The 122,158-nt window shown below is 42.8% G+C and overlaps 4 protein-coding genes across 10 annotated transcripts; all 4 read right to left on the bottom strand.

The window, feature by feature from the left end:
* Window positions 1–31,011: 31,011 nt before the first annotated feature.
* On the bottom strand, window positions 31,012–51,950 carry LOC309345259 (vitamin D3 hydroxylase-associated protein-like). Of its 6 annotated transcripts, XM_081868246.1 has the most exons (17): window positions 51,356–51,950; window positions 48,179–48,445; window positions 46,525–46,638; window positions 45,319–45,462; window positions 44,771–44,904; window positions 43,123–43,329; window positions 41,144–41,184; window positions 40,491–40,615; window positions 39,450–39,575; window positions 38,153–38,250; window positions 37,201–37,300; window positions 36,055–36,098; window positions 35,524–35,563; window positions 33,943–34,051; window positions 33,428–33,573; window positions 31,515–31,683; window positions 31,012–31,270 (listed from the first exon to the last, which is right to left on the bottom strand). In XM_081868246.1, the coding sequence occupies exons 2-16, from the start codon at window positions 48,386–48,388 to the stop codon at window positions 31,549–31,551; spliced, it is 1,773 nt and encodes a 590-aa protein (XP_081724372.1). In that variant the 5' UTR covers window positions 48,389–48,445; window positions 51,356–51,950; the 3' UTR covers window positions 31,012–31,270; window positions 31,515–31,548. The 6 variants fall into 6 exon arrangements, 4 of the variants coding, with proteins under 4 accessions (XP_081724372.1, XP_081724370.1, XP_081724371.1 ...); XM_081868244.1 differs by having other exon boundaries at window positions 31,012–31,683; XM_081868245.1 differs by lacking the exon at window positions 51,356–51,950 and having other exon boundaries at window positions 31,012–31,683; window positions 48,179–48,672.
* A 134-nt stretch (window positions 51,951–52,084) lies between these two features.
* On the bottom strand, window positions 52,085–77,610 carry LOC309345261 (vitamin D3 hydroxylase-associated protein-like). The gene is made up of 15 exons (XM_081868248.1): window positions 77,239–77,610; window positions 75,130–75,243; window positions 72,877–73,017; window positions 72,202–72,335; window positions 70,655–70,861; window positions 68,884–68,924; window positions 67,468–67,592; window positions 66,012–66,137; window positions 64,611–64,708; window positions 63,806–63,905; window positions 57,156–57,199; window positions 56,836–56,875; window positions 55,724–55,832; window positions 53,838–53,983; window positions 52,085–53,005 (listed from the first exon to the last, which is right to left on the bottom strand). The coding sequence occupies exons 1-15, from the start codon at window positions 77,446–77,448 to the stop codon at window positions 52,871–52,873; spliced, it is 1,770 nt and encodes a 589-aa protein (XP_081724374.1). The 5' UTR covers window positions 77,449–77,610; the 3' UTR covers window positions 52,085–52,870.
* Window positions 77,611–78,037: 427 nt separating this feature from the next.
* LOC309345262 (vitamin D3 hydroxylase-associated protein-like) lies at window positions 78,038–99,872 on the bottom strand. 2 transcript variants are annotated; one of them, XM_081868250.1, is made up of 16 exons: window positions 98,960–99,872; window positions 96,943–97,056; window positions 95,625–95,768; window positions 94,378–94,511; window positions 91,623–91,829; window positions 90,497–90,537; window positions 89,699–89,823; window positions 88,470–88,595; window positions 87,424–87,521; window positions 86,559–86,658; window positions 86,097–86,140; window positions 85,063–85,102; window positions 84,144–84,252; window positions 83,497–83,642; window positions 83,200–83,374; window positions 78,038–78,329 (listed from the first exon to the last, which is right to left on the bottom strand). In XM_081868250.1, exons 1-15 carry the CDS (start codon window positions 99,167–99,169, stop codon window positions 83,246–83,248), a joined length of 1,767 nt encoding a protein of 588 aa, XP_081724376.1. In that variant the 5' UTR covers window positions 99,170–99,872; the 3' UTR covers window positions 78,038–78,329; window positions 83,200–83,245. The 2 variants fall into 2 exon arrangements, with proteins under 2 accessions (XP_081724376.1, XP_081724375.1); XM_081868249.1 differs by lacking the exon at window positions 78,038–78,329 and having other exon boundaries at window positions 82,781–83,374.
* A 648-nt stretch (window positions 99,873–100,520) lies between these two features.
* FAAH (fatty acid amide hydrolase) lies at window positions 100,521–120,292 on the bottom strand. The gene is made up of 15 exons (XM_081868257.1): window positions 119,983–120,292; window positions 116,526–116,639; window positions 115,216–115,359; window positions 114,088–114,221; window positions 111,801–112,007; window positions 111,148–111,188; window positions 110,354–110,478; window positions 108,839–108,964; window positions 107,986–108,083; window positions 106,531–106,630; window positions 106,089–106,129; window positions 104,562–104,601; window positions 103,206–103,314; window positions 100,790–100,935; window positions 100,521–100,687 (listed from the first exon to the last, which is right to left on the bottom strand). Exons 1-15 carry the CDS (start codon window positions 120,148–120,150, stop codon window positions 100,559–100,561), a joined length of 1,722 nt encoding a protein of 573 aa, XP_081724383.1. The 5' UTR covers window positions 120,151–120,292; the 3' UTR covers window positions 100,521–100,558.
* Between the last annotated feature and the right edge of the window lie 1,866 nt (window positions 120,293–122,158).

Here is a 122,158-nt window from a genome sequence, read left to right as displayed (position 1 = left end):
ATGCAGTAGGAGGAAAAGGCAGATAGTTCACCAGGCAAGCAGAAATGCTTATGCTAAGGGGGCACTCTTAGTGCTATGTTGAATTTTTAATTCACACTCTTAATGTGGAAAAAGGTAGCGGTCATTCATATAAGGCTCTGCTGGGTGCTATGAAGGTTTGGGAAGAAGAAAAAACAGTAGTTGACCCAGCATTTTTGAAAAATATAAAATCCAACCGCTTAGTTATGCAGAATAAGGTCAGGATCTAGCTGTAGACAGAGTCAAAGTAACTTGTTAGGGAAGGGCTGTAGCTCAATGGTAGAGCTTTGCATGCAGATGGTCCCAGGCTTCATCCATGGCATCTCCAGCTAAGACTGGGAAAGACCTCTGTCTGAAATCCTGGAGAACCAATGCCAGTCAGTGTTGACAATCAGTAGCAGAGAGTGGTGTGGGGCACTGCCACTCACCTGCAAATGTACCGGCAGAACCAGTCAGGCAGTGCATTTGTGCCATGCTGACTTTGCCACCACCTCTGTTGTGGTGTGGAGCAGCAAGGTGAGCAACCACAGGTCAAGTAGGTACCACCCCACCCTACCCCACCATCCATTAAGGCTGATAATACGGAACTAAAAAGACCAATGGTCTGACATGCACTGAGGCAGCTTCCTATGTCCTTCAACTGATCAACTTACAGCCTGTTAATTTTAGAATTCAGCTATCTGTTCTACAAAACCAAGAACCACAGACAGGTCCTTTTAGTAACCATGTGTATTTGTCTCCTGGCCCTTTTTCTTTTTCAGTCAGTATCTCTCTACACCTAAAAAATAGTACTTAAGAGAACTAGTTAAACAGCAGATAGCTTTTATAATACACCCACCCACCCAACAGATATAAAGATCAATAAAGAATCATAGAATCATAGAATCATAGAGTTGGAAGAGACCACAAGGGCCATCGAGTCCAACCCCCTGCCAAGCAGGAAACACCATCAGAGCACTCCTGACATATGGTTGTCAAGCCTCTGCTTAAAGACCTCCAAAGAAGGAGACTCCACCACACTCCTTGGCAGCAAATTCCACTGTCGAACAGCTCTTAAAGACCTCAAGTTCACTTTTTAAAAAGCTGGTGATACATACAAAGAATATTGTATCACTGAATAAAACTTTCAAATCTGACTTTTTGCACTAACTTTTCTCCCTAACAATTCACAACACAATTCCAGTGGAAAGGTCTTTGCTAAACTTAATTATAATATTTTTATCTTTAAAAAAGTCATTCTAGTGCCAATGGCTGAATAGTGGGGATACGTTATACAGAGTAACTGAAACCCATCTAGAATCATATCTGACCACCTTAACATTTCTATACAAAGTTGATTGGAGAGGTGCTTATGTGCACAGACAGACCATCATTTTTGGTTTGGGAAAATCAAAACCTTATCCCTGCCATTCATTACTATTACTGGATTCTGAAGACAGATAGGAATGCCTTCCAAGATGGGTGAAGCATCGATTGTGGCTGTAATGTTATGAGTCTGGTCTCCCAAAACTGGAAGCTTTGCTCTTACTGGGTGCTCCTGATTTTAAAAAGCACGTCTCTTATTTCAAGATATTGTAGTTTAGACCTCATACCTTATTTAAACTTTGAGATAGCAGCTTTATTTAAACAAATGAGGACAGAAAAGTTTTAAAAAACAACAACTGTGAAAGTATGTTTTCTTAAAAAGCTTAGTAGAATTAATTAATGGTGCAGTCTTATGCATGTTCTCTAGGAAGTAAGTCACATTGCTTTAAATGAGGCTTACTCCTTTGTAAGTATGCTTAGGCTTGCAACCTAAATTAACAATCTACGGATGGAGGGTGGTATACAACTATAATAAATAAATAATAAATAAATAAATAAAAGCAATTATCAGGGAGCTTGAAAATCTACTCTCACTCAATTTCAGAGATGTCAGTGTTGACTAGGAGCAGTGCATCCTGTTTTGCTGCTTAAAGCTACTGGACTACAGTTTCCATCATCCATGACCATTGGCCATGATGGCAGAGACTGATGGGATTTGGAGTCCAACAGCATCTAGAGAGCCACGGGTTCTGTGTTCCAGATCTAGATTGTGTTTCAGCTTGCTTCTAGAGTTTAGAGTAAAATGGAAAAAGTAGTCCCATTTCCCTCTCATCTGGCTCTCTTTCTCCCAACAGTAGTCTGATCCAATTTCCACCACAGTATTCAAATTCTTTGGGGGTGAGTTTCATATGTGCATATAGGAAGTTCACAATTCAGTCAAATAACTTAAAAAGAAAGTTATGAACATTCCAAGATGACAACGACTTGTCTCAGAAATGAAACAAGCATTGCTTTTTTCCTGTTTCATTCCTTTCGAGGGTAAATAAGTGGACGTGATCACACATTTCCATGAGGACAGTTCATTATCTGCACCTCCCCCCTTATAAATACTGCAATGAACGTACTAATTTCTTGTAAAAAGGCCCAAACTCTACAGCTGGTTTAGCTATAAAGCAAGAAAGGAATGTACATGTGAATTTATTTATATGCTCATTCTTCTCCCTCACATTGTCTCAAATTCCTTCACCTTGACCTTGAAATATTTATTCTGTAAAATCTGCATGAACTCACAAGATTGTTCTAAAATGAGTTTACCGTTCCACCCGCTATGAGTGCCATATTGTCTGGTATTTCCTACTCGAAAGTGTCATAAAACATATCACAAGAAAACACAAGCTAGGTTTATGATTTACCTATTGTATTTTGCACAAAATTGTAGGATATTGATCTTTAAAAACAAAGATTGTACTTCAAGAGAATACTGCAAAATTATTTACAATGCAATCTATACATCTGGGGTCCCCAGTGTGGCAGCTGTGGGCACCATAATGCTCTCAGACATCCTCCTTGCCTGCCTGCCAACGCTTTCTGCTCCTCCCATTTTAAAAAAAGAAAAAACATTTTTGCATTTTTGCTGAGGGTGAGTTTCTTGTTGGGATGGCCCTGCATTTTTAAAATGTTCGTTTTGTTTTGCAAGTCTGTGGTCTTTTATCTGTCTTTTTGGAGGGGGAGTTCTGAGCTTCACCAGGTGTGTTATGCCCAACAGCAGATTCTTAGATTGCCAAAAGTGTCCCTGGCCACCAAAAGGTTGGGGACCCCTTCTATACTTGTCTACTCAGAAGGATTCCCATTAATTTCAATTGGGCCTAATCCCAGGTAAAGTTTCAGTCCTTTGAAACTTTAGGGTGGCTGAGACTCCACAGGATTCTACAGAACTGCCTCTCTAAAGGATCTATGGTCAGAGGCCTTTCTGATGGGGAGGTGAAAGGCTATGCTGCCACAATTCTCTGGGACTTATTTCTGAGAAGACATGCATAGGATCATCACACTGTAAATTTCATTAAATTTAATGACACGGAGGCCTGCATTTGGCCATACCAACAGCAGATGAGATTAGAGTTTTTGTACTATATGATTTCACATTGCAGGTGGAGGGATCACATGACTGAATGGTCTTATGTGCACACCCACAAAACAGCCCATGTCAATAGAAAGCTAGAAGTTGGGGAGAAAGGAAGGCTGGAAGCTTCCTCCCTGGCAAAATATTGATCATCTTTTTCTAACAGCAGTTGAAGAAGAGTCATTCTCTGTGGAGAGCGAATCAGCTGTCGGCTATCGGCTATCTTTCCTGGGAGTAAAGATTTCATTATAACTCAAGCTGATTGATAGAATCACTAAACACTAATTTGGGCACCAAACAAAAGAAAAGGGAACGGCTCTAGAGATCCCTTGGGACTTTCTAAATCAGCCAGTGGAATAGTAGGAAGTTGTGTATAATGCCTAAACCAGATTTCACCAACATGGTTCCCTCTAGATATTTAGGACTGTAACTCACATCAGTCCCAGCTAATACTTGGGGAGGGCACCAAGTTGGTGAAGGCTGACTGTGGCTGCAATCCTAAACACATGTTGAACACAGTGGGACTTGCTTTGAAGTAAACAAGCATAGAAGTATGCTTAGGGCTGCCATACGTCTGGACTTTCCCAGACATTACTGGGATTTCAAAGGTGGAATTGACATCCAGTCAAATAATCACATTTTTGGTGTTTTTCTTAAAAAAAAAAAAAAAGCTGAACAACTTTGGGGTCTTCCTAAAAAATAGTTCAACAACCCTAGTTGTGCTCTCATTTGCCTACGATTACAGTGGTACCTCGGGTTACATACGCTTCAGGTTACACACTCTGCTAACCCAGAAATAGTGCTTCAGGTTAAGAACTTTGCTTCAGGATAAGAACAGAAATTGGGCTCTGGCGGCGTGGCAGCAGCAGGAGGCCCCATTAACTAAAGTGATGCTTCAGGTTAAGAACAGTTTCAGGTTAAGAACGGACCTTTGGAACAAATTAAGTACTTAACCCGAGGTACCACTGTACACATAATGATTTTTAAAAATACAGTAGTACTATTTCTGGGTTAGCGGAGTCTGTAACCTGAAGCGTATGTAACCTGAAGCGTATGTAACCCGAGGTACCACTGTATCTGCTTTCAGTGCAGATAATAGGACAAAAGGACGGGCATTGTTAACAAGCGACCTGAGCTACAAAGGTTGAGGGTGAAATTCCTTCTAAAGACCTGCCCTGACTTAATAAGGAGATATATTTCCTAAACTATGCACCTAGTATTGAATTTAAATGGTCCTCTCTGGCTTTTGAAACTCTGGATAGCTAATGAGGAGAAGGAACGGCCAATTTCGATGTGTCTTGGTGGGTGGGGATGTGGAAAGATTTTAGCATCTGCTTTGTGAGGTTGTTTCATGTTACTGACCAATGAGTTCCCAGCCACAAAATATGCATGTTGGCCATATCTGAATAAGGAACAAAGCATTTTAAAGGGGGGGGGGGACATCAAAGCTATGTACCATATAATTTTCTGTAAAGATAAATAAAGAAATTAAGCTGTAATGTAACAGTTTTGTGCTGTAGGGTTCACTATCTGGCAATGCAAACATGTATAGTATTTATTTATTCTGATAGTTTAAAAAGAAATACAATTGTATTCATTTGAAACAGGCCACAGCATGATGCCATGTACCCAAGTTGTGTCTGTCTTAACTTTATGTAAAATTGCCTGTTTTCATATTCTGATAATAATAATAAAATGTGAGGGGAAATGGTTTGCAAGTTGTTCATCAGGATAATTTTTTGCTTTCTTTGACTAAAGATTAGGAGAATCTCCAAGGGCTCAAAAGAAAAGAAGCTGGATGGTATTTTCTGCCCCAAGGAATTCCTCAAGTCAGGAGCAAACTAGGTGTTAGGCGATTTACATTGTTAAGGCTTGCCTGAATGATGTTGGGGTTTTTAGGGAGGAAATGGCAGGTACAGGGGAAGGGTGCTGAACTGGAAATGTGGCATGGCAAAAGGGCTTTAACTCTTTGTCTCTCTCATGACCTCAGCTGGAAAACTTCTACCACCACCCAGCAAAGGGGTAGCAGCATGAGTAATGGCATATCTAGGTCTGACCCTCAGTTTCCTGAAAACGCAAATTTAGTCTGTTAGGGAATTGAACTATTTTAAATGTTCATATTTTATAGTTCCTCAAATAATATCCCATTAATAACTTCAGTTTTTGCAAGTGTAAATACTGCTCCTTTTTCTGAAAGAAAGAATAAACAAACAAACAAACCCTCATTGATCTCTCTCCAAAAAGCTGATCCCATGCAGAACAAATCCAGTTCCAACGATCAAGCTCACAGAAGCAGTACCTAGAGTACTTTTCCTTGGAAGAGGTATAATGATGATGATGATGATGATCTAAGAATTTGTGCCCTAAAGTGCCTTGTCTAATAGTGAAGATCAACTGATCATTGGTGCAACAGTTGGCTCTAGAGCAACGTGCTGACACTGACCTTTGCTGGTATGGAAAATCACGGCATTTTGCCAAAATCACAGCTAGCCCAACAAGCTGCAGTGCAGAGCGGGGAGATGTTACGAAGACTTGCTCTGAGCAATTCACAACTTAGAATTAACCAGCAGATATGGATAATTTCCATCAAGGTAAGGATAAGATCATCTGAAGAAATATGTACATAATGGGAAAGGTATGGGGGAAGAATCAGCATTAATACTCTTCAAAGTACACTCCACTTGAGATTACTCGGCAAACGGTGTAATTGGGTGTCCCTGGCAACATGATGAAATGTGCCATAAACATCAGAAAACCGATGCTGTATTAAACCTGCTTTTCATAATCTTCTCTCATTTCCCAGACCTGAGATGCTTTTATTCAATTTCTCCTGACTAACTTGATATGTAAAGCCCCATAAACACAGCAATACGTAAAGCTCAGGAAAATGCACTTATTACTGATGTTTCTCTCCAGCGGCTAAGTTGCTGGCGCAATTGAGAGTAATTCCATTATTTCTAAAAGGTTGCCTCATTTCTGTGAAATGCTAAGTGGGGTAGCATGTTACAAATTTATTTTTGATTGCCAATCTTTATGCATCGTTTTTCACCTTGATCTGCATTGGATCCATTAAAGCCTGGCCAGCTGCATTAGCATCAGAAATAATAACCAAACAAAATTCACATTGCATAGTAGTAAAACTGTTATACAGGCTTTCCCCTGCATGCGCGGGATCAACTTGTGCACAACGGCATATACATTCGGTGCTGGGAAATAAATAAATAATTCAATTCATAGCAGAAGAAAGCTGGCAAATATGCTTGGCTTGTGAGGACACCCTCCCCAGAGCCTGGAGAGGGTGTTGGTGAGGGTGGAGGAAGCCCTGAAGATACCCAAGGTGCAGCAGGATTTTGTTTAGGCTGCTCAGCCTTCCTGCCTAACACTGATGTGTGGGGTAGTGCAACAGCAGCTGCTACTTTCCTGCGCATCCACCAGCTTCCTGCTGCCCCCAGAGCTTCAGGTCTAGTTGTGGATATTTTAGGATGCAGTATTTTTTGGTATGGATTGATGAGAGAGCAGCAGAGTTGAAAGGGTTTTAGAGGGTGCTCCCCTCTTTATGTGATTTTGCTTAAAAGTGCAGGGGACCAGGACATAATCCCCACATAAATTGGGGGGGTGCATGTATAAAGTGAGGGATTCAGCACAGTGCTATGGCAATGGTTTCATCAGCACAAGCTTCTCAGCTTGCCAGAATGACCCCTCTGTCCTCCCCCCCAAACACCCGTTCTGGGGCTTACCTCCCCCTTGAGCCTTGAGGTGGGGGAAAGGAAAGAGGGAAACTCATTGTGCTGGTAGGACCCCTTGTTCTGGCTGCTAGTAGTGGGACTTGTAAGTAGACTGGGATATCCTTAAGCAGACAGTGCAGAAAGTAGAGTCTCTTAGCAAGCAGATGCTCACAGAAGATGTATTTGTGTAAGTTCTTTTCACATTAACAGCAGTGGAGCCAGTAAACACAATCCTTCTCACCTTTCCACATGCTATTTCTGAGTGAGTATGTGAAGCCTCCTATAGCTTGATACCAAAGGAGAGTATCTGAATAAAAACAAGTGGCACCTGCAACAAGATAATGCCATTTGGAGTGTCCCTAACCAGGATCCCAGCCACCCCATCCCATCTCCCTCCCACCCCGCATTTTTCCATTTCATCATTCCACTGCCACTTAGCTCAGACCACATTGGGCTGTTTGAGGTTGCGTCCTCCATCTGCAAATCTCATACTTTTGTGAATTTGTGGGGGGTGGGGGTGCCAGTCTGAGCACAGAAGTATCAAGACAGGGAAATGAGATCAGTGATAACAACACTCCAGGCCCTGAAAGAGTGCCAAATAAATACTATAAGGGTTCTCTGGACCAGAAAGAAGCCTCGATGGCATTGTATCATTTGATGCCTTTGGTCAACCAGGATGTGAAGAAACATGGGAAGCTTGCACCAGAAATGCATGTGTGCATTGCGTTACATCAAAAGATTCCAATTTGTTTTGTGAACATTTGACAATGAAGTAAAGCTTTTGAAATGTGTTCAAGGAGGATCTTTGCTTCACACAGATGTAGATCTTTCTTTTGGTGTAACAGAGACATGAGTTTGAGGAATATTGCAACGTTGTAGAATGTTCAGAGCTGGAAGGTCTCCAATTCCAGCTCCAGACTCTAGGCAGGACCTGGAATGGAGGCTGCAACTGCTACATACCTGACCATTGGCTGTCCAGTTAAAATTGAAGGAGCACCTACCACTTCCAAGACCATCAAACAGCATTCAAGTGGAGGGAGGGGTGGAGGGACAAAACTCCCTGCCAACAGAAATGGCATCATAGTGAGGGGCAACCATCTGTGCTTTCGTGGCAAGTATAATGCAAGCCCTTATCTCCCTACCCGAGACCCTTATCTGCAACTAAATGAACAATAATATTGGAAGTGCTGCTTTAGGGATTTTAAACTTTATAAAGCACTACATAAATGCTCAATACAGCTCGTTTTAAGGATCATCACATTTTCTGATTTTCGTTCAAGATGGCAATGGTTTCTCAAAAGCTTGTCTTCATATTATTCACCTGCAAATATCATCTTGCTCCATGGTTGTTTTCAGAGAGAATTTGCTGGCCAGTTCTGCACCATGATAATGAGGCTTCCCTGTCTTCAGCTGAAATTCATTATAAATGCATCCTGTTGCCAATACTAGACAAGATTGTCCCCGCATTAGATTGCACTGTATCCACAAGAAAACACATGGATGATACAATAAGCAGGAAATCATGTTTAATGCCCAGCCATCTCTGTAAAAGCTGTGCTTGTTTTAGTTTCTTTGCTGATTTGTAATTCCATCTTTAACAAATTGAAAAGGCAAGCTCATTCTTGGTTGGGAGATAGCTAAGGCGTTGTGCAGCACAATTTCTTTTGAGAAAGAAAGGGGGGAAGTCCTCAGAGCCTTCATAAATTTTGGAATGTTTTGGTCAATATCAGTTTCACATTGGGCTGCTGACCATAGCTTCTTAAAATATAAAGTTCTGAGAATTTACATTTTCAGCAACAATAACAAAAGTTTCTAGTCTGCCCAGTTTCTAGTTTGCCCAGACAACAACAAAACAAACAAACAAACAAACAAACAAACAAACAAAAAACCAAGATTGCTTTGGTTAGTTTAATCCTGCAACCTGAAGCATAATAGTTAAGGAGACTGAGCTATGAACCAGTAAGTCTCTGGCTTGAACCTGTCTTCTGCCAGGAACTCACAAGATGGCCGATGACCATGTTCAGTCCCCCTCCCACTGTGATATGGGAAATAATGATACTGACTTACCTTACAGGGTTGTTGTAAAGATGACTAGACAATGTGTGTGAAGCAATCTGGGCACCTGAAAGCGCTATACAGTGTAAGTATTTATTTAGTCCTAAAAGCTATTTGGCACAAGGAAGACAGTGGCATTGCCTCCATTGCCAAATCCCCTCCTATGCCAAATAGCAACCAGGTGCTTTGGGTCCAGATGATGCCACAAGAGAAAAGGATTATAGTTAGTAGTGGCCCATGGGGTGCGTTTCTGACCCTGGCTTCCCAATGCCTTGAATCACTGCTAGTGACTGAGAGGAGAAGGGGCAAGGCAGCAGGAAGATTGGCCAGCAGATCTTGATCTACCTTCTGCCCCCCACCCTTCTAACAGACCCTGTTGCCCCCAAGCTTTCCCAGTCCTGTTCATGGAAAGGGCCCAGAGCTAATCCATCTCTCAAGCACTCCTGCCACAGCTCTCCTGCTCCAGTCCTCTTCCAGTTCCAGACATGATGTTTAAGGAAATAAAAAATAAATGCACAAAGAGTTACACATTGCAAAAGTTATCCAGAGCTGAAATTGATCCCTTACAAATTTTATTTTTATTATTACTATTTATAGTGTGCATAGTATTTTGTATTCTAGCTTGGTAATGCCACCTGAAGCTGTGTTCTGTTCACTTTTCTGCTTTGTTTTGTTTTAAAACACCAGACGGGAAATTTAAAAAGAAACAAAGATATATATATAAGTTTATTTTGTAGCTAGCACCCAAGCAGCCAGTATTTTAAAAAACAAAACCAGCAGATGTGGCAATGGTTTCACCCTTCACAGAGCTCTGGCAGCAGCAATATGGAGTTTGTCTTGCACTATATATGTGCTCAGGATGTGACCCTGGCAAGCAGCAGTGACCCTGCTGTAGGCAAGAAACCACCTTTCTATGCTGGCTGCTCCTGAACCAGCATAAACTAAAAATACTGTAAACAACTCACAATGCTGTATTACTGCAGCCCGATGTATATGATCCAGCAAAAGCTGCAGAAAATAGGAGAATCTTCTCTTTAAGGCCCATATGAAAAATGTAAATTTTCTCTTGAAAGTTGAAATCATAGTTGAGCTTTAACAACCTTTTTACTTTCACATTATTCTCATTATTATCAAACCATATATCCGTTGGGGACATATTTTCAAGTGCAGTTCAAAGCGCTTTCTATTTTCCACCCAAGTCTTGCAATATGGAAAGAAGGATGTCACATTTCTCAAAAGGATATGTTTCAAATCAGTGGGGAACTGATCAGAAACACTTTTGCTTTTGCACACTGCAATTTGCTGTTTGACAGGAGAACGTGAACGTACAATTCTCGACACAAAAATCAAAACTTATGAAAATTCGTCTCAGCTCCAGTTGATACACAAGAACCAATAGGACTGATATGCAGAAAATTCCTTCAGGGTCACACTTAACTAATACATCTTTAAACTATGCACTCTATTCAGAATTATTTTGTTTTAAATATTCTCCTTTCCCCCCAGTATTCATGCCAAATTATGGTTGGCTCAGCAAAGATTCTAAACAGTTCTAAACCATAAAAGACGCCCAGATTGGTGGAATCTGCTTTCTGACATGTTATCGCTGATGCCAAATGAGACAGAAATACAAGTAATCTTGTAAAATGAAAGCCAAGGACAGACCTGTCCCTGTCTTAGATGAATAAGTATCCCATTACATTGAGGAATGACAGCCTGGAGCTATGATTATGCCACTATTATATTCTAAGCATCATGGTTTGTCAGACTGAATACATTCTAGTAAAATAAAATAAAAAGCATCCAATTTATAGTCAAGCATATAATCTATTATTTTGCTTAATATCTCTTTGCTTGGCTTTACAGATTATTGGACAAAATAACACTATGTTTAAGCATGTGTTTAGAATCTGATATAATACATGCTCTCGCCAACCCTTGTACTTAAAAAGACATAAATAACCCCGTTGAACTCTGTGAGTTACACTGGTAGGAAAGCCAGCATGAGGAAGATTACAAACAAGATCAAGGGTATTTGAGAATGATGCATGTACATTCCCCCATTTTGTTTATAGGCAATTCCATGGAGAATGTCTCTTTAAATATCCCCCTGGTCTCATAGGCAGATGTGTTTTTTATGGTACACTAACAACAGCAAAACACAAGCAGAAACATTTCCATGTCAAGCAACTATTCAAAATACACTTCAATTTAAAGAGGCACAATTAAGCGCACTCAGATTTCAAACTCCTTAATATGCCATTGTGACTTTACAAACGAACAGCATGGCATTAAGTGAATTTATTCAGAAGCAAGCATGTAATAGATGCGAGCAAATAATGGGAGGCATAGAGGAGCATTGGGTTAAAGGGTTAAGCCTTTAAAAATGTAAACATAAAGGGCATAAGGATATCTAGGAAATGATGTGCCCCCAAAAAACATGGTTTTAAAAAACCAAAGAAGATGTAGGCCACTAGGCATTCAAGCAATGGTACTGAAAATCTGTGAGATAGTATGTCGCTGAATGTCAGATTCTGAAATACCAAGTGAAAGTTCTATAATGAGATGCTCACAGTTCTGATGGGGTGGATGGAGGGACCAAACATGGCAAACTTTGCTGATTTACATACGTTCACTCTGAAGAAGTGAAAGTAGAGATTCTGCCAAAGCCTGTACTATGCATCTAGCCTGCTCATAAGTCAAGAATCCCTGTGCAAAAATCCCTGACTCTGATGTACCAAAACTGCAATATGTCTGAGATCAGAACCCAGATTTATTAGTGGCGCCATTACTGTGTCTGCCCCCTTTGCTTCAACCTGAGGATCCCTGCCAATCTGTTTGTAAAAAAACATATGTGGGCCAGTGAGGGAATGATGGCTTGTGGCACATGATGTCAAGCTGCCCAGGGATGGGAAGGTGCCATTGGACTACACATGCCATGTTCCCAAGGTGCACTTCAGAAATGTGCATGTGCTAAAATTCAATGGTGGTTCAAAAGCTGAAAATATAGAAGAGAATGTAGAGAGATCCTGTACTAGTCACTGTAGACAATGCAGAGCCAGATGAACCAGGCGTTTGATTTAGTATAAAGCACTATCCCATACTTCTAAATGTTCCCAGGATAACTTGCATACAAATTTATGCAACAGACTCAGGAAATTGTTACTGAGCACCAAATTGCAACAGCAGTCAGGGCAGTATTCTATGACCATGTCCTGTTAGTGCAAGTATTTCCACTTGCACAGTGGGACTTCCCCGCTCTCTTCTCCTCACCCTCTAGCACAGATTTAGTCAGGGGTGCATGAGGAGGAAAGTCAGAGAATGTTCCATTCCATAAGCAGAAATACTTGTGCTGAGAGATTGTTTGCCTTGACTCTAGGTTGACTTCCACTCTCAGTCTGCACTTCACCAGGTAAAAACAGTGTGGGAATGTTCAGGGAGGCAGGAGATGATATATTGTTTAATTATATCCTTCCCAACTTGTGTTAACAAGTTCTACAATTTAGCAGAATAACATTCCCCTTTTAAACTTACACAGCGGATAACGTTTTTTTTGCCAGGCTTGTTTAAGCCTCTAAAATAAGTTTCCTGGTTATTCCCCTTTTATTCCCTCTTAAAAAGAATACACAACACACAAAGTATATAAAATAGTTTACTCACATTCTGTTCACAGAAGGATCCCAGCAGGCAGACTTAGGTTACAAAATATATACATATGGAATCTATCCCATAAGGAGATAGTTCCTTTGTCCTCTCTTGGCTTCCAGCCAAGAGAGCATCTCAGGCTAAGGAGATGTTGCTTCTTCAAGAAATGGAGTCAAAGAGAGAGATGGTTGCCTTCCCTGTGCTATTTTGTTACCTGCACAGGTGAGGTCACACTCACCTCTGGTCACATGTAGAGGAAGTTTGTCCCAGCCCAGGAGGAAACAGGAAGTTCTGGCTGGCTGGTCCAGACACCCCCTTTTTATGTTCACTCTAGGCATGTTATATTTGACTGCTCTGTGTTTCACACCCCACAAACAGAATCTACAGAAGCACAATGAACACACTTCCAAGACCTGCCCTAACCTTTTCCCAACCCAAGCAAATCTCCCACCCTGCTACATCAGCCTCTCTCTCTGCCTTCCTCTATCCTTGATCCTTTCTTGTGACTTTAAGATGGCAACAGGAAAGAACTTCCAAGTTTGTGCTGGGAATGCACACTGCAAATAGGCTTCCTGGTATGGGTGTTCTAGGATCACACAATATTGTGCAAGATGGCCCTAGAGAAAGAATTTCAACATATGGAGGGCCACAGGTCCTCACTCCCTCTGCTAGGCTTAATGGTAACCGCACCTGAGCATTATGTATTCCTTCCCCGTTTACCTTTGCCTACACTTCTCTCCCCTTCCTTTGTTGTATCTCCCCTTCCATGTCAAATTCTAGCTTGTAAGGCCCTGGGGGCAGAGACCATTCCCTGTGTGGTCTGTTAAAGCTCCATGAGCACTGATACTGGTGGAGATGACAGACAGACAGACAGACTAGAGATAGATAGATAGATAGATAGATAGATAGATAGATAGATAGATAGATAGAGATAGATGGAGATAGATGGTAGATGATAGATGATAGATGATAGATGATAGATGATAGATGATAGATGATAGATGATAGATGATAGATGATAGATGATAGATGATAGATGATAGATGATAGATAGATAGATGATAGATAGATAGATAGATAGATAGATAGATAGATAGATGATAGATAGATAGATAGATAGATAGATAGATAGATGATAGATAGATGATAGATAGATAGATAGATGATAGATAGATAGATAGATAGATAGATAGATAGATAGATAGATAGATGATAGATAGACAGATAGATGATAGATAGATAGACAGAGATGATAGATAGATGATAGATAGATGATAGATAGATAGATAGATAGATAGATAGATAGATAGATAGATGATAGAGATAGATAGATAGATGATAGATGATAGATAGATAGATAGATAGATAGATAGATAGATAGATGATAGATGATTGATAGATAGATGATAGATAGATGATAGATAGATAGATAGATAGATAGATAGATAGATAGATAGATAGATAGATAGATGTGGCCCCCAACAACACCACAATGACATAAACTCCATTGAACCCAGTGGGATTTTCAATAAACATGCATAAGATTGGGCTATACACTGGCTAGCATCCTGGGTGGGGAAATTAATTGCAGCAACACTCACCATAAAATTTTACCTATTAACACAGCTGATAGAATTCCCTTTGGCTCCTTTGTAATTGCTGTCACCTCCCAGCCTTTCCACCTTATTTTAAGGAGAGGTTCTTTCCATGCAAAGCTGCAGCTATGACAACTAGAGTACATTACTAACAGAGCCCGAAGCTTCACTTTGTCTCGGTCCTGAGCCACAGGGGTAGGATTTGGAACAGCACATCTCTCTACTCCTGTGTTCCCTCATCATGTGAAAGGGAGGGCAAAAGGCAAAATCCCCACCAGGACAAAAGGAACTTGAACCCCATTCAGAGTCTTGACAAGCGCTAGCAGAATATGATCCTAATCCCATTTCCAGCATTCTTCTTGCTGCTTGGCCTCTCTGTACTCTGCTGTATTCTTCTAACTGTCACCGTGGCAAATCCCCCAAATGGAAATAACCGGGCAGATAACCATCAAAGGGAAGCAGAGAAATCTACAGTAATTTCACAGAGTTATGGGAAAGAAAAGTAAGTGGGTGGTGGAGTTGATAAAAAGATGGTCTACAATACTTGCCTGCCATCCTTCTCCTATTGTATTCCCAAGCATTTTCTCTCTCTAAGCAATAGCATTTGAGGCCTGTCTAGGATTATAGTAATATTTCATTAACAGTTGTGCATAGCTGCATAGGCTATCCTTGTCGGGCTAGAAGCACAGACACCAATTTCATTTTTCTCCTAGCTGGGCCCTTGTGTCTTTGACATAGGAAGAGCAGAAATCCAACAGATGATGGTTTTCCTACTGCTACATCTGTGTGGAGGGTGGCTGTGTGTCCTAATTTATGGCATCCTGTATTTCAAGGGCTGTCTGGTCCAATAAAATAAAAAATACTATGGGGGAACAGGAGGGGCTCTGAAGTTGCCCACCAACAGCAAATGCCAAGACAACATTTTGAGCACACACAGAGGTCATTTGGGCAGAGTATTCACTACAGTGAGATGTACTGAATTTCCATAGCTGTATGTAAATGAGTACATGCACATTTTATGCTGTCACCGTCCTATTTAGTATTTTTTTTTGGGGGGGGTGATGCATTTCCTTTGGGGGTGAAGTATAGCACCAGCCAGCTGATCTGCCTGCTAAGGAAAGCTTCGACCGCTGGATTTCACTTTGCCACATAAAAATGTACCACAGGAGCCTTCCTAAAAGGTATGTTGGCAACCCTAGTGCACACACATTTGTGTGGTCATCATTTCCCCCTGACAAATGCCTTTAGAAGCGTGCAACACATTTATTCAGTTCATCCCCCAAACTCAGGGAGAACAGCTGCCAAAGCAGAATTAAACAAATGGTCCCAGTGCTATGGTAGGAAACTGTATGAACAGCTACCATGATTCAAAATCCAACACTCAGTGGCAGCTTCAACTTTAAGTAGAGAAAAGCAAACAAACCACCAACTCATGGCGCTTGAATTTTGTCACTTTCCATTTAAATTTGTCTTCAGCAGAGCTCCTTTAATCATTGTGTTGTTGAGGTTTACAGTCTCTTTCATGCAGATTTTAATTTAGTTGGTTGTTTAATAGTTTTCTTAAATTTCAGCAATATAGTATTTTCATTGATAAAAGGGCATTGTCTCTGCTTCAGCAAGGGAAAATTGAAACATCAGATTTCCATTCTAGTAGCCTTATAGCCTTGGTGTTCAATCTACTTCTAAATCCTTCAAAAAAAAGTGCAAATCTTATCTATGCCCCATTGAGTTCAATGTGGCTACCTTCCAGGTAAGAGGCTCTAGGACTGCAGCCTCCAGTCACCTATCAGCTACCTGAGCAGAGAGCACATTCCGTTCTTTAGTGTCTCATGTTTCCCCATCAAACAGGCACAGCTAATCCTTCAGGACCCTTCCCAAAAGTCAAAAGTTCTCAAGGGGCTTGCGGCCTGTTTTGAATGCTTTCCTGAAGAACAGGGGAGGGAAAAGGAGGGAACCAAGAGATTTCATACATTCACATCTAAAAGGGAAACAAAAGGTCACCTTTTAGGGATGTAATTGACTGGAACAGTAAAAGTTCATCTCAAATCTTGACTCTTTGGGTGCCTATAGCCAGCAGAGCTGCAGGACCAGTCCTGCCCAGTTCTGAAAACACATGAGGGGCCTTTCCACACTTACCATTTATAGTGCTATGGTAACTGTTCGATCCAATGGTTTTAAGAGTGAATTTGCAGCTGATTGCCTGCACCCTTGGTATCCTATTGCTGCTATTAGGTGCAGAGTTTCCCTTTTTACACCAGTTGTGTGTGATGCCCAAACTATAAGAAAGTTCCATCCCTTGAATACCCTCCAGCCAGTAAATGTTAGAGTTATGAGCATGCACATGGGATAGCCTTTTTGCAACTTAAGAAAAATGCACTGTCCAGTACTGCAGAATTCTAATCTTGTTGGAGTACAAGAGATTGGAAGGAGAAACGCATGTCTGTCTGAGCTATTGGGATAAGATTTTGTCTGCAGCTAATGACTGCTGTCATGAGCAGTACTTGACTCAGTACCATCCTCTTTAGTGCCCATACCTCTCTTCTGAACTGAGCTCACAGACTGGCAGGTCCTACCAGTCAGAGGGAAGTGGCACAAAGTATGAGAAGGATCCTAAGAGTAACAGAAACATTAGGCACATTATCCAGTTTTTGTTGCAGGATGTAGAGAGGTACTCCTTGTGGTGGCACAGATTTTGGAGATCTTTGAGCTATGGCTATACATTCACAGCACAGATCTTCAGCATCAATATCTTTGTTTCCATTGTGCATCAATGATTTTCCCTAATGCTTGCAGGCTTTAAGTACATCTTCAATAGATATATTTGCTGATACAGTACTGTATCAACAGGAAGCCAAACAGGGAATCATATTGTTGCAGCTGTGGGGTTGTATCTTCCACAGATTGAATGACTATGCCTAAATCAGCATAGCAGAAACTTACTTTGAATTTCTGCTTTGGACCTTGCAGTGCCTCTTCTTGGGTCTCATATTCAACTGTCATTTCTTTCTCCCTTTTCTAGCTTGTTCTGTCTCAATTTGGTAGTATTTCTAGCTCCCTTGCAATCCCAGAAGCATCTACGAAAGCTCTCATCACACATGCAGCCCACGAATTAATTCTTGGCTACTTGCAATTGGCTTGCAGCTGAATTTAAATCAGCTTCCCTACTTTTGTAGCAGCTTGCTTGTAAAGTTGACTTCAAAATGGATGTTCTACTATGTAACAAGGTATACCACAAACTTGAACTTACAGATTGTGTCATCAAGGGCCTTTGCTTCAATTTGGGAAGTATTTCCAGATACATCTTTTAGATTTGTCTCATCAAAGATCTCCATTAAAGCATCATATAATCTACCAAGATGCTATCTCGGTGGTTTCAAAGCATCAATCTGTCAAAGCATTGACCTGTCCAAGAAGAGTTTCTGACATAAAGGCACCTGTTGTCTCTTTTAGTGGAACAAATCCCAAGAAATGGCACAAATCCCAATAGCCTCAGATGTTCCATGCTGTATCATGCTACCTAGTTGCTTATTAAGAGATCCTGACAGCAGATTGGTACAGGCATGCTGCTGCTGTAAGTATCAACACACTGCTTCTTCTATTTTTAGGCTTGCCACAATGGAAGAGGAAAAGGCAGCCTCAGATAACCTCCGAAGACAGGTGACCAAAAGCCCTTGCTTCTGATTGGTCCCTTCTTCCTATGGCTGCAAGTAGGCCTATTAAGCCTATGACTGCCAGGTTCTAATTCATCTCTTTAGTGGGAGGAATGTACAGTGGGAGGAATGTAGACCCTCTGCTGCGGTGTAATTTCACACTGAGGAGTCTGATGGGGTCCCCTGCAGTCTTATCCTTTATGGATCAGAAAGCCCACTTTCTCTTTGTGTTGGAGAGCCCACAGATTATCTCCTTAACCCTTTTTGTGCCAGAACGAGAATGAACCAGAGGTGCTGCTCCTTCCTTTTGACAAGCCTCCCACCTTGTGGGTGCTTTTAGGTGCACTTCATGGAGGGAGGGTGGGCTCTGCGCATAACAACTTTATTTCTCCCAAGTTCTGAAAATCACAACAGTATGCAGTTGCATATTTTCCCCCACTGCATTATAATTCAGTTCCCCCTCCCCAATCTACATATAGCCAAACAGGCCTTCACGGAGAATCATGCCTCCCCCCACAGTAAAAATCTCTCTCTCCACAAACTACTACTGATATCCCTCCTTAAGCACCTTAAGACCTTCTTTTTAAGCCTTGTTGGCTTCCTAGATGTGGTTCTCTTCCTCATTCCTTGCACAGGTGCTCTTCTCTTGAAGATGAAGCTGTAGCTCAGCAGCACAGCACAAACTGAGAAAGGCTCCTGTCTGAAACCCTAGACAGCCAGTCAGTGATGATATTGAGCTTGATGGACCAATGGGCCTGACTCAGTAACAACAACAACAACAACAACAACAAAAACAATTTATTTATTTATATGCCGCCCATATGACGGGGTTTCCCCAGCCACTTTGGGTGGCATCCAACAAATTAAACACATTAGGCACAGTAAAACACCAAACATTAAAAGCTTCCCTATACAGGGCTGCCTTCAGATGTCTTCCAAAAGTCAGATACAGTGGTACCTCGGGTTAAGTACTTAATTCATTCCGGAGGTCGGTTCTTAACCTGAAACTGTTCTTAACCTGAAGCACCACTTTAGCTAATGGGGCCTCCCGCTGCTGCCGCGCTGCCGGAGCACGATTTCTGTTCTCATCCTGAAGCAAAGTTCTTAACATGAGGTAATATTTCTGGGTTAGCAGAGTCTGTAACCTGAAGCGTATGTAACCTGAAGCGTATGTAACCCGAGGTACCACTGTAGTTGTTTATTTCATCTTCCTACATTTCTTTCTATATTTGTCCTGGAGACAAAGACAACCATACACTAAGAGTGCCCTGTAGGATGGACACTTTATGGCAAGTCAAGCACAGTAAGGTCTCTCTCTCTCTCTCTCTCTCTCTCTCTCTCACACACACACACACACACACACACACACACACTATGTTTACCTGCTGTGGCACAAACTGCTATTTACACTATGGAAGCTAAGCCTGGTCCTAGGACGCACTCACAGTTATGACTCAGCATGCTTCCTGTGTGGTTGATGGAATAGAGGAAGTCAAACTGGCCCAATAATTATCCTGTGTTAAGCCAATCCAATTTGGGTTTTCAGGGAGAGTACTTGACTTTCAGCTCTAAAAAGCATGCAGTCTCTCACAGTATACGGTATAGAGGTTAAAAAACCTTTTCTATAAGCGGAAGTTACAATCAACCAGCCAACGCTCATAAGTGTGATGCCTTGAAATGCAGAGGTATGCCAACATCTCCTTTCTCTGTGCACCATCCTAATGTCATTAGCTATATCTGCCTCCTGTTTAGGGATGGAGGAAAAATTCAATTCAGTATGCATTTAAAGCCAAATCTATCAAATCCACACTTTTGGAGGGCAGGGGAATGTGAACAGAAGCACACACATCTTTGAAAGTTGCACTCCTCATAATTTAGAGATGCAGTCTTCCCATCAAGCAATGTTTATAAAAATATTAAGGGATTTGTGCATAAAAAAGTGGCTACTAGTGAAAATAAAACAAAAACACAGTCTATTGAAGAAAATGTGTACACTGGTCAAAACTGCATCAAAAAAATTCTTTATTAGGAGAAATTTGCACACACACAAAAATCTTTATTTAGAAGCATTTATTAACTACTGGATATTTTTAAAAAATCTCTAAGCAGCACACACTATGTATGATATTAAAACAATAATCATTAAAACAATAGGGTTGTTGTGTGTGCTTGGTTACAATGTATGCCTGTGATGTCCATAGCAGTTTCTCTGCTTTGCAAATGTGCCCAAAGGCTCCCAAAATCCTGGAGTTGGCCCTGCTGTTAGTTCATATGGACTAGTTCAAAAGACAGGTAAATGGAATAAAAGAAGCAAAAGCATGTGTGATAATTTATCAGAAAGAAGCAGGCAAAAGGAAAGAGTGAAGCACCTCTTCTCCACACATTAACTTTCAATGAGCATCACTTGACTTTGACCCTTAGGACAGAGGATTCCATAGACATTGTTTTCTTTCAGTCATCGTCCCGCATCTATGTCATGAAGGGTGACATCACATAGGCCAATAACACTGCAGCTTCTTAAGGGTAATAAAAAAAAATTCACACATCTTGATCTTCTATTGGCTGAAACAGCTCAATAATTTCACAGCTCTCCCAGGCTTGAAATAATCCACCCAAATCACCAGGGTTGGAAAATCCATCCCAGCTGCTTCCCAGATGGATTAGGGACTGTCGCTATGTCCTAGTGTCAAGTATCAAGTGTCTCATTGGAGGGCTTGGAGAAATCTAATAGGAGCATATTTTCTCTTCCCTATCTCCGCTTAGACCACATAATCTGCTCTGCCTTTTCCCTTGGCACCAGAACCAACTATGCAAGGCATCTGCATCAAGGCAAGAGGTGTAGCTAGTACTCATGAAGCCGAAGATAAGTCCAACAGGGCTGTTTCCATCTCCAACCTAGTTTACATTGGTGGAGCTGGAGCAAATGCCATTGTCTATTATTCTGCAAATGCTACTTCGAAAACTTTATACTAAGAGGATTGTAGGAGTGGATTTGCTCATATGCCTAACATGCTTCCTTTCTTCCATCACTATGCAAAGGTGATTTTCAAATATAATATAAATTTGTTCCAGTCCTTTTGGGATGCTTGGTCTCACTGGTTCCGGATTCTTCTCGTCAGTTTTGCCAGATCCGCAAAGTCCAGCATTTTCATCTGCCTCTCTTCTTTGGTTGGTAGCTCCTGTTGTTTCCATCTTTGGGCTAACAAAAGTCTTGCCACAGTTGTTGCATATAAGAACAATTTTTTATCTTGTCTCAGTATCTCTCTCCCCACTATACCTAATAAAAAGGCTTCTGGTTTTTTAACAAAGGTGTTTTTAACTCATTTTATATCATTTCCCAGAAAGCTTTTACCTCTTTGCATGTCCACCACATATGGTAAAAAGTACCTTCCTTTCCCGTCTCTGATTTATCCTTCTGGATAACAGAAAGTCAATGGATATGTGGACATTTTTAGAAGAGAAAATAATTGGCCCGGAATGCATGTTGCATTGCAACCATGAATAAATTGGGAAAGGGGCATTGTGCTTACTAATTATTACTGTCCATTCTATTTGGGACACACAAACACACAAAATGAACAAATTAAACATCAGGGGATATTACAGTAAGATGGCCAAGAAATAAACCATGTTAACAAAGGTAAAGGTAAAGGGACCCCTGACCATTAGGTCCAGTCGTGACCAACTCTGGGGTTGTGGCACTCATCTCGCTTTATTGGCCGAGGGAGCTGGCATACAGCTTCCAGGTCATGTGGCCAGCATGACTAAGCCACTTCTGGCGAACCAAAGCAGCGCACAGAAACACGGTTTACCTTCCCGCCAGAGTGGTACCTATTTATCTACTTGCACTTTGACATGCTTTTGAACTGCTAGGTTGGCACGAGCAGGGACCGAGCAACAGGAGCTCACCCCGTTGCGGGGATTCGAACCACCAACCTTCTGATCAGCAAGTCCTAGGCTCTGTGGTTTAACCCACAGCGCCACCTGCGTCCCAGTAACAAAGTATGCCCCCAAATATTCAGACCATTATACACATTCAACAGGAGGTGCTGTAGCTCCTTGTGGTGTGATACACTTTGACTACAATCCACAGGAAGCTAGGTGTATCTACATCCCATTGAAATCAGTGGGAGAGGAGACAGTTCTCTTCATTTCAGTAAGATTTAGGCATGACTCAATTGCACTCCCCCTGGATTCCAGTCCTCCCTCTGTAATCCAAGACTGACTGCAGCCACAGGCTGATGGTACAGCCTAGCAAGGCCTGCTCTCCTTTCAGACAATCATCCGCCTCATCAAATTAATGCTTACAAAGCACTTTGCAGCTTGCCCAAAGTTCTGGAAAGCCCCATCCCATTGGCCAAAGGTAAGACTGTTTGTTTGGGCCTATGTGGCTTAGCCAGCTTTGCTCCAGACTTTAGTCTCCCATTTTGATAGGCTCCTAAATGAAAATCCAATAATATTTTAAGCAGAATGAGTTCCCATGAAAGACATTTTAAATCCCTTGGCTCATCATACCTGTCGAGGAAGCAGAGAGATAGAGGGAGGAGGGGGGAAGAGAGAGGGAGGGAGATAAAAGCACCACACTCTCTTCTCTTCCTAGAGGGGTAACTCTTCCTGTAACTGTAGTTTTACTCCTCTGAGCAGAATCCGCCCCTTTCCCATCTTGCCGATGGAGGACAGCGGCGGCTGCATCCCACTTAATAATGAACATGTAAATAGGACTATGGGCTTTTGAGTGGCATAACCCCTAAGTCAGGGAAGTTCTCCAAAGCAGCTACAGAAGGAATAAGACTTTATTCCCAGCAGTGAGAATAACTGATAGGGAACTGAATGAGAGCAGCTCATGCAAATGCTTTCCGAATTAAGCTCCATCTGAAGTTAGAAAGGACGGATGATAAACACCCTCAGCTTTAAAATGGCAAAATATGCTTTGCAGGCATGAAGCTGGAGCAGTAACAAAACAATCTGACATAATATTAACAGCAAAGCATTTCTTAGGCGCTGGGCTGCGGTTACCTAAAACTAAAGTCCATTAAAGAGCCCTAACTGTTATTTACACTTCTAAATCTTAAAACCATTAACAAAAGCCACTTAATTCAATTACTTTCCCAGGGCACCGCCATTATTACATTATCGGAGCAATGCTGGGTTACACACTCTGTGCGCGTGCAGGCGCCCCCTCCTCTTCCCTCCCGCTCCTTCCCTCCTCCCACCGCCCGGATCTCGCTTCCCCTTCTCTGCTGCTGTTGCGTCGAGCTAATGGGGTAAAGTGAAATGATGCCTGTCCCCATTGACAGGTTTATGAGAATTTAATAAAGCGTGGCATGGATAAAATGAGATATTACAAGGTCGCGCAAAGCTGATTGTCTCCGACACGTCAGCATTTTTATGCCCAGATATTGACAATTCCCAGCCTAATCAGGCTATTTGGCTGGAAATATGTTGTTTATTATTATTTTATTTTGTGTGCTGAAGGGGCTTCTGGGCTTTGCCCATCCTTACTGGGGCCTGGAAAGTTGGAGAAGGGTTGCACCTCAGTGGCAGAGAGCATGCTTTGTGTGTAGAAGAGGCAGCATCTCCTGGTAGGCCTGGGAATGTCTGCTGTGTAAAACCTTAGAAAGCCACAGTCAGTCAGTGCATACAAAGCTGAGCAAATTGGACCAGTGGTCAACCTCTAGTCCTCTCTCTATTGTCCTTGAAACTCTCCACAGGCCACAGTTCCTCTTCAGCTAGGCCTACTTTGCAGCCTCCATTCGTGGTTGTGCCTAGCTGGAATATGTCCTTGAGCCTCTTGCTTGTCTGGATGGTGAACATTTTAAATGTTGGGATGCAACTCAAGTTTGCATTGGAAGCTGATGTGTCTGCATAGAAACAAGTAGACAGGGGACCCTCCAAGTTTTCTAGACTGCTCTTTCTGACTTGTGCTAACCTTTCCTCAGGTGCTAGAATGATACTTCTAGGGTTGCTGACCTCATTTTTTTTTTCCTTCCTTCCTTCCTTCCTTCCTTCCTTCCTTCCTTCCTTCCTCATCCTTCCCTTGGAAGAGGTGACATCTTGCTGAGATGCAAGAGTGAATACAGTTCAAGGCACCTTCCCCTTAATTAGATAGAACTAGGATCTTTCATGTCAATTATGCATTTCCCATAATGAACATAGATTTCTTATTTTCCTAAACTCAGAGTCTCGGTGTGATTATACCCAGAGTCAAGTGTCCCCCTCCAAAAGGGATTCAATATTAACATGCTCAGCAGAACAGAACTTAACTCCAAACACCAACACATAAAATGTAGCACTACAAAGGGGTATTGCTTATGTCCCAATCGCTGCAGCACCTGACATCCCTTAAGTGTCCAAGCAAACAGAGAAGTCTTTGCATGGAGCTGCAATGCCCAAGGTATTGGCATGACATGGGCGTAGCCCTAACCCTAACCCTAACCCCCCAAAATCAATACAAATCAATACAAATCTGAGGTTCTGCCCCCTAACAAAAGTCTGTTCCTCCTAACAAAACACCTGGCTACGCCCATGTGGCATGAGACTATTTTCTGTGCCTCAGTGCTGTAATACTGTGGGAAACGAAGCTGGAACCACAAAGAGACGAGAGACGAGTTTCAGACAGGGATCTCTTCCAGCCCCACGTGGAGATACTTGGGACTTCCTGCATGCAAAGCAGATTACCACAGAGCTACAGCCTTTTCCTAAACCCATTCCAGCCTTAAAGTGCTTCAAGCGTGCCATCTATATATTTAAAGAAGGAATACTTGCGGCTCTGTGTAGTGCCAGTTTATAATAAAGCAATCTAGTCTTATATTCTCCCCACTCTTTTCATATATGCCAAATTCCCTGGGATGGAGACTTCCCCACTTCCAAAAATTTAAAATTAAAACCCCTTGCTCCATTAGCCACTTTTGTTCAGCCCTCCTTCAGCGGACAGCAATTCTGAAGTTTGGCAAGACTCTCTGTACAACCTTGTTTCATTTCAGAAACTCAAGTTCGCCCCCTAGTGATATAATTTGAGAAATAACTCAGTGTTTTCTGCACATGAATGAAAAAAGTCTGTGCCCTTCCCTCAGCGAGACGGCCATTCATATCTTTCAGCATCACACAGACATACCTATAAAGGTGTGTGTTTTGAGAGTGGGAATAACCATGCGAATATATTGCAGCCTCATCCTATGCTATAACATGCACTTCTTCCCTTGCCTTGCTTGCACTGGTGCATGGAGCCAAATCTATATCCTTGCAGCAGCAGCAGCCTCATAAAGAACATCAATAAGAGCCATGCTGTAGACTAGCATCCTGCTTCTCATAATGGCCAATCAGATCCCCAGGAAACTTGCAAGTCGGACTTGAAGGAGAAAGTCCTCTTCTGCTGTTGCACCCCAGGATCTGTAGTTCAGTCTCAGACTGCTTCGTTAGCTTGGAGAATTAGTGCTGTTACCCCACCAGTGGGGGAAAGGTGCTGGAGCAATGCTATGCAATGGGCCTGGGGTGGGTGGGTGTTCAAATGGGTGGAATCACCAGCAGCACCTATCAGTTTGCATTAGAGCCTAAGGTGGAAAGATATTGTAGCAAAGGACTGTTGGCAACAAGCAAACAATATAATCTGCTTCTGACCCCTTGCATCATCTCCACCCTTTAAATCCACATTTAAGGAAGGGGTTGCTATTCAAATCCATTATAATAATGGTGAAACATAGTACCAAATTAATAAAAAATATCTATTATTTATTTTGGATCAATGTATGCAAAGGATTAGATCTATGAAAACCATGTCATACACGCAAGGGGTTATGCTACCAGTATTTGCACGTAAATCTATGAACTATATTGTATGGTAAGGTAAAGGACCCCTGACCATTAGGTCCAGTCGTGACTGACTCTCAGGTTGTGACACTCCTCTTGCTTTATTGGCCGAGGGAACCGGTGTACAGCTTCCAGGTCATGTGGCCAGCATGACTAAGCCACTTCTGGCTAACCAGAGCAGCACACGGAAACGCCGTTTACCTTCCCGCCGGAGCAGTACCTATTTATCTACTTGCACTTTGACGTGCTTTCGAACTGCTAGGGTGGCAGGAGCAGGGACCGAACAACGGGAGCTCACCCCGTCACAGGGATTCGAACCGCCGACCTTCTGATCGGCAAGTCCTAGGCTCTGTGGTTTAACCCACAGCGCCACCTGCATCCCATATTGTATGGTAGTCATGTGATAAGCAACATTATTATATAAGAATACACATCAGTTCTATGCGTTAGCACATAGAATTGATGGCAACAGTTTTACATGAGAAGAGTCTGAGCAGATCATTGTCTCTTATCACATTACCCAACTGTGTGAACTGGAAAGTGGCACATAAATCCACCTTTTTAAAAAACAAAATAAAATAAGAAATTGTTAAAAGTTATAAGAAATTGTTGGTCTCTAGACTTGATCTTTGATTGGGATGACTTGCTTTTTTGTTTTACTAATTAGCAGATCCCATACGGATCTCTTTCCCCCCATCCCTCCAGCTAATAGGAGCCAGAGGGCATTTTGATTGGGAAAATGCTTAAATTCCCTTTTGCAAAGCTCCACTCCCACATTTTTCAAAGCAGATGCCTGAGGCTAAATAGAAAGGGAGAGAAAGAGGACGAAAAGATTCTAATCTTGCATCTCCAACATAACATCTAGTTTGGGCAAGTGCTGCCAAGTTGCGGGTGTTTCCAAGTGTCAGACGTGCTAGAATCACAGGCCTGGTGCCTGCAAAACACTCTGAGATGGTGCCAGCTCCTATGGCCAATAACAGCAAGCCCAAACAGGCCAGCATGGTCAACAGGTGTGGCAAAATGCCAGCTGCTCCAAACAAGCCAATAGTGTGGCAAGTCCCTGTGCTATAAAATCTTCTTCCTGTTGGTACTAAATCCTTAAAGGTTCTGCCACCTGGAAACACCTGGAAGGCAACCTTTTAAGATGGTTTCACGTTAGAAAATTGATGTTTAGGACTTGAATGGATGCATGCAGTATTTTATGCTGAAGTACCAGCTATTCCATCATTCCCTGGGGCCAAAGATATCAAAGTGGAGCTAAGCCACTGAGAAAATGTTTAGGTGGCATGGTGTTCTTAACAGGCCGTCAGAGAAGCCCTTGCTAGATCAGACTAAAGGTCCCCCTGCTCCTGCTTCCAACAGTGGTCATCCCAATGCCTTTGGGAAGCCTTCTCCCATTTGTGCTCCCTGTGCGAGGCCAAAGCCCCTTCCCAAAGCTGGTTAAGGGAGGCATCAAGCTGGGAAGGAAGCACAAGGCTCTGGCAGGGTCCTAGAGCCCTCCTGCCTCCTTTCCAAAGCTGAGCAAACACTTAGACTAACTAGACTTTGGGATGGAGGTGAAAAGGCACCTCCTTGGCAGCTCTGCACCCTGTGCAGGGGAACCAGCGCTGCCGTAAAACCACCTCCGCTGGAGGTCACTCATGGCAAATTGTGGATCAGTTTCTTCTTCTCATAGAAATTATGCATCACTGTTGAAAATCTACTCAGAATAATAGTGAAAAATATGGACCAAAGTATGATAGAAATAATGCAACAAAAAACAGAGATAGATGTGGTGAAAAAGGTAAAATATTTGGGAATCTGGCTAACTCCCAAAAACATTGACTTATTTCAAAACAATTATATTCCAGTGTGGAACGAAATAAAGAAAGACCTGAAAGTATGGGGCAGACTGAAACTATCCTTTTGGGGTAGAATTTCTTCTATAAAGATGAGTGTCCTTCCTAAGATGTTATTCTTGTTTCAGACTATCCCCATAATAAAGGGGGTATCAATCTTTACAGAGTGGGAAAGAGTGATATCAAGGTATATCTGGCAGGGCAAGAAGCCGAGAATTAAATTTAAGTTACTAACAGATGTGAAGGAAAGAGGAGGCTTCGCCCTGCCAGATTTGAAACTGTACTATGAAGCAGCCTGTCTCTGTTGGGTGAAAGAATGGATAAAATTGGAAAGTAAGGAATTATTAGACCTTGAAGGTTTTGATAACAGATTTGGATGGCACGCGTATTTATGGTGTGAGAAGAAGAAAATACATAAAGGGTTTGGGAGCCACATATTCGGAGGTCCATTAATAGAAGTATGGGATAGGTATAAAAACCTATTAGAACCAAGAGTTCCGCATTGGTTATCTCCGTTAGAGATTATGTCTGTGAAGAAAGTAAATATGAGAAGTAATTGGATTACATATGGAGACTTAATAATTAAAGAAGGAGGTAAATGGAAGATAAAACCATATGAACAAGTTAAGGAACATGTTTATGACTGGTTGCATTATTTTCAGGTTAATGAAATGTTTAAAAAAGATATTAAAGAAAGTGGTTACACGGAAAAAGATTCAAAGTTTCAAACAGATATAATAAATAATGACTGTAAAATTTTGTCAAAAATGTATAAGATATTGCTAGATTGGTATACGAAAGATGAAGAAGTTAAAACGGTAATGGTACAATGGGCCAGAGATTTTGGATATAATATACAATTTGATGATTGGGAAAAATTATGGAAGGAAAACTTAAGATTTACTGCTTGTACTGCGTTAAAAGAAAATGTCATGAAAATGTTTTACAGATGGTATATCACACCAGTAAAATTAGCAAAAATGTATAAAACCTGTAATAAATGCTGGAAGTGTAAAGAAAAAGAAGGAACGTTTTATCATATGTGGTGGGAGTGTAAGAAAGGGCTTCTGGGAGATATTATATAATGAGATGAAAAAAATGTTGAAGTATACATTTGTTAAGAAACCAGAAGCCCTACTTTTAGGCATTACAGGAAAGGAAATAAGAAGGAAGGTTTATAAGCTTTTTCAATACGCAGTTACAGCAGCAAGAATTCTACTGGCTCAGAAGTGGAAACAAGAGGAAATACTGACAAAAGTGGAATGGAGGATGAAATTAACAGACTATGCAGAACTGGACAAGTTAACAGGGAAAGTTAGATATCTTCGAGACCAAAAGTTCATCGAGGACTGGGGGAAATTTGTGGAATATCTGAAAAGTACATGTGAAGTACAAACAACGCTAGTGGGGTTTAAAGAAGCACTGTAAAAACTGAGATATATTGTTAAATGAAAATGGATGATTGGAGGGGGGACTAATGGCAATAGAAGACAGAAGAAATGCGTAAGCAAGAGTTAAATATGGATGACTGTCAGAGAAGTTGAAGGAAGTCCAAAAGTATGGAATTTGTGAAAATTTGGATTAAAACTGTATATTCATGTTAAAAAATTAATAAAAAGTATTATAAAAAAAAAGAAAATCTACTCAGAATGCATCCCAGAGATGGCAAAAGCAAGCCACTCTTGCATAGATTCCACCAGCATTCTAGGAATCATATCATAATAGCCATCTCATCCTGAAAAACATCTGCTTTCCGTATCTTTGTCTGCTTCACAATTAAAGCCTTTAAATTAGGTTCTCCTTTTCACTCATGCTTTATCTTGCCCAGCCCAAAGGGAAGTAGTCAAATTCTCCCTGGTTTAAAGGTTCAGAAGGGAGAGATAAGTAAGTATGTCTTGACTTGCAACATAATCAGCTCTTGCACCCGATCAGCCTTTTGGCATGTAAATGTATGCAAATCTTCAGCAATAAACCATCTCCGCCCCTATCTCTTGCTCTCTTTGGAAGGAGAAAGCAGGAGTAATCACAGTGCAGTGGTGCTGGGCAGAGCATTTCTGCTGATGAATGCAGCCAATAATAACAGAGTTTTATGTATCATTAATTCTCTCTGCATTCAAAACAATAACTTTCTCTGAGTGCAGATAATGCAGTAATCACTCACAATTGCCAATAGAGTTATCGGCATTCAGCTGTGTAAAACAACGTCCAAAATGTGTTTCTTAGCCACTTAAACACACACACCCCAACTCTCACTCTTTAACATTCACATTAAATGCAAAGCTGCACAGAAGCCTAACTCAACGAGTCAGCAGCTGATCTTCAAATGGGGGCTAGCAAGGCAGACCACTTCATGTGTTCTCACATAACCACAAAATGGAAGCTTAGGGACTGTAAATCAGTCTATTCACTTGCTTATTGCATTGTATATGACACCAAGAATGGGTCCCTAAAATGTTGACAAACACTGTAAGAAATCCCTACTGATTCTGATCTTTCTGGACAATTGTTCTTCCAGGCACGCTCCCCAAACTGCCCATTGCTATTTTTAATCCTCACTTTTGTTCTGGTCAATGTTGACTGACAATCACCAGCAAAATGTGCTGAGTGTCACTGTGCTCTCTCAATGGATAGTCCCTTTCACTTGATATACATGTGAAGAGGGGTCTCTGTGACCAAGGTGCAATAGGTCCCCACGGTTACATGGCTTCCTTTGACACCACTGCTCACATGTTAGGCATGGACACCAGCAGAAGGAAAGCCAAGGCATGTAGGCTTCCCCTGGACCTGGGACTCAGAGAAATCAAGTGTTCTATTCCTGAGAGGTCTACATGCATAGCAACACACAAAGTTTGTAGAGCATTTTAGACACATAGTACTCTAGTTGTATGTCATTGTTCCTTCTACTTGATGGGAATAAAAAAGAGGGGCATCCGTAGAAGAGGTCTCCTCACGTATGTAGAAAAATGTTGACTTTGAATTTTTAAAAAGTAAAGAGGGGAGGGTGGCAACAGGTCAATGAGAACTGAGCATGCTCAGTGGCCTGCATGTGCCATGAAATGTTGAGAGCAGTTCAGCAACAGTTGAAGAAGAGAGAGAGGAAAATAGCCAGAAAAAGGAAATGTGAGGGGAAGGAGGGAGGGAGGAACTAGCCTGTTCAAATCCCAGCCAGTTTGTAGAATGACTGAACAACAATAGAAACCATTGTATTGTTGTATAAATTATTAAAACACCGAATAAACAGTTTCCCAGCATTACTATTTTTCAAACGTATATATTTATTGTTGCAATGAATAAAAAGTGAATTCATTTAAAAACATTCTTGTGTACTGACTTCATAACAGTTTTCTGTATTTTCTCAATTATTAGAGCCTAACATTACAACAATTAGCATGGGAGAGGGCACAAAAAATTGAGGTTTGAAAGGAGTCCTCATGCTCTTAAAGGTTGAGAACCCCTGCTGTAGACAATACTGAGCTAGATGGACTGATGATCTGCCCCAGTATAAGGCGACTTCCTGTGTTCATTTGTAGAGAGAAGGTGATGGTAAAAAGAGAGGGGAAATAATATTAGATACCGGATAAACTTATACCCTGTAAATGAATAGAATACAAAAGCAGTACACAGCTAATCAAATCAGCCTACTACTGATCCCTCTTCAGTCAGTTGCAGAAGGTCAGGAAAAAATGTAATTCAAAGGAAATGCTGGAACCAAATGTATGTTTTCTTGATAGTCAAGATTGCTTCCCTGAAACAACTACCTTCTTTAGAGGCTAATGATCTTCTCTGTTAGGCTCACATGGCTTTCTCCAGTCTCCTTTGGTAGGACAGCATCTCCACCTCTTTCATGAAACGAAGGCATAATTCATCCTGCCATGGTAATGCCACACACTGAACTGCCACAGGGAGCCCCACAGCACCTTTCACAGCCTGCAAGAGATGTTCAAAGAGCAGAGTTACTGGGAATGCTTAGGCTCTGGGTCTCAAACTTTCTAGAGTGATCCACCCTGATCCTGTGCCTGTTTCCTCTGAAGTAAATCCCACTGACTTACTTCCAAGTACACATGCATAATAAGGCAGAAAACTTAGGATCACAGACCACCCTCTGAAGACAAGCTGGGGTCAATCATCAAGCTTTGCCCATCTATCAAAGGGTAGACTCCTGATCTCTCTCTCTCTCTCTCTCTCTCTCTCTCTCTCTCTCTCTCTCTCTCTCTCTCCCTCTGCTGCCTTGGGGGCTATTGGCCAAAATACATTTTTTTTAAAGCTGCTATTGTGTGTCTGCATGGACAGGGAACATCAGGACTGCTCTCTGACATTGAACTGTAGTCAATGTTCAGGGTAAGTTGGGCTGTTAGCCAAATAATTCACCAGTGCTGCTATCCCCTGTCTTTTGCTTGAAGATGGATTCAGACAACCATTTGTGCCCTGATAGTCACTTAATATGCAATGAACAAGTTTTAAGGATTGCATTATTTGCCTAAAAATGTTGTAATTTGACCCCCTTCCTGTTACAAAATGAACACAGTCCTGAATGTTGCCGCTGTTAGACCTGCAACTCTTGTCTCAAGTCTCCTGTCATAAACTCTTCCTTCCTTAAAGAAAGAGGACAGAAGCAGTCGGTTGGGATTAGAGAGATGTTGCTATGATTCTCTGTTTCTCATGCACAGTATTTCACCTAAAGCTGAAACAATTTTGCATCAAAACATTATACAGTCGTACCTCGGCTCCCAAATGCCTTGGGAGTCGAACATTCTGCCCACCAGGGCTTCTGCAGCTTCCAGTTTCGGAAGTCAAGCGTTTCGGAAGTCAAACGAACTTCCAGAACATATTCTGTTCAACTTCCAAGGTATGACTGTATAATGAATGTCCTTTTGTAATTGTTCCTTCTCCAAATATCCTCTGGGTATATACATTTGCCATTTGGCATCATCATCTGACACCCAATGATTGTGCAGTTGTAATAAACATGTGGCAGTATTTCACAGGTGACATGCAGTACTAGATAGTATTTCAAAGCAACATGTAGCAGTCACCATTTAACAACCGAGGTCCAAACAACATTACCTAAATGCATGGCCACCCCAAATCCACATCTCCTGTAACTGTTTAGTTGCAGCAGATGTGGGGCATGTCATCATCATGCTCAGTGTTTCTCCATTTCAATTCCACATCATTGGATGTTGCTTATGAGGGATATGAAAAAGCTGAACATGATGATGGCATTGCATCATTCATGCCCTTATAGCAGTTAGTATTGGACAGTTTTGATAGATGATTTGCAATAGTATTTATTTACTAAATTTATATGTTATATCATCTTAACTCATTTATGCAATAGACAATTTCAGGTGTTGATGTCAAAGTTCGATTCTGAAATCAAATGCCACATTGTGGGATCATACAGTTTGACATAAAAATCTAAGTTTTGAAAGCCACTGAACTTGAAATGTTCAGCTCAGACATCGCTTAAATCCAAACCCCGTGTTGCAATACAGAATAATCTCCTCAAATACAGCCGCAACATGTGGCTAATGAATATAGTAAATGTGTTATTATTATTAGTAGAATGTCATCCAAAATTTACAATTCATCAGCTTCAAAATAATATATATATATCAGTCCATAGCCAAGAAGTAGTCAATGTATTTGAACCGCTTAAATCCAGACAGACCTCTTTCAGTCTCTTATCCCAGGGGTCACCAAAGTGTCCTCGGTGCTGTCCCAGCTCCTCTTCATCAGCCTCTGTAACGGTAGTGACTGGCACAACTCCAGCAGGAAAGTTCAAAAGATTGTACAGCATGGTATACGAGATGGCAGCTGGAGGAAAAGAATATGCAGAAGAAGCGGTCTGATGGAATCCAAGAAGTAACGACACATACAAAGAAAGAAAACTATCCCTGAGCTACAGCCTGAAGTGGTAACAGGTTAGCCACATTAGTGAAAACGAGGCCCAGTTTACAGACCCATCCCAGAAAATCAGGAATAGCTGCACTGCCTCTGTGCTGCTATTTTTCCATTTGGCTTATAATGGAGAAAGGCAAAAACAGATTCTGGGCCTAACTGCAAGTCCAGTCCTATTTCAGAACTGTCCTGTTTCTTGACAGATATTCAAGAATCTTCATGATTATTACAAAAGGAAAGAAAAAGTGATTGAAATATACATACTTTGTGAATAATGAGGCTTACCCAATAGTTTTGAGGGATATCTAAGATTAAAGGCAGGTCCCAGAACTGGACAAAGGACAACATCAAGCTTGCTTTTCTTCCACTGGTCAACAAACTTTTTACGATAAGCCTGAATGTGCAGTGCAAGAGCATGTTAGAGTTTAGGTGAGCAGTTAGAAAGAGTCTGGAAACTGCAGGGGTTGTTATCTGTTGAGAACAATACTGCCAGCATAATCCACCTTACTTCAAGTGACATTTCTCCAATGCATAGATATATCCATTAAGCTGCATACAATATCTCTACTGAATTAGTTTGCGTGCAGCTGTAAGAGGGAGGTGTCTGTAAGAGTCTCTCAGGTACCTTGGGCCTTGGTCATTTAAAATTTTACAGGTCATATTCCCTCCCCAACCCGCTGGGTTGCTAAAGTGCAAATTTAAACCCTGATTAGATGACAAAACTAGTATGTAGGGCTGTGAACCAGATTTGACTGATTTCTGAACCTATTTGGCCCAATTTGCATCCTGTCCAAATTGGGTTGAAGCAGGTGCAAAATACTACCAGTCTGATTGGCTTGTAACAAATTGATTTGTAGAGATGTGTATAGATAGATCTGCAGTAGTAGTAATAATAATTTATTTATACCCCGCCCATCTGGCTGGGTTTCCTCAGCCACCCTGACCGGCTTCCAACAAAATAGTAAAATACAATTGTCTGTTAAACATTAAAAACATGTAGCTCAAAACAGTCTCTCAGAAAGCCAGACAGAGTGTCTCCCAAGTGTTGCAATTGTTAATTACAACAACATATAAGGAGAACACAGAGGTGCCAACTTCTCTGGAGGATTGAGAGGACCAGCTTGCCAGGTGGCAAATGAGTGGGACCCCTTCCTCAACTCAGTGTCAGAATACAGATAGGTAGCCGTGTTGGTCTGCCATGGTCAAAACAAAATAAAAAAAATCCTTCCAGTAGCACCTTAAAGACCAACTGAGTTAGTTATAGGTATGAGCTTTCGTGTGCATGCATGTATCTGAAGAAGTGTGCATGCACACGAAAGCTCATACCTATAACTAACTCAGTTGGTCTTTAAGGTGCTACTGGAAGGATTTTTTTTATTCAGTGTCAGAAGACAAAGCCAGTGTCTGAAGTAGAGCTTTAGGGTTGGCTATGATGTGACCTAGGGGAAGAAAGGTTGCAGGCTGGAAAAGGCAGCAAGCTGAAGGCTGATTTCTGTTTGAATCCAAGGCTGCAGCTATGAGAGGCCCTTTGGGGTGTTAGTGCTGTGAACCCTCCACTGTAGGCTCGAGTTGTATATATGTGAAACTAAACCGTATATCATAAAGACACCCCCTTCTCCACTGTGCCGCATTCCTAAAGGAATGGGTAAGCACACCTGGAGCCCCTGGAATCTTGAACTGCATTAAGATTGGGGAGGCATGCAATAATATATTCACAGAGATATGGGCACTACTCTTAAAACTGGTTGCAACCCTTAGAGTGAAATTCATATAGCACAGTTTCTGTATTAAAACTGATTTCTCAGCCCAGATTAAGCTTTGCTTTTTATTTGTCCTCCCACCACCACCACACACAAAAAATGTTACCATCACTTTGTCATTCAGCTCCCACAGGCAGTTCACAGACCTGAAACATGCAAGACATAATAAACAGCTGATAATATTAAAATGACAGAACTGTCACTGCAAGATCATAAACATGAGCAAGAACATAAGTACCTAAGACAAGACAAGTTTGAGGCTGACCAAGACATCCTTATTGTACAGATTATCATTATCCCACATTCTAGAGCATCAAAGTTCTATTTAACATAACGAATGCCTTTTATTTTCAGACCTCACCTCCAGCTCCACAGGGTTCCTGATTTTCACAGTGTTATCTGGCAATGTTCATTCCTGGAGTACCACAAGCAAATGCTGCTGAATCAGAAGTCATACTAGCTCAAGGTTGAACAATATTGATAAGACTTTGAGTTAACTACAGCAGCAGGAAATATAGCTCAGAAGGAGGTTGGCGAAATCAACCTCCACGCCCCCCATCTTATGTAAGGCACCATCCCTTACGTCTTGTGCAGGCCTCATTTATGTATGTTTGTCAGAATCTATTGCACCTCTTACCTTACTCCACACAGTGCATTGAGATGGCTGGCCAGTCTTGGAAACTAGAATGTAAACAAAAGTGGATCCATTAGGACTAGTAGATTTCCCCCCTATATCTATCTATCTATCTATCTATCTATCTATCTATCTATATTGTGGGGGGGGGGAATCCCAAAAGTAATATCTCTAATCTTGGAAACTGAAGACAGTATAAATCTTTCTTTCTGGATCAACTTTACTATATGCAAATATACTAGCCAGAGGTTACTCTTGCTCATGGGCCATTGCAGTCCCGTCTACCAGCGCTACAGATTTCTATAGGCTATCTGGCTCCAACAGCAGGTCTACCACCTCCTAAACTAAGCATGATGGAGGATAGAACTAGCGGTATCTGGCCTGGGATGAACAAACCAAGTGTCCACCTGGACTTCCCTTCATTTCAAAACTAGAGTTGGAACAGAGTCTTAACAGCCAGTTACTTGGTAGATCTGCTATTCTTTTTTCTGTCCCAGCTGCTAAATTCTTCATTCATCCTGTGTACTAGATTGACAAATCTGCTATCTTTCTTTACTTGTGCCTACCATCAGAACCTCTGTTCCTCTAGTTTTACAATATTTCCCACCCCTCAATACCACCATGTCCTGAACTACAGTGATAAGAGTTGGCACGGTGATTGTTCCAGATAATAATGGAAGAAAATAATTAGTTATTTTTAATAATAATTTAATTATTAATACAAAATTTATTTACAAAAGGAAATAGCCACCTAAAAGTGAATAACCTCCTAAACCAGGCCTTTGGCCCTCCAGATGTTGCTGAACCACAACTCCCATCATTCCTAGCTATTGACCATGGTTACTAAGGGTGATGGGAATTGTAGGTCAGCAACAACTGGTGGGCTAAAGTTTCCCCACTCCCAATCTAAGTAAAATGGTCAGAATACAATATCTCAGAATACATCAACTCTAAATAGCTTCTGTGGTACCTCTAGTGGAAGAAATGCACATAAATAACACACCCATTGTAGCTCATTTCTCATTTTACACACAACATTTTATAATAAGAACATTTTTCAAAAATGTTGTTCTTAAACTTCTCTCTGGAGCAGCAGCAGCAGCACGAGATTAGTAATATAAATGAAACCTAAAGAGGTCCAAGACTCACCCAGGGCTTGACAAACTTGGCCAAAACTTTCCTCACGAATTTTGGGATTCTAAGATGAGCCACTTGGGGTTTCAAGCATGGGTCGACTATATCTCTTTCACTGGAAGGCAACAGAGGAGGACGGTGAGATAGGGCAATCCAGTTCTCTTTTACACAGAAAACATTGATTTCTCGCAAAAATGTACTGCAGCATGATGATGATGAAAATAATAATAATAATAATAATAATAATAATAATAATAATAATAATAATAATATTTATACCCTGCCCACTCTGGATGCCTCCCAACAGAATGTTAAAAACACGATAAAGCATCAAACATTAAAAACTTCAGATGTCTGCCTTCAGAAGTCTTCTAAAAGTCAGATAGCTGTTTGATTAACATACAAAATTTGCTCTCCTGGGATGTGGTGACTATAGCCATTCAGTTAGATGGCTTTAAAGGGGGAGTTAGACAGATTCATGGAGGACTGGACTACCAAGCTGCTACTAGTCCAGATGGTTAAATGCAACTTCTACATTCAGAGACAAAATACAACTTGCTGAGGAACAGTGGAAGTGGGATATCACCCTCATGTTCTTCATTTGGGCTACCCAGAGGCATTTGGCCGGTTCCTATGAAAACAGAATGCTGGGCTCAATGACCCTTTAATCTGTTCCGACAGGATATTTCAAGGAAGCTTACCATGCTAAGAATGCAGTATTAATTGGCAAGTCCCTTACCACAGTACTGCTGAACAGTGAACTAATTTTACTCCTTCAGAGTTTGACTCTGAAGGTTGAGACATACTATGTGGCAGGAAGTGACATCATTGGCTGCTCCACCCTCAGGCAGCAAAATGTCTTGAACCAGCCATGCTTTGAATACCTGGACAGCATTATTTGATTAGGGTTCTTGTCCTCCTCTTTGCTCTTCTCTTGTAGTGTCTTTTAAGAGTCACGGTTACTTACAACATAGCCAACAGTGTTGAGCCTCCATCAGCAAAAAGGCCTTTGATGTAAAGTTCATCTATGGCATAGTCCACTGAAGGTGGGGTGAAGGGAACGAGCTGCAAAAAAAGGGTTGGTCATTGAGCAAGTATCAGGTTCCAATTCATTGACTCAAAGTCTTCTTTCACAAGCACATCCCAACTTTCTGCTCCAGACAGAGGTCAAGATTAATTCTTTCCTCATCTGCTGTTTGTCTGCTCGGAATGCAGACACACGCACAGAACATCTTTCCTTCCCAAGACATACAAGATACAGGAGCCTATGAGCCAAATTCGTAGTGTGCAGTCCACCTCCACCACCTTCCCCTGCCACTAAGGGTGGAGCATGATAGAGCAGTAGAAGACTATGCATGGTGTGAAGAAAGTGGTAGAGAAAAGTGTTTCTTCCTCTCTCCTAAATCTAGAACCCATGTGTGTCCAATGAAGCTGAATGTTGGAAGATTCAGGACGGACAAAGGAAAGTACTTATTTCGCACAGGGCATATTTAAACTATGGAATTCTCTTCCACAGGAGGCAGTGTTGGCCACCATCTTGGATTAGACAAATTCATGGATAATAAGGCTATGAATGGCAACCAGCCACAATTTCTCCCTATGTTCTCCCTCCACTGTCGAGGCAGTGTGCTTCTGAATACTGGTTTCTGGGAGTTGCAAGTGGGGAGGGTGTTCTTGTGCTTGGGTCCTGCATGTGGACTTCCTATAAGCAACTGGTTAGCCCCTGTGAGAACAGGGTGATGACTTGGTTGGAGGACTGCACTGCAAGATTCAGAGAAGTGCAAATTTCAAGGATGGCTGTGTTTCAGTTCATGTATTGCTGCAGAATTAGCTAAGTCCACCTATAAATAAATGCAAACTGAATTCATTCCTTAGGGTGACAATGCATTTACATTAAATGTCTTCTATTTCTTTTGGTCTTTCTTTCTCAGTTAGCTATCCAAGTATGTGTGTAGTTAGGACCGGTACTGTAGAGAGCCAGGAGGGAATTAATTACCTCTGAAACGCTATTTACCCCAAAATGGAAGGCATCGTGAAGCTGACAAAGACCTTTTTTAGATTTTTCCAAAGTACCAACTTCCAATAAAACTGTATTCTGCAGGCTGAGAATTCTGTCCTCAGCGCTTAACAATAGCCATTTATAGACTGCTTCCAGAACTGGATTGAATGTGCTGTGTAAGTAGAGCCAACCATCTTACAATTAACTTTCTTTGTACTTGGCTACTTATATAAATGCAAAGGGCAACAGTCCCAAAGGTACACACCGTATGGCCAGCTTCTTGGAGAAGCTTCTTGGTTTCATGCACAGCCCGCCTCATACAGGGAGGGAGCAAAAAATAGCCATCAGTGTCATAATAGCCAATCCGAAGTGGCATGGAACTAGAGTATACCTAGGAGAAAAGAGAGAGAACCTTCAGGCAATATAATCAATGGATAGATAGATTTGGAATCAATTTGTGGAAATCAGAATTGGTGGCAGGGGAAAATTGCTTTTGTACTGTACATTGAACTAGATATCTCAAAGATCACAGAGCTGCTACCAAAACCAGCAGTCGCATAAACAGTTAAACTAGAGCACTAGAGTAGAGGGGAGATTCAGAATAGTCATGACGCCATGAAGCTTATTGGGTTATCATGGGCTAGTCACCATTTTTCAGCCCAGGGATGGGGAACCCTTTTTATCCTAATGTCACATTTTCTTCTGAGGGCCACATACCAATGGTGTACAGAGCCAGAGTCAAAAGTGGGAGGAGCAACTAATGTGAACAGCAATATCTGTACACAGTAGAGTAGTTTCTACAAACACTCACACACCTCTCTCTATGCTTTATCCCAACAAGCAGTAAGTATTCTCAGAGTTTAAGGACACAAAAAACAAACTCTTAATTGTTATCAGGAACTGAAATTTATAGCAGAGCATATCCTTTAAATTGAAAGTTGTTATATAAAATTGCTTGGGCTTGCTTAACACTCATGGGCAAAGCTCCATTATTTGTTCAATGTATGAAAGAGCAGGATAATAATGCTATATTACGGAGCTGTTTACTTTCAGTGTATGGAGAAGAGCAAAAGAGCAAAGCGGGGAATCAAGTTAATGCAGAACGAGTAAAATTAATAGTAGGGAAAGGGGGAGACAGTTCCTAATGCAACATGGGTTGCTACCAAGGCACTCTCTACAATGACTCTGGCAATGGCTACCAAATTCAGGAGCAGTGTCTACAGCTACAGGAGCAATGGGGTTCTCTAAAATATCACCCATAACATTCCCACACACTGAACAATTCATGATGTAATCTTTTATGTACCTCTTCATTGAAAAACACAGGCGGAACGAAGGGGTCCAGCTGGAACATGTCATCACATAAGAGAGCCTTCATGCACAGAGCTAGACTTTCCACATCCCTTGCCATTGGGCCCACTGTTCCTGGAACTTCAATTGAAAAGAGAAGGTGAACATGGTTGCACATCATGCACAACCCATAGGATATGGGGTTGTCAGATATGGAATGATGACCATCTAACAGAACGACAGAAGTGCATTTTAATCCCTAAACATTTTTTTTAAAAGTTTGCATTTTTTAAAGGCAAAGGGTGAATGAATGAGTGAACATACAACTGCACCAAATAAATGGGTGAAGAACCCAACTGAAGTATGGTGGGGAGAGAAAGTGAGAGCAGGTTCCGCTTTTAACTTGCTAGTCAAAAACAATATAAGTTTCAAGCTGGAATGATACCTGGGCCAGACACTGTTTAATTTTTACCCAACATACATCACTTGGAGGAGATCATATCCTCACCCCACCAATGTGATTGAAAGGTGTCTTCCAGCTACATATTCAACCACAGCACCCACCCAATAATCATCTGCCATAGCACATACATGCACTTTTTTGCATTCAATCAAAAGTGATCCTTCAGATCTTTCTGAATTTGGATAGAAAAGGAAGAGGTCCTTTACCTGTGAGTATTCCATCAATGGGGCCCCTTACTCCTAAATTGCTGTAGAACAGAGAAATGTCAGAACATGCAGCTGGGAAAAATATAAATCTGATACATGGACAATTCTGCTGCCACCAGAACTACTGCCAGCTTCTTGGAGGATGGCCACCCAAACAACACATTATGTTCATTGCATGCTCAGAGTGGCTACTTTTGTTGAAAGAAAAGCATTTGTGGAGCCCTAAGCCATATCAAGGCCCTGCCTTGGTTTCCTGTCGAAAATTGCCCCCCAGCTATTTGCCCCAAAGGTGCTATTTACCAGACATGAAAGCAATGCCATAAACCAACTTTCCCCAGGCTAGTGCCTTCCAGATGTTTTGGACTATAAATAATTCTCACGACCTAATGAAACCATCTGAGGTTTTATTCTGTGGTTAGTTGTGACAAGAAAGATACAAGAATAATAATGAAACAGAACCTAACCTCTTCAATGAGGGAAGAAAATGAAATCAGTTCACTATCACTGAATCAGATAGATTTCCCCAATTATTAATTGAATTTATATCCTGCCCTTCCTTCTGAAAGAAAGGATATACACAATAATTTATCAGAAGAAGTTTTCTTAGCAGCAAATTTATGCAAATAATGGAAAATTGTCTTTATGTAGGCTGCTGAGTCAATTAGTTCACAGTCAGATAGGCGAAATCAATGTCCATTTGCCAAGCTTCCCCAGCTGCATAAATGGGTTGCTGCCCTGGGTGTGTGTTTAGTTTTTAAATATATCTGCTGGGTTGTTGGACTTTTAACTGGTTTTAAGCTTTTTTTAATTGTACATCACCTTGAGATGCTTGTGTGTAAGGTGATTAATAATAATGAACAACAACAACAATTATACTATAAGCTGAACTATGCACAGTAAATATTTTTAAAAGGGAAAGGATTTGTGGGATTTGAGAGAGGCTGGCATGTCTGATGAGTATTGCAATCAGCATAATATTCACATGCATTTGCTATGCTAAAACCACACCAGATAGAAATGGGAGTAATTTTATGGCTTTAAACCATGCTTAACCAGGATTCCTGGCTTAGCATGGCATCCGAATCAGGGATAATTATGTGTTTTGCTTACACAAACAACAACAGATAAGCCAAAACACACCTTAGCTTAACATCAAAGTTTGTTTGGAAGGAAAAATCCTATAACCCCCAGTTTAGACATAACACACCTTATTAAGTCAGATATTATGTTGCAAACTGTCTAAAGATTTTGTGAATATAGCCATGTATACTGTTAGTCCTGCTATTGTTTAATGTAATCAATATAATTTGTGGGAATGGGAGAAGGATGAGTGACTTTTTGGAAAGATGGTTCTGCAAGGTTACCAGAATCAGGAAAAGCAAGTTCCAATGTCTAATAGTGATAAAGAAGAGATCTTTTAACATTAGATTAAAGGAAAGCCACATTCCTTGGGAGATAAGGCTGCACATGCCAATTTGCTTAGACCCTCAGAGCACCAGGATGAGAACAGAGATTATGATCTTTGACTTATGTAGCCAGAAAAGGCTTTGCATTTAGATGGGGGTCTGAAAGATGCAAGGATCTTGCAGTCTCAAAAACTTTCCATGTCAATCTTGCAACACAGATCATATCTACAATTAAGACTGCACCACATAATCAAGAGACTGAGTTGATGGTATACGAGTGGTGGCATCAGAACAATCTTCGAGTGAAGATTAAGAAAGGTTCACCATGGTGCAGCTCCACCAACTCTTGAAGCATCTTCAAGTTCACAGTAAATATTAACTATGGTTTACCATGCTTTTTAAACTGTGCCATCAAGCAGATCACCCCCTAAGAAGTTCGAGAGCTACTCAGGAAGTCATTCATCATCTTTCCCAACCAAGGCCTCCAATATTTATATTATGAGAGAGAATTTTCATGCTTTGTAGCAACAAATGCCATTCATTTGCACAGTAGGCGATATTATCAGTAGATACCTCAGTCTGCCTGCTGTTGGCTTCAGCCCACAAAGACCACAGAAGCTAGAGGGTAGACGGATACTTCCACCCAAATCTGATCCAAATCCCAAGATGGACCCTCCTGCAGCTATTAGGGCACCTTCCCCTCCAGATGATCCACCAGGGCCTCTCTTATGATCACAAGGATTCACAGTCTGGCCAAAAGTAGAGTTGCTGCAGTCATAGCTACAAGACAGTAGAAATACAGCAGTTACCCATTTGTTTGTTAGAAGGCAATCAATGCACTTGCTAAAAATAGATGCCTGTTGAACTCACAATGGAACTGCAGATAAGTAGCATTCAAAGTACTATCACCCTGTATTAAACATGTGCCATCAACCAGACTATAATGGGCTGAAAACAGAGGGCAGGTACAAGCAGCCATATCTTGGCAACAAGTTTAGGCAGGCCTGGCCCACTGACAAGGCAGGGTCAGGCACTCACCTTGAGCCGCAGAAGCCTCAAACGGTGAAATAGGATATACCACCCTTGAATTTAGGCTTTTTTTTTAATGCCCAAGCAAAAGAACTGTGGTACTGGCCATATTCGAAAGAGCAAAAATACTCATAATACTAATTTAGCCTGGAATTTCCAAGAATGCATTCCATTTTAGAGCTACATTTCAAAATAGGCTACCAGGGCTGTTCCCCAGGTGCTAGAATGGTTGACAGATCCAAATAACGGCAGGCTTCTGTATTTGCAAAGATAGTGGAATGGCCATTATAGGTTGTATTCAGCTAACTTTTACTGTGAAGAGGAGACACATGGAAATTAAGGAACCTAAATTAGTCATGGTCATTAATCTCAATGGGTCTACTCTGAGTAAAAATTAGTTAAATGCAACCCATGTGTCTTTCTTCACTAGAGGCCTCAGTGCAACCTGATACCTGACTAGCACTCAATGCAGCTTCATCTGAATGTCTGTTGCCCTGCTGCATCTTAAGATCCTTCAACCCAGATCCCTCTCACCTATGCAAGATACAGAGCCAAAGTCTTGTCCCTGTTTTACATCACCATCACCATCATCATCAGTTAATTTATTTAATTTTTATACTGCCCTATACCTGAAGGTCTTAGGGCGGTTCACATAAAATAACAAATACATAAAATCAAAACAAAAGCAACAACCCAATTTAAAAAACCCCAAACATTGTTAGTATCTACACTCTTTGTGTCAAAGATGACTGCAAACTCCTGGAGGAACAAAATAAACACAGATTCGCCATCTGAAAAGATGGTCACGTTACACTTGGTGGCCAAAACCAAATCAGTGGCATTGTCCAACACTTCCTCCAGCTTGCTAATCTTCTCTTTCTCCTTTAAAAAGCTACCATTTCCAGAAGTCTTCCAGCTGCTCACCACCCAGAGCAGGCAGCACTGTGGGACTTTCCCTCCATCACTCTTGGAGGGAATTGAATGGCCAGCATGGGTGCCCACAGTGTTCACATGCTACATATCAACCTATCTCATACCCATCACTGGTAATGAATGTGCCTCAGAATCTGACATTTTGAGTCAGTGAAAAACTTTTACATGTATGATTTCATTTTGTTAAAAAGTCAGAGTGAATTGATTCAGTACACAAGGTTGACTTGCACCAGTACACAAAAAAGCATATGCAACTTACTTCAATAAGGATTGTGGGACATTGGTGATTACAAATGGATTTGCTCCCTGTCTTTTTAACACCTCGACCAGCACACTGTCCTCTTCTGCCAAGGCACCAAGTGACTGGACCAAGCCACATGTTGATAAATGACCCTAGAAGCAAAGGAGCTTGTTAAATGCCTGGGTGGTTGTGGCTGTTTTTCAAACTATTAGAGAAACAGTTCTAAAACAAAACTCTGAACTAGCTCTGTATTTTGATAACTATCCAACGCCATAACCTGCTTACAGGCATTTTCTGCTAGGTATTCTAACAAAGAATTCTGTGCAACTTGAAAGCATTCTTAATAATAACACACTTTGCACTGCCATCTCAGTATACACTGCAATATCAAATAGCTGGGCGGTCAACAGTTTTATGTTCTGCTCTGTTTTGAAGTTCTAACCATAATCTTACAAAGCTTTTTTATATGAATCCCAGATTTGCTGCCCTAGGCGTTTAGTAGTCCTACTTTGGTCCATCTGCACCCAACTCTAGATAACCATTGTGACTCAGAGAAATGGAATCACCTTATATGCAATGTGGTCCTTGATGCTGACAGGCACACCATACAGCAAGCCCCTTTCCTTCTGTTTCTTCAGCTCCTGGAGATGTTGCTCACATTCTGGAATAAAATGGCGCAGGCAGTTCACCTCCTGGTGAACTGCTAAAGCCTTTTCAGTGAAAAGCAAGGGAAACATGGTGGAGAATGAATTAGTAATAGATATGTGTCCCTTTGATACAGTGTTTGCATTCTTCAAATATCTAAATCCAAATGAACTTCTTTGCTACGTCAACCCTAAGCAAAACTAGGAGTGCAGGGAAAGCCAGTCATTCCACCCAAGATACCTTTGGCGGGGCTGGGGACATAGTGTGTCTGTGGCCACACAAAAGCTTACTAGCCTGGAAGAAGCAATAGATTCTTACAAATGAGCTACTGCATACTATGATTCTACAAGAATGAATCCAACAACAGATTACCACTATTAATATTAAAATACTGAATCCTACACAGGACCAGCTCTACCATTAGGCAGAGTGAGGCAGCAGCCTTGGGCAGCACATGCCAGAAGGTGGAGAGTGACACCAAGGATTCAAAACAGAGCTGGGTATGTCATGTGGCCTGCCTCATTCACTCTAAGCTACCTTGCAGCCTTTAGTAATAGTGGAGAAAGCTGTCCCGTGAGTGGTGTAACTAAGGTTCAGCTGCCAGTCCAGTTAGCTTCTGTATATGAAATTTGAGAGGGAAGAGGAAAGTGCCGTTCTTTCCTCAACCTCAGACAGCAAACTGTCTTGGACTGGCCCTGATCATACTCTTGTTGCTCCCACAACCCCCAACTTACTGAAGAGTAATGGATCTTAACTGTGGGAAATCCAGAGAGGGAGAGAGAGAGTAAGTGATCACGATCTGGCAAAACTACGCTTTAGACCTGAAAGTGCAGACTGAGACACCCAAGAGCCCAAGACCTAAACAAGTATTCCTAATTGTAAGAGGTGGTGTTGGGAATTTCAACTAAATTAGGAAAAACAAGTTTGTGCAAATTTACTGAAATAATCCTGATTGCATAGTGCTGGGCTATGTCCAAATATTTTGGCTACTGTGAATATGGACATTTTTGTCTTAGAGGGACCAGTTAAATAAACTATGTATTGATTTATCTGAAATATTTCTATACTGCCAAATACATTTTAAAAGTATCAAGATGGTGAAGAACACAACATATCATTCTTCTCACCTTTTCCATGTAAGTGTAAAGGACGCTTTCTGGAGACAAGGACCCTTCCTTCAGCTTCTTCACTAGCTCTGCCAGAGGCAGTGAAAGGACATGAGTGGCTTGTACCCCAGGATTCTGTGGAGACAGCATACCGCATGGCAATTCTCATGGACTATGTGGAGAGGGGATGGGGAGCTGAGCCCTGGGACCTCTCTATCCAGCCCTCAGAACTCACCTCCTCCTTAGGCCACACCCCTCTCCCAAGGCCACACCCCTCACTGGCACTGAGCAGCAGTCTCCTCAAGCTCTCTTGCATGGCACTCATCTGTGCTTGAACTTTGACAATGACTTCTGCATGCATGCCTGGATAAAGACTGGAGAGATGTCGGGGGAGTGGGGTATATACGCTTTTGATATTTTGCATAGCTGGAGTGCAACCTACTGTTAAAAAGGCAGGAATCATATCCCTTGCTTTGTCTGCTCCCCAACTGCTTCTCCCAGCCTACCTTGGGCATGTTGTCTCTGGAAGGTTGCCCCTAGGGCAGTGTTTCGCAACCTTTTCCTGACGGTGGCCCCCTTCCAACCTTATTTCTTTCGTCCCCTGTCCTACCAGTAGAAAAGTAGCTATTTTGTTTCTAAACAGAACATGTTTTATTTAATTTTTTTATAATTATATAACTTATATAATTTCACCTGTGGCCCCCTTGGGATATCCTGGGGGGCAGTGCCAGATTTACGTATAAGCTAAACAAGCTATAGCTTAGTGCCCCACTCTCTTGGAGGGTCCCCAAAAAAATTTAAGGGAAAAAAACTGGATGTACATTTCCAAAATATAAGATAAAAAACAAATAAAATAAAACATGCATACAGCAACAGTGTTTTATGTTGTGTAGGCTCCTATGATGTAAGTAATGGGCCCCGCCTGCTCACCAAAATATCACTGGTTTGCTCATTTCTATATCAAGGGTGCCTACATTCTGCATGGACTGGTTGCATGGCAACATGTGCAAATGGCTTCAGATACCTATTAGGACCATAAATTACAATACAGTGGCACCTCGGGTTAAGTACTTAATTTGTTCCGGAGGTCCGTAGTTAACCTGAAACTGTTCTTAACCTGAAGCACCACTTTAGCTAATGGGGCCTCCTTCTGCTGCCGTGCCACCAGAGCACGATTTCTGTTCTCATCCTGAAGCAAAGTTCTTACCCTGAAGCACTATTTCTGGGTTAGCGGTGTGTGTAACCTGAAGCGTATATAACCCGAGGTACCACTGTATAGCATATATTCAACACAAAAAACACTGACAATTTGTTGTTGACAAAGGACAGCTGGACCAGTAGCTATGGGCCTCATCAAACTTAAATCCGGCCCTGCTGGGGGGTCCCAAGGGGCCATATCCCTGCCCCCCCCCCAGTTGAGAAACACTGCTGTAGGGAATGAAGTCTTTGGGCTAATAAGAGTTGCCCACTCCTTCTGTAGAGTTTTGTTAATGTCAAACATTTACCAGGCTTTCTATTTCAGTTGTTTCCAGACGACATCAATCCAAATCTGATCATACTAAAAATGTGATTGTTCACTGAAATTCTTTTCTTTGTCAAACAATTATTCCAACCTGTGTCACTATAACAGAAGTCTACGGTGGGAATATCACACACATATCCAAGAGATGTATACCTGCTGTTTAAACTCCTGAACAACTTTTTCCATTTGACCCAAACCATGGTCTCTTTTCCTTCTTGCCTCTTGTATTTGTTTTTTGATCCTGTTCTGGCCCATCCATCTGAATGCCAAGAAAGCTGCAGCTGTGCTGCTGGTCAGAGCAAGGACAATGTGAATGTCAATCTTAACCTGAGGCCATGACTGCTTCAACCATTCGTGGATCATAGTGGAAGCACTCTGCAACTTTCTAGAGTCAGATCAGCAGACAGTATTTGTGGGGTTCTGAAAAGACAGCACAAAAATAACGTGAAGGCCAAATAATTCCATCAAGCTACTCTATATGCACTGTTCTCCACTAGCTGCAGTTAATTTCATATGTCCCGAAATGCACAGGAACACATTTACAGCCTTCACCTCAAGCGAATGCTGACAATGAACTTGGAGAGCAGGACTGGCCCAAGACATTTTCCTCCCTGAGGCAAAGGACAATATGACACCCACCCCCCACAATTCCATGTACAGAAGCCAACTGCACCAGCAGTCAAACCCTATAGTTCCTTAAGTAGAGCATGAGACTTTCAACCTCAGGGTCGTAGGTTTAAGCCCTATTGTCAGGGTTTCTGGGAGAAGTGAGGAGATGGCAGAGGAGACGGAAAGCGAGTGGGAGGAGGGAGAGAGAGACGAGGAAGAAGATGACGGAATTCGAAGGGAATCTATGAGCCTAAGCAGTGAGTCAGAGGATTCCCAAAAGGGAGCTAGCATGATCAGGCGAAAAGCAGGAGAAGAGAGAAGCTGTGAAAAGTCAGGAAAGGAGGGGAGAAAGCCCAGTGAAGCACAGACGCTGTCAGAGGGGTCTCAGCCGGAACGGAGTAAAGGGGGTGGAGTTGTCAGCCTCTCGGAGGGAGGAGGAACAGGAGAAAACAGAGAGAGGGGGTTGGAGCAAGGTGTTCAGCCGGAAAGGGTAGAGAGTGGAACAGGGGGCAGTATAGAGGACGAAGGAAAGGTCAAAAGCAACGTACGCGCGCCAAGTTCAAGCATAGAGGCGCGCGGAAGTGGGGAAAGCTCAGAGGAGGAGCCCGGCCCCAAAGCCAGAAGGAGGGGGCAGGAGGCGGCAGAGGATTCAGCCTCAGGCGAATCCCGGAAGGAGAGAACCCAGGGGGGCAGAAAGACCCTGCGGAAAAGAAAGGAGAGGAAGAGGTGGTCTAGAGCCAGGCTATTAAGTTGGTGTGGAGGAGGGGAGGAGTCAGAGGGGGACTTCAGCGGTCTAACGTGACAGACGTACAGCCACAATGCTGAACTGTGAAAGAAGCAACTATCATCAATAAACTTTTCCTGTAAGTAAACTATAATGGAGTAAGGTCTCTCGTGAGCTGGGACCCACCTGGGTGGCTGTGACACCTATGATGGGCAATTCTATGATTCAAAATTGATGATGGCACAGTGGTGGACTTTGGGTTTTGAAACACCCATCCTGCCTCTCACCTTCTATTCTAAGTCATTGCTGAAGACCCCTGTGGTGCACTCTCGGCTCGGCTCTCAGTGTGGGTGAAACAGTCGCCCTCCCCTAAACCATAGCTGTCAACCTTCCCATTTTTTGCGGGAAATTCCCTTATTCCAGCCCCGTTTCCCGCTGCTATCCCGGATTGTTAGATATCCCATAGACTGTCCCTGGGACAGGTGAGGCTGCTGATCCCTTATTTTCAAGGCTGCTGATCCCTTATTTTCAAATCTGAAAGTTGACAGCTATGCCCTAAACCTGCCTCTGGATGGAGCTGAATCCTCCTTTGCACCTGAGACAGCAAGCAAAATTAGATGGCTCAGGACAAGCCATGTGGCAACAGAAGGAAATGGCTGGGGAATTCAAGAATGGCTGCAGGCTTCCGCTGCCCCGCTAGCCTCTGCTGCTGACAGACACCTCACTTTGCCTAATGCCCTACTTGGAAGTATGATCTTCAGGTGTGATTCTGTGTGGCTGAATGCAACAATAAGCAAGTTTCTTCCTTCTTCCCACCTCTCTATCCCTCTTGCCTCAAACACACACATTATAAGCATATTTCATATGCTCAACCTATGCTATTTAGGTGAAATTTTTATGCTATTTAGGTGACTTTTTAAAAAACATTTTCAAAATAAGCAATTTTAAAAATAAAAGGAAATGCCTCATTTGGGTTAGAGTTCCACATAGTGATGGGGGGAAACATGTTTTTCTACATTTTAAGTAGATAGATAAGGATGGAGACAGTTTAACTCTCCCCTGGAGGCCCTCTGGAAAGATTCTCTGATAGCCTTTTCAGTAACTCATGCCTCCTTTCAGTGGAACAAGCTAAGGACTCTGAATACAGAGGGCTTGGCATGGTCCTACAATTTCACTGCCCTGTACCTACCAATTGTAAAGTGGACACAACTAAGGCAGGCTCACCAAATACATACAGAATTAGGTGCTTTCTCCTCAGTTAAATATTATGGAGTTAATTACTACATGTGCCGATTTAATAAAAACAGGATTTTAATGCATTTAAAAAATAAATAAACCTAACTTTCCTGCCTGGATAGTGCAAATTTGAGGACCCTGTGGCCCTCCCGATGTTGCTTGGCTGCAAAGCCCACCATACCATTCTGAGGCTGATGGGAGCTGGAGACCAACAACATGTGGAAGACTGCAGGGTCCCTATCCTGGAATAGTGAAGTCATCCAGTTTCTACCTCCTGCCTAGCTCTGGACATATATGGGCAGAGTTGGACATACATACATACATACATACATACATACATACATACATACATTGTCAGCATCCTATGCGCACACAGAGAGAAAGATCCCAGCATGTGCACATTGTAAGAAACAGCACAACAACCTTGGTCAAGCATCTGCTATGCATGCAGTAGATTCAACATTAAATCTTTAGCATTTCCAGATTGGTTCTAAAATCCCAGAGAGTCACTGCCAATCAATACACTGGACCAATGATCTGACTCAGTATAAGGGAGTTTCCTATGGACTCCTGGAGACACTGCACTACCTTCCTTCTTCCTCCAACTCTACCCTCCCTTTTCCTTGCATAAATGTGTATCAAGTAGATGCATTTTCCAGACTCTTGCCCAAATGCACAACCACATAAGTCAAATTCTTAAATCTCACTTTGTCTTTCTCACACTCTCTAATTTTCTTCCCTTACAAAAAAGCCACACTTACCTTCTCCTCTAATCTCCTTCTCTTTTCTTGAAGCTAAGGAATTGCCCAAGCTGTTCAGCATTCGGAGTGGGTGGCTCCAGGGAATGCAGCCAATGGGGTAGGGGTTCAGCAAGTGATCTTTTTCCTTCTCCAGGAAGCACTACATGTGTGTTTGTTTCAATCAACTCTTATAGCGGAAATCCAGTAATTTGATTCATGAGGAATTACAGTGCAAGGTTCTTGTTGTTTGACACAGGCTCAGAATAGTTCTGGGGCTACTCACATAGTACAGACTTCCAGCCTACAGGATCACCATTTCTAACAACATCGTAAGGTAGCAGGAATTCAACGGCTGAAGCTTTCCCAGTTCAGAGATGCAGTAAGAGGGAAACAACCATATGCTGCATTTCTGACTGCTGACGGGGGGACAGGAGGGACGGGACCAGGCCTTAATAGCCTACCATTCCCCAAAGCAGGAATTAGCCCTTGCAGTGTATGTCAGGAGTGGTGTTTTTTTTAAAGGAACTCTGATTTGATCTGTTATATATTAAGAATCCATTTGCCATTGGGTCAGCAAATATGCTCCAGTGAGCTGTGACAGAAGTGGGATGGGAAGGTATCCAAGAGGGTGATAGCAAATTGGAGAGGTATAGTCTGAAATTTTATGCTGTACTTGTATTTGTTTGGTCATTCTTTGTTATGGTAAGATGGGAGCGCTCAGGCTGCTTGTTATTGTCAAAGAAAAAAAAACATTTTTTGCTTCTTTATTTTGAAATGTTCTACTGTGCCTTCATTCAGCCATGGATTCCACAATGGTATACATTTTTTTAAAAATGAAATATTAATGCAAGAATAAAGACAAACAATAAAAAGCAACGTACAATAAAATCTAAGTAATTAAAGTGTGGTGTTGATGGTACAGACATGGAAGACCCAGGTTAAAATTCTGCTTAAAAAACCCCAACACTGGACAAGATGTTAACTTGCTCATAACATGTTTAAACATAAGAGTTGTGTTGCAACTTTGTAGACTGAGAAACACTACCAAAATTATTGATTTATATTTCCTGTAGAGAATTTCCTGTAGGGATGAAGAGGCAAATTCTGCAGAAGACCAAGAAGTACAGGGCGAGCCCTTTAAAAGTGGCCCTGTGGATACAGAGTGCACATATTCCATGGGGCCTTTTTTAAAAGACTCACCCTGTACATTATTGCACTATCCAAGTCTAAAAGCAAATGGAGTAGAAGAAACCAAAATACCCACAGTGGGGCATGAGGCTAGTCAAAATATACTCATAGAACATTGGGGGCGTGTGCATCTTTTAAGCATTCCTCTTTGCATACCGTCGTTGAAGGTTCACTGCTCACTAAGTTACATATTAACATTCTGACATCCTCTTCAAAACTGTCTTCTAGGACACACTGATAAAAATGTAACTGAGCAGACCAAGCAATGTCCAGTACACATGCAGTGGTACATCAAAATAGTCAACAAAGCAGATCTTTTAGCAGATGCAGTGCTCCTTTCTGACAGGATCAGATTTTCCTCTTGCCCCTCCTTTCATGGGAGACTTTCTCTACCTCCTTCATGAACCGAAGACACAATTCCTCCTGCCACGGCAGGGCCACACACTGGACAGCCACGGGGAGCCCAATGGCGCCTTCGACAGCCTGCAGGAGAGATACAAAGGCAGCATGATATCACAAAGCATATTTCATTACTGAGGTAGCAGCCAGTTTGAGCTCGTGGCTTTCAGACTTCTCCCTGCATGTCTCCCTTTTGAATTGACTGAGACTTTCAGGATCTACTGGGCAATAGGGAGGCCTATTTTCAACAGGATAATGGAAATGCTCAGAATAGATTTCCAACATGACTGTGGGGGTTTAGTGTTTTGGGTTAGGAGCTGCATCCCATGCATTTGTTTATAAAAATGTATTCCTACACATGTCACTTGTGTTGGAATATTGCTAATAATTGTACTCTATGACCTTATGGTTGTGATTTTTTTTACCCAGGTCAGAGATTTGATGTCAAATGCTCTTATAGGAAATAATTTAATCACATTAACCAGTTTAGAACCTATTCCAAATAAACACACTTAGAATAAGGCTGTACAAATTACTTTTAAAAAGTAATTTTGTCTGGCAATAACTAAGATCGTACTCAAATCAGAAGCCGCCAATGAAGGTATATTAGTGAAGCAGTTCCAGCTTTCCATTTTAATGGGTGGTGTTAACCAGCTACAAAACTTCTCTGATTTCAGGAGGGAAGCAAGGAAGGGTCAATTTGCTACAATTCTGTATAGCAAACAGAGCCCCAATGACATGCGGTGGGGTTGAGGAAACTCCAACTCTCATCAGTCTCTACACCAACCAACATGACCAATAGACAGGATGGATAGAAGTTGCAGTCCAACAACATCTGGGTGGGTGGCTGTCACAGGTTCCCCATGCTTGATGCAGCATCTAGGCACTGTCCTTGCCTTGATTGCTATTGACTGACCTCCTTCATCCTCTTATCCCAGGGGTCTCCATAATGCCCTTTGTAAAGCTTCAGCTCTTCCTCATCTGCCTGTGTCACTGTAGTAACTGGGACAACTCCGGCCGGAAAATTCAAGACGTTGTATAAATGGGTGTAAGTGGTAGCAACTGGAAAAGACAACACACAATACTTCTTATTTTGCGGTACCAGACTTTTGTTTCATGACACCAACATGCAAATGCAATAAGAGTGCAGTGCATACTTCTCTGCACACACAATAAGGAAAAAGAAAATGACCCTGACATGGCAGAGCACTGCTGGATTGTCTTGTGCTACTTTATCAACTACGGTAATCTAAAATAACCTTAAGAACTGTCGCATAACTGTTCAGGGGAAGGAGCCTCAGAAAGGTGTTGATTGACTCAAGTCTTTTCTCAGATATTTGCCTAGATGCATCCACATCAACAATGCATACACCCATGGAATCAGCCCAAGAGGAACTAGGTTTTCCTGGTTCGGCTTCAAGCATGTTGAGAACCTGAATAAATGACTTGATTAAAGCCTGAAGCCTTGGAAAAAAATAGAATACGATTGAGGGTGCTTTCTTATCACTTCTAAGAAAATATGGCATTTGCCTGCCGGCACATTCTTCCTAACTGTACAAGCAACCACGAGAGATCTGGTCAAGCTGAAATCTGTTGCAATCTTCTTGCCTTGAAGTTTTTAAAAGGCGATGAGACTTAATTCACTCAGTTTTGTTTTGTGGGATTAATAATACTGGGTCCAGAGAAGAGTGAGCAGAACTCCACTCAGGAAACAAGATTAATATGGATTCTCTCACTACTAGTGCCCCTGTGGTCTCCTCAAAGCAGCTCCATCTGGAATGGTGTGTGACCAGGTACTGTAGGGGCCAGCTAAGAGAATGGGGGGGGGTTTGCCAGAATTCAAGGGGGCTGCCTTGCACAGGCAGAAGTTCCTTTCCACTCACTCAATACACCTTTTGATTCTAATTATAAAATAATAGTGATAATATTTTTCTCACTGACACCGGTTGAAGGAAAAGTACCAAAGTATAAGTACAATTTCATGCAAGTAAATATTGAATAATCAAGGAATTAATGCATCAGTCAAAAAATCCCATCTACTCACAATAGTGTTGGAAGAAGGGATGGGTTGTAAGACTACAATGCAACCCAGCTACAGTTCTGCTAGCAGTACCTTACAGATTCACAGTATATTATGTCCTGGGTGGAGCTAGACTAATGCCTTAGCTATACCTTAGTTGGTTAAGGAGTCCATCCCAACTGGTATGGCATGATACAATGTAGGTGAATCTACAGCTACGTATGTTGCCATATTGGTATCCTTCAGGTTGAAAGGTAGGTTATAAATACAATAGATGGTGGTGATAATAATAATGGGACATGTTCTGTAGTAGTGTGTTCCTGCTTCATAGCCCTGCTCTACAAATCTTTCTCACCACTTTTCAAATTCATTATGCCCCTTGAAGGAACCAGAGCTAAATGGATTAATAAATAATTTCTTCCTTTTGCTTGATTACTACTGAGCAGGAGACAGTTACGTATTAGTGGATGGATGTTCTAACATGCATCTCCTGCCAAGTTGGGATCATCTCCCAGGAAATATGGTAGATATCAAGGATGGCACAATGTGGCTAGATGGGCCCATATACCCTCTCTCCACAAACTTTTATAAATATTTGGATCATAAGGCTGGGAGAGAAAGATGGTCATCATCTATTCCTCCTTTGCTCAGAGCAGGATGCTCTACAGGTCAGCTCAGAGAAAGCCACATAATTTAATCCACAGTATGCAACAAGCCAAGGGAACAGGATCAATATAAGAGCATATATACTGGAAAATCAGATAAGATGTATTATTTGGTACCAAATAGCTTGCCAGCATATCCCAAATTAAAAGCTGGTCCCAAAGCTGGACAAAGCACAACATCCAGCTTCAACTTCCTCCATTCTGCAATGAATTCATCACGGTAAGCCTGGGGAGAAATACAAAGAGAAGACAGTGGCTATTATGCACAAAATGCTGCCATCAGTGTGAATTGATTAACAGAAATGCATTTACATCCTTACTTGTTGCTGAACAGCACAAAACCTAAGAAGCTCTACAGTGTTCTAGTCATTTTAGCTGTGGAGAAAAGGCTGAAGTGTGCTATACCTGAAGGGGTGTCTCCACCCACATTGTTCAGCCCAGACACTGAGGTCCAGCTCCAAGAACCTTCTGGTGATTCCCTCATTGCAAGAAGTGAAAATACAGGGAACCAGGCAGAAGGCCTTCTTGGTTGTCACATCTGTGGAATGCCTACCTATCTAATGTCAAAAAGTTAAATAACCATACTACTACTACTACTACTACTACTACTACTACTACCACTACTACAAACGAATCAGGAGAAGACTGAGACACTCCAAATGCAGAAGAGTTGGGAGATGATAGACATGCTACTGCTGATCTCCATACCCTCAGCATGAGTCCTATTTTTCCTCATTCTCTCATGGCTCCTGCTCCTGCTCACCCATTAGTACTTTATCATCAGCTCGACCTCTGTCAAAAATGCTCTTTACTCCATCATTTGGCCCAACCCTCTCTGGTCACTTTAAACTATCTGCTTGTGTACATAACAGCACACCATAGCTCCATCAGTTCTATGTTAACATAGACCAGAACTGTGGAATACAGTATTAGCATAGGTCAGCATCATTGATGGTGCTGTAGCTGGAGTTCTAGGGACCATATTAGCTTTCAATTAACATCAGTCTCTAGAATCAAACCATATAGGATTGTGAGGTAACTATTATTTGCATATCTTGCTCTCAGTGATGAAAGGCACAAAAACTACCCAATAGGGAGACTGTATGCACACTGTCCCAAGAAACTGCCCTTTCTGAACAGGTTTCTCTCTGATGAGCAGTGATTGGGGGCAGAGAAAATCTGAGCACTTGGGCACTTTTCTTCATCTTTTAACAAGAAAACAAAATTACCATCCGGTCAACGTTGTTCTTCCAGAAGTTTTTCACTGACCTAGGAAATTTGCAGAAGGCATGCAGATTAGAATTCATGACAGTAACAAGAGAAAAAAATTCCTCAGAGAAAATTAACTAAAATTGCCCATTTTGGCCATATACTCACTTTTCATCACAGATGCAGTCACACAATACATTCACAACGATGGAAATATCATTATTCACAACAGTGGTTGTGAAGTTTTAACAACATTGGTATTCCACACAAAATTCCCATCATGATTATATTTAGTACTTCACAATGAATCCATTTTAAAATCGTATAAAAATTAACTTACCCTACTCCAATAAGGGCATTCAGATGTCGAGAGATTCGTGGGAACTGGGAGAGGGAATACACTTATTATTATTATTATTATTATTATTATTATTATTATTATTATAGCACCTTTTCCTGTTAGGAATCCAGCATGCTTTGATCAAAAGTCATAGCTAAATTCAAAAATATATTAATGACTGAATTCTCCTATGTGTCTGATTAAAAGCAGGTTTGAGACAAAAAGTCGCAAGAACAAATTTACGCTTCACTGCTATGTGTGCCCAGGGATGTACCTGGAACTATGTCACCAATTGCCAGGGCCCAGAATAGACTATCATGCACACACCAATGTATCTCAATTGTTCCTGTGTGCAAACTGTTAACTCCTGTGGGACCCAAGAATGACTGAAGAGTGTGGCATAAATATAAGAAAGGAAGGAATAGTAAACCTATACGTATAGTCCCACATCTATCCATCTGGATGCTATCTTCAGAGCAGCTTTTAGAAAAGTGTCCAAGTGATAAGTTGCAAATTACAGCTGATGGGGTTTCGATGAGAGGTAAATCCTCTTCGTAAATTATTCATTGGAGCATGCTACTAAAGAAACTGATGGACTTTCTGTCTTATTTCATTATTCAACTAAAAACTAATGATCCACAGGGTTTGTCAGTGCACACAAATCATGAGCTCCCAAGGGGTGTTAATTCACACTCACAATATTTCCACTATCACCAACATCTTTAAAAAGCTTTTGTGCAAGTTCCCCAACTAGTTTTTTAAGGGGAGGAGGAAAAGCAGTTTTGTGGAGGTACTTTGTAAAAAGGGAGACTTTCAGAATTACTTTAAGTACATTCACCCAAATTCAACTGCGGTCACATCCCTCCAGATATAAGCCCAGGTCCCTTTCAGACAAACTTCACATAACAACATCATTGTTTCTACTGATTTTATCTGTATAGTTGTTTTCAGCCACCCTTGCCTCCTTCAGGAGGAAGGGCAAGATATAGGAATAAAAAGTAACACTTGTAATTTTTTTATTAGTAAGAACAATTGTAATATTTTTACTACTTTTAGTTTACTCTGGTAAGTGCTTATAACCTTAGCATCTACTACTTTTTAAAAGTTGCCTGATATAGATTAAAATTTACTGGCATTGCAAAATTGTACTGTTTTGCAACTTATCATCTTGTTGTTATGTATTCAAGTTACACAGCATTTTTCTCCTCTCACAGTTGGCTGAAATTTGTCACATGTACCCCACCTACCCAAAAAGTATCTGCTCCCACTGTGCTTAACATGATGAAGAAGTTAAGGTCAAGTAAAGGCTAAGGGTTTCTTGCGATCCGAACAGCTTTCAGGCAGCCATGCTTTTTACAGAACCAGCCTTCCCATTAGGCAGTCTTTGGGATGCGGGTGGAGCTGTGGTCTAAACCACTGAGCCTCTTGGGCTTGCCGATCAGAAGGCTGGCGGTTCGAATCCCCAGGATGGGGTACAAGTAGATACCGTATTTTTTGCTCTATAAGACTCACTTTTTCCCTCCTAAAAAGTAAGGGGAAATGTGTGTGTGTGTTATGGAGTGAATGCAGGCTGCGCAGCTATCCCAGAAGCCAGAACAGCAAGAGGGATTGCTGCTTTCGCTGCACAGTGATCCCTCTTGCTGTTCTGGCTTCTGGGATTCAGAATATTTTTTTCTTGTTTTCCTCCTCCAAAAACTAGGTGAGTCTTGTGGTCTGGTGCATCTTATAGAGCGAAAAATACGGTAAATAGGTACCACTGTGGCTGGAATGTAAACAGCACTTCCATGCACTCTGGCTTCCGTCACAGTGTTACATTGCGCCAGAAGCAGTTTAGTCATGCTGGCCACATGACCCGGAAGGCTGTCTGTGGACAAACACTGGCTCCCTCAGCCTGAAGCGAGATGAGCACTACACCCCATAGTTGCCTTTGACTGGGCTTAACTGTCCAGGGGTCCTTTAGTTTTTTGCTTTATTTCTTTTTAGGCAGAAGAAGACCACTTCAGGCAACAGGTGCTGGAGGGCAGCAGTGGCTCCTCCAGCTGTTTCCCTTCAGTCCCTGCCAGCCCCAGCTTCTGAGCTAGGGGTCTGCCAGTAGTGATGCTTGCTTGTTGCTGGTATGAGCCTGAGCTATCTGTCTGACCTTGTCATCTTCCCCTAATGCAGCCTTTCTCAACCTGTGGGTCCCCAGATGTTGTTGAACTACAACTCCCATCACTCCTAGCTAGCAAGGCCAGAGCTCAGGGATGATGGGAGTTGTAGTCCAAAAACATCTGGGGACCCACAGTTTGAGAACCGCTGCCCTAATGGATCACAGACAATGCCATTAGGAGAGGGTCTGACTGAACAGGCCAGAACCAGGAAGCCAGCCCAGGCTATTCATCCCGGCAGGCCTCACACGTGCCCAAGCACTGGTCTACTCATGTGATGCACACTGATGCCACAAAGGCATTGCAGCATTTGTCTGAGCAGGTAGCAAGCAGGCAAAGCAGGGAGTGAGCTGCAGTGCTGTAGAACTGAGCTGATTAGGCCATGTAGCCTATTCTGCACCCCCTAAGGTGGCCTGTTGCTCTCAGGTGCAGTGAGGGGCTGGTTGGTAAATCTGTCAATTTCAGTTTCTCTCAGTTTCTTCTTCTTTAGTTCTTCACATCTCCAAATCATTTTCTGAATTTTTTTAAGGTCCTCATGAAAATTCATCAGAATTTTTGTGGGAATTTCACCTAATGCATGCATCTTTCGATGTATTTTTGCCTAATATGCACATTTTTGCAAGTCATTTCCCACTAATATAATGCATTTTTCATCTATTTTTATTAATATTTGCATTTCTATGCACACTTTAGTATATGCATGTTCATACAGGTGACTTGGCTGAAGAACTGGATTGCAAAGTTCAGATAAGTGCGGATTTCAGAAGTTGACTGTGTTCACATATTGCTTGGGAAAGAGCACCTTTAAATGCAAACTGAATCAAATTACTCTCCCATCCCTGTGCTCTCATCATCAATATTTACGTAATATTCAGTTATCAATCATGTTGGCTTTTATGCATGCCGCAAAATCAGAATGGCCCTTCTTTCATACCCTCCCTATCATTTTGATCCACACTTTGTGGATAAAAGCTGAAACTGATAGAGACAACTTGGTAAATTCATGTCTGTGCAATTCACAAACAGCCTCTTAAAAGCAACTGTGCTCAACCCAGGCAAAGCTAGTTGCACTAGTTTCAAAAGAAGAGGGTAACACTCATGCTTAATTCACTTAATGAAATCAGTGGGACTTGAAAGTTCACAACTATAGCTGGAGTTTGTGTCTGTCTTGTTTCTTTTGACTATCAAGAGATTTTTTGAGTGGGTAGTCATGATAAAAAGAATGTATTGTGGCATATGGGAAGAAAAAAGTTATTGCACGGGGTGGGGGGGGGAGAGAGATTTCTGGCAATTCTATTTTCTCCACATTGCTTTCAAACCTGATCGTTTTGCAGAGGATGGGCTCATCAGAAAGCAGCATATGAAAACCTGAGACTGGCTGCATCAAAGTCATTATTCTTAGATTATGATTTTCCACCTTGGTTATTCCGCTTTATAAGGAAGGCAGCTAGAACTTGATTTCAGTTAACAAGATTGACTGAGGCGACCGAGCTCTAAATGAAACAGTCATTTCTGAGACATTGTATGAGGGAAACAATCAAATATACTAGTTTGCATTACGATTCAGCTTGGAAGGAAATGGAACATGGCTTGCTCTAAAGATCCAGAGCCACGTTCTGATTTAAATATAACAATAGCAGTCAATGCAAATAGGGAGTCATAAGCTTCCTGTGCCGTTAAGGAACCTGTAAGCAATCTCATTTTCAGATGCATAACAAAGGCTTCAGCATATTTCCAAGAATGCTAGAGCAACCTTGCAGATTTACTCCCTGGCAATCAAGATTCATCATAGGCATTTTTGGAATATAGGCCAAAATATTAAAACAGAAGCATTTTCTGCCCTGGATCTTGAAAATCCTTGCCCCAGCAGTCTCTCCTTTCCATCCTACCTGTAGTACAATCCTTGGCAAGTCAACTTAGAAGTAAGCCCACTGAGTTCAATTGGAATGGGATAGCTCAGTTGGTAGAGCATAAGACTCTTAATCTCATGATTGTGGGTTCAAGCCCCATGTTGGGTAAAAGATTCATGCATTGCAGAGGGTTGGACTACATGACCCTCATAGTCTCATCCAACTCTACAATTCATGATTCTGTGACTTAGTCCCAGGTAAACGAGTACAGTATATGACTGCATCTCTAGTCCCGTGGCTTGTCATCTCTTGCAATCCCTGCCCCCGTCACTGTACTTTTCAATTTCTAATGATTTACTGTCTGCTCATGAACCTAGGCTCACTTCCCTCCTCTGGACTAAATCCTTCAGCATGAAGATCTTTGCCAAGTAGAGCACCTAGAGTTGTGGCAGCCAATGGCTTCTTTGCTGTGCTCCTAGCTTAGGCTCTGAGCTCCCACACCAGGCCTAGCTGTAAAGCTAGCCTCCAAATATTCAGCTCACAGAGGGTCTATCAGCCTCCCTCTAGCTATTTGGCAGCATCTGAGGTTTTCCATGATCACATTACCAAGAGAAAAGAAAACACACAAGAGTGTTGCCAGCAATCTCAAAGCTGCACTCCCTACTTCTGCCTTACGACCTGCTAGAGGTGAAGGATTTCCCTCAACTTTTCCTGCAAAAGTTGGCTGAGAATCCTGTTCAGCAGAAACTGGTGGAACAGTGTGGGTATTGCTCTTCCAGCTTCCCAACACTGGAAGAGAGGGAGAGGCAGAGAACTCATCAGGGTGAAGCAGCATGGATAATCTGATGCTCCTGCCACCGCAAGCTGCACCACACTGATCTCCCTGTACCTCTTCTTCATGGGAAGCTGCAGCAATGTGCAATGTTGGGAAGCTGCACTCCACCAGCTGCTACTGATTCTACTGTTAATCTCCATTAATCTATGGGGAATGATGATGACCCCAGACTGCGAAAGAGGAGGTGAACACCACACAGGGACAGATTTAACTTGGAGTGGTTTGGGGCACCTGGAAAGCCCCTGTGGCAAGATAACCTTGGCACCAATATGGAAAGGTACGTGGGAGACATATAAATGAAAAGCAATATTGTTGGAATAAAAAGGGAAAGGGAAAGGACTCCTGACAGTTAAGTCCAATCGCAGACGACTCTGGAGTTGCGGCGCTCATCTCACTTTACTGGCCGAGGAAGCCAATGTTTGTCCGCAGACAGTTTTTCCAGGTCATGTGGCCAGCATGACTAAGCCACTTTTGGGAAACCAGAGCAGCACATGGAAACACTGTTTACCTTCCCGCTGGAGCGGTACCTACCGTATTTTTTGCCCCATAGGAAGCACTTTTTCCCCTCCAAAAATGAAGAGGAAATGTGTGTGCGTCCTATGGGGCGATTGCAGGCTTACGCTGAAGCCTGGAGACCGAGAGGGGTCGGTGCGCACTGACCCCTCTCGCTCTCCAGGCTTCGCGCAGATCTCCGCAAGCCATGGGAGCCCCCCCGCCTGGCGCGAGGCGGCCACTCTCCTTCCCGCCTCCATGTTGTTGCCTGAGGGGAAGACGCTGACGCTGCCGCCACAAGGAGGACGGGAGGAGGAGGAGGCTGAGGCAGCTGCTGTCCCGCGCACAGCAGGCCTCAGGGGAAGGCAGCGGGGGCGGGCGAAGCCTCTGGGGTGCTGAGTGGAAGGAGGGCGGAGGAGGGGACAGAGGAGGAGGAGGAGGCGCCTGGGACTGGCGCTGACAGGCGAGGAGGGAAGGCGAGCGGGAAGGCGGCTGCTGCTGTTGCTGTTGCTGCTGCTGCTGTGGCGCAGCGCGGAGACCGGCCTCCTCCGCAGGCGCTGCCTCCCCTTCTCCCTCCCCCGTTTTCTTCTTCTTCTCCCCCCCCTGTTCTTCCTCCTCCCTCGGACTCCCCCCCCCCCTCAGAGCTGCATCAGGGAAGGAGGCAAAGGAGGGATGAGATAATCCCCGAGGGGAGGGGGGAAGGGGGGAGGACAGGGCGGGATGGGGCTTGATTAGGGGAGGGGGCTCTTTCGGGGTAGGGAGCACCTCTTGCTCCTCCTCCTCCTGGAAAGGGGCATTTTTTTATCTTCTGGCGGGAGAGGGGAGGTAGATAAGTTTAGGGATCTAAATAGAGGGGGGGTGGAGGAAGGAAGGTGCTGCCTCCAGATGAGGAGGAGGCATACCTTTGTGTATGCCAACAAGAAGGGACGCGGGTAGCACTGTGATCTAAACCACTGAGCCACTTGGGCTTGCCGATCAGAAGGTCAGCAGTTCAAATCCCCGCTACGGGGTGAGCTCTTGCCAACCTAGCAGTTTGAAAGCATGCCAGTGCAAATAGATAAATACCGTATTTTTCGCCCTATAGGACGCACCGTCCCATAGGAAGAACCTAGGGGTTTTTTTGGGGGGGGGGAATAAAGAAAAAAAAATTTCCCCCCCCAGCCGCGGGGGAAGCCCGAGCTTTTAAAAACACACCTACTATAGATTTTAGAGGAGAAAAGGATATCTGCCCGAGGCGCGGGGCGCTCTGTGTGTCTGTTTCACAAGTTGGAGTCTGTGTGTCTGTTTCACAAGTCTGTGTGTCTGTTTCACAAGTTGGAGACTCACCAACGGCATTAAAATGAGAGCCAGGATCCTTTTCAGTAAATTTGGCAACCGGTAACAATTTATCTGGTTTGTCCAAGTCGAATCCACAAACTCTCCATCACTGGGAAAGTAAAAAGAGGAAGAAAGCAGGTTCTATGCTGTACAATAATGTCTGTAAATGCTATTTACTTGTTGCAATGACATGCCTATGCTACAGCTACTATCCTTGCAGTTAAAATCCCTGATAGACAAATGCAGAATCTGAAACTTAAAGCATGACTGAGGGGCAGATAATCAACTCCTGAAGGAAATGGAATTTTCAGTAATTCAGCAAAGAGCATATTTTAATTTAAGCCTCTCCCCCCCTGTTTATCAGTTTTATTAAACACACTATAATTCAGTTCCACAACCTATTGTCATTGTTATCTGCACAATACTTGTATACATAATAATACTACAATTAAAAAATATATTTTTATGCATACATATTCTATTGACATTTGTTATTCCAGAACATAATAAAAAGTGTCTGCTGTTCTAAAAGCCATTCCAGAAATGTGTTTTGGCCATTACTTCCTCTTCTATAATATTTGAATGTTACACCAGATTTTTCAAATCAATCTGAAATAATTATTATAAGCCTCTTTTGTTGTTGTTATTGTTAAATTATTATTATTAATAATAATATGCCTCTTTTGTTCCTAATCGCTTCCCACTAAAGAGCCTTAATCTCTTCTTCAGAAAGTTTTTGATATAACTTTAGGTGTCCTCCCGTAAACACATACATACACTACATATGTGTCTATACGTCTTGGTATCTACTTACAACTTTTCCAGTAATGTTGAACATCCATCTGCATAGAGGCCTTTGGTGAAGAGCTCATCCACCAAAAAATCAATTCGAGGAGGAGTGAAAGGTATAAGCTGAGCAGAAAAACAAGGTAAATATTTAAAGGCAACAAAAATATATAATAAATATATGCAGTTATCATTCTGCCTTTATACATGTGATTCCTTGCAATCAGTAAAAGGAAAGGAGGACCTATATATTGCCTGGATATACATTCTTGGCGGAGAATGTTATTGTCTAATCTCCACAGGCCTCTATTTACTTTTGTCTAGAATTGTCTAGACTGCAGCCCAGTGTATAGGTACAGGTGTAGCCACAAGTTTGAATAAGTACCAGAAAATGTCAACTTAGCAGAACTCTGGAAGCTGCAAAATGTCTAATGTCAGAAAACTGGAGATGTAAGTTTCAGGCAGTAGTTGGTAACTGGTATGCAGACATAGGGCGGTATTCAACTTAATTTTACTCAGACTAATTGGAATTAATGACCATTACTAACTTGGCAGACCCTCCAAGTGTCCCTATTTTCCAGGGACATCTCTGATTTAGAGATGCTGTCCCGGTTTCTTATTTGATCCCGGAAAGTCCCTCTTTTCCTTAGGATGTCCTGAATTCCATTGGAGAAATGTTGGGGGGTATGGAGCTATCTGACCCCTGAGCCGTCTGAAGGCAATCCTGTGTATAGGGAAGGTTTTGTTTAAAAAATGTTTACTATTTTGTTATGTTTTTATATATCCTGGAAGCTGCTCAGAGTGGCTGGGGCAACCCAGTAAGATGTGTGGGATAGAAATAGTAAAAATTATCATTATGGAATGGGACATCCCTATTTTCATCGGAAAAATGTTGGAGGGTATGACGTGGGCCTACTAAATCCAATAGATCTACTCTGTGAAAGAAAGATGAATACAACCTAGGGTGTGTATACTCAAAAGTCAGGTGTATGTTATGTGCAGCAATCCAATGAGTACATTTTCAGTGGTGACAGGCATCTTCTAAAAAACAATGCCAGTAGACTAGCATGGCTCTAGAAAATAATGAAGAAAATACCTTACTTTTATTATCCCCTTCTGCTTCCTTCCCATAGCAACTTTTCGTCAAGTTTCTTTCTCCTTTGCTCCCCACATCTTCCACTTGCTATTTCTTTTTTCTTAATTAACAAATAGCACATTACACTGCATCGTTTACAAAGATCAAGAATCAATGTTCTCGCTGGCAGTGTGCATTGTTTCTGCATAAATAGCCATCTCTTATTATTATTGATTTGTTACATGTATTACAAAACCCAATAAAATTAAAGCAATGAAAATGCAGCAAACAAACTCAATATAAATTAAAGTTCAGGCAATGTAAGAAAAAGCTCTCCATGGGCCCAGAGCTTACCGTATGTCCTGCTTCCTGTAGCAACTGTCGAGTTTCCAGCACAGCTCTCCTCATGCTGGGAGAGGGCTGGAAATAACCATCTCCATCATAGTAGCCAATCCTGAGTGGCCGGGAGCTAGAGTAAATCTGCAGAGAGGAACCAGAGTAATCACATAGTGCTAGTCACCAGGGCAATGAGAAGAAGGTGACATGGCTTTTCACAGCTCAGGTGAGGGTGAAAGCTAGGGATCAGGGTACCTGACAGACTGCTCATCTCCCCATGTGCTAAAATCTCCATCAGAGGCCCTTCCCTGGGTACCACTATCATATGAGGTGTGGCATTTTGACTCTGCTTTGGTTTTAGAATGCTCTGTCTAATTTGTTGAGCTCAGCCATCTTGTTAACTGAATAGTTGTTGACACAGTGTCAACATCAATCAATTCAGATCACATCAATTCAGGGACTGTAAGGGATGGAGTATTCACCTTGTTCCTCTTGGGTGCTGACCTTGAAAGCCCTAAACAGCCTCGGCCCAGTATACCTGAAGGAGCATCTCCACCCCCATCATTCAGCCCGGACACTGAGATCCAGCTCCAAGGGCCTTCAGGACGTTCCCTCACTGCAAGAACTGAAGTTACAGGGAACCAGGCAGAGGGCCTTTCTGGTAGCGACACTCTATGGAACGCTCTCCCATCAGATGTCAAGGAGATAAACAACTGCACGACATTCAGAAGACGTCTAACAGCAGCCCTGTATTGGGAAGTTTTTAATGTTTTGTGTAGGTCTTACTATGTTTTTATATTTTGTTGGAAGCCGTCCGAAGATGGACGGGGTACAAATAATAATATTTCATGAAGCAACCTGAAAATTCAGGGCCACATTCTGAAGAACCAGAAACCTCAGCTGATACCTGAAGAAGAGAGAGTCCTGCTCCTGTCTTAAACTATTCATGTAGCCATGCAATAGGTATCATTATTCAGCTCCTCTTTGTGGATAATATCAGTATGTATTTGAGTCACTAGGTGGCACTAGACTTAGTGCTCTGCAGGTGGAGTCACAAGTTTCGTGTTGTTGTTAGAGAGATAACAAACTGACTCATGGGTCTCCTGAGCCTTTAATTTCTCTTACCTAGATGTCAGATCTGACTTCAGATTTCTCCCTCCTGACACCTAGACCAAGCTCGAGTTTTTCCTTCTTTCGTTGGGAAAGGGTTTCAGACCTCAGATTTCAAACAAGCTTCACCCTGGGCCTCCATTTTGGCTTTACCCTTTAGACCTTTCCTCCTTCCCTGGCTGACAGCTCCACTCACTGCTGCTATAGAGTGTAAAATCCCTATAGTGACACCTAGCATGCATGCACTGATATTTCAGCATTGACAAAAATTGAGATTCCCCCACTAAAAAGGAAATTTCATTATGCATTAAAAGCCTATGGTGAATCAACTGCTTCAGTGTGCTGTTTAACACAATTCCATTACCTCCTCATTAAAGGGAATTGGGGGCACAGATGAATCCAGGTGAAATAGTTCGTCACACAGGAGGGCCCTCATGCACAGAACCAGACTGTCCACATCTCTTGCCATTGGGCCTGTCACGGAGATGACTGGAACAAAAGAGGAAGACTTCTGAACATGGGGAAGAAGATAGGAGCGCTAGTAGCTTGATTTCCATGCAGTTGCCTTCCAGTTATTAGGGTTTCTACGTGCACAACAATGCCAAAGGGCCATTTCTGAGGAGGAAAAAGGACTCTGGAATTACTTTCTCCCCAGGCTCATCAGTTTCCACATGATGATCACCCAGTCATTGTGACAATGTGTTCACAGATTCATTTCACCACATGAAAATTGAGCAGTCAGGTAACCAAAAGAAGAAAGTAAGTTTTAAATGTGCAACCACAGTATGAACGTTAAAAAGAATTGAGTTGCAATTTTTGCACCCATTTCAGACATGCTGTGAAACCATGGCTTAGCACAGCCATCTGCAACCTTATAACTTCCACAGCTTTTGGACTACAAGTCCTATCAGGGGCTGTATTTGTGTGCAGCTATTGGCAGAAGGTTGATTTCTGGTGATTTGAAGTAGATCTGACCCTCCCCCCCATTGTTTAAACAGCAACAATATAATGACTTCCCCTTGATACTACTGCACCAAAGAGTGTTGGGGATGGGGAGAGGATTTTTATGTGAAAAGACCGCACATTCTGGATTTCAAAAGAAATTGCAGAGCTCAGAATGTCTGTTGCACCTGGTTCTGTGGATCTCAGGGTTCTAGTAAAAATAAATTAAGTAGATCCCACAAGGCCTAAGATCTACATACATTTGCATAGAGTATTTATGTAAGCCAGGGGTGCCAACTTGAATAAAATATTGGGGGGCAGGTAAGCCTCATCCTGCATAATCAATCACATGACATGGTGCACGCACACCTTTTGAATGGCAATGCCCATCAGCTTGGGGGGGGGGTAGCAACCTCAAATATTTTATTGGAGGGGCAAAGACCTCTTGGCCCCTAGGAATTGGCTCCTATGGTGTAAGCTCAGGCACAAAGATCATTTGACATAATTTTTTTTACTGTCACAGAATCTTACAAAATTAAATGAATTTTCAGGTTGCAAAAGAAATGCACACCATTTTTCCCTTACATATAGCCAGCAAAAACAGTTAAGATACATCTGATCTTCGTTAAACAAATCAGAAATTACCATTAACACCTGGCCTTCTCAAAGAATGACATTTGCATTTGTTTGTTTTTAAATGAGCCCAAACTCTAAAAGTTTATTGCTTATCGGAAACCCGCGGTCTCCATCAAAGGGCTTGTGCTTGTTTAAATTCTCCCATGAGCTAAGTAAGACTTTCAACTCTCGCTTATATTTTATCAGCAATAGACTTGCTCACCTGAGTTCATTCCAGCTACAGGAGTGCTAGCACCTTTGACGCTGCACAAGAGCAAACGGGAAAAGTAAATTAATGATGGAGAAAAGCCAAATGACAGAGAGAGCCAAAGAGACCCAAGCCATGAAATGCAAGTGACATGCGTCAAAGGATGTTCCTAATAGCTGAAAGCCATTGGAAAGCCATTGGAAATTCTGTGCAAAGTACCTTCCTTTTAAAAATATTTGATAGGGAAATGTTACAGGCACATTTCATTATCCCTAATTAACTTCCGAGCCTCTGTAAAACTACACAGAGGAGGGCAGAATCTGATGTCCACCCCTCACTGAAGCAGATCCTGATATTTTAACTATGCAGCTTGCATACACTGTGGATTCAAACAATTTCACTTCCCTTCTTAGAATTTAGACCAGAACTAACAAAAATTTGCAGAGAGATTTGAGCTTTAAGTGAAAACAGGCTCTGGATCTTCCCTGTGTTTAATACTTTCTGTGGAACTGCCCACTTTTTTTTAGTCCGGAAGTCAGGAATTATGCTACTAATGCAGTTCCCTTCCCCCACACCCACCCCTCTTTCACAGATATAGTCACGTTTCCTGGAAAACTGGCGTATCCTCATGCCTCAAATACTCTGAAAGTTTAGTTGACTACATCTCATAAAAAACAAATGTTACTTGCCAATAACCCAAGTTTGCTTAGACAAAGAAGAGCCCTTTACTGCAACCTCTTTTTGGTGTTATTTATTTACTTATTTAATTTGTATATCACCCTATACCCACAGGTCACAGGGCAGTTTACAACATAAAAACACAAAATATATATTAAAAATAAAACCAATGTGACTTCAATGTGAGCCAAGACTCCACAGGGCTTAGCCTCAGAATCTACTTAAAAAATAAATAAATCATAGAATCATAGAGTTGGAAGAGACCACAAAGGCCATCGAGTCCAACCCCCTGCCAAGCAGGAAACACCATCAGAGCACTCCTGACATATGGTTGTCAAGCCTCTGCTTAAAGACCTCCAAAGAAGGAGACTCCACCACACTCCTTGGCAGCAAATTCCACTGTCGAACAGCTCTTACTGTCAGGAAGTTCTTCCTAATGTTTAGGTGGAATCTTCTTTCTTGTAGTTTGGATCCATTGCTCCGTGTCCGCTTCTCTGGAGCAGCAGAAAACAACCTTTCTCCCTCCTCTATGTGACATCCTTTTATATATTTGAACATGGCTATCATATCACCCCTTAACCTCCTCTTCTCCAGGCTAAACATGCCCAGCTCCCTTAGCCGTTCCTCATAAGGCATCGTTTCCAGGCCTTTGACCATTTTGGTTGCCCTCCTCTGGACACGTTCCAGTTTGTCAGTGTCCTTCTTGAACTGTGGTGCCCAGAACTGGACACAGTACTCCAGGTGAGGTCTGACCAGAGCAGAATACAGTGCCAAAACACAGGGGTTCATTGAGTGAGAAGTTGTCCAATTAGTACAATAATTTTTGCCTGCACAATGGGACTTCTATATGCCCCCACTCCACATAGAATGAAGAACTGGTGCTGTTCTTAAGGAGACCCTGAATGCCAGGTGGGCCTTGGCAAATGCCAGATCACGTTAACTCACAGGGATTATGTAATGTTTGTCACCCAGAGAACTAGTTTCCCAGGGCTCTCTGTATCAAGACCTGTATCAAGAATGTCTGCTTTTAAACTGCAATTCTGCTGCTCTTCACTTGGTTGATTGTACATGATTTATGGATGGATGGTTCCAAACCTGTGAGACCTACCTCAGCCTATAGCCGGTGGGTTTTATTCCACAGATCCCACAGAAGCCACATGGCACTCGGATACTTGCAGCCACATCGGTCCCAATCCCAAGAATGGAGCCTCCACCTCCAATGAGTGCAGCTTCCCCTCCGCTAGAACCTCCAGAGGTTTTCTTGTGGTTGAAAGGATTCAAGGTTTGTCCAAAGAGTGTGTTGCCACAGTCAATGCTGAATGGGGTGGAAAAGTAGGGCTAGTAAGTTCATGCTCCAGTAAGGAAGAGTACACAAGCAATCCTTACAGTTGTTAAGGACTGCAGCAAGGGTGTTTCTGAGAGCAAAACTATTATCAAAATCTTCTAGTGACTGGGTGCCACTTTCTCCTGTGAGACGATAGCTATTCAAAGTGAAAGGCCCAGTGTTTAATGGAATACTTTTGTCTGTCTTCCAGCATTTTAGCTCTGTTGTACTGCACTTGTGGTCCTGTCCTTGGAGGATTCTGTTGCTGAATGTATGTTTATCCTATATATCTGAATGGTGGAATCAGGTTGCAAAGACTGCTTTCCTTGGTAAAGGTTGTCCCTTAATAATCACGTACCAATTCCATTAAAAACTGGGTGTTTCACTTTGAATAGCTATCATCTTACAATAGCTATCACTTTGAATATAGCTATCATCAATATGTTATAATTCCTGCTCCGTGATTGCAGTCATAGGATTGTTGTCTTTCACATGACAATATATGTTTTGACTCCACAGAGTGGGAAGTGACAGAGACAGGATGTTTGTGTTACTGTGTTCCGTGAAGTGGGACTATTGTCCTTTGTTCTTTTCTCTTTGCTGTCTGATGCAAAGAGAGAGAGGGAGCCATGTTGCAGTGTTCCATGTGTGTTTATATGTAAATAAAGTAGATTAGCCAAAATGCTGAGTTGCATTCTTATGTAAGTGTTGGAGTGAAGAGGTGCTTTGTACAGTCTGTTCTTATCTGTTCAATTCTAGCATCTAGAAAGATTGGCTTGAAGAAGCAGCCCAGCATGCTTTGGGTTTTTTGGATTCGGGGGCCTCAACCGGTTCTTTGTCATGAAAGCAGTAAACCATGTACTGAGATGACACTTGGAAATCGATCTTCACAAACACACCGTAGTTCTTCAAACTTCTCTCCTTTCTGCCTAGAAAAACAACCCTAAAAAGCAGGGATGGGAACCTGTGGCCCACCAGATGTTGTTCAGCTGAAACTCCCATAATCCCTTGACCACTGGCCATGCTGGCTGGGGTTGATGGGAGTCCAGAACCATCTGTAGGTCCTCAGGTCTCCCAACTCTATCATGAAGCCTGACTTGGATTTCTTCCTGTTGAGTGAGAGTCAAACTGTGTCTGTATGGCACCTAGCTGTGATCTACCGGGTGCATCATTTCCTGGCATGGGGATAAAGTGATAGGAAAAGGTCGACCTCCTTATTTTCTGTGTTTTCAGTTGCTGTAGAGCGACCAAAACTGCCATTATTTACCTAGACTGCTAAGGCCCAGCTGCTGCCTTGAAGAATTAAACAAATGAAAGAAACACACACGTACTTCACTATGGCCTGTGAAAGGTTGGTCTTTACAAATGGAATTGCCCCTTGTTTCTTTAAAACTTTGACTATCACAGAGTCCTCCTGCTCAGGACAGTCTAGATATTTCACCAAGCCAAGTGTATTGGGGTACCCCTGGAATTAGAGAAATAAAGTGAGATACTTATCCTTACATCTGTTGAACATATCCCCAAAAAACCACCCAAAACATTAGACGAGAAAGTAGAGGTGACATTTATTTTAAAGAAAACAACCACAGTCCCTCCAGTCATTAGGTAATATCATCAAATTTCACTTAAGAGTGAATTCATGCATATATTTAAAGGGAATTAGGTTAGTCTAAGAAGCATTTGTAGAGCTTTAAATATAACACAAATAGCTTGAGAAATTAGCGTGCCCTCTCCTTTGACTTTCCCTCCATGCAGAATCCCATAACTAAAGGTAAAATTTGTGATGCTTATGGGAGAGGAGCAGTCCCACTGTAGGTGAGCAAAGAATAGGGTCCCTGCCCCCCAGCTGGTGACCCACTTGGCTGATTTAATCATATTATATAAACAAATAGAAATATAAAAATATACATATTCCTCTTGGCTTTAAATTGACAAGCTTCCTCTGTTGCAGAGCCCTCCTCATCTTACCCTCATTGCAATTATTCAGGGATCATGGCAGAAAGTACCTTGCAGGCCACATCTTCCTTAATACTGACTGGGACTCCATAAAGCAATCCTTTCTCCTTTTTTTTGGTCTCCCGGAGCTGTTCCTCGCACTCTGGAAGGAAGTTGGTCACACAGTTGATTTGCCGGGTTACCTCCAAGGCCTTTGCGTGAGCAAGAAACAAAACAGGGGGAGAAGAAGGCAAATTTGTGATGATGTGCTCTCTTCTTGACCGTTGACGTTGTGAAGGTCTCTTTGCCACCTTGCAAATGCAGTGTTTTATCTGTGATCATTATGCAAGACAAGCATGCTAGTAGAAAACTGCAGCAAAAGGGTGTGTTCCAACTTCCGTTTGTAGCATCGGGTTCACCTATCAGTTCACTATGTCGAAACTGGATATATGCTGGTACTATTAGGATCTGGTTGGCTTCAGCTGTTATTACAGAAACCACTTTGGGGTCACCAGGTGTCAAAAAGCAATGTATAAAGAAACACCCAAACAAACCACTCTATTTGAGGACGGATCTGCTGCCTATTCTCAGCACCACACAAGATTGCATACACTTCTGCAGCTGGCATCTTCCAGCTGCCAAGCAGGCGCCACATTCACTCGATCCACTTAGCAAAGCCCCTGCTCTCCTCCCTAGAAGCCTGAAATCCAAGTCGCTCCAAAAATGGAAATCCCTTGTAGCTTAGCTGCTAGGGACCATAATAAATCTATCACGGCTGAAAATAACTACGCAGATCATATGGTATATGAAAGGCCTGAGTCCATTACATGCCCTAGACGCAGGGTGGGGGTGGGGAGGGAGATAGTAAACTCTCCTATTAAACCTGTAACTGTGACAGGCCTAGATGCGCTGTTAGCACAAAGAGTGCGGTTGCAAAATTTGACTTTTCTTGGAGCTGGATTTGAATTAGCTTGGCTGTGTGTGTGTGTGTGTGTGTGTGTAGAGGATACAAGAACTTTGGGATAAGGGAATAGTGTCTTGTTTATTTGGCCTAAAGAGCAAAAATGGTGGAGACTTTTAATTGTTTTAAATTAAAATTCAAAATTATTCTGTGCGCTAAATCACCTTAATTCAAATGTATTAGACTAGTAATGTGTAAGTAGGGATGGGTGAATTTGTCAGTTTTAGTTTCTCTCACTAGCTCATTTTTCCAATCTGAAGTTCACATCAGTTTGCAATTTTAAAAAACCCATCCTCCTCAGTGTGAATTTTTCCTAATATTCATATATTTGTATGCAGTTTTGCCTAATAGGCACATATTTGCAGAGCCATTTCCCCTGCTATAATGTATTTTTGTGTTTTCTCTCCCCACTAATATATGCACTTTTTTGCACAATATTACCCCACCATGTGCATTTTGGATGGAGCATAATTTGGCTGGAGAATTGCACCACAAAACTGTGCACATTTTGAAGAACAGCTGTATTTCAGCTAGCATATTGCACATCAGTGCCTTAAAATGAGCACAAGAGACATTATGCTGAAAGACACAACTCACTTGTAGTGTGTCACTTTTGAGTTTGTACAGTGTGTATCCTGCCTCACTCCTGTAGTAGTAGTAGTAGTAGTAGTAGTAATTTTATTATTTATAGCCCTCCCATCTGGCTGGGCTTCCCGAGCCACTCTGGGCGGCTTACATATCTAAAAACATAATAAAAACATCAATCCTTAAAAGCTTCCCTAAACAGGGCTGCCTTCAGATGTCTTCTAAAAGTCAGATAGTTGTTTATTTCATTGACATCTGATAGGAGGATGTTCCACAGGGCGGGTGCCACCACTGAGAAGGCCCTCTGCCTGGTTCCCTGTAACTTCACTTCTCACAGTGAGGGAACTGCCAGAAGGCCCTCAGAGCTGGACCTCAGTGTCCAGGCAGAATGATGGGGATGGAGACGCTCCTTCAGGTATACTGGGCCGAGGCCGTTTAGGACTTTAAAGATCAGCACCAACACTTTGAATTGTGCTCGGAAACGAACTGGGAGCCAATGTAGGTCTTTCAGGACCAGTGTTATATGGTCTCAGTGGCCACTCCCAGTCACGAGTCTTCTGGATTAGTTGTAGTTTCCGAGTCACCTTTAAAGGTAGCCCCATGTAGAGTGCATTGCAATAGTTCAAGCAGGAGATAACCAGGACATGCACCACTCTGGCGAGACAGTCTGCAGGCAGGTAGAGTCTCAGCCTGCGTACCAGATGGAGCTGGTAAACAGCTGCCTGGACAAAGAATTGACCTGTGCCTCCAGCTGTGATTTACCTCCAGGCAGTCTTACCTTTTCCATGTAGGTGTAGAGAACACTTTCTGGAGACAATGAGCCATCTTTCAACTTTGCAGACAGTTCCACAAGGGGAAGAGCTAGGATTGGAGCAGCTTTCACTCCTGGGTTCTGCAGCAGGGAGCAAACACATTGCTGGCAAACTGCTATGTCATGTGCACTCGCTTGCTAGACCAACATCGCTACACAGCATTGTGGACACATTGCACTTTCAGACATGCAAAGCAGGCTACAGATTGGCCTGTCAGCAGCAGCATCACATGGGTGCTCAATGACTATATATCTAATTAGTAGCAAAATAACAGCTCACTGATGACCAGGAATGGGTACTGACCCCAGGCTTTAGCAGCTAACTTGATCTCCACCCTGCTTTGCATGGCAAGTCACAGAGATATGTTATATGTGACTGTATCTGACAGCTGAGATATCATTAAAAAGATGATACAACTGAACAAGAAAATTTTGAATTTGAAATATTGACTTAAAAATATTGATTTCAACCAATTACACACTTCTCCTCCTCTGCACTGTGGTCACCAAGAGTTTTGAAACAGTTCTGTATCACAAGCAGAGCTTGTAGGTTGGAATAGTTTCTCCAAAGAGGTAAATATATGGTAACAGATGCCCTCTGCATCCAGAGAGAGTTCTGGGCTGTATTTCCACAAAGTGCAAGTAGGAAGAGTTAAAGCTAGCAATGGACATTGTAAGTCCATTGAGGATTATTGTGTTAGATTTACTGGTTGTAATGCAATTTATAGCATTCATTTTACACTGTGATGCCTTGTTGTGTTATGAAACTGTGGCTTTTTGTTTAATATACCACCATGGCACACTAAATTAGAATTGACAGGAAATAACTGTATGCTGGTATACTGCCCCAAGTTTTGACAATGCAACTCTGAGTTAATGAGGTTGCAAGAGAACCTCCAGTAGATTCCACTAGATTTCCACGCATAGCTTTTACATTGCATGAAAGAACCCATACAATGTGAAAATGAACAGGTAAGGAACCATTGTGAAGATGGAATAAAGTGCTGTATAAAAGGTAAAGGTACCCCTGCCCGTACGGGCCAGTCGTGTCCGACTCTAGGGTTGTGCGCCCATCTCACTTAAGAGGCCGGGGGCCAGCGCTGTCCGCAGACACTTCCGGGTCACGTGGCCAGCGTGACAAGCTGCATCTGGCGAGCCAGCACAGCACACGGAAATGCCGTTTACCTTCCCACTAGTAAGCGGTCCCTATTTATCTACTTGCACCCGGGGGTGCTTTCGAACTGCTAGGTTGGCAGGCGCTGGGACCGAGCAGCGGGAGCGCACCCCGCCGCGGGGATTCAAACCGCCGACCATACGATCGGCAAGTCCTAGGCGCTGAGGTTTTACCCACAGTGCCACCCACGTCCAAAAAAAGTGCTGTATAGATATGTCCAAAGTTCTCTCTGGGAAGATGGCTCTCTTCACCCACCCCTGTGCAAAATGAGAGACAAGTGGGAAGGAGTTGCTCCTTCTATCCAGAGACATACCAGGCCCTAGCATGAAAGCGCAGCAATGGCCTTGACAGGCACCAGCAATTGCCAAGCAATCCTTAGGCTCAAGTATCTTTTCTTTAATGACAGGTGATTTGTTAACAGTCTGCTAAGAACGCGGCCAGGGACAGCTGCATTCAGGCTGCCAGTTGAAATGCAGCAAGAGGAAAAAGGGGAAGCAACTTTATACCCTCTTTTCCATGACACAAGATTTGCCTCAGTTGCAACAAGTTCCTAAAGTTAGATAGGGTGCATAAATTGGGGGGGGGGGGCTCCCATAATAATCTTAGCTGAAGGAAACAGAGAAAGCATGGACTGCACCATCCTACTAGATTTATGGGAAAGCAAAGCTTTCAGGGGAAGAGCAATCATGTTAAATTCAACATACACATATTGGGAAAGTATATTGTCATCACTGTAAGACTACCGAGAAATAATTGCCATCTTTCATGCTATTAGCACTTTTGCAAACCTCAGAAATCAACAGCATCTCTGCAGAGAGTACCAGAAGAGACCCACTGAAATTTTGATACAAAGGGGAAAAAACCTTTATCCAAATGATAGGAAACCTCTAAAATATATTCACCTGTTGTTTAAACTGTCTTGCTGCTTTCTCCATACGTTGAAAGCCAAGCTCTCGCTTGCCCTTGGCCTCTTCAAGTTTCTTCTGCACCCGCCTCTGATTCACCCATTTTATCACCAAGATTGCAGTGGCTGAACCACAGAGCACAGCTGAGACAATGCGGACATCCACCTTTTCATCAGGCAAGAGAGACTTCACTTTGTCTAGAGCCATAGTGGGAAATCTGCTCACAGCTCTCAACCAGTGGGAGCTGCTAGAGCTGTGAGTTCCTAATAGCAAAGACGGCAAGGAGGCAAGGAGGTGGTGGTGAATTTTAATCCCACCCAGGAGCTATCAGTTCCAAGCCACTGGGAAACAGAAGGTTGTTCGTCTATGACTGAAGAAAGTTTAGGAAAGTGTCTCACTAGCATAGCCAGGCACTGATTGACAGAAACTCCACGTCATTTGCCAATCGTCAGTGAATCCTCCCAAACATTCCAACATTCTTCTGAGCTCTTAATCTTAGCAGTACAAGATCCACCTGTTCCTTTCCATATTCTAGGGTTTGTTTGTTTTTATTTTATAAAAAAAAACACCTTATCATCTTCCCAGGGGTGTGTGAGCATGAGGGAGACAATTGCAGGGTAGTAGAGGACATCAAGCTGAACTCATCAAATAAGATTGTGAGAAAGTGAAATTAACTTCCAGGGCAACATGTGATGAAAATCTATATCTGCCAAATGATAGCTGAGGTGCTGGCTGCAGTTTTAGGAACTGTCACAAATGGACTGTAGATAATCTAATAGGCACATCTGGGGGATGGATGGATGGATGGATTTACTTACTTACTTCTGAAGATCACAGAGTGGTTTACAATATAAAAATACATACATACTAATAATAATAAACAAAAACAATAACCCCCCCCACACACACACAGTTTAAGAGGCCATAGATTGTTTAATTAGCCAATGCCTGGGAGAAGAGGGCTGTTTTTGCCTGGCACCTAAAATATGCAACAAAGGCACCAGGCAAGCCTCCCTGGGAGGAGCATTCCACAAACAGGGAGCCACCACAGAAAAGGCCTACACTTGTGTTGCCGCTGTCCAGACATCCTGCAAAGAGAAACACGACAAAGGGCCTCAAATTATGATCACAGAGTGGCTTTAAAACCACTACTTTGAATTGTGCCTAGAAACTAATTGGCATCCAATGCAGTTGGGCCAGGATTGGTGCAATATGCTCAAACCATCTTATCCCAGTGAGCAACTTGGCCACTGAATTGTGTACCAGCTGAAGTTTCTGAACTGTCTTCAGAGGCAACCCCATATAACATTGCATTAATCTAATCTAGATTTACTGAACCTGAGCTACAATTCTCAGAGAGGTTTAAATAATCCTAAAATCCTGGGAAATGCAGTTTGGTGTGGGGAATGGGGTCTCTCTCAGCACCCTTCACAAGTTACAGTTCCCAGAGATCCTTGGAGAAAGGGGGTTGTTCATGCTGCTTTAAATGTAGGGTGCAGGTGGGGCCTAAATTGAGGTATGGCAAACTGTTACCAGAATCTCCATATTGTGGGGGGGGGGACAAGAATCCCAGTGACCCATATGTGTGGGGTAAATAACAAAATGATCCCCTGGATTCAAAATGCAGGGCTAAACTCACTCTCCAGCAGGAGAGAGCCCCCAATAGGCTTTTCAGATATCATTTAGTCTGTAGCAACTCTCCCCTCTTTCTGTCCCTCTTGCAATGAACAGAGCACATAATGCTAAGTAAGTTTAAAATGCTTTACTTACAACATAGGCTTACTATGTCTTTGTGCGGCCACCATTTGCTGCCTAGAGCAGCATGCAGTGGCCCAGGAGTCGGGGGAATGAGAGATCACATCGCACGACTGTTTGTGTGTGTGTGTGCAAGACCTCCCAATCCGGCTGTGCATTTCCCGCTGCAAAAACAAGCTTCCCAGACAGCCAATCAGGTGAGCGGGGGGAGGGGGACTGAGCAAAGACCAGGACCACCTCTCCCCTTTAAAAGGGAGCAGTACCCAGTGCCCAGCCTCTTGCCTGCATGGAGCCTCCTGCTGTTCAATCACCCACCCACCCTGTTCTTGGTATGCATGGACCAGCCTGGTGATGAAATCAGAGATTGAGAAAACCCTGCATCACAGTGACATGTGGAATGTGAGCCAGTGGTGAGAAGGGATGTTGAAAGATTAGTAAAGCTGAATTTCACATATTTATTCAAAATAGGCCGTCTAATCTTTCCGAGAGACTTCCAGAAGAGGAATTTCACTGTGCTTGGGAACAACATTTTATTTTTTATTTTTTAAAAATCATATATCCAATTTAGTGGAATAAGTTGGTCAGGCATTGTACCTACTACCTAGTGAGATAAGAGACTTCTTTGTACTTCCCTCCTGCCTTGGCAAGTCTCTCCCCCACCACATATTTTGCTCTTTGGTATATAACTTTCAAATGCAGGAAAGGAAAACATTTTGCTGATCCAGAGATAAGATTTAATGGATTCCTAAAGAGTTTTCTTTTAACAAGCCTATTTAAACATAATTGAAATAGTTTAATCTTCTTACTGCAGACAGGTGAAGGAAGACAGTTTGGCATCTTGGGCAGAAAGTCCTGAATACAAGGAATGTTTTGCTGGTGCTCATGATGATTTTTTTTTTTTTTTAAATAGTATTTTGCACATAACTAAGAAAAAACAATTTTCCATAGCCATGAAATACAAAAGTTAATGCCTTTCCCCCCCAAACATTAACTGGTTTAAAGATATGTTAAGAGCTCCTTTGACTGTGGTCATCCAGCAAAATTACATGATTAAGCACAGTGTTGACAAAAATTGGCAACATTCACATTGGCTTTATATTCTTTTCACTTCCAGTATTCTGCATCAAAGATTTTTGTGCCCCCTTAAAGGCTTAAATTCCTTGTTGTTTTTGCTTCTATAGTTATCACAGCTTCTGTAGTTTCTCCTCTAAGAACTGTTACACTATAGCACAGTTAAACAGTATATTTTGAGAGTTGAAACTAAACAACATCAGGAGGACACCATACTGACTGCTCCTACTGTAAGAGAAGGCAACGGAAGACTTTGACCTATGTACATCCATACTTTGCTCTAAAAATTGCATCTTCTTTTTCCCAGATAGAAATGCAGCCAAGGATAAAGATTTGACCAGCCATAGACAGCAGGAATGGCTGACCTTTGGCCCTCCAGGTGCTACTGGACCACAACACCCATCATCCTTGTGTGGGATGTAATCCATTGGTGCAGTAAAATGCAACTTTCCTTATTTCCCTAGAGTGGACACAGGCAGGGGGACATCCAGTCAGTGTAACTTCCTGTTCCACTGGTCTGGAGCTTCCTCCCCCTGCGTGTGATCTGGGAGATGAGTGTGGCTCTGGCTGACTCCATAAAAAGAGCCGAGTCATGCAGCTATTTTCTCAGTCTTGAAGTTGCCTTGCTCCAGTGTTGTCCTGTTCTATCTTTTGCAGCCATGCTGCTCTCCAACAGCCATTTTGTTGTCTTAATGTAATTTTGCTGTCTTCTGGCTCTCAGCCAGCAGCACATGAGTTCAGTCTCCCTATGACATGAACTCACACAGTTTCTTTGTGTAACTACCAAGTAAAGTCTGCCTTTCAGGGATCAAACCGTGAACTGAAATGTGAGTAAACTTTTTGTTACTTTACTCAGAAAGACTCTTGAGTCTTTATTCTTTTAGGAGGGATAAAAGGGGACACCAGAAAATAATCTTAAGTAAGAGATTCAAACGAATCTGCAAACTAGCTTCCAGCTATATTGAGGGTCATCTGCTGCTCTGCTACATCACTTACTAGCATGAGTGAAGGAAGGATAATACTTATTAAATATATCATTTCCTACAGTCCTTAACATCCCCACACCTTGATCACTGGCCAAGCTGGCCTGGGCTGGTGGGAGTCCAGCATCATCTGGCAGTTGTATGATTACAGTTTAGGGTGTTTCTGGCAGCTACCCAATCTTTGGCCCATTCGGCAAGGGGGGTTAAATTAAATTACCTTCTTGTTTCACTAACTGATGCCACCTGCAATAGAAACAACAGAGAAAGAAAGAAAGAAGCAAACTAATAGCAACTACCTTTTTAAAAAGGTAAATAGCACCCAACTGCCCACAGGTCCCTATGTGAACTGCTCAACTTCACGATACACCTCCAGTTAATTCTGTTATACTTGATGCATTTATCAATTTTCTTCATTGTACTTGTGGCCCATCCTTCAGCAAACACTCCCACATCTGTCCACTTCTACATCTTGGTCATCTCAAACTAAGCCCATTGCTTTGCATGTGGAAAGCTACAAAGTGGCATGGGAGACAGAGAGGAATGCTGGCCACTGCTATGGAATGGGTAGGAAGCCACACATCCCACACAGTGGGCATCACACAGATAAACAATTTCCCAGGATAGCCTTCATTAAAACATGGGTCCAAAGCAGGGCAGAGGATGACACCCAGTTTCAGTTTCCTCCATTCGGCAAATAATTTTGCACAGTAAGTCTGTGAAGAAAATTTTGGTGAAGCTGCAAGTAAGAGAGAGATTCTAGACACCCCTAAACTTTGTTTTTTTAGGATGATTACATTGCCACCTTGTGGCTGATTCTTAAGAGTACACAGTTTCGAAGCAATATCCCAGTAGAAAAGTAAGAGTCCCTTAGTGCATTTTAGAAGCAGAATGGAAAATAGACCATGCGCAGTGGCATGTGAAGAAATATTTCGGAGGGGAACCATTAGGTACAGAGGCACCAGCTTGGGAGGTGCTTCACTGTGTAGCCTTCTCCAAATTGGAACAAAGAGAGAACTGCTTTTTGTATAGATTAGGATACAACATTATCCATTTCCAGAATCCACTGCCAAAATCCAGGTTTGCCTCAGTGTTGTCCTCTTCACATTAATGGAAGAAGCCAGTAGGCCCAGAGTAAGCAGGGAAGTCCAGATTGCTTGCACCACAATTCCAGGTTGATCTTCGCACCTCACATCTTCAAGCCCCACCCTGAATCTTTGTTCTTGGCTTCCAAAAGCAAACACCATCCACACAAACGTGTCTATTCTGATATGTGGTCACTAAGCAGTTGCTAAGGATATTTGGCCTTGATATCAAGGGAGCTACTAGTCTATCTGAGTTATATACACTTAACTTTAAGATGAAAAGATAGGGTAGAATTAAGAGGTTTGTTTTATATCATTGTAATAAAGAATGGCTATATCACAAGCACAAATGCCTCTAACAAGCATTGCCTTACTAGGTTGCCCAATACACAAGTTGCCCCTGGTGCTGCTGCTTTATTAGGGTGGCTGTCTTACTAGAATCATGTTTAAAGAATACAGAACACATTTTAATCACAACACAAGGACCAAACAAGATATAACTCTAGCTTTTTTCCTTAATTGAAAGCAGACACAGTGGGAAGCCACTTATTATTGGGCATCAGGTCAATAAGAAGAACCTTTTCTTCCCCTGCACATTCCTCAAAAATAACACTGGGCAACAATTTTTTACTTTTTGAATGTAAGTTGTTTGTTCACTATGCATTTGGACAATACTTAAGATATATCATAACCAAATTGTGCATAATCGTTCCTGAAATCAGTAACAGATTTTTGCTTATGCTTCATTTCAATTATATGCCATTTTGAATCAAGATGGTGGACTCAACCTATGAAAGCTTAACTGATTTTTGCGTTGCTTATAATTCCTGATTAATGCCGAGTATGAGGTCGCTGTATTCTATACATGAGAGTATATTCTGAATATAGAAACATTTGATCATGTACAATCTGAAGTAGTACAGTGCAAGCATGACTTCTGCTGTTTGTAAGAACTAGGCCTTAGTCATAAATAGCCTCCTGCTAAGTAGGATGTTGGATTTCACAAATAACCATGCCTTAACCTGCATTTTAATATATTTCAAAAGTGAACTTGGAGATGTTCTAACCCTCACTGTGGTAGGTTGCATTGTTCCATTAGTATTGATGCTATAATCATTTGGGAGTTCTCCTCTCACGAACAAGAGTCTCCACCTCCTTCATGAACCGAAGACACAGCTCCTCTTGCCAACACACAGCCACACACTGGACAGCCACAGGGAGCCCAACAGCATCGCTGACAGCCTGAAAATGGAGGGGCAAAAAGACAGGACAACCCAACAGCATTAGAAACCTTCAAGGTATAGTTAGGTAGCATAAGGACTGGGGAAAGGCAGGTGGGTTTTTTCTGGTAAATGTGCGCCGACCTCTTTCATGCGCTTGTCCCAAGGGTCACCATAATGCCCTGTGTAGTGTTTGAGCTCTTCTTCATCAGCTTGGGAAACAGTGGTGACTGGCACAACTCCAGCAGGAAAGTTCAGGAGGTTGTATAAATTGGTGTAGGATGTAGCAGCTGAAAGTACAGAAAAGCTATAAATAACGTGACCTGGGTTTTTGCTTTTGTTTTTAATTTGAGCAAGACTTTTGCTGTTGTTTAGAACTACTCTGAAGGGAAACCATAGCTAACTGGGATTTTCCCCCATTTAAGTTAAGCCGAAACCAGAGGCAAAACAAGGCAACATGGTGCCCTCCTGATGTTGTTGGACTACAACTCCCATCAGCCCCAATCAGCATGAGCCAAACTGCTCACAGGTCCAGGAGTGAACTGCTCAACTTCCAGTTAATTCTCTTATTTGACGTGTGTAGCTATTTATTATTTGCACTTGTAGCCTTCAACAAACGGCCCCACATTCGTACATTTTGACCCCTTGGTCATCTTGAGCTAAGTATGTTTTTGGCATGTAGGAAGATAAAAAGGGAGTTGAGAAACAGACAAGAATTTATGTTACTGCTATGGAAAGGTGGGGAGGCCACATGTCACCCACAGTAGACATTATTGGGACACAGATAATACCAAATAGTTTCCCAGGATAGCCCTCATTAAACGCTGGACCCAAAGCAGGGCAGAGGATGACATCCAGTTTCAGTCTCCTCCATTCAGCGAGGAATTCTTCACGATACATCTGTAAAGAGAATGTTGGTAAAGTTGGAAGCAAGAGAAATTGTGAACACACAGAAACTTTCTTATTGGAATGACTAGATTGCCACCTTTGTTCTATTTATTATTTATGAAAATATTAATACCCACAAAAAAATACCAAAGGGGTTTACAGCAATTAAAATACCATAAGAACAATCCAAAAATAGATGCCTTTAACAGAATTATCTTATTATCTGAAGCATCTGCTTAAGTCTGGCAGCAAAGAAGCAACTTTAGCAAATCCTTGAAAGTCAATGCAGAAGGCACCTATCTATTGGCGGAGCATGCCGCGAGAGTAGGCAAACAACTCTGAAGGCTCAGTTTCTTGTCAAATGAGTCTCACCAATTTGGGGGGCAAGAGATGATGCTTCTACAGATTACCTCAGTGATCCAGCTGGGATATAAGCATTGTAGCTGATAATGGAACAAGGTCTCTTCTAAAAAAGCAGGGTCTGCCACAGCCTACAAACAATACCCCAGTAGAAAATACACACACTACCCATCAAGTATGAAGGGTCTCTTAATGCATTTTAGAAGTGAAATAGAAAACAGACCCCCTGCCCTTCAAATCTGAGTTTAAAATGTGGTGTTTCTGTTAACAGCCAAATACAAAAGATCTCAGGTGAAGCAACTCATAGAGCTGTTTTGTATAGTATCATTCTTATATGGAAATCCATTCTGTGTCAAAAAAAATATAGCATCTGTTGAACATCCATATATGCATAGCTCACTGGACAAGATTAGATGGCAATCTAGTTACTGTATGAAGCCTTAATGGTAAACATAAACTCACCGCTGCTGCCACATGGTGGTTCCATAGGTTTTTTGCTGACCTGCAACATTGGAAATAATAAAGAGATGACTGCCTAGCAGAAAGAGAAGTACTCAAGAGTGCTGCTTAAAATGTGTCAGCATGATTAGGAAAAAAAAATGGGATGGTTCCACCGTGACTCTGCAACAGTGTACAAAAATGGGATGCCGCCCACCCTGTGCTGGTTAATGTTCATTGGCTATGTGGTAATTCACAATCAATCTCTTCATAAGAGATCAAAAGAGGACTGAATCAATCACTCCGTGGGACTGGAAGGGATGAGGAACCAGACTCTCCTGCTTTGTGCCTCATGACCCCTGCAACACTTTGCAGCCTCCCAAAGATGCCTGCTGTCATATGAAAGGCATAGCAGAATAGCATTGAAGCTATATACATATTGCATTAACCTTAAAGTTGCCTGCCAAACTATAGAGATAAATGGGACCTGAAAGCATCCAGATTTCCTTACAGACAGCATTCCTATGTGACTAGAGCAAAGTTGCCAACATACAGTCCATTTGCTGGGTACTACACTCTCCCTTCCATCTGTACTTCCTGAAAGCCAGCAATAGGGAACCTGCAGCCCACCAGGTGTCATTAGATCCCAACTCCCATCAGACCCAACCAGCATGTCCAACGGTCAGGAATAACAAGAGTTGCAGTCCAGCTACATCTGGAGGGGCCAAGCATCCCATTGCTGCTGGAAGGTGATGAAACTTTACGTTTCACAGGAGAAGTGGTCAACCTGTGGCCCAAGGGCTGCACATGATCCTTGGAATAACTTCATTTGAACCTCAGCCTAATTACAAATACTGTCTGCAAGTGATCAGTTCCGTCCTCTGAGAAGAGCAGATCTGTCTCTTCCCTGGCAGTCTGCTGGGCAAAGAGGAAGCAGGATAGAAGAGGGTGTTGGAAGAGGAAGAGGAAGGAAATGGCAAGAAAAATACCCGCAGTTGCATGTGCCCCCCAACAGGCTAATGTCACCAATGATAATCTTTAAACCAGATGTTTCTTACCCAACTCCACATAGTGCATTGAGATCTCTGGCAATCCGAGGGTACTGGAGAGAAACACAAGCTTAGTTTCATTGTGAATCCCCAACAATCACATCATTGGTGTTGAATACAGTGGTACCTCGAGTTACAAATGCTTCAGGTTACAAACTCTGCTAACCTGGAAGAGTTACCTCAAGTTGAGAACTTTGCCCCAGGATGAGAACGGAAATCTTGTGCCGGCGGCGCAGTGGCAGCAAGAGGCCCCATTAGCGAAAGCATGCCTCTAGTTGAGAACAGTTTCAGGCTAAGAACAGACCTCTGGAACGAATTAAGTTCATAACTAGAGGTATCACTGTACAGAGCAGTCACTTCACCATCTCTTTGACATATACTCACCTTACACTATCCAGCCATCCTACCCTATGCTTGTCAGCATCTTAAAGCATGTGCAGTTGCAGTGAAACAAAGGAGCCAAATACTTACTATAGGTTTCAAGAGGAATGCAAAAATTCTCTTCACTAGAATGGGAAGACGGTAACAATTAATCTGGGATTTCAAATTTGGGTCCACAATGTCTCCTTTGCTGGGAGATGAAAGAAGAAGAAAAGGAAGTTTTTCACTTTTTATATCTGAAGTTACATTGCTTAACCTGGGAAAGAATTTAGGTTCCTCAGAATCCCAAGTGAGAATAAACTTGGAATGATGCCTTCCTGATTTCCTAGCTTACAGATAGTTTCATAGCTCACCTGCTTTGCACACAACAAAACAAAAGTTCAGCCCTGATATCTACATTGAAAAAGTGCTCAGGTAGCAAGCCTGTGAAAAGACCTCTGTTACCTTGGGTAGTCTTTGCCAGTAGCACTGACTTAGAGGAACCAATAGCCTCATTCAGTGTTGTAGCTCATGGCTGCCTAACTTCTTATATTGCAAAGTTTGTGAAGCCAAAGTTAGTTTATCCTCTTGGCTCCATTTGGCTATGTGTCTTGCATGGTAAAGGTAAAGGTAAAGGGACCCCTGACCATTAGATCCAGTCGTGGCCGACTCTGGGGTTGCAGCGCTCGTCTCGCTTTAATGGCTGAGGGAGCCGGCGTACAGCTTCCAGGTCATGTGGACAGCATGACTAAGCCGCTTCTGGCAAGCCAGAGCAGTGCACGGAAAAACAAAATGAACTTTTCCTATCCCTGAGTTTTCCCTAGCATTAAACATACTCTGATGAAAATCTGTTATTTATTAATGTGCCAATTATTATCACAAAAGCTATCCTGGGCATCATGCTTTTCCAATGCATGGCTATAATAGCAATGTTATCAAGCAACAGCCATGTTCACATACCAGAACGTCTACTTACAACTTGTCCAGCAAATTTGCACATCCATCGGAAAATAGGCCTTTGGTGTAGAGCTCATCAACCACATAATTAAGCCGAGGAGGAACAAAGGGGATGAGCTGTGAGGAAAAGATAACAGCTTTTATTTGACAGCAGGCCAAATTATATGAGCTGCACATAAGGATTATGTAACCCACCCCACTCTTTAATAGATTCAGAGAGCTCTCTGAAAGTGTTGAGGAAAATGAAGCAAAGTTCTAGTAAAGGGTTGGGTGGTAGAAGTGCAACAGGAATGGAAATTTTCTATGCTCTCTCCTCATTTTGCAGCTAACTTGCCCCAGAAATTATAAGCCCTGGGCCTATTATGTTCTTCATGTATACCCCAGATAAATTTTGATCACCACAAACAAGTGTTTAAACAAAATGTCACACAGATACATTCTGAGGACCAGGATTAGCAGCCGTTTCTTATGGAATGTACTCTCTAGCACTTGCATAGATTTGTTGAGTTGTGTGGATTGGTTTCCAAAATTCTAGGTAGGTTGATATTAAGGCCAATGTATGTGCAATAAATTTCCCACATAGGAGATTTCCACACTCTCTGTGTATAAAACTGTGTATCCATGTTGAGCAACTAAATATGTGTTAGAACCAAGTGTGCACATGTGGTGAAAGATATTCATGTTCATTGAGCATGGCAGTATACAAGCATTTTTCCTGCACAGAATTCCTAACTGTAGAGAAATTGCATATTTTAATGGCATGTTTTTACAGCTCTTCTGTTATACAAATACATACATAAGAAATCTAATATATATTTAGAATCGCCCGGTTCACATACTGTGCTTGTTTTCATGAATATATAGCAGGGAAAGGCAAGGAGAATGTCTGGATGGACAAGGCATGGTGTGAACTGGGCCTCATTCCCCCACCCAATAACAAAAACTGAAAGCAATGTAGATCTGACAGTGTTCATCACATGACTGTAGCAGCTGGGGCAAAGTGTCAGAGATACAAACAAAATCCTAGAATGGAATCTGGGTGAAGAAATTAAGAAACAGACATACTGTATGCCCTCTGAGTTGAAGAAGATTTTTGGTTTCCCGAACAGCCCTCCTCATGCTGGGAGATGGCTGGAAATAGCCATCGTCTTCATAGTATCCAATCCGTAGGGGCTTTGAACTGCTGTATATCTGGAAGAAGATGAAGAAAATAGGAACTTCTATTTACAGGTGGCCATTGAAGCATAGAAATAGCTTCCAACCACTTTTATAAACCACATCATGGATCCCTGCAGTGGGACTGTTTCTTCAACACTGATCAAAAGATTTGGAAGGTGACAGAATATAGAATGCCTTGAAGGTTTTCTAGATTTCCAGGTGAAGATTGCTACAAGTAAGGCTGCTTGTGTCCTTGAGCTCCATGGCCTGTTTAATTTTATTTTTGATGTTCATTGGCACATACAAGCAAGCAAGCAGCATATCTGTTTTATCTGTTTTACTCTTATGTGGACTTAAAAGCCATATATTTTAATCGGAGGACAAGTGCTGGGAGAACAGCTGTTTTGATTCAGTGTTTAGCATTCAGCTGAAAAAGAATGTTCAGAAGCTAATCTCCACCAAAGGAGACCCTGCACTTTTAACAGTTTTAATATGGTTACCACACAAGCACAGACCAGCAGTGCTTCAGATAAATCATTTGGAACTCTATTGCCAAATTTAGCCCAGAAATCTATGCTGGACTATTGTGAATCAGCAACTGGAGCAGCTGGAGGAAGGGAGGCAAAGATAACTGCAAGGCTATTGTGGCAGTATGAAATTAATTTGTCTTATATGGATAGCCCTGGTTCTTTACATAGTGAGAGTGCAATAAATGAGGCTGGAGATGACTTATCCCAAGTAAGAAGTTTTGCTACATATTCCTCCAATGAAAGCTTAGCTTGTTCAGAAACTTTTCTTCCAAATCTTTCATGTGCCACAAGAATAATATTGCAAAGTATTTGAAGTTGATCAAAATAATAAGTCTTACTGAAGAAGCTATGGGACACTGGGTCTGTGGAACAGTTAACGGGCTGAGTTTGAACTGATATGAAGAAACTGATGCACCAGGAGTCAATTAAATGGCCAAAATATTGGCAGACGCAGAACTGTATCAGATCATACATTCTCAGTGTTACGATCGTTGTATAAATTATTTGAAAGGGTCTCATGGAAAGCATCATTCATTGTTGACCAAGGGTTGTGCTGTCCATGGTGCTGAATGTTTCAGCTTCTCCCTTCTCACTGACACCACTTACCTCCTCTCTGAATGGCATAGGTGGTATTGAAGGATCAAGGGAGAATAACTCATCACACAGGAGTGCCTTCATGCACAGAACCAGGCTGTCCACATCCCTTGCCATTGGGCCAATTGTTGCTGTAACTGCAAAGAAAATGGAGACATAGGAGGTGGAGGGGGAAAAGCATGTGGACTTTTATGCCCAAGTCTACATTCCAGTAGCCAAGAAAGGGGGAGGAACCACACAGGTCAGTGGTAGAACACATTCATTACACACAGAAGGTCCCAGGTTCAAACACAGGCACCTCCAGTTAAAATAGTCACATAGTAGGGGATTTAGACAATACTGGGCTAAATGGACAAGTAGTGTAACCCAGAAAAACTGGGTTTAAAATTCCCAAGTTCACTTTCAGGTGTGAAAGTCAGGTACACAACTCCACTGACACACAATGGATTTCAGTCTGAATAGGATGCACTGTGATCTCTGCTCTTATAACCAAAAGTTCAAACTCCATTCAGTTATTTTAGTTCAGAGCTACCATACTCATGATTTGGTTGGATAAGCAACATGGTGAGCAGATGATGCTGGATTCCAGCTCCCATCAGTCCCATTCAACATGGTCAATGTGCAGATGGTCAATGTGAGATAATGGAAGTTGAAGTCCAGAAATATCTAGAGGGACCCCAATGGCTACCCCTGGTTTACAGCAAGAGGACTACATTATTTAAATACACTCTAATGTCACTGAAAGGACATGCAAGTTCCTAGCATAGTTGCAGGTTCTTTTACTAATCTGAATGGGTAAAAATTACTTACCCGACTTCATGCCAGCAATAGGGCTAGCAAGACCAAGTGTGCTGGGAATGATGCAAATGAGAGAAAAAGAACTGTAACTATCAACACAGTAGAAGATGATCCATGTTTCAGTTGCAAATCAGATGCAGGCATTCAGAAATGATACTAGAGTTCAGCTACACTGGAGTTAACAATTCATTCAGTTACGATTTGCTGGCATGGTAAATATTACCATGAGAGAATCGAGTTTTACTTTAGATGTAGCATGATATTAACAACAGAGCAATCACATGTTTCAAATAGCCAGGTGCAACTTCTATAACGTGAATGAATGTATAGCAAATAAATTATGTAATAAACTAAAATTTAAAGTACTGACTTAAAAAGAATATATAATATTGTATATAATATTGTTGGGTATAATGTATCAATTATAATTAAAATAATAGAAACATATAAATTTATATCCCACTCTCCCTCCTAAAGTGGCCCAGGGCATTTAAATGTAGCAGTAACAGTTATGACAATAAACTTAGTTTTGCTCCAATTATCTCTGAATGCATAAAATTGGAATATTTATCACAGTCAAGGAAGTGTGTTAAATCCTTTCCAGCCCCAGGGGCCACATGCCCATGGCTGGCATGGTTAGAAGGAAAAAGTGGCTGGACTGATGGATGTGACTCTTCTTTTGGTATTATAGGCGACAGACCAGCCACACCAAAGGCAGAATTTTCTATACCTCCCCCACACACATGCATCTCTTCATCTCAACAAACACAAGGCATTATGCTGCATGTACAGGGAGGGGGAAGGAGACTTTGCTTCTGTAAAACAGCCACTGCATTTTGTGGAATAAAAATTCATTTAAAAAAAAAATGCATTCCAGCCAGCCAAAAACAATTAAGGAGGACACAGTGCAGGGCTGGTAATGGGAGCAGGCCCACATTTCATCCCCAGACTCAAAGTTCCCCACTCCTGAACTACAGGAATACCTACATTCAATATGCAATTTCAAAAAGCACTGGTTGTTTCTGCTCAAATGAAGCATCTCCCACTAATGCTCAATAAACACATTCCATTAACATTCACCTGTTTGACTATCTGCCAGCCCAGGACCAGTTAATTGAGTGAACTTTCCAGGACCCACCTCAGTCGATTACCAGTTGGTTTGAGTCCACAAAGCCCACAGAAACTGGATGGGAGCCGAATGCTTCCAGCGACGTCTGTCCCAAAGCCCAAGAGGGACCCTCCTCCTGCAATGAGTGCCCCTTCCCCTCCAGAGGAACCACCAGGACTTTTCTTGTGGTTCAGGGGGTTGATTGTCTGACCAAAGATTAAGTTGCTGCAGTCATAACTGAGTGAAGTAGAAAGTGGGTTGACCATTAATGTTTTATAGGAGCTTTATGCCTTATACTCAAACAAAGCATGAGACAATGGGTTGCATCCAACACAGGGCTAAACAAAACGTTTCATCAGCACAAGAAGTTCTGCTTGTGCAATGAAAAGTTCTCCCCGAATCCCTCCCCTAAATCTGTTCTGGGTTCTGGAGCAGATTTGTGGACTGAGCAAAGTATGTGCCGGGTTGGGGGGATTCCATTATGCTAACACTATTCCTTTCAATAGCACAACTATTAAGTTGAATATTGCCCAGTAGGTAAATAATAGAATGGAAATAAATGTAAAGGTAAAGGGACCCCTGACCATTAGGTCCAGTCGTGGCCGACTCTGGGGTTGCGGCGCTCATCTTGCTTTATTGGCTGAGGGAGCCGGCATACAGCTTCCGGGTCATGTGGCCAGCATGACTAACCTGCTTCTGGCGAACCAGAGCAGCACATGGAAATGCCGTTTACCTTCCCGCCGGAGTGGTACCTATTTATCTACTTGCACTTTGATGTGCTTTCGAACTGCTAGGTTGGCAGGAGCAGGGACCGAGCAACGGGAGCTCACCCCATCACGGGGATTCGAACCGCCGACCTTCTGATCGGCAAGTCCTAGGCTCTGTGGTTTAACCCACAACGCCTGAATATTGCCCAGTAGCTAAATAGAATGGAAATAGCATCAGACAATTGAGAAATACAGGGAATGTGCTTGAATGACACCATAAAGACTAATGCAAGGTAACAAAATAAGAACCATCTTGCAGAATCACTCATGGTCATTCAGATGCTGCAGAGAAACGCACAAGAAGGATGTAGTGGAAATAGCTTGTCCCCTCTTCTGAGATGTATTTTCTCTGAACGTAGATGTTTCATTTAGCATGGTGGGTAATAATAACCAGTGCTAATGAACAAATCCTGAAGAAAAAGTTGGTAGAATCCTACAGTTGAAGAGTTGACTGTGGGTGGGGAATGCCACTATTAAGAACATAAGAATACGGTAGCTTGCTGGATCAGACTAATGACCCATCTACTCCAGCATCCTATTGTCACAGTGGCCAATCAAATACCTGTGGGAAACCCACACAACTGAAAAAAAAGTTCATTAAAAAGTTACCTGAAAATAAATAACTATTCGACCAGGGGGAAAGTTCTAACTTGCATACTCCCTGCTATGCAACATTTGATGTGTGGGAAGCATTCAAAAATACCACTAACCACCTGCATTCTGGTAAAATCCAGTTAACCACCTCATTTGCATCCTTTTAGGGAAGGAGTAGAGAACTTATGGCTCTTCCTATCATTTTGGACTCCAGTTCCCAGCACCCAAGCTAGTACGGTCAATAGTCAGGGATGATGGGAGTTGTAGCCCAGCAAAACCCACAGGTTCTTCATCCCAGCTCATCCCACTGGAGATGCACATGTGAGTGCAATGAGGTACATAGCAAAAGCCCTGCCCCCTTCACCAGGAAGAGAATGCCCTTTATGGGGTGAGAGAGAAATGCAAAACTTCATTGGAAGTATCTGAATAAAGAACAGATTTCATTAATAATATAAAAGATCCTAGTTTCTATCTCTGGCATCTTAAGTAGGGGTGTGAAACACTCCTGTCTGAATCCTTGAAGACCCACCACTTCCAGTCAGGGTAGTCAAACTGAGCTAGATGGTTCAGTGATCTAACTTGGCAAAAGCTTATCTACTCGTTAAGCGAGTGGACGCTCTTGGGGCAGGGTTCGACTGCCATGACATATTATAGAAGTAAATTCCCTATCTTAATTGTGGAGAGGTGCTTCCTATTTATGACTCAGATCTCTTCAGAATAATTCTTCCCAAATCACTCTCCCCCACATTGATCATAATCTATCAAACTCTGCAGTGCTATTTTTCTAGAAAATATGCCATAAACAGCTTCCTCATTCTCTTAGAATGGCAATGGCGCCCACCTGAAAGGTGCCAGAACTGAGTTCTGGTGAGTGCCATCTGAAAAAAGCCCCAAATCTCTGTAATGTTCCCCATAGTGTTTTTTGCTACATTAGAAAGCCAAGCTGCTCACAATTTTTATTTCTTCTTCCTTAAGGTAAAGGTAAAGGTACCCCTGCCCATACGGGCCAGTCGTGTCCGACTCTAGGGTTGTGCGCTCATCTCACTTAAGAGGCCAGGAGCCAGCGCTGTCCAAAGACACTTCCGGGTCATGTGGCCAGCGTGATGAAGCTGCTCTGGCAAGCCAGACCAGCGCAGCACACGGAAACGCCATTTACCTTCCCGCTAGAAAGCGGTACCTATTTATCTACTTGCACTTAGGGGTGCTTTCGAACTGCTAGGTGGGCAGGAGCTGGGACCGAAAGACGGGAGCTCGCCCCGCCACGGGGATTCGAACCGCCGACCATGCAATCGGCAAGTCCTAGGCACTGAGGTTTTACCCACAGCGCCACCCGCGTCCTACTCTTCTTTCTTAGTCCTATGGTATATTTGTAAAAAGAGAAAGCAACAGGGAATTACAAAAGAAGAGAGTGTGCTAAAGTATACTTAATCATGCTTTGTGGAGCGTTGGTCTTCACAAATGGTATTGCCCCCTGTTTCTTCAAAACTTTTACTATCACGCTGTCATCCTTTTCCACTTTGCCGAGAAAGTGCACCAACCCACACGTGGAGATGTGGCCCTTTGGGAGAAAACCAAACACAGCTGATTTAACATGATGGGGCAAATAAGTCTAGAGCTATGTAGCTTGGCCTAAGAACGAAACTATTAAGCCTTGTTGGTAAAATAGATGCCATAAAACAAAGAAAGTTTTCCCAGATCCCATGGGGATTGGCCCTGATAGAAAACCTTGATTGACTTATTGATAGATATAGATGATAGATAGATAGATAGATAGATAGATAGATAGATAGATAGATAGAATTTCTACACCATCCTTCATGTGAGGATCACATGACAACATAGTAACAAACATACACAACATAGTAACAAACAAACAGAATACTCTACCCATAGTTTAAAGGGCCATATAATATTTAATTAGCCAATGGCCATATATTATTTAATTAGCCAAGGCCCACCCTGACGGCCTGCCATGGACTAGGAGCAAGTTTTTAATAATAATAATAATCATAATAATATACAGAATTAGAATGGATTCTTGAATATATTATACCCTAGCACCCAATTACAATTCTCAAACATTCATTGATTCGATTTATTATATATCCCACCTTTCCTCCAAAGGACTCACAATGGAACAAAATGGCTCTCCTCCCCATATTTATCCATCCAACAATACCTGTGGGGTAGTTTAGGCTAGGAGACAGGGGCTGGCCCAAAGTGAGCCTCACAGGTGAACAAGGATTTGAATTCGAGTTGCCTCAGCCATACTCTGACATGCTAATTACTACACCATACTGGAGTCATTTTAAAAAGACCTATTTCAACCTTAACATTTGTGCATTCATAGTGAGCGGAACCAGGCAATCCATGTAACATGCACTCATATCTGTAGATGTGCACATGCACACACAATTATGTATGCCAAATTTGGAAATGTATATATATTTCATTGGAATGTGATCATGCTGTACTCCATTTCAGTTATCTCCCTTCTCTAGAGTTCCACAATGGCCAAAATTAAATGGGTCATGCCCTGTATGTTAGCTGAAGCTGTTGTGAGAGGGGAGAAGTAATGATTACGTTGAACCAATCAACATCACAACTAATGCACAGACAGATCATCATAAGGAAAGTGGTGACCACATTTAAGGGTAAAAGGGGGATTAACCTTGCATCCAATGTGGTCCTTAATGCTGACAGGAATCCCATACAGCAGGCCTTTCTCCTTTTGCTTCTTCACTTCCTGGAGCTGTTCCTCACAGCCGTGAATAAAATCAGTCACACAGTTCACCTCCTGGGTCACTTCAAGAGCCTTGCCAAGGAAGAGGAGGAAGAGGAGGAGGGGAAATAGGGAGAAAGAAAGCACTCACATTATAAAAAGGGTATTTCTACAGTGAGTTCAAAACATCATCATTGTCAAAAACCTTGGAAAGTAGAAGACTGTTAATTTGCTACTTGCAACTCCTAAGTTTAACAAACTTAAAAGCCATGGCAGTCATTTTGGCTCAGTAAAAGCATAATTGAGATTTAGATGACCCAGAACTTGGTACAAATTCATTAAGAGTTGAGCCAGTGCAGGCTGGGGGACTTCTGTAGCTTGGGGGCCATATTCCCTCATGGGTAACCTTCCAGGAGCCACATAGGTTGGGTCAGAGTCAAAAATGGGTGGAGCAAAGTATGTGACCTTTGTCCACGGCATCATGTTTTGGGTATACAAGAAGACACACATCTCTCTCCAGCCAGGCAAGAAAAAGGCATGATCACATTTCAATAACACATTCCAGCCAGATAAAATCATTTGAGCATTGAACAGGGCTATTGTTATGTGAATGGCCTGGGGAAAAGAAGAAGAGTTTGGATTTGATATCCCACTTTACCACTACCCGAAGGAGTCTCAAAGCGGCTAACATTCTCCTTTCCCTTCCTCCCCCACAACAAACACTCTGTGAGGTGAGTGGGGCTGAGAGACTTCAGAGAAGTGTGACTAGCCCAAGGTCACCCAGCAGCCGCATGTGGAGGAGCAGAGACGTGAACCCGGTTCCCCAGATTACGAGTTTACCGCTCTTAACCACTATACCACACTGGCACTGGGAGAGTGCTAAGGGATGTGACAGTGGTCTGGGATGGCAGCAATTGGTCCAGTAACTAGAGCTTACTCACTCCTCCCTAATGGCACAGTCATAGCCATGCTCTGCAGCATCAGGTGACAGGCATTGGTCTCCTATGAGCTCCAATACATTTCAAACCTTCAGCACTGTTACTTGATCCCCCCCCATGCCCCTTGTAAAATGAGGACACTGGGAAAGGTTTAAAGGGTGAGGGGGGAAGTAAATATCCCTAAAACAGACACACTACATTGACAGAGCACCTGGGACTAAATGAGCAACAGCTACCAATTAGTACATAAAAATGGTGCATTATCTGGAAAGTCACTTCGTTGAACAGAAGTATGTCAGAAGGCTTCCTGCTGAAGCAGTTGCACTCACCTTCTTTACATAGGTATATAGGACACTCTCTGGAGAAAGCGTCTCCTCTCTAAGTTTCTCTGCCAGTTCCACAAGCGACAGGGAGAGAATAAATTCTGACTGGATTCCAGGGTTCTGCAAGAGGAGGCAGCTGTGTCAGAAGGAAATGCTTATCCCCACACATTGGGAATAGCCCCAAATTATAAAAGTCACTTTGGTCACAAGCTCAAAATTGTGAAACCAGAATGCAGTCCCATCTGTTGTTTTTAAATGGTTAATTTTTTCCATGATAGATCCAGGAAACAATAACCAAAACAAAATAGCAACCGAAACTAAAGTAGAATTTACAGACATTGTACACGCATCAGTCATAAGTTCCTCAAACAGTAAACCAAGGCGGTTGAGCGCCTATCCATTTGGAAGCAATCCCTAAAATAAGGTAAAGATTTCTATTTCCTCGGGGAATTTCTTAGTCAAGCAGAGGTACATAGATATATTAAGGAAGAGAGAAATACATTTCTAAAAAGGCACCCAAAATAGCTCAAGGTCTTCTGCCATTTCACACCTTTTTGTCTGTTGGGGTCTGTATTACCTTTGCCAGAACTTACTAAGGCTGTGGACATATTAGCTGTGGACATGGTCACAGCAAGAGAGGGTGGGCCACTCTGTGTGTGTATGTTTGTGTGTACACACACACACAATCAACCAACCATTCATATCTATTTATTTACATGGATAAACCTGTCTCTGGTTTCTCGATTGCAGAGTTCTGAATAAAAGGACTCCAAAGAGTGCACTGCAACAGTGGGTAGCAAAGTCCCACTTTATCTTAACAGTACAGAATTTGCAAGGTCTTCATACAATCCTATTACAATGTTGATTTCCCAGTGAGTGCTGTGATGATGCAGGTAATGATGCAATCAAAATGGGACCTGTGTTGCAGATAGGGACATTGATGCTGCCTGTAATGAGGCCCCAACTCCCCATTTCAATGGTTTCTCCTATCTTGATCTTGCTCAAATTAGTGTGTAGACTTGAAGTCAGGAGCTTGAAGCAATGTTGGAATATGTGCCAAATCTGTTAAACACTAATCTACAGTCCCCTTGAGAATCACAGTCAAACCCTGGATCACCAGCTTGTTATTCCTGTTTATTTATGGGATTATGAATTCTTGAGTAAGTGCAGCAGAACTATCGCCATCGGCAGTGGCTGGGAAAGCAGCCTCCCAACTTTTAATGCATGTTCCTCCACCCACAAATGCAGGACTGAAGCCTGCCTGTGACCAGAAGTTTCAGAAAAGAGGAGATTTGCTGTTAAGAGACAGACTTTGGATACTGCTGCAAACATCATCATGCCCAGTCCGTGCTAATCCTTACAATTTGGGCACCAAGATCCTGGGTTCAAAAGCCAAAACCAGCCCGCATGGCCTGACAGACCCACTCTCCAGCTGTTATTGGAAGAATGTGGGAGATACTCTGGTGACTTTTAAAAGTAGGGTTTCATTTTGAATGGTTATGGGACTGGATTATGCAGTAAGAATCCCTTTGTCCCAATACTCTTAAAAAAAAAAAAACTATTGAAGAGACCAGTAACTTGTAACTGCTGCCTCCTGCCTTGCTTTTGCTACATTAGCAGCACCAAAGTGACCTATCTGGGGTCAAGCCTAGGCAGTGTCACGGAGGCACTGGGCTGCCCAGATGACAAGACCCCTCTCAGCCTCACTGATGTGGTCCAAAGGAAAGGAAAGCAATACACGGGGGTACCAGCTTAGCTGCAGGAATTGCCAGAATGAGGCGCACAAGATGCTGTCCGTCTTAGGAACTCAGCATTAGCTCAGTGCAGCAGTACCTGCTTTGCACCCAGAAGGTCCCAGCTTTTATTTGAACCGCACAAAGTGGGCACGATCACTAGCCATCCTGACTGGAGTGCTCTCGGGTAGACATGATCACAGCCATTAAAAGCGTTGTTTGAGAAAGATCTCATTTTCAGAAGAGGCCTCCATCTCTTTCCCCTGCACCCCACCCCAATTAAAAGTTACCTTCTGTTTAAATTTCCAAATCATTTTTTCCATTTGTTCCAAGCTGTCGTCTCGCCATTGCCTGGCCTCTTCCATCTTCTGCAGAATCCTTTTGCGGGCCACCCATTTCCAAACCACAACCACTGCTGCTGAGCCACAGGCAACAGCAAGAGCAGCCTGAGGATATATTCCATCCCTGGGCAGGATCTCTATCAACTTCTCCTGGATCATGGCAAAGCCCTTCTCTCTGTCTTCCCAGTTTGCCTCTCTCTAACACTGGAGGAGGCTGGTATCAGTTCCTGAGCTATTTCATATTCCAAGAGACCATCAGCATAGGGGCTCCCAAGATAAGACTCCGCCCAAGGCATCCCAGAAAATTGCCCTTTGATCTGTTAAAACAGTAACTCAAGCTTGTTTTCCTGCTGGAGTCGACAAAAGATTCCTTACAATTCTGAGCAGTCTCCTTCACATCAGATGTAATAAGCAACTATACCATTGCTCACTTCTTTTTTTAGGAGCAAAATAGTCATTATGATGACAACTTATTCCTCGTAAATAGAGCCTGTACATTACAAGGATCAGGTACATAATTTTCCTCCTCTCAGTGGAAACCAAGCCATCTCGCATATGCATGAAAGCACACACAAATAATTGGCCTGACCTTTAGAAGCCTGAAGAAAATGGCTAGGAGATGGATAGACTTTGGTCTGTCTTAGCAAAGAGTAACAGTTACTCATTTCCAAACTTAAACTCATTTGCAGTTTATAAAATGCTAACCTATGCTGCTGAGTAACTTACTATTGCATTTTCAACAAGCTCTTCTCCAATACCCACCACACAGCACTGAGGGTGAACCAAGTTCTCACACACTTTGCTCACAGTTAGCAAGCTATAAGCTCCCTACCTCCCCACTGGGTCATGTGTGGCTATCTCCACAGTACAGTGGTACCTCGGGTTACATACGCTTCAGGTTACATACACCTCAGGTTACAGACTCCGATAACCCCAAAATAGTGCTTCAGGTTAAGAACTTTGCTTCAGGATGAGAACAGAAATCGTGCTCCAGCGGTGCAGCGGCAGCGGGAGGCCCCATTAGCTAAAGTGGTGCTTCAGGTTAAGAACAGTTTCAGGTTAAGTATGGACCTCCGGAACGAATTAAGTACTTAACCCAAGGTACCACTGTATTGGCTAGTAGATTGCAAGAAACCTTCAAATGGAAGAATTCACAGAAACACAATGCAGTCTCTACCATGCTGCAACAATGGGGCCCTCCGAACTGTGCCACAGTTTACAGATGTTAGGTTGGCAGTGGGAGTCTAGAAGAGGGCATTTCCCATTGTGCCTCTCCCCACTTTTCTTGCTCTGCTTTTGTCAGCAGTTAACTCTGGCTTTCTGACTGCTATGGTTTCACTGATAATTGTGGTTTTCTAGTTTGAACCTTTTTGTTAATTTGTTACAAACAAAAAGCATTGTATTAAGTTTTGAAAGAAGATGAACCTGCTGCGTTGCTGCAGCAAGCCCACAAATGACCACCAGACACAAAAGCACCTCAGTTATTTAATCAAAATAGGCACAGACAAGCCGCAGCTTCCTGTCATATCAGTTTCTGCAATATGTCATTCAATTCTTGTTTGATTTCTCTCGGGTCAGTTTCTCCACTTCCTTCATGAACCGGAGGCACAGCTCATCTTGCCATGGTAAAGCTACACACTGGACGGCCACAGGGAGTCCCACAGCCCCTTGGATTGCCTGCAGGGACAGAACAAGGCAATAAGGTTTTTTCCCTACCAAATAATGGCTTCTGATGCCCACTACAAAGCAGTTGCTTCCAAACACAACATGGCAACAAACCTTCGCAAAGACCTTGTCCCACATATCATTAAAGTGCCCTCTGAAACTCTTCAGCTCCTCCTCATCCTCCTCTGTCACCGACGTGACAGGCACCACCCCGGCGGGGAAGTCCAAGTAGTTATACAAGATGGTGTAACTGGCTCCCACTGCAGAGTCAAAATGACAGGTTAAAACTTGTAAGTATAGATAAGGGCACCTGGTCCAATCTCTTTGGCACTTTATCTAATCCCTCTACAGCAGAAAGTGCTTTACGATTCACCACTATGAGTCCTACGTGACAGATTCTCCTCCTCCTCCTTTTACTGGTGAGAAGACCGACTGGAGAAGTCAAGACTTCTCTCAAGCAATGAAACATGGGCCACTTCATACAGTGACTTCTCCATGCCAGTGGCCCTCAATAAGAGACTGCAACATCTTTCTGGAGACTTCCCATGGGATTAGATTGGCCCATGCATAGTAAGGCCCTGACAAATGTTACAGGGGAAGCACCCACTGAACACATGAGGGGATGTAATCAATGTAGCGCTAAGCAATCGTTCCATCAGCACAAGGGTTCCTCCTTGTGCAGCATAATATTCTCATTCTTTCTCTTCCTCCTCCCCCGAAATCTGTCCTAAATATTTCCCCAACCCCCCGGAGCATATTTCAGGAAGGTGCATGGGGCAAGAAGGGTGAGAAGTCCCATTGCACCAGTGGTTATCCTCGTGCTAATGCAACAAGTTTGTCGAACACCACCAAAGCTGAATTACACTAGCACTGCCACCATGCAACTGAGGCAGGTGTTTGGCAAGAACATGGGCCACTACTGCAAACTCTCATCTACACAATTACTCCAGCACACAAGTACACTTGCTCTCACAAAAGGGGTATAGATTCGCAATTATTCTAAAGCCAGAGCTAGCATGGGAAAAACCCTCCCACCCATCCAAGCTCAGCTGTAGCCCTTGTGACAAGTTGCTGTGAACCCATGGGCTTTCAGATGCTGCTGGATTCCAACTCCCATCAGCCCCAGTCAGCATGGTCAGGGATAATGGGAGTTGTAGTCCTACATCTGGAGGGGCACAGCTACCCCACCCTGCCTTAAAGCATGCTGCTACACAATGTCTTATTAGCACAGCTGACTTGGCCTGGATCATCTTATTGCATTTCTACATTTATATTTGGAGATGGAGCAACATCAGATGCACTCATAGCAAAGGGCTTGGTAAGGCCACTTCCGCCATAAGAGGAGGTGGTGTTGCAGGCTCTCACATCCCTCCCCGTGCGCAAAGGGTGGGTGGCCAGCCCTGTGCAATTGGGGTTTCCCAGCTGCGTCAATGGCCGGGCCAACCAATCCAGTCGGTCAGGGGGTGTGGCCTGCCCGTTAAAGGCAGGGCGCAGCCGGGAGATCTCTCTCTTTTGGCTTCCAGTGCTGCATCCTGGTAACTATCCATTTGTTTTGACTGCTCCTCAGTCACTGATGTAAGTCCCAGCTGAGCCTTGGGCTACTTTAAAAGAAAGGCAAAGGACAACTGTTCTTGGGTCTGGTGACTATCAAGTTTCAGTCAAGGAGTGGTTAAAGAAAACTGCTTACAAGCAAAACTGGAGCAAAGAAACCATTTCCCAAGGCTGCATGACAAAAGCCCCTCTTCAGGCATCCTACATTAAGGTTTAGTCAACAGGTGAGGGAAGACAGCAGCAATGACCAGGTTAGCTATGCTCACCTCTGCCTGGTTGCTGTTCCAGTCACCTGCCATGCATTGGAAGCCAAACTTCAGAAGCAGTGAGCCTCCTGTACTCAGATAGGCTCTCTGTGGTTTTTTAGAAGCTTTGACAAGGAGGCTCTCCACTTTGGAAGTTCACTCTCCAAGCTTGTGGAGGGAGGCAGAGCTAATGGCCTCCCTTGAGTGTTTGCTTTAACCACTAATGTAGAATGCTTGAAGACAACCAGAGAGATACTTGCTCTCCATTATGTTTTGTTTGCAATTCCCTACTCAACAGTGACTTAGAGAAGAAGTACTAATACACTGAATGTATTTCCTATCAGGGTTTTTATTATTATTATTGCAATGCTGTCTTGTACATTCAGTTAGAAGTACAGAAGTACCATCAACCTCCTCCTCAGGTTGAGAAGATCTTCTGCCAAGCACATGAATGCCACTACACATCACCCAAGCATATGTGCCTTTTAAGTAGGAATCTATTGCTGCTAAGCCACACTTACTCATAAAAGGGGGTTAGGTTGTGCAAATAGATATACTGTACATCTAGTCCCCAGAGTATTGTCTGGACAATAAAGAGGCTTCTGTGAACACAAAGGTTGACCATTCTTGGCTTAGAGCATCAGAATGCAGTGCAAGTTGCAGTATAGATGAAAGTACTCCAACATATACCAGTGCCCTCTGGAGACTTCATTTCCCATGCAATGTGGAATTACCTGAGAGCCTCCCAGGGAACCCAATCTTAAAAGCAGGACCCAGGACAGGACAAAGCACCACATCTAGGTCTAGCCTCCTCCATTCACCAATGAATTCCTGGCAGTATTCCTAAGAGGGGAGAATAGTTAAAAACAAAAACAAAAAAAACAGCAGCAGCAGCAACAGCAACAGGCATACTTCAGCATGAGTGGCTGCACATGACTGGCAGCAAACAAGAATCTAACCGGAAGAACTAAGCATGCCCGACACCCAAAATTCCTGTTAAGTGAGTGGCAGGATCCAAGCATCAAATCAAGCATGAGAATAATGACATTCTCTCCAAGGCAGCAGAAATGGGGATGCTGGGGAGAGGAGAGTACCCTGGAGTCGCACAGAATTTGAAGCAGGAATCAACTGCTTTGGGCTCGCTTGTGATAAAAAGCAGCAATCAAAAGCCTTACTTTAAGATAAAGCCCCTTTAAAGTTGCATGTTTCTAAAATCCTCTGCAACTGTCACTTCTGCTGCAGCCACATGGAGAGATGACATTTTAAGGGGGGCTTGGAAAGCAGCAGCAATTTCTGATAAGGAATCATCAGCAAGCCATTTTGTTAGTGCCCTTGCAGCTTGAGTCCTCTTCAAGGACACAGTTCAGAACTCTGGAGAGCAGCCAAGACCTGCCATATTGGGATCAGCCTCCATAGGTCCTCTCCACCCAATTTCTTCTCTACCAGATGTGGCCACAGGAGCAAAATATGCAGTCCCTCTTCTCTGCACATGTTCACATTTGGATGTTAGATTAAGTCAAGCATCTGGTCTCACCCAGCAGTGACTCCCTGGGGTGTAAGACGGGTGTTTTCTCTCAGCCCTATCTGCAGAAGTCAGGGATTGAGTGTGTATTCTGTTAGAGCTTTAGAACTTTTAAAGCTCTGGGGTGGACCAAGATGATACAGAGCAATTCAGATGCCAAAGTGACCAAATGAAGTTCATGACTGCAGCTGTAACTCTCAGTTATCTCCAAGGATGTTCTTTGCAGGACAGACACTCCAGTAATGTCTTTTAATACTGATTTCAATGTACAGCGTTATTTAAAACGGAAGGAAGATTTTGTATAAAGCTATGTCAGAACTAGACCTCACTTGGGTACATTACTGGGGGAAACAGCTGCAGAAGGCTATGTGAGTAAGCCTAGAAACTTGGCTGGATTTTCATATTACAATCTGAAATAAAACAGATATTGTAACATTTCTCATAGGATGGAAGATTTTGGTCCAAGGCTGACAAAGGTTATAATAGCCTTTCCCATAAACTTCTTGGGACATTTATGGAGCTTGAAATACTCTTAACAACAACAACAAAAACCCTACAAGGAAATTACCTCAATTTCTGTGTGAAGCTCCCAAAGCTCTTTCACAGACCTGAAAATTCAAAAAGAAGCTGCAGGTGAATGAGAAATTGGTGAATTCAGCCTTTATGTTCATCGTTTGTACCTTCCAGGTGTGGCAGACTACAGCTCCCATCAGCATGGCCAAAGGTGATGATGGGGTTGTAATCCACCACATGAGCTAGTCACGGCCTATGCTACAGGCAAAACTACACAATACCCCAACAATATTTGGTTTGCTAAGGTAGCATATATGGGACTGAGGGGGCATTCATAAGGAAGAAGGGATGAATGCTACAAAACCCCATTCATGCTCATGAATCCACCTGTGCCTCCATCAAACTAGGTCACACATCCATTGACCCTCCAGTGACCAGGGTTGCTTCCTGTGATGGGATAATGAGCTGCTTGTGCGTAAAAGCTTGATCCCTCTGGGGTTTGGCTGGTCATCCAAACCGATGCACTAACGGAGCCCCCAAAGCATGACTCCGTCAGTCGCTGGTAGAATCTGACAGTGGGCGTCTACGGAATTTACGCCAACATAAAAGCTGTTTGACGGACATGCGCCTTCCTGACTCTCTGCGTGACAGTTTCCGGCGAAGGGTGGGAGTTCCCAACGGGGGTCCCGTTACCTCTCCACTACTCTCACTGGAAGCATCCCAGAGCCTCCCCTCCGCTGTGACTCCTGCACTCCCCCTGCTGGTTCCCTCTTCTGCTGCAGATTCTCTCCTATTCTCCTGGAGCCTGTCCACCACCTGTCTCTCCGATGGCAGTTCCCTGACACTTCCCATTTTAAAGATTTGCTGAGGAGGAATTAAAAAGTAACCAGGGAGGGTTAAGCACCTTCCTAGGTTCCGCCTCAGTTCCCCCCTAAATGCACCAACCTATATTTGCACCACAAGGGCAGCAGGGAGCAGCGATTAGAAACTGCATTTCACCCCCTTAATATACTACTGTGCATTTTTAAATTTTAAAAATTAAATTTATTATGCTTTTTTTTTCAAAAGGCAGCTATTATACATTTTAAATTTAGACTGCATTTTTCCAGAAAAGCCAAAGGAACTACTTTTCAGTAGGCATGTACAGAATTGCACTGCTAAGACTGCTGCACCAGAACTCAGTGAGGCCATATGAAAAGCCAACCCCAATCTGCTTTGATCTATGCTGAAATTTGCAAGCACTGGAAACTAGCCATCACCTGGACCTTCACAGAAGTTACTTAGATCAGGTAGCATGTGGGGAGGGGGGAGAAATCAGTGAATGCTCCTCCCAGCCATTCCACCCTCAATGACATCTCCTGACTCTTTGCTCCCAGGTTGTGTGGCAGACCAGGTGACCTGCCTGCCACAGCAGGCAGGGAAAGTGGAGAACCAAGTTCAAGGAGGAAACAAGTGGGAATCGTTGCCGTTCTCGTCTTTCCACTGCAGTTGGGGGTTCAAATGGGACATGAACAACATAGCTGCTAGCAATGCTAGCATATGAAAGCTGTAAGCCCACCACACTCCCATCCTGAAGCCTTACCTCTCATTTATGCTTGTCAGCATTTTGGAAATACGAAGACTCTAAGGAAACAAAGAAAGGACTGATAGGATTTGAGCTGAAAATGCCCATTACATAAACACATTATGCTCAAACAGAAGTGTACCTTCCATTTAGGAGGTATAACATTCTTTTTTTATTATTAAGTAAATAAATCATCCTTCACTAGTGGGTCCCAAGGTGGGTTACATGAATTAAAAATATTAAAAACTGTTTTTTAAAAAAACTGCAGTCACAGGAATAGAGTGGATCCTGAAAGCACACAAAGTCAAAGGTAAAGAAGTGTGTCTTCAGCATTCCATTGCACTGAAATGCAGTGCTAATCAGAACTGTTGCCCATTCACCAGGACTAAAAAAATCCCTCCTCAAAAATAGGCTGCCTTCTTCAGCAAATCAAGACAGCAGCTAGAGAAGGGGAACTTACTATTGGCTTGACAATGCAGGATAGGAGGCTTCGAAACCAATTTGGCAACTTTGCTAGAAGCACCAATTCCTTTGCTTTGGGATCCACAGACTCCCCTTTGCTGAAAGGCAACCAAGACAATTAGGTTACACAACCCTGAGTGAATTTTATGTTATCCAAACCTTCAGCAATTTCAGCTCCACAGAACCATCAGCCATGGCTACTGATGTTCAGAACGGAACACTGATCGCTTAACAAAAAGATCCCTTCTTGTCTGGCACGCAGAGGCATTCCCTGTAGGTTATATGTTGCATATAGAGTATGTGACTGTTCAAAAATGTTTTCAGTGGTCCTTAATGTTTTTGTTTTACAGTGGTACCTCGGTTTTTGAATGTAATCTGTTCCAGAAGATCGTTCGGCTTCCGAAACGTTCAAAAACCGAGGCACAAAGGGCCGTCTGCAATTTCCATTGAGAAAATTGAAAAACACGTAGCAGAAGCTGTTTGACTTCCAAGGTGCATTCGAAAACGGAAGCCATGACTTCTGGGTTTCCGGCATTCGAAAACCGAAATGTTCGGCTTCTGAGACGCTTGAAAACCGAGGTACCACTGTATGTCTGATCACACTCCTCTGCTGCCCTCCTGTTTGCCATCCTGACTCTTGGGAGAGAAAGGACAGAATGGAAATTAAAATGCTGTACAATAACATTTTAAAAAAACCTTTTATTTGCATCAGGTAAAAATCCTGATGGTTTGCTTTTTTTTTTTTTTTTACTATGTTTTGCTATGTTTTATATATACTGTAAGCTGACCAGAGTGGCTGGGAAAACATAGCCAGATGGGCTGGGTATAAATATTTATTATTATTATTATTATTATTATTAATAATAATAATAATAATAATAATAATAATAATATTCCCCTTGTCCACCATGCAGCAGAAAGAACTCTGAAACACAGCAGGATAAAGAGAACAGAAAGGGAAGAAGAAGCAGTGACCTCACCAAGAAAGGTATCAGCGAGATGCTTAGCTAAGTAACCAATGTGCAAAATGGAAGCAGGATCTTGCTGATGAGTACATGATGGTGAAAGCCGTTGCCTCGCAAGACGAAAAACGCGCAAGACGAAAGAGTTTTCCGTTTTTTGAGTCGTTCCGCAAAACGAATTTCCCTATGGGCTTGCTTCGCAAGACAAAACGTCTTGCGAGTTCTTGCGAGTTTGTTTCCTTTTTCTTAAAGCCGCTAAGCCGTTAATAGCCGCTAAGCCGCTAAGCTGTTAATAGCCGCTAATAGCCACTAAGCCGCTAATAGCCGTGCTTCGCAAGACGAAAAAACCACAAGACGAAGAGACTCACGGAACGGATTAATTTCGTCTTGCGAGGCACCACTGTAAGTAACCAATCTTCTTCTTCTTCTTGGGGTTTAATGGTGTGGGTGTATATATACATGCCAGCATTTATACATACAGGAATACTTACAAGCCTTCTAAAAAAGTGGCACAGCCATCAGCAAACAAGCCCTTGGCAGAAATGCTACACATGAAATCATCTGTGCGGCAGGGCTTAAAGGGGACCAGCTAGAAAAGGAAAGTGAGAGTGCAGGATGAGAATCTTTCTCTGTGTAATGCCATACAAAGGTAAACTTCTGACTTGCAAAAAAAATTAAAAAATCACTCATTCATTCTTCATGGAAAGCATTTTGCAAGAACAGCAGCCAACCTTCCTGGCAGTGACAACTACAGCAAGTTCCAGAGAAGGAGGCAGATGTTGTTTCTTTCAAACAACCCTCAACTGAAGCTATTTCTTACTGCCCAGATTCTGTCATTCTAGAGGAATTGGACAAGTTTCAAAATTTTCTCCCCAAATCATGTGGTGAAAAGAAAAGAAGTAAAATATCCGTCCCCACTTAAATGAAAGATTTCTATATGCGGCTATGCTTGAGGTTAGAGCAGTGAGGAATACCAAGTCTAAAGCCAGACACAAATAATCATCATGTATTGTCCATGTTCAGGTCTAGGATCAGCAGATAAGCTTAAGAAAATGGGAGGCATTAAAGTTAGCATAGTGCAGCAAGTCACAACTCCACCTTATCATGGCATACTGGTCATTCTGAGTTCTCATTCTTTAAGATGTAAAGCACCAGAAAAAAAGGAAAAAGGAAACACATTTAAGGACTTTTTTCTTCTTCATTAAAATATGACTGACTTTCTACTCCTTCCTTTCTACTTCTTAGCCACCCCGTCTTCTCTTGCCCAGGACATCAATGGAATTCCTTCAATAGGTGGTATTGGTGGGGAGGGGGGTGTTTGTGGGTGTGGAGACAGATACATACCGTGTGGCCAGCCTTTTCCAGAAGTTGCTTGGTTTCTAGTACAGCCCGTCTCATGGAAGGGCTTGGCATAGTGAAGGAATCTGTGACATAGTAACCTATCCGGAGGGGCTGAGAACTGGAGTACACCTAGATAAAATGATCACAAGGTTAAGAGAACAGTTTGGAAATCAAAACATAACAATCATTTTGGAGTCTTTAAAGACAGATGCACTAGATCAAGCTTTTAAGTGTCGACATCTTATCCTCCAAAGAATCCTGGGGGCTGTAGTTCACCAGCCACTAAACTACAATTCCCAGGACCCTTAAACTACAGCTCCCAGGATTCTTGGGGACGGGGTTGTGCTTCAAATCTATGATGTGAATGCAGCCCCATTCTCTACTAGTCAATGATCTTTCTCAGAATAATCCCATATCCATGCCAAGAGAAAGCATCTTGAAAATCTGAATTCCCAGTGTACCTTAAGCAATGATTGCACTACATCTGCACAAGTCTACTTTTCACAATAGGAGATGTTGTGCCATTTTCTACCCATTTCTGTAGGGAGGAATGTATCTGAAGAACACCATTATGCAATTTCTCATGTAAGTAGGACCCTTCATTTTCCCTCACAAGCTTGTGGGAATAGGATGAGGACTAGGGAGGCTTCCGGTCTGATCCAGAAGGATTTACATGTTGTTCTTAACCTCTTTCACCCCACAATACCCTTGCCCTCAGCACAGACAGTCAGGAATACAGGTCCAATGTTCACAGGCACCCCCCCCCCCAGACTGGAATAGACTAATAAACTGCACAATCTGGGATGGCAGCAGAACTTAAAATATGAGCCAGAGCTGCATGCTAGATCTTACTTTAAAGTGCCAATGCTGTGTGAGGTACTACTATGGAACGCATCCTCCGACTGTATGAAGAGAGCCTGTTGCATCTCATCACAGCACACTCCAGCACACCTGGGATTAGGGTGAAGGTTTCTAGGGCAGAGGATATAACATTCCCCATAGAAATGAGCACCAGAACCTCCATTTTGTGAAGCTCAAGGTTTGCACTGCAAGGAAAGCACTCTTATTCCTCTCAGACCTTAGTCACCCCAGTTCTTTCAAGGTACAAAGGGGGTCCATGCCAACTAGCCCCGTCTCCTCCCCATGTCCAGCCTGGACATCTGCAGAGAGGCAGCCCTCATGCATATATAAGCTGTGCCCATGAAGGATCACTCACTGCAAATGTTTGTGCTGTACACACAGATCCCAGGTTTGGGGCTAGTCATAGAATCATAGCCAGATTGCATGGGTAAAGGATTTAGACAAACCCCTCCCCCCAATGTTCAGCAACTAAATAAATGTGTGTCTGTCAGCAGTGAATACTGTATGTTAAACTCTTGAGCATCAGTACAGAAGGTGTTGTTTTTTTATCCCACATATTGGAAGTGGCCCAAAAGGAAGGGCAGAGCAATGTTACTGCTTTCACCATGCATCTGATTATCATAAAAAGGAGGGTACCTTTTCCTTCAGCCCTCTCACCTGCTCATTGAAGGGGAGGGGAGGCACTGTGGGATCCAGCCGGAACATTTCATTGCACAAGAGAGCTCTTAAGCAGAGAGCTAAGCTGTCAACGTCTTTCGCCATTGGCCCTATGCCAGCAGTCACTGGAATAAAAAATAAAAGAGAACAACAAGTCTTGACAATAGGATCGTCCTTCAAAACAGAGAAAACACTTCTGGGAGCAAGGCATCATGGGGATCAGAGCACTAACTGAAGCTCTTTCACCACAGAAAGCAAGTAAGAAGAAATCCAGTAAAAGCTAACTCATAACAAATTGCCCTGCTGTCTAACACCCCTTTAGAATCTCTTCACCATTCAATAAACAATGAAAACTGAAGCCTTTAAAAATAACCTGTGATATCTGAAAAGCAAATTAAATACTACTATAAAAGGAATTATGGAAGAAGCTGGTCAGTTATTTATTACAGGAAGAGTGTGGGCTACATGCAGACCTCAGCTCAGAGACCTTTCTTGCTAGAATTTCCACATCTGCTGCCACCCAAAAATCACTTCAGTTTTAAAAAAGCTTCTGGTCCTCAGGACTGAAGATTTCTACTTCAACATGACAGCAAAATATCAACACACATCCCTAACAGCATGTTTTTAGAACTCATTTTGCAATTTTTAAAAGGATGACACAATAGTGTGTTGTTGTTGTTGTTCTAAAAAAGTGTATAAAGTTGGGTTAACCCATTACTATGTAAGAATTCAAAACGACCACATTTCCACCACCTAGACATCTCACTCTTTCCAAGCAAATGATAATCACCAACCTGATTTCTGCCCACGAATGCTTGGTATAACTCCTTTTTTGCTGTGAAAAGATCACCAGAGAATATGTTTCAGCACAGCTTTAAGGGTTGCTGGTTTCCAACACCTAAGTTTCCCTTGTGTTCTAACAGGGAATCTATTCCCAGACCCCAGCAGAGATGCTGCTTCTCAACCCTTTGAGGGTTCTCTCCACTGAAGAAGGGATAAATCTTAGCCAGCAATCTAGCGCATCCCATTAAAGGAAAATCTCAAAAGGCCTTTTGTCCAAGCAGGGAAAAGTTGAGAGACTGGCAGAGTAAATCCCATTAAGTTCAATGCAACTTACTCACAGATAAGTGAGCATAGGATTGCTGCCCATTTTGAAAGTGCACATCAGTTAAAGAAAGAAAGAAAGAAAGAAAGAAAGAAAGAAAGAAAGAAAGAAAGAAAGAACTCCCCAACAAGTTTAGTGCCTGTGCAAGAACTTAAATTTGTAGCTTTCTGCTCCAAGGGTTAACAGCTTGCCTGATTCTTGGGAGTCTTCTGCCTTTATGTGTACAATGAGCCTAGATCCTGCGAAGAACAGCCCCCACCAGCCCCCAAGAAAGGCTTTAGATTATATATATATATATTAAGCTTAAATGCTGTCTTTTAAGGCTGCAAACTTGCACTGTACCTAATTCGGCCACCTGTGGTTTTGAATCCACAAATTCCACAGAAAGCAGCCGGGATACGAATGCTGCCTCCTATATCTGTACCAAAGCCCAGGATGGATCCTCCGCTTTTAATAAGAGCACCTTCGCCTCCTGAAGAACCACCTGGACTTTTGGAATGATCCAGAGGATGGAGCGTCTGACCAAAGATCAGGTTGCTGCAGTCATAGCTAAAAATACAAGAGAAGGCAGTCAGGTGATTAAGCCACAGCTAAGTCAAATATACGTTGCCGCCCCCTATCCCAGATAGAATCCGTGACATGGCTGCAGCTCCCTTGCCCAACCCCCTATATAAATATATTCATTTACTTATTTCATAACACTTATGCACCACTTGATTGGATAAAACCCTCAAAGCAGTTTACAAAAAAAAGGATAAACTCATCCATAAGATGAATCAATAACAATCTAAGACTTTCAAAAAGTAAAATAACAATAGACTAAAAACAGATTAAAACTTGCATCAACTTTCTAAACATCCAGGTAGGCTTGCCTAAACAAAAATGCTTTTCGCAGGCACCAAAAAGTATAAAGTGAAGGTGCCTGATTTATATCAATAGGCAGGGAGTTCCAAAGTGTAGGTGCCGCCACACTAAAAAGTGAGGAAGACTAGGCCAGAGAGTACACACACCATCAGCTCCTGATAGAACCAGTAATGGCCTGAGAGGCTTGTCAGGGCACCTGATTCCCACCTTCCCTGGGGCTGCTGAAGACCGGTGTGCACTGAGGGAAGGCAGAACTGAGGGAGACCAGGCTGCGGAGCACACATACCACTGACTCAGGTGGCTCAAGAGGATTCTGCCATTGTACTTTTTTATATAATGTTGTAGTTTTAGTGTTTTAAAATTGTAACCCACCTCAGGTGCCTTGGCAGAAAGGCAGAATTAAAATCCAGTGCATAAAATAAACAAATCCTGTCATTATGTTCCAGTCTCAGATATTACCCTGCCCTTTAATCACAAGAATTCATGAGGCACCTAACAAAATATGGAGTCAGAACAAACCCTTTTAAACACCAACAAAATGAAACAATCAGGAATTGTCTAATGAAGCATGATGCAAGTTACCAATCCTCTCATTACCACAGAGCTGCCCATCACAACAAAAGGGTTGGGTGGACAGTGGGTTGAGAGAGAAGGTGGGGTCATTTACCACTTGACAAGCAGGAAGCAACTATTCCACAGCTATTCAGAGGCTGATTTCAAGAGAAAACAAAGCTATAGAGAACTCTGGAAAACTCCTGTTGCCTAGCTAACAAAACCACTTGCCACACTCCACTGCAATCACAACAATGCCCAACAGTTTAAATGCCTAAAAGAACAAAAAAAACCCCACATTTGTGATTGTTTCTAGAAGGCCCATTTTAAACCATATGGGTGCAGTTTTGCAGCATTCAGTTCATAACTTCTGTCTGACAGCATTTGTTTCATCTTCTATTTATCCGCAGAAAAGTGCTTTCACACATCACATAGTCATCCCAGGCTTCTGATGTCTGAAAACACCTATTGAGTTTAAAGAATCAGAGTAATCTAGCCCAACCTCTTGCCAATGCACAATATCTATAGACTGGAGTTATTGATATTAGAATTCTTGACACTCACAGTATTGTGAGCATGCAAAGTAAGAAGTTTCCTCTGATATATGCACCACTCAGCAGACAAAGGGAGAGAGTATAAATTCCCTCTTTCGCTTACTCTTCTTCCTAGAGTAACAGGCTCGAGCAAATAAACTGAACGAAAGCTACTCTCTGGCAAAAGGAACAGAAACAAGTGTAGTTTATAGTTCCTTAATGGAGGCTCAATTAACTTACAAAAAATAAAACTTCATTAAAGCATAGAATCAGAGCTGGGAAGTATCTCAAAGGTCATCTAGCTGCCCACTACTGATCAAGGAAATCCATTGCTACCTGGTTTTTTAAGCAGTCTAGGTGACTACCTAAGGAAGGCAAGCCCACCCCCTTTCTGAGGCCATCTGTTCCACGGATGAATAGCTCATACCATCAGGAAGTCCTTCCCAATGTTCAACCAAAATCCTCTTTCATTTAATTTGAACCTGTTAGCTCTGGATCAACAGATAAGAAAAACTTTGCTCTACCATCTAAAGTATGTGACTTCAAACATTTGGCTGTCATGTTGCCCCTGAATTATCTCTTCTTCAGGTGAACCATATTCAACTCCTTTCCTCATAGTATTTGTTATTTGTGTAAATGCCCACACAGAAATATAGCAAAGGGGGCGTTATATGATTTACCTCAATAAAGACTGGGGAACATTGGTTTTTACAAATGGAATTGCTCCTTGATGTTTCAACACCTGAATGACAACCGCATCTGTTGCTGCAGGCAGGTTGAGATGCTTCACCAGGCCCAAAGTGGAGTCGTGGCCCTGTGGGTGGGGTGGGGAAGAGAACAGAGTTAAGATATCTGGTTCCTACCCCAGATCCTTCATATATCAAACAGTAATGCTGCCTGCAATATAAGTCACAATGCTCTTTCCCATTTGAATTGGCTAGTAATATTCCTGATGATGGAGAGTTTTTTCCATGGAGAAATTTGAAGCAAGTATCAGTTGTATCCAACATGGCTACGTTCATGTCAACATGTACACTAGAAGGCTAACAGGTCAGTCCCACTGCCACTGTTCAGTAGGGTTTCCCCTCCACACAGGATTCTAGCACAGCAATAGGTTTTGTAAAGGAATTGACCCAGCAAAAGATAATGCCCCACAATGTGCAGGAGGGCATTCACAACCAAACACATATCTCCTACTACAATGCAACTTGAAAGAGGATCTTCTGCAAGTGATGGGGCTGGATCTTGACACATATGAAAGCAATTAGAAGACTGATCATCACATCAAATTATGGAAGCTGCACTATGCAACTGCCATGTCACACTGAAAAACTGCCCCCAAATTAGGAACAGCACATCATTCTGAATGAATCAGACCCCAAGAAATGGGATCCAAGTAGGGTTGTCATACATTGGGAATTTCCTGGACATACACAGAATACTGCAGTCAGAAGCAGTGTCCAGGCAGAAATCAGAAGAAATTTCCAGGAAAATCCAGATGTATGGCAACCCATTATTTGTGCCACTTTTCCTTAAAAATAGCTTTAAAATGTCAAGAACTTTGGCCAAAAACAACAACCTTTGTGCCCTGATCTTCACTTTCTGAAATATGGCAACCTTAGATCCAAGTCTCATTTCTGCAAAAAGTATAGACATCATGCTACATTGCCAATCACACCCTGCCCCTCAGATTCTGCTAAATAAGAAGTTTGCCTCAGCAATTTTTCTAAGACATGGTTTCTCTACAAATTTACTGGTTTGACACATGAGCACAGGGCATTGTTGCCCATGGCCAAGATTGGTGGTACCTTGCAGTCAATGGAGTCCTTGATGCTGATGGGAATGCCATAGAGCAAACCCTTCTTCCCCTGACTTTTCACGTGCAGAAGCTGAGACTCACAATCTTCCAGATAATCGGTCACACAGTTGACATCTCTAGTCACTTTCAAGGCCTGTGAAAAGCAGGAAAAGGCAATCAGTTCAACCCACCTTCCAAAGTCGTCTGTTCTACAGCTTAGTACCTCATATAATTAAGACATACTTCCCAATGGTTAAGTCAAAATCCCCTTTTATGTACTTGGGAGTTTGGGTTCTACCCACTAGAGCAATAGAAATAAAGTTTCCCCAGCCCAGAGTGGGGTAGAAATATTATTATTATTATTATTATTATTATTATTATTATTATTGCACCATCTATGCAACTTATCAAGTTTAATAAACAAAATGAAATAATGTGTTTGTGTGAAGGGGAGGGGTTATTGTTTTATTTTATTATGTATCTTATGCTCTCATTTTATATTTTGATGTTGAGAACTGCCCTGCTATCTTCAGATGAAGGGCAGTACCCAAATTAATTAATAAATAAAAATATTTGAAGACCACTGTCATATTGCCTCTTAACCATCTATTCTCCTGGCTAAACATAGCAAACTCTTTCTACTTTTCCTCATAGGATTGGATCAACAGGCCCCTCACTATCCTTGTCCTCCTCCTCTGGACTCTTTCCAATGAAAGTTAATTTTCAAACCAATCGGTTCAGGGTTGGAATGCAAGGGAAATCCATGTTGGCACACTGAGCAGCAGACCGAAGTTCAGACAAAGGATTTACAGTCTGCTATGTAGCATTTATTTGCTTGAGTGACAAAACCACTTCCGTTCCCGCTGTAGTACTAAGTCCCCAATGGCACACAGGGAACAAATTAAGTGCAAAACATTGTGGACAATATTGGCGCTATATGAACAACAATAACATAGATGCAAAAACCTTCAAGCATTCAACACTTACAAAGCACCTAAAATTTTCTAAGCACTGTACAGGTATATACATTATACAGTGAGTCTGCAGGTAGGGTCTCATAGCCAGGATACAAGAAGTGGGCAGGGAAAGAAACTGGGGAAAATAAACAAATCCAGAAAATAGGAGCAGAATGATTTTTCAGGCAGGGAGCAGGAACACAAGCTCCTAGAAGCTGTCAATAGTCGGGGTCAGTTCACATTCACCCTGGATTCCCTTGAATAAAGGGCACAGTTTACCAGCCAAAACTTCACTCTGGCCATCACATTCCCTTCCCCACACTCATTTTCCTTTGCTTTTGGTGGAATGTCAGCCACACCTCACCTGGTCCATGTAGGCATAGAGGACATTCTCAGGTGAGAGTGATCCATCCCTCAGTTTCCCACAGAGTTCAGGAAGAGCCAAAGACAAGATGGGTTCCAGTTTATGACCTGGATTCTGAAGGAGAAATAGTAATAATAATAAAAATTTTAAAAACTATCAAGTCCAGTGGGGGGTCTTTTTGGGGGGGTACACATACCCCTAAACATTTTGTGAATCTAAGTTTGGCCTCATTGAGGGGCAGTACTTCAATATGAGTAGGAAAATGAGAGTACCCCTAAACACTGATCGAGTCCATTGTATATATATATATTTGGCAATCATACTACATTGCTGACTCACACCAACTGCTTCTATAATCCCACATCATAAAAGCAAGTGCTTGTGTTTCAACACAGCAAGAGGATGGATGCTGCTAAAACTATTTTTGTTGCACAACCTAATGCAATCTTCTGGAAAGAGTACTTGACTCGATCTGAAGATACTGATCAAAAAACCTGCTTTCAGCAACTCTCAGATGCAATTACTCATTGGCTGGTAACATGGGAGCAGCCTCCTTTGCAAGACTGATTCAGGCTTGACTGCATCCATTTCTTGGATAACAGAAGTGGTACAACTGACAGTGCTAAAGGCCTTCCAACCAGTGGTGGAGCTACCTGCTCCAGCACTGGGAATGGCATACATCTGGGGGAGTGGCTGGTGCGCATCCCAGGGGCCGTGGTGCATGTCCCAGGGGGCATGGCTCACTACCCATGGGGGCGTGGCATGCATTGTGGGGGTGCACATTGAGCGGTGTGCGTCCCAGGGCGTGTGCGGCAACCACAGGCGTCCCAGGGCGTGTGTGGTGAGCGCCAAGCATCCCGGGGGACGGGGGCAGCCATGATGGAACCACCCCCCTGATGGCACCCGGGGTGGCCCACTCCTCCCACCCCCACCTTCGTCCACCAGTGCTTCCAACAGTCCATCACATTAAGATTAACAGCCAGTGGAGCACTTGATGACATGGCCTGATAAATTCCTCTCTCTCTCTCTCTCTCTCTCTCTCTCTCTCTCTCTCTCTCTCTCAAATCTTGATTACTTGGAGACTGGACTTGTTGTGGCCACATTGTTTCTTCACTGTTTCTTCCATTGCGCTCTGGGACAGGTAGGTGGCTTGCATTTCAGGGTCTTGTACTGTCCTAACCACGCTTAGCGAGGGAATCGCACTCACTCCAAGGCCACTTGTTGAGTGGAACAGTGGGTGGGGTGGCCCACACTTCCTCCCCACTCTCCCTGCCCTACCACTGAGCACTTATGGTTGAATTTGCAACCATATGTTGAGCACACATAAGATGTGATTGTGCTGTACTTCTGAAAATCACTGGGAACTTTCCAGTTCTTCGACCTAAGCTTTCTTGAGCTTGAAATCTACAACATACTTTAAAAATCATCATTATCAGCGTTGTGTAATGGTTACAGTAGGACCATGGAGACTAAATTTCAAATCTCAATTCACTCAGGAAGCTCACTGAGCAAGTCACTTTCTCTCAATCTATTTTGAACTGTTAATTACGGTAAATAAATCCAAGCCTTTGATTGGATTGTGACACCTCAGTCACCAGCCCAGCCCAGCCCAACTCACATAAGTTTAGCAAGCAAAACTTTCTTCACCATCATTCTACCACATTTCAGTGCTTGGCTGTTCTTAATACCACAAACCATGGTAAAGGACCCCTGGACCACAAAGTCCAGTCAAAGGTTACTATGGGGTGTGGCGCTCATCTCGCTTCAGCCGAGGGAGCCAGCGTTTGTCCACAGACAGCTTTCCAGGTCATGTGGCCAGCATGACTAAACCGCTTCTGGTGCAATGGGACACCGTGAGGAGTGCCAGAGCGCACGGAAACGCCGTTTACCTTCTTGCCACAGCGGGACCTATTTATCTACTTGCACTGGTGTGCTTTCGAACTGCTAGGTTGGCAGGAGCTGGGACAGAGCAACAGGACCTCACCCCATTGTGCAGATTTGAACTGCCAACCTTCCGATCGGCAAGCCAAAGAGGCTCAGTGGTTTAGACCACAGCCCCACCCGCTCCCACCACAAAAAACCATGGCAGCAGAGGCAAATACAGTGGTACCTCGGGTTAAGTACTTAATTTGTTCCAGAGGTCTGTTCTTAACCTGAAACTGTTCTTAACCTGAAGCACCACTTTTGCTAATGGGGCCTCCTGCTGCTGCCACGCCGCCGGAGCACGATTTCTGTTCTCATCCTGAAGCAAAGTTCTTAACCTGAAACACTATTTCTGGGTTAGCGGAGTCTGTAACCTGAAGCATATGTAACCTGAAGCGTATGTAACCCGAGGTACCACTGTAGATTTCTGCAGGCACAAGCTTTTGTAGACTAAAGTTCGCACTTAACATGTTTGTGTCTGGAAGTTGCCACAAAGTACATGGTAATGAGTCAAGATCTATCTAGTGCAGGGGTCTGCAACCTTTAAGACAAAAAGAGCCACTTGGACCCGTTTCCGAAGGAAAAAATAACTGGGAGCCGCAAAACCATTGCGACATTTAAAACAAATATATCTCCGGAGCCGCGATCTGACAGGGGGCAGGAAGGTGATGTCGGGACGTTGCGTGACTAATGCACGCACCGCACTCATGCGACGTCACAGCCAGTACAGCGCCCGCCATAGTGGGGAGTGTCGGGGTGCACAATGCGCCTCCTCCCCTCGCTAGTATCCGCCCTGGAGCCGCGGCAAAGGTGTAAAAGAGCCACATGCGGCTCCGGAGCCGCGGGTTGCAGACCCCTGATCTAGTGGGAGGTACTTCTGCCCACAAATGCAACTGTTGCACAGAACAGAGTCCATGCAGCTTCTCTCTCTGCCACAGCACTGTGAAAAGGCACAGCTCCCTTTTAGGAACCCTTAAAGCACGGGCAAGCGGAATCAATCTGGGGGCCGCCATCCCCTTCTGGGGGCCACGTACCAGTGGTGCACAGATTCAGAAGTTAAAATGAGCAGAGCAATGCATGTAAAAATTGCTTTCATACAACAGACTAGCTTCAGCGCGCAACACACAGATACACCCCTTCTCCAACCTCCATCCAGGAAAAGTAATTGAATATCAGAGTCCAAGAACACCTTGCAACAGGGGAAGGAGGACATCGCGCGCACGCGCGCACAATGAGATGCTGGAATAGGGCCAGTAAGGGGAGCGGCTGGGAAGAAGGAGGCTTGGTGTGTGCATTCACACACACACACTGAGGACAGAGGCTTCTCACCACAGCCTTAAAGTTACAGGAGGAACCTTCGACGTTAGGGCTGCAACTGCCTCTGCCCCGTGACCCTCCAGGGGGACAAAGCCAGCCGGTCTTTCCGCTTCGGGGGTTTTCCGACGACCCTTGCTCGGTGTCTCCAGCTGCCCCCCCCCCAGGCAGGAATCAGGTGCGCTCAGCGAGTAGCCGCTTCCAGCCCGACGCCACCTACCTGCTCTTTGAACTTTCGGGCAGCTTTTAGCATTCGCTCCAGCGCGCGCTCTCGCCTTTCTTTCGCCTCTTCCACCTTCCTCTGGACTTTCCTCCGCCGCCGCCATCTCAGCAGGAGCACCGTCGCCGCCGAGCAGCACAAGAGAGCCGAGACGAGGCTGACGCTCATCCTCGTCAGGATCCCGCGCGGCTACTGCTTCGTCCGCTACCTCCGCAGCCAGCTGACAGCTCCGGAAGGCGCGGCCTCCGCAAAGGGCGGATACAGGATTCAGGGGCTTGGACTCGTACACGGATTTCTCCAAACGCGGCGCGCCGGAAACGCATTCTGTTTTCATGCCTTCCTCCTACCCGCACCGTTAAAATCCGGGTTTCCCGGATATACCGTGCTGCTGCCCGAGAACCCCCACCTGCGATTTAGAAAGGGACAAGTTTCTGGTCCGTAACGCGGCGGAGGATGGGAAGCTCTGGTGGCTGAGCGAGGCTCGTCACACGCCAAAGAGGACGGGGCTCCTGCGCCTTTAATACTTGGGAAGAAGGAGGGATGTCAGCGGGTGTAACTCGCGTAACAAGCCCCAGCAGCTGATTTTCTCCCTTCTACGTTAAAGGTGCAGCAACCCCAGCCTCTTCTCCTCCCCTGGTCATGAGAATGAGTCTTTTGATCATCTAACTTTTCCCCAGCTATGTAGATATCCTATGCATCCTAGAGGTAAGGTCTAGGACAGGGGTCTGGACTATATTGGGGGGGGGGGATGAACGAATTCCTATGCCCCACAAATAATCCAGAGATGCATTTTAAATAAAAGCACACATTCTACTCATGTAAAAACAACAGGCAGGCCCTGCAAATAACCCAGAGATACATTTTAAATAAAAGGACACATTGTACTCATATAAAAACATGCTGATTCCAGGACCGTCTGTGGGCTGGATTTAGAAGGCAATTGGGCTGGATCTGGTCCCTGGGCCTTAGTTTGCCTACCCATGGTCTACGATGTACAGTGGTAAAGTGAACTTCACAGGTGTGTATAGCAGTGGTTCCTGATCAGCTAAGTACTGTGGACCCCGTTTTTCAAAAGCCAAGCCATGGACTTTGAAAAAATATATATTTCTATTGGTAGCTTTTCTTACGTGAATGGTGCAACAGACCCCTAGGGTCTGTAGACCACTAATTGGAAACCACTGGGTTGTGTGTATAATCCACATAATGCAGCCCCTCTACACTTCCAAACACAGCATGCTGAATTCTGCCAAAAAGATACGCACCAAGAATACATGAAAACTGAAAGCATGCTAATTAACCACTTTACATTTTTTTCCCCTGGCATCTGATTGCCACTTTCTGGTTTTCAACATGTCTTGGATTCCATCAAAAACACTTTCAAAGTAATATGTTTGTAAAAGCACAATGTGTACTAGAACTAACATTTTAATATACCATTGTTTTATCTTTGTAACCCAGCCTTTTAAAGAAATGTCCACCAAAAGGTTATACAGTGGTACCTCGGGTTACAGATGCTTCCGGTTACACACTCCGCTAACCCAGAAATAGTACCTCAGGTTAAGAACTTTGCTTCAGGATGAGAACAGAAATTGTGCTCCGGCAGTGCAAGGCCCCATTAGCTAAAGTGGTACCTCCTCAGGTTAAGAACAGTTTCAGGTTAAGAACGAACCTCCAGAACAAATTAAGTTCTCAACTCGAGGTACCACTGTATTCCTGGCTTGAGCCACACTTCCATTGTCTAGCAACCAACATCCACCCTCACCTCGATCAGAAGTTAAAATAATAATAGTTAAGAATGGAAAAATAATTTCAAGGAAAAATTCTTACGTCTCACTGACCCCTAAATAACAAAACAGGCTGATGGCTGGACAGATTAAAAAACAGGAATCTTATCCTGTCTAGCTGCTAAATTTTGAAACTAAACTTGGCTAAGAACCCCCCCCACACACACACTTGATGCTTCAATCATGTCCAAACCAGTCCAGTCCCATGCTGAGAAATACATGGGCAAACCTGCCAGCAATGCACTGCTTCTTCCAGCCTCTCTAGTATGAACAGCACCAGCGTGAACTCCCGGGGAGGCTGGAGGACTTTCCTCTGAAAATACATGCAATAAATTTGATGGTGCAATTATATTATGCCATCCACCAGATGACAGTTTCAAGCAGCCATGTCT

Source organism: Podarcis erhardii (genome assembly GCF_964252035.2).
Source record: "Podarcis erhardii genome assembly, chromosome: 6".
In the NCBI taxonomy this organism is placed as follows: Eukaryota; Metazoa; Chordata; class Lepidosauria; order Squamata; family Lacertidae; genus Podarcis; species Podarcis erhardii.
This window is presented reverse-complemented; position numbering and strand designations above follow the sequence as displayed.

Bases quoted from the DNA above. Each gene is read 5' to 3' on its own strand.
- LOC309345261 (XM_081868248.1), bottom strand. From the start codon at position 77,448: ATGGCTCTAGACAAAGTGAAGTCTCTCTTGCCTGATGAAAAGGTGGAT. The intron at 67,593-68,883 runs GTGAGCAAGTCT...CTTTTGTTCCAG, and splicing joins TGTAGCTGGAATGAACTCAG to TCATCTCCGTGACAGGCCCA. The intron at 57,200-63,805 runs GTGAGTCTCCAA...TCCCTCTCCCAG, and splicing joins CTCTCATTTTAATGCCGTTG to TTCCCACGAATCTCTCGACA.
- LOC309345259 (XM_081868244.1), bottom strand. From the start codon at position 48,388: ATGATCCACGAATGGTTGAAGCAGTCATGGCCTCAGGTTAAGATTGAC. The intron at 46,639-48,178 runs GTATACATCTCT...CTGTCTCCACAG, and splicing joins TTCAGGAGTTTAAACAGCAG to AATCCTGGGGTACAAGCCAC. The intron at 31,684-33,427 runs GTCTGTCTGGAT...CATCTCTTGCAG, and splicing joins GGGATAAGAGACTGAAAGAG to GCTGTGAAAGGTGCTGTGGG.
- LOC309345262 (XM_081868250.1), bottom strand. From the start codon at position 99,169: ATGATCCAGGAGAAGTTGATAGAGATCCTGCCCAGGGATGGAATATAT. The intron at 91,830-94,377 runs GTATACTTTAGC...TACTTCACTCAG, and splicing joins GCTCCACAAAGCATGATTAA to TTATGACTGCAGCAACTTAA. The intron at 89,824-90,496 runs GTAAGTAATTTT...TTTTCTTTGCAG, and splicing joins TATTGCTGGCATGAAGTCGG to TTACAGCAACAATTGGCCCA.
- FAAH (XM_081868257.1), bottom strand. From the start codon at position 120,150: ATGAGCGTCAGCCTCGTCTCGGCTCTCTTGTGCTGCTCGGCGGCGACG. The intron at 114,222-115,215 runs GTACCACCAATC...CCCCACCCACAG, and splicing joins AGGACTCCATTGACTGCAAG to GGCCACGACTCCACTTTGGG. The intron at 111,189-111,800 runs GTACAGTGCAAG...ATCTTTTCACAG, and splicing joins ACCACAGGTGGCCGAATTAG to CAAAAAAGGAGTTATACCAA.